The sequence below is a fragment of the Podarcis bocagei genome, assembly GCF_964188305.1.
Source record: "Podarcis bocagei genome assembly, chromosome: 9".
Taxonomy (NCBI): Eukaryota; Metazoa; Chordata; class Lepidosauria; order Squamata; family Lacertidae; genus Podarcis; species Podarcis bocagei.
In genome coordinates, this window is record NC_138134.1 from 59,204,350 (window position 1) to 59,346,715 (window position 142,366).

The following is a 142,366-nucleotide window of genomic DNA, read 5'->3' on the forward strand; positions in this document are numbered from 1 at the left end:
GCTAATGTAGTTCTGTCCGAGTAGCATCAGAGAAAGCTTAGTAAAATTGTATATACATATGCCAACCACAGTTTTCTCAGAAGCTAATGTGCTTTCCAAGCTGTACTCTGCAAACAATACTTACACTAATAATAATAATAATAATAATAATAATAATAATAATAATAATAATAAAATTTATTTATACCCCGCCCTCCCCAGCCAAGACCGGGCTCAGGGCGGCTATCATCAGATATAAAACAGTTGATTAAGATACAACTTAAAAACAAGATTAAAATACAACATTAAAATGCAGCCTCATTTCAATACAAACTCAAATAAAAAACTTTTGGGGGATGAAAATGTCAAATCTTCACCAAGGATAACTATTCAGACTGGTCCTACGTGGGCCAAAAAAAAGCCATGGAAGTCCCCAAATAGGAGTTCCATCACAGAAGGAAAAAGGAAAGAGGGAGAGGGGATCAAGTTGCTTCCAAGCCAGAGGCCAGGCGGAACAACTCTGTCTTACAGGCAGAGGAAGAAATCAGACACTTAAAACCGACTTGGGTCCCATTGGGACTGGTGGTGTGGAAGGCAATGTGCTTAATGGCTGGTGAAGACAGGTACAGCCAACTAGTTTTAGCTTTGTTCCTATTAACAAGAGCAATGCTGAGCCTAAGGAGAAGGAAGCACACAGCCAGAACCAGCCTCTGGACTGGTTGTAAGTAAGGACTGACAGACAGACAGTAAGAGCTGTTCAACAATGTAATGGTCTCCTTCAGGAGGTTGTGGTTGTGTGCTTCATTAGAGGTTTTTAAGCTGAGGATAGATGGCCATCTGTCCTGGATGCTTTAGCTGAGATTCCTGCATTGCAGGGGGTTGGACTAGATTAACCTTGGGGTCCCTTCCAACTCTACAGTTCTCTGATGCTATGATTCTATGAAGAAAGCACAGGTGGTTTTGGAGGAATCAAGGCCGAGGTTGGTGGAGCAGTGCTCCATTTGCTGTAATGGCCCAGTCTTCACTACTCAAGGTCCTCCACCTTCTAATGGAATTACACTGTTCTGAAAGCAACTCTGGGAAGAACTGCATACTTGTAGGAGTGATACTGCAAGGTGAGGGTCATCAGTACACTGGAAACATTAACATGGAGCGAGGGTGGTTGGGGCCTGAGTAACAAGTATCTTGTGAGCTTTTACGTTGCATGGAAGTTTCCTTGACAGGCAAGGCTTGTTCTTAAGTTTGCTCTTAAGCACTTTGGGCTAAACAAGCTTCCTAGGCCTGGAATAAGGAGTACACATCTCAGGGTACACAGAGATCTGAACGAAGAGCTTCCTGTTTGCTGAGACATGCTTGAACATTCTGTCTGTGTAGAACACCCTCGCATCTAGTCCTTTCCAAAATAAGCACTTGGATTCTTAAGACTCTTAATACATCCCCCTCATGCTTATTTTGGTTTTCAAAAGACGTTTACTTGCAGAAGCGACTTTCCCACCAACGAGGCAGCCCTTCTCCAACTGAAATCAACCGACCCAACTCCCCATTGATGGTGTCATTTATTTTGTTTTCCTAGAGCACAATCTTCCCCAGAAGAAGAATTCAGTGAAACTTAAAAGGCTGCACACTTGCAAGAAGATGCGGATGTGAAAAGCACAACTCGAGGATTAATTGGGGAACAGAAAGGTTGTTACTTCAACCATTTCTGACAGGCTCTTGTGCAGTCAAAGTTTCAGAGGTTGCATTCATCTTTATAGTTAGGCAGCAATGAATCAAATTCTATCCCACACTTTTCTGTGCATGGAAGAAGCTTGAACCTTATTTATAAGTTGATTTATTTTATTCCCTTTTCCTATACAGTTGTCTTTTCCCCATCCTTAAAGCTATTCTGTGGTTTATCACACTGGATTCCAGCAACATGAGATAGAAAGCCATTCCCTCTGGACTATGAGCACTGTAGTTTACTCCTCACAGAGAGAACAATTCCCAGCAGCTCTTAAACCACAGTGCCTGGACTTCTCTGCTCTGAAGGAAATGATATGCTCCAAAAGTATAGTGTGTACACAGCTTTAGTAATGAAAGTCAAAAGCAGATATAAGTGCCTGTAAAAGGGCTGAAACAAAACCCTTTAACAGGGCTGAATAAAATTAGATCTGTATGTAGTTTTTCTCCCTTGCAAAGCATCCTTCAGAGGGCAATTTTGAGAGAGTAGGGTGTTAGAATTCCTGCTCCGTGACTGCAGTCATAGGATTGTTGTCTATCCCCAGGAGGGAGGGAACATGCCAGTTGGGCATGTGTCTCTGCCAGGGTCCTACTCAAGTGTAGGACAAGCTCCTGACAAAGGGTGCTTCATCTTTTCCTTACCAACCTGCTTTTTTGTTTTTACCCCTGAAATCCCCCCTGCCCCACAAGCTCATTTTCTCCACATGGTATTCTGAAGTATGCTGGTGGAAAGAAGTTCAGGGGGGGGTCAGGATACCAAGGGAAAGGGTTCAGCACTCCCTCCACTTCAAGTAACCCATGCTGAGGTTGCTTCTCAAAGGAAAAGCAGTTGCAGAGTTGACATGACATCTGGCTCCATCAGTGCAATTTTAGCTTGTTCCTGAACGCTTTTAGCTTGTTTGCTTTGGGTATTCAGAATGCTGTGCTCTTGTTGTTGTTCTTGTCGTTCACAAGACATTAAGCACTTTTGAGGCATCTTCCCTTGAAGGTGGGTGACATCAAGGTTGGACATCAAAGTAATGGCTGGTGATGACACAGACTAGACCACATACTGTGGAGTGCAAGAGACTCCAGGGGTGTCTGCACTTACCCATGATTTGGCTTCCTTACAGTGAAGGCCAATGGAGACTGTGGTGTCTTTAGGATATAAGGTTTTATTTACACACACATACAACCAGTGCTTTTAAAAAAAATGTTTAGGGGTACTCTCATTTTCCTACTCATATTGAAATACAATGAGGCCAAACTTAGATTCACAAAATGTTTAGGGGTATGCGTACCCTTGCATCCCCCCAGAAAAAAGCACTGCATACAACCTGAGTGTAAAATGGAGGGACTCACAGGATTAGCACACCAACAGCTCTTGCCCTCCTCGTTTGGTTTCCTGGGAGCCCCAAGCTACACCTCTTGGGTTCAGAACAGAGCAAGACATGCCTCTGTGTCCCCAGCTTCTTGCATCAGTCAAAACACACAAATTCTCTCTCCCTCTCTCTTGGCCTATTGTTTCCCATCTTAGGATGTCTTGGCACCCAGGAGATGATGTGGAGAAAGGCCCACTTATTTGTCTCCATGACACTCTCTTTGGGCATCTACATGGCACTACTTAACGGGCCAGCCAAGACCATTATCTTAACAAGGGAAGTGGTTGGGCTGGTTTCTTCTCATAGTTTCTAACCTCACATGCACAGAATCATAAATTTGGAAGGGACCTATGGGTATCATCCGGACTGACACACACACACACCCCACATACACACACACCCTGTAATAGTAGATACTACATATGCCTCATACAAGGAAGAAGGTAAACAAAACAAAAGCAAAACCTCCAAGCTGTGAAGCAATGAGTTAAAAAGGAATGTTGGAAAGTAGAAGTGCCAAACCAGTACCACTGTTATGCTTGCTTTTCCTAATCTTATTATTTGATAGGAATTGCAGCAGTGTAGGATAATCACAGCATTTTTTTGCCTTTATGCATCAAACCATTACGAGCTCCACATGACATCTATTAGGTTCTTTTTCACCCTAAGCAAACAGAATATTTGATGTCGGCTAACTACAGATTCTCTCCCCCCCCCCCCCCCCGCTAATCTGAATCAATGTGATGAGATTAACATCATATTTTTTTTAAAGAAGTGCAAAAGTAATAAAGTTGCATAATCAAGTATCTGTAGGGGGGGGTAACATTTCAGTTTGTTGGAACCATTTATAACTTTAAATGTCCTATTTGCATAGCTTGTAGCAACGAAAATGATGCTTAGTCCTGATTCAACATTAGTTTTGTTTTCACTTAACAAAACAAATATATCTCTTTGAATGATTAAATCCAAAAATATATTGAACACTGGGCTTAGCTCTTTTTCTCTCTGCCTTTGCATACTGGGATTAAGCTGCACCTTCCCAGTTTGGAAAGAATCCTTTGGAGCTCTTACAGGAATGATTTGGTGTTTGTATAATAATAATAATAATAATAATAATAATAATAATAATAATAATATCTTTATTGTCATTGCCCCCTCTCGGGGACAATGAAATTACTTGGCTGCTCCATCCACCCAGGTAGGGCACTCCACACAAAATCAAAACAACTATAAAAACACTAATTAAAACAATACAGTATAATACAGCAAGGAAGATTAGATGACTTTCAAAGTCCAGGCTTCCCATGTAGGGCCGAGATCGCTCTGGAGAAGAAGCTGTTCTTAAGACGGCTCGTTCTTGTCTTCATCGTCCTGTATCTCCGTCCCAATGGCAAAAGCTCGAAGAGACAGTGACCAGGATGCGATGGATCTTTTACTATGTCCAGTGCCTTCCTATGGCACCTTGTGGCATAGATCTGCTCTAAGGTGGAGAGTGGGCAGCCAACAATGCTCTCTGCTGCCTTAACAACCCTGCACAACCCCAACCTGTCCTGGGTAGTACAGCTTCCGTACCACACGCATAAGCCATAAGTGAGCACGCTCTCAATGGCACAGTGATAGAAGGCAAGCAGCAGTTTCTGCGGAAGATGGTTTTTCCTTAGAATTCTCAAAAAGTACAGTCTTTGCTGCGCCTTCTATCACTTTTGTTTGTTTGTTTGCTTGTTTGTTTGCTTTTCTAAACCACTTAATATTGAACCAATGTCCTATTAAATGTCCCATTTTAAAACTTTTACCCCATTGTTCAGTTCAGATGAAAAGTCAAAGTAGCTGACAAAAGAAGCAGAAATACAACATGCAATATTAAAATTGCAAATTGTTGCTGCAACAGCAACAACACGGGGCATTCATTAGCAGCAGCAAAGGAAGTGTTGCATTTACCTGCAAAATTCAGCCACTTCACTATTCACACCTAACTTCAGATAATTTATGAACACACTGCTGAATCTTAAATACTAGATGCAAGGACAAGAATGTGGAATGATATCATGCAGAAAGCAAGCAAAATGTCTGCATTGTAAATTAACAAGAATTGACAGCGACAGGCTTTAAACCTACCCTTTAATCTTCTCATAACCTCTTCTTGTAAACTAAAGAAAATGCTGCCTTAAAAAAAAAAAAACTTCCAGAAATGCTGGCAGGATCCCATCCCACGTCTCCCTTGAAACCAAGGCAGAAAGTAGTAAACAACCCATTCATCATTGGGTGCTGTGAAGTGCTGAGAGGTGTGAGATTCAGCAACAGGGACATGATAAATTGTCCCGAGCCCCTCATGCTTCTCCACTGCAAAAATATATTTTAAAAATTTGCAAGCTGATAGTCACATTTAGTCCCTCAGCATGGCAGATTAGCAGCAAAGGGCAGGATTACAAAGATACATGGGTGGTTCTGCGGTCCAAACCACTGAGCCTCTTGGACTTGCCGATCAGAAGGTTGGTGGTTTGAATCCCTGCGGCGGCATGAGCTCCCAGGGATCCCAGCTCCTGCCAACCTAGCAGTTTGAAAGCATGCCAGTGCAAGTAGATAAATAGGTACAGCTGTGGTTGAAAGGTAAACAGTGTTTCTGTGCGCTCTGGTTTCCATCACGGTGTTCCACTGCGCCAGAAGCAGTTTAGTCATAGTCATGGCATAGGATTTGGTTTCCCAGAAGTACTCATGCCCCACAATACCCATGCCCAGGAAAAGAGTATTTGCCTTTGGACACGCTGAACCAGAAGTTTGTTAAGTGCTCAGTGTTGTGCTTAAGAATAATTCTGTTATATTATTCGTGTGGCATTTCTCGGTAGATCATTAAAAAAATTCCCAGAGTCATCAGAGTGCAGGGCACTGACAGGTTTTGGACACTTAGTCAATGTTTTTGTTCATTAGCTCCACTGGCAACTTCAGAATACCTCTGACACAGGCAGTCATTGTTCTGCATTAACTCTGCAGAGAAGGTGAGGGGAGTATTTATTTCGTTTGCTTGCAGGCTTGGTATGCCAATCTTGCTCTCACTGTAGTCAGCAAAAAAGAAAAGAAAAAAATCATGCTGGTATATTATTTATTTTGGGCATAATCCAGCCAAGGGTAAGCAGTTTTGAAACCCATGTATATTTATTTATTCATGGCAACTGTTTTAAACTAATGTTCTCTGGGAGACTTACACTGAAAACATTTTTTTAAAAAATTAAAAAACCCAAAACCATTTAAATGCAAATTTATTGATCTCAATAAAAGAGGAATCAGCATGTGGTTCATCTCGTGAGGGCCATGAAAGGTGTGCACCCACCAACAATTCTTTTTGCTTAACTGTTGTCATGGACTGGCTGGCAGCAGAGAAGTGGTGGAAGGCCCTAGTCAGGGAATCCCCTAGGGCAGTGTTCCCCAACCTTGGGCCTCCAGCTGTTTTTGGACTACAATTCCCATCATCCTTGACCACTGGTCTTGCTAGCGAGGGATGATGGGAGTTATAGTCCAAAAACAGCTGGAGGCCCAAGGTTGGGGAACACTGCCCTAGGGAACCCCCAGGGGAGGAAGGCTCAGAGCCAGGGGATTGGTGCTGGGACAGTGATGAGTGCTCAGAGAGAGAAGGAGCAGACTGGGAGGAGGAGGTGTCAGCAGCAAGAGAGGCAACAGGGTTTAGTGAGCAGGAAGAGTCCGTGGCAGAGTGCAGTTCAGATTTGGAGGCTGAAGCAGAGGGTGGAGAGAAGTGAGGTGAAGAATCCAGGGAGTCCCCCTCCTGCTGTGACCAGCTCCCTTCGCTCCTCCCCCCCCCCCCCGGTCTTCAGGAACACACAGAGAAATGAAAAGAACAGAACAGAAATTAGTTGTGCACAGGCACAGCTTGAGACTGCATGGGAAAAACCCTGGAGAGAAGGAGCATTAGAGAGGGGTGGGAAGGACCTTCAGTCCTCGCAACTGCTTTATTGGGGCAAGACCTCCTTGGAAGACTTGCTGAGACCACTAGGCCGGAGTTCTATGGTTTGTTTCATTGAATAGAGATTTAACTTCACTGGCCTCAGGTGATTTGTTGTTTTTGTTGCTGACCTTTGCCTGACTCAAGCCCTGGCAGCTGTGCTGGCCAGCCAGTAGCATCACTACAACTGCACAGCTGTCATGCAGCTTAGAAGTATCAGCAGCTTTGGAGCGGCATCTCAAGGCTCCACCAAAGCCTTTTTATGTGTGTGACATGGATTTGTGTGCGCGCGTGTGCTTGTGGCAGTCATTCCAGGCAACATCCTATGAATACCAAGTGTTCCACTTGAGCTGGCCCTCACTGAACAAGATCACCTGTTTTCATCTGACAAATGTTTTAATGCATCTCGGCAGCTTTGCTTGCAACCTTAAGGCCAAACTCAATTCACTTTCAATGATTCGGAGGGCACTGTTTCCGATTGCTTTAATTTGTCTTCCCATTTCTTTACTTATTCTTTAGCCTGAGGGGCAGCCAAAGGCATCCAGGAAATACAAAATCAGCTCACGGTTCTTTGGCGTATCCGACACCTATCATTCCTGAATGCAACTGCCTCAGCAAACCTTTACGCCAGGCTTTGCCAAGCTGGTGCCCTACAGGGGTTTTGAACTACAGCTAGGAGCTGATGGGAATTGTAGTCCAAAACAGCGGGTGTGCACCAGGTTGATGAAGGCTGTCCCATAGAATTGCTGAGCTGGTTGCATTCAGCAGGGGTCAGCAGTGTACAACTGGCAAAGTGGCTGACATATTCTCTATCAGCACAGAACAGAAAGGGAGGAGAAAACATGATAATTCAGAAAACTGTTCAAACTGCCCACCACAGAATAACAACACCCACATTGCAGCCCGTGTAGCCAATAAACTCACAGCAATGAGGATACGTTTCCAGAGCACAACTCTGCATTGCTACACACAACCAGCATGCAACACCCAGCACCCTGCATCACCCCAGTCTATCGGTCCCTGTGGCATAGGCAGCAATGGCCCTGCTTCTTCCAGTCTTTGGGCATCACTCCAGGTAAAGGTTTGATTCCCCTGTTGCTGCTCATGAGCACAATTTTGGAGGGAAAGTAGGAAAGCCTGTGCAACACAACACAGCACCTAAACAGTCCCTCCCTGGGCAGGAGGTATGCCCAGTCCTTCAGAGACAAAGGGTCCAGAAGACCCACTTAGAGAGGGAAGGGCCCTTTTGCAATGCAGCCCAGGTCACACAACTAGAGAAGTCACAGAAAGTACTGGTAGCAGCCGCATCTAGTGGTTCACTGCACGGAGTGGAAAAGCAGGAGGTGTGTGTTTGGTTCCAGCAGGGGCTCAAAACTCATACCTTCTGCTCTGACACACAACTTTTTGCACACCTGGCCCCAAAATCATCATGTCAGGTACAAAAGAAAGGGAGTTCCCAGGAATCAAACTCATTGTCAGGAACTGGCAGGGCTCTGAAGAGTGTGCGGCAGGGGACCAGGGAGGGACCCAGAAGAGATCCAAACGGACCTTGGTCCTTAGGAGTTGGATCCCATGCTCAGTATTATTGACACTGACTGGCTGCAGCTCTCCAGAGTTTCAAGCACATTTCTCTTCCAGCTCTACCTGGAGACACTGGGGATCAAACCCGTGACCTTCTGTATTCAAGGCAGATGCTCTACCACTGAGCTATGGCCCTACCCCCAAAGGTCTGCTTAAGTGCAACCCTCCATTGAAGACCTGTCTAATCCAATTTTGCTTTAACAAAATAAAGAACCATAAGGAAGGAGAGCAGGGACCTTGAAGTTGCCCAGCAACAATAAGCCAACAATCTGGGTAGCAGATGGAGCAGACACGTAGATAACCTGGTCACAGTCCTCTGCACCAGGATGAGATTTCTATTTACAGGATGAGATTTCTATTTAAATTATAGCCCTTATTTTGAAGTTTGCATTGTTGCAAATAAATTAGCACCTGCAAGCATGCCCCCTGACCTCGGCCCTTCTTTTTTGGTGGCCACTGTGGGTTAAACCACAGAGCCTAGGACTTGCCGATCAGAAGGTCGGCGGTTCGAATCCCCGCAACGGGGTGAGCTCCCGTTGCTCGGTCCCTGCTCCTGCCAACCTAGCAGTTCAAAAGCACGTCAAAAGTACAAGTAGATAAATAGGTACCGCTCTGGCAGGAAGGTAAACGGCGTTTCCGTGCGCTGCTCTGGTTTGCCAGAAGTGGCTTAGTCATGCTGGCCACATGACCCGGAAGCTGTACACTGGCTCCCTCGGCCAATAAAGCGAGATGAGCACCGCAACCCCAGAGTCGGTCACGACTGGACCTAATAGTCAGGGGTCCCTTTACCTTTAAGCAGCCACCTTACCAACAAACCAGCATCCCAGCCAACAGGCATCACTGTCCCACTGCTCCTCCCTTGCCATCGTCCAACATTTATCCCTCACTCTCCTTCCACTTCTGCCGATTTGCCACCCCACTAGTGCATCCTGGGAGGTCCGTCTTCTCACAGTCCAGGAAACCTGAGTGAGCGGAATAGGAGCCCCCTGGCCCTGAGCCCATCACACTGCCTGCCACCTTCTGAATGTCACCCTGAGCTCGTATTAGGGGGTTGGAAATGGATCTCTTACCTGCCGCCCCCTAGCGACCAAGAAGCAACACATGGGACAATGCCAAAGTCTTCGCAGAACAGCATCTGGGCTGGAGGAGGTCCCGAAAGGGAAAACCATATTGTGTGATGCTTCCAACTACTCACCCGAGCACCAGCTAGTGACTTGGCACATGCAGTAGGGTAGCCGTAGGTGCCGTGTCCCTTGTGGCACTGGCTCCATGCTAGGAACATCTTCACCTGTTGCATAAACTATGTCACATCTGTTTTGAGGCTACAGGAGCTTGTCTGCAGCAAATACATTGTCATTCACATACAGGCTTTCAGGTTGCTATCTCTCCCGACCCCCACCAAGAGATGCCAGGAATAGAATCTAGGGGAGCAGCTCAGTCAGTAGAGTGTGAGACTCTTAATCTCAGGGTCGCGGGTTTGAGCCCCGTTGGGCTAAAGTTTCCTGCATTGCATTGGACTAGATGATCCCTGTGGTACCTTCCAGCTCTATGATTCTATGACTTTCTGGGTGAAAAATAGATGCTTTACCACTCAGCTAAGGCCCTGTGTTAACTAGCCCAGTGCATAAATAGATCACCAAAATGTCTTGGGCCGGCCCTGGTTTTAAAGCTCTATTATACCACTTTAACAGTCATAGAGAATCCTGAGGACTGTAGCTCCGTGAGGTGAGACTTCAACTACAAGCTTAACAAACGAAGAAGAAGAGTTTGGATTTGATATCCCGCTTTATCACTACCCTAGGGAGTCTCAAAGTGGCTAACATTCTCCTTTCCCTTCCTCCCCCACAACAAGCACTCTGTGAGGTGAGTGGGGCTGAGAGACTTCAAAGAAGTGTGACTAGCCCAAGGTCACCCAGTATTGCATGTGGAGGAGCGGAGACGCGAACCCGGTTCCCCAGATTACGAGTCTACCACTCTTAACCACTACACCACACTGGCTCTCCAATGCTCAGGATTCTCTGCAACTGTTAAAGTGGTATAATAGTGCTATAACTGCATAGTGTAGATGTGACCACAGTTCGGAAGGGTGCTAAAGCTGGTTGTTGTGTTTTGGAGGGAATGTGCCATGCAGCAGTGTTCTTGCAGTGCTCACTTGCAGAGAAATAACTTCAGGACCGAATTTGGCTGGGACTGCAAAGGGGGGTAAGGATAGTTTTTAAAAAGCAAAATCACATCCCCACACACCATTATATCTGTCCTGAGTAAACTCCACCCCTCCCACCTCCAAGGAGGTGTTTTAAATAATGAGGTGTGTGAAATGCATATACGTACATATGACCTCAACCCTTCAAGGATAGTTCCTGATGTTGAATGCGCCATTAAAACATTCTCTCCTCCTCAGCTATTTTAGAATTCCAAGCAGTTTCATAAGAGACATGAACCAGTAATTCCCTTTTGGCAATTATAGAGGCGGAACTACCCAAAACGTATAGAAATTTATTCATGTATGCAACTACAGCGGCAAGAATGTTATTTGCCCAAAAATGGAAAGAAGATGAAGTCCCGATGAAAGAAGAATGGATACAAAAACTTGTGGAATATGCAGAAATGGCGAAACTTACCAGAAAAATCAAAAATCAAGATAACAAACATTTTATAAAAGAATGGAAATGGTTTATTGAATATTAACAAACAAGCTGTAAACAGCTAAGAACACTAGCAGGATTATTGTAATAACCTGCAGTTTTATAAGAGTATATATTTAAAGTAGATGAGTAAATGAATAAGTTAAGTTAATTTGGAATATGAAGGATATGTAAAAGAATAAATTTAAGGAACCGCAGAATGAGGAGGAAGGAAGTCAAGTTTCAAAATGTTGAAATGACTGTAAAACTATTGAAATGTATATAACTGAAAAATATAAATAAATTGATAAAGAGATATGAACCAGTAGGCTGAATTATATCTTAGCTCAACTTTTGTCAGGGTTTGTGCATTGGTTAGAACAGACCTGCCGTGCAAGATCTGTGGCCCACCTTGCTAAATTCAGCCCACTTGACTTGTACATGTAGCCCAACAAAGCCTTGCCCTCATATCGAGGCTGTAAAATAGGAAGCTTTTCAAGTGTTTTTGGTAGGCTTCAACTCATGGTTGGTGAGTTGTTTGGCAAAGCAGGTCATGCATTAGTTTGGGCAGAGGAAAAGGACACAGGTCTGAATGTGAAGTGGCTTGGTGTGGTTAATGTTCATGGCATTGGTTAAGTTGTCTCCAGCCTAATCTAGTTGGGCTAGATACAGTGGTACCTTGGGTTACAGACGCTTCAGGTTGCAGACACTTCAGGTTACAGGCTCTGCTAACCCAGAAATAATACCTCAGGTTAAGAACTTTGCTTCAGGATGAGAACAGAAATCGTGCGGTGGCAGCAGGAGGCCCCATTAGCTAAAGTGCTGCCTCGGGTTAAGAACAGTTTCAGGTTAAGAACGGACCTCCGGAACAAATTAAGTTCTTAACCCGAGGTACGACTGTACCAAGGGGCTGAAAGACCTCTCTGGGCTGCAGATGGGGACAAATGGAAAAGGCAATTACAGGGTACATCCCTTAATGAATTTCATCCCCATGATCATGTTCACTTAATTGCAGCACCTCCAGCCTGAAAGCTATTTTGCAAAAACGAAATAGAAGCTAATTAAAACATATTACCTGCTTTCCTCAGGAAAATGACTGCCTCAGCCTAACCAAGCTTTGGGGCACCGCTCTGCAGAAGTCCTCTTTGCCACCAGCAAGTGAGTAGCAGTTACTGTGTGTGTGTGTGTGTGTGTGTGTGTGTGTGTGTGTCTGCACACCACTTTGAAGGAATGGGGGTGAGATATAAATGTAATATATAAATGGCAATAAATAAAGAGTATTGTGCTATCTGGGAGGCTTACTGTATTTCACCAGGCACAAGGTATTGTCCTTTTGAGTCTGGAGGAAATGTGAGAACTACAGTAGAAAGACTACTTTAATTTCTGCATTGCAAGGTGTTGGACTAGATGACCCGGGGACTCCTTCCAACTTACAATTCTATGAATCTATGATTTTTTCCCCAAAAATTTTATTGGTTTTCACAATATTATAAACAGACAAACAAGCACACAAGACAAACAAACATAAACCATAGCCTTATTGAAAATTACACTTATTAACTTTGTTAAGTGACTTCCTCGCTTTCTCTTGGTTGAATTTCATTGCATGTCCTTTTAACGGTTTTCCAAATCCCAATTCTTATGAAATTTAACTTAAACATTAACATCCTTAAATCTTCACCTTATGGAATTACGTAAACATATTAATTCATCACTTAACATAAATAAAATCCTAAGCCAATTACGGTAAGTATCTGCAAGCTATTTTCAATTAATTTAACTTAACAAATTTAACTAGATAATCATTAAATTTATTCCACTCTTCTTGATACTCCTCCTCCTTCTGGTCGCGGACTCTTCCGGTTATGTTGGCTAGCTCCGAAAAATCCATCATCTTCATCTGCCATTCATCTGCCATATGAATCTATGATTTAAGGCTTCTGGACCCTCTGGAATGCCGTAAAGAAGAGGGTGGAAAGAGGATGGGGTGGGAACCATGAGGAAAGGTCCTTATTGAGGGACATCTCTTATTTCTGGAGGGACAGTGGGGAGGGATTTGGAGGTTAGAGAAAATTCGTGAGTTGCAAGATGTGCAGGAAGGCAATGGGGTGGGGTGGCGGCGGTTAACTTCAAATCTTCACATTCTAACCTCGTCTACCAACCTCAAGCCTATTTGATATTCACATTTGGCCGTGGTTTTCACTTAAATTAATGGCATCGGTTGCTGATTGGTATTAGGAATTCAGCCAAAGAATTGGCCTCTGTACTGCTTCATTCTCCCGGGCCAATCCAGTACAATACACTTTTAATTGTTCCACTCAGTAACCCTGAGAGGACAGGAAAAGCAATCACAGAGGGCTGGAAGAGTCAACAGTCTGCTCCTTCCAGAGTTATTGAGCTCATTTTATCTGCCCTAGGCAGAAAATACCCAGGAGACTAATCTCATTAAAGCAGGATTTCTCCAACCTTGGACTTGATATAGTTGTATTTTTCCAAGCCAAGATACTGTCATGATGAGGAGACATGGGGCCACAATCCTACACATACCTCAGAGTAAGCCCCATTGAACTCAATGGGAATTGCTTCTGAGTTGGCTGTAAGCGGAGACGGTGCCACTTTTGATCTCCCCAAAGGGCTCACATGCAATGTTTGAACTTTTTTTCTTCTTTTCTTTCACATAGACTATTAAGTTAAGAACTACTACCATTAGCTGGAAGACCGGGTCTCCAAAATCACCCCTCGCTTTCACAGGAAACAAATGACACTGGTAGAAAGAGGGGTAATTTTCTGCCCACATTTAGTTCAGACTAGTGCAGGGGTTCTCAGACTTACTTACCTGCAGGGCCCACTTGAGACGACTGAAAAGTTCTGAGGTCCATCAGTCACAACATGGTTGTGCAGGGACAGAGCTAGTCCCAAAATGGTGGCAGATGGAGGCAGAGTGTGGCATAGTAAGATGGCAATCACTAGCAACATTTTCTACTGGTATCTAAACCATCTAAGGAAATGACTAAATTCTTTCCCAAAACATTTTCAGTGTAGCAAGGAGTTTCATAGTTCTTCCTTTCCATCACCTAAGTGCAGGCAAAGGCTCTGGAATTATAGTGACTCAGTGCTCTCATTTTAGGCAGAATGAGTTGACCCAGAGCCTCTAGAACTCTCTTATATTTTTCCCTTCCCATTCCTACATGCCTCTCAAAGTTTTTTTTATCTCATCTCCTATAATTTCTTCCTCCAGTCTCCCTTCACACTCAGCCCTTAACCCTCCAGCACTCCAGTTTCTTTCACACCTCCTCTTTGGTTCTTTTACATTCACTTCTTCCTCCTGCAATGCTTTTCTGCTCTTATGCCCTTCCTTTCTATTCCCAGTTTGCTTGTTTGTTGTAAAAAAAAAATTATTGCCCAATACCTATTAGCTTTTATCTCACTTTCTGATTTCCTTCACCACCTCCTCCAGCCCTTCTGTTCAGAGAAGGGAGTTCTTCCTCTCCTCAACCCAACCCATGCTGTATTTCTCTGCCTCCCAACCACCTTTACTCAGCAAGGAGTCCCTTGATTCCAGGGTATTAATCATCTTGAAATGTATTGATAATTTTGATGAACAATTTTTGATATTTTGAATGACTATGTTCTTATTAAACTGATTAATTCATTGTTGTTTGCTTTATTTGCATGTTCTTGTGTTTGATAGTATAGCGGTTGTAATGTTTGTTGTCTTTTGATGCTTTTATGATTATTGCGAGCCGATTTGAGCTCAGTGTTGGTTATTGGAAAAGCAGAATAAAAATGTCATATCAAATATTAAATCAAAATAAGGGTGGGGCAGGCAAGTGAGGAGGCCCTGGGCAGGTTGGGGCGCCAGCGACCACCTAAAACGGGGCCCAAGGCCCACCATTTGAGAAGCACTGCGTTATATACCGTATTTTTTGCACCATAATACTCACTTTTTCCTCCTAGAAAGTAAGGGGAAATTTCTGTGCGTGTTATGGAGCGAATGCCTGCGGGTGGCGGGGGAGATCTGCTGCAGTCGTGAGCAGAGGATCCATAGTTCCCCTTCCTTCCCTCCTCCATGGTTACAAAGCATGGATCTACATGGATCCTCAGGATTTTTGCATTGGGCTACTCCAAACTCACTGTCAGATCACATGTCTGTGGCCACAGCATGAACCACAAAATTCATATATCCACTATTTCGTTTAGAATATATTTTTTCTTGTTTTCCTCCTCTAAAAACTACGTGCGTGTTATGGTCTGGTGCGTGTTATAGAGCGAAAAATACGGTATATTGTCTGTACTGCTGTGACCAACAGGAAGAACTGTGTCCCTGTGAAAAGTTCAGACAGTGCTTTGGAGACTCCTAGTGTTCACTACATGGAATGTCACATCCTTAAACCAAAACTCACCACCTTGAAATCAAAAGCAGCAAAAGAGGAATCATTTTATTAGGAGGGCGAAGGAAAGGTTGAAAAATAGTGGTCAAACTTTTGAGTAAGCTCACTGTTTTGCTTGGGGGGATTCCCCCCTGAATGGACTAACATGGCTGGATGATTTATATTGTGGTTTTATGTTGTGAACCACCCTGAGACCTGCGGGTATAGGGCGGTATACAAATTCAATGGACGATGATAAGATCAACAACAACAGCTCCATAAACCTTAAGGGGAAGGGCCACAGTTCAGTAGCAGAGTGTCTATTTTTCCAAGTATCTCTTTATCATATCCTCCAGTAACTCGCAGCCCCAAACAGGATGTCCATGGCACATACCCATCAACTGTCCAAGACATCCTCTTTTGGGGGTCCATGCTGTTGCACAAGACCACAGCTCCCCAAAATGTGTGATTTGGCGGACAGACACACATCTCACATGAGAGCATGGCGCCCAAAAATGTACTGGAGCGCAGCCTGGAACATAACAAAAACTACCACCAAGATATCAACATTTTCAAAAGTAGGGGGTCTTGGCTTTTGAAAAAACATGGGGTGCACAGTACTTAGCTAATAGGGAACCACTGTTCTAGAAGAACACTAGAAAGGACGTGAAAGGATATGACAAGTGAAAGGAAACAACAAAAAGCTCCCAGAGCCAGACTTTCATCACTTAAACTCTTAAAGTTTTGATTAAAAACTGCTGTAAAATGGCAACTCTTCAAAACTGGACTCTGTCATGTGCCTTGTGATCCTGTTCCTATTCCCAGGTGCTCTTGTAAACCCCAAATTTGACTGTAGCAACAACCTTCCAGATCATGCTTGTAAAATGCCCCATGTTGCGTCATAAATATTTTTTACCGAGCAGTCGTGACAAATATATGAGAGAGCACAGACTGAAATTTCTCATGAAACAAGACTTTATTACCCACAAAAATCATATATATCTAGGCCTAGGAACTGTGCCTTCTGCTCAATGTAATTATTCCCCTGGTAGCTTGAAAATGAGGGTATCATGAATGTGGAGGCAGCTTCTGTTCAATGTAATTAGTTCCCCCAGCTACTTGCATTGTGAAAAGTGCAGCTGTTAAGCCATAGTGAATGCTAAATGAAGGTAATTTCCATTATAGATTGCATGGTAAAGATGTGCCATGTTCGCTTCTGTCACAGCCGACTATTACAATGCATAAATAAATTCTACTGCTCCAGTGATGGCCTTAAATCCTAAACCACGCTGTCTGGTACACCGTGTTGTCATGAATGGGGTATTTCTTCCTGCACCATACGGTAAATCATGCCAATTAACTCCACATATAAGGAAGCAGCAGAAACACAAGCAGAACCAAAACACACAAATATACTTGGGAACCATGTTGTTCAATAGCCCTGGTCTCTCAGGGTAGATGTCTGTTTCGGATGTTATCCAGGAGATTTTGGGCCTCTTGGAGTCCATGACCAGCAGCTACATTCAGAAGCTTTTCTACATCCCTGGAAGATGTGCAATCATTATCAGATAAACAGGCAGACAGAGAGGAGAAATGAGAACAGTGTGGGAATGGGCAGTTTTGTGCTTGCGTTGCTTCTTCATTATCTATATGTTTGCAGTGATGCCCATTGGTGTGTCCAATGCATTGCCAAAAAAATAAAGACTGGTGCAGATTTGCGTAACATTTGCATATGCTATTGCATACAATGCAAATTAAGAAATACTAACAGAATATAATCAAAAATAATAATACACCTCACCAGTGAGGAGCAAGACTGTGACCAAGTAGGTGCATGCCTGCTTAGTCTGCTGTGGGGAGCTACTTGTTGATGGGCAACTTGAAGCCCCCTCCTGGGTAGCTAGATTGGTAAAGAAAAAGCATTGTATATGCAATATAACACTGTGACACCAGATGGTGCTGTGGAGTCCCATCTTTCCCTATCGGGTTTCCCCGTTAGGGTTGCCATATTTTGAAGAGCAAAAAAGAGGACACCTTTGCCGACTTCTGCTATTCATTATGGATCTCTGTGACGACTCTCATCATGAAAAAGAGGACGTGTCCTGGAAAAAGAGGACATAGGGCAACCCTACTTTAAATTTACAAAGTGTTTAATTGAAACGCTTCTTTGATGTGTCTAGATCCAGTCCTGCTCTCCCTTCTTGGGGTTCTTTATCTTTAAGTCACACTTGGACTGAACAGCACTTCAGAGAGAGACAAGGAACCTTGTTCAGCTCAAGGGCTGCATTCCCATCTGGCTAGTTTTCTGGGGGACATATGCTGGCAGTGAACAGGGCCTGAGGCAAAAGTGGATGAATTGTAATCTTTGTGCTATAGGCTATGCATACTCATGCCCCCATTCTGTCCTGTATCCAGACAGAGAAGAAGCGCAATCAGAATTTAAGGAAACTTTTTAGTCAGGGAAAGACAAGAAGGGTTGGTCAAGAACATGTTCATGGAGAAGGGAGAACTTTGATTGACTATTGCCCTAGGAGCAGAAAGAAATGAAACATACCCTTCTTCAAGGATAGTTGTCATGTTCTTCAGTTTCCCCACAGCCAGGTTGAAAGAGGAGTGTGGGTGGCCTTGCTCTGCTGCTTGTCTGAAAGAGAGAAGACGAAGGAAAGAGGCTCCAAATTAGGGTCAACATGGTGACCAGGTCAGACAGACTTGCAGAATGTGGCACCTTCCAACATTTCGCTGAGGAAACGGGGGCATGCTTGAAACACCTTTACTGCCACACCAGAGACACCAACTTGTGAGGGAGATTGGGGGAGAATTCTGGGAACTGTAGTTTACCCCTCTCAGAACTACAATCCCAACACTCTTAACCAATCATAGGTCCCAGAATTCTTGGGGGTGGGGTGGGGGCTTTAAACATATGTGTGTTATGCATCCATACCTAGCTAGGCCCAAAGATCCCACACCAGAATATGACGTGAATTAAGTGCAGGCCGCATAAGTCCAAAGAAACCATGTGTCCTATTTTACAGAGACTAGACCTCCATTTTGAAGGCCTCATAGAGAACAGCCCTTTATTTAACGTCATCCTCAATTTGAGGACTGTTGAGAAGTCTGGTTTACAGTTAAGGAACCATAGAAGAGGACAGTAAAAGCCTTGAAGTTGGCCATCCACAGTCAGGAGTGCCTGGTCAACAGACTGAGCAGGCACACAGGTCACCTAGTGTCTTCTGTACTGTAATGAGATGTATTGTATTTTTATTTAAATCATGGCAATTATTTCTTAATTTGTGTCTATACTTATAAATTACCATGTACAAACTGACATCCTCCTTTGTCCTCTTCTTTTTGGCTATCCAAATCTGTTTTGGCAATGCATAACTGGCCACCCTAAAAAAAACCCTGTCCCATCTGGACTTCCTGCTGGCGTGGGACCTTCAAACCGCTCTCCAGATGGCTATAAGCTCAATTACTACAGCTAGAATAAATTATTCTCATCGATTACTTCTTCATATCAAGGTGCTTAATGGAGAAACATTTAGGAAGCATGTTGAAGAGATAGGTCGAGCATGCCCGGCTGCAGGATTTAGCAGAGGAAGGGCGATCAAGGGCAAAGGGATTTAGCTACTATCGGTGGCTACTAGACACGTTGGCTATGTTCTACCTCCCATATGCCTTTGAATCCCAGATTCTGGGAGTCGCAGGTGAGGAAAGTGCTGTTGCACTCAGGCTCAGCTTGCAGGCTTTCCAAGGCCATCTGGTTGGCCACTGTTAGAACAGAGTGTGAGGCAAAATGAGCCTTGGGCCTGATCCAGCTGAGCTTTTCTTATGTTCTTAAATTCAGCAGGTGTTAGTGGTACCATCAAGGCAGGGCTTTGGAGCACATGTCCAGGGCCCCATGTAGTGGATTGAGCAGGAGGACCCCCAAATGCAGAAATGGCTTGACACATCAAAATGTACCGTAGTTTTCTCTCTATAACACGCAGATTTTTTCTCCTAAAAAGGAAGGGGAAATGTCTGTGCGTGTTATTGAGTGAATGTGTGGTCCCTGAAGCCAACAGTCCGGAGAGGAGGGGCAAAAATCAGGCAAAAATCAGATCGCGCGTCGCGGAGAAGGGAAACCTGAAAAGAGGAAGCTGCTGCTTTCCTGCATTCTGCCTCAGGGTCTTACTGCCCGCCCACCACTGTTTCGTTGCTGTGTTTGCTCAAACGGAACAAAGAGCAGGGAAAGCCCCTCCCCTCCAGGCAAGAAGAGGGGAAAGCAGAGCGTCCTTCCTTCTAATTCCTCTCCGTGCTCCAGCCGGAAAACATGCAGATGGCAGAGAGAGAGAGAGAGAGAGAGAGAGAGAGAGAGAGAGAGAGAGAGAGCTGGCTGGCTTGGGTAGGTGGGGGGGGGACTTTTGCCTTCCTTTCCTCCCTCCCGTTATATATTCTTAGCCAGCTGCTTCTCTGCACACCCCTCTCGTGCTCCTTGTCCCTTCTGTGTTTTTCCTTCCCTCCCCACTTAAAATGTGGTTACAAAGCATGGATCCACATGGATCCTCAGGATCTTTGCATTGGGTCAGGCCAAATTCACCATCATAGCATGTCCATGGCTACAGCCTGCCCCCCCCCCAAATCACGCACCCACTGTTGTCTGGGGCTGCAATGGTGCAAAAATGTGGTTAAAAAGCATGGAGCCACATGGATCCTCAGGATCTTTGCATTGGGTCACCCCAAATTCACCATCAGATCACATAGCATGTCCATAGCTACAGCCTGCACCAAAAAAATCACGCACCCACTGTTGCCTGGGGCTGCAATGGTGCAAAAACATGGTTACAAAGCATGGATCCACATGGATCCTCAGGATCTTTGCATTGGGTCAGCCCAAATTCACCATCAGATCACATGTCTGTGGCCACAGCATGAAGCACAAAAATGATACATCCACTGTTTCATTCAGAATGTTTTTTCCCTTGTTTTCCTCCTCTAAAAACAATGTGCGTGTTATGGTCAGGTGCGTGTTAAAGAGCAAAAAATACGGTATGTGAGGGAAAACCTCTTAAGACTATTTCATAGAATCATAGGATTGTAGAGTTGGAAGGGATCACAAACAAAGGCTTGGGGGCCGGATCCAGCCCAATCGCCTTCTAAATCCGGCCCACGGACAGTCCGGGAATCAGCGTGTTTTTAGATGAGTAGAATGTGTCCTTTTATTTAAAATGCATCTCTGGGTTATTTGTGGGGCCTAGGAATTCATTAATTTCCCCCCCAAAAAATATAGTCCGGCCCCCTACAAGGTCTGAGGGACAGTGGACTGGCCCCCTGCTGAAAAGGTGTGCTGACCCCTGATCTAGTTCAACCCACTGCAATGCAGGAATCCTTTGTTCAAGGTGGGGCTTGAACCCATGACCCTGAGGTTAAAGATCTCATGCTTTACCAACTGATAGCAATCCCAGACCCAGAGGCTAAAATTACCTATTTGCAATATCAGCAGGTAAAAGGTAAAGGTCCAGTCGTGACCGACTCTGGGGTGCGGCACTCATCTCACTTTATTGGCTGAGGAAGCCGGCGTACAGCTTCCGGGTCATGTGGCTAGCATGACTAAGCCGCTTCTGGTAAACCAGAGCAGCGCACGGAAACGCCGTTTAACTTCCCGCCGGGGCGATATCTATTTATCTACTTGCACTTCATGCTTTCGAACTGCTAGGTTGGCAGGAGCTGGGACCGAGCAATGGGAGCTCACCCCATCATGGGGATGCGAACCGCTGACCTTCTGATCGGCAAGTCCTAGGCTCTGTGGTTTAATGCACAGCACCACCCAATATCAGCAGGTACAGTCATTTAATTCTTACTTCTTCTTCACGAGATGCACTTGCCCACATTACAGTATCTACAAAGAACTGTTCAATGCTCAGGAGCTCTTTGCTTTTGGCCATCCCAATGGAGATGGCTGTTTGTTGTTGGAACTGAGCCCTCAGATCCCTCACTATGCCTTTTCATAAACAGGGGAGTTTTAGAAACCAAAATACCAGGAAATGGTTACTTTGCTGTTCCTCCCATTGGCCCTGGAACTCTGGACAGCTATGGATTTATTTACAGTGGTACCTCAGGTTACATACGCATCAGGTTACATACGCTTCACGTTGCAGACTCCATTAACCCAGAAATAGTGCTTCAGGTTAAGAACTTTGCTTCAGGATGAGAACAGAAATTGTGCTCCAGTGGTATGGCGGCAGCAGGAGGCCCCATTAGCTAAAGTGGTGCTACAGGATAAGAACAGTTTCAGGTTAAGAACGGACCTCTGGAACGAATTAAGCACTTAACCCGAGGTACCACTGTATTTTTAATAAATAGCCACAGCAGGCACTGCGAACTTCCAACAGTTTGACTTCACCCGCAAAGGTTCACTCCTCCATTGTCTCCTGAGACAGACGGATGCCAACAACAACAATAGAACGAATCATTACCCGCTTCTCACCTGAACCACTGCATGGCTTTCTCTTCATTCTTTTCCACACCAGCTCCTAGCAATGAGGCAAAGTCACAATCAATATGGTTGCTAACTTTTTTTTACTGGTCCTTGCTTCTGCATTGTTAAGGGCAGCTTGGTTTACAGACCTTAGCAGACAATGGTGATACTGATCATCTCCATGCTTTGAAAAACTTGGCTTGGCTCATTTCCGCAAGTTGCTGTTAAAGCAACACGCCAGACCATCTTTTGATGATCAGTTGACAACCTCACAATACAGGCCTGTTAGGTGAGAAGCCTACCCCTATTATCCAAAATATTGGGGACAGCTCTCACAGTAGCTGAAAATACAGAGGGGGAACCAGGATGCAACAGCTGCTGCAAGCCCACACATTCAGCCTAATATCTGAAAGGGTCCATGTACACACAGAGATCTTCCATCTAATCAAGAAGCCCAGATTATTTATCTAATGTTTTCCAATGTTCTTGTTCTCTATTTGGTGCAAAAAAGAAGTTCAAGTTGAATCACGGGTAGCCTAGATCTGTGTGAACAGGGCAGGATCCTGCACTGATGACCTTTTCACAAATTCAAAGGTTGATAATTGGGCACAGAAGTCATCTGATAGCAACCAAAGTTAAATATTACCTTTTAGGTATCTCTGTCCCACAATGTGCTGGGCACTGGGGTACCCTAGATGAGCGTACATGTGAGCCACATGGAAATGGAAGTTCTCATAACACAGCATGATGTAAAGCAGAAGAAAGATGGAACCAATGATAGCCACCAGCTGTAAAGAAAGAAGAAAGGACTGAGAGGTTTGCTAGTACTATTTTTAGACCAAAGACCACTAATCCCCAGGCTTGTGACTGTAGAAATGTTTCTCCTCCTCCCTCTGTCTCACAGTCATTCTCCTTTCACTCTTTCTTCTATCCTGGGTGTGTACACACACCATATATTTTAACCCCCCAGCCCCCCCCCAAAAAATCCTGAAAACTGTAGCTTGTACAGTGGTGCCTCACAAGACGAAAAGAATCCGTTCTGTGATTCTCTTCGTCTAGTGGTTTTTTCGTCTTGCGAAGCAAGCCCATTGACGGATTAGCAGATCAGCGCTATTAGCGGCTTTTAGCGGCTTATCGGCTGATCGGATCAGCTGATAAGCGGCTTATCGGCTGATCGGATCAGCTGATAAGTGGCTTAGCGGCTTAGAAAAAGGGGGGAAGGGAAAAAACCCGCAGGAACTCGCAAGACATTGTCGTCTTGCGAAGCAAGCCCATAGGAAATTTGTTTTGCAAAGCACCTCCAAAACGGAAAACTCTTTTGTCTAGCGAGTTTTCCGTCTTGCGATGCATTCGTCTTGCGGGGCACCACTGTAATAGGTGCTAGAAATTATAGGTTTGTGAGGTTAGGGTTAGGGTCCTATGATGGACGGGCTCCCAGCATTACACTCTAAGAGGGTTCTGCGTCTTCTGTTACTGCAAGCCTCAGAAACAAACAGAAATCAAACATGCTCCAAAATGTGGCTCTGGCCCTCTCACCAGCTTTCCGACTTTAACAAACTGAAACGATTTTCCTCCAGCTCACATCAAGCAAAAGCTGCTAACCTGAAGCTCCACTGCTGGCCTTTGTTTTTCTTGCTAACCCTGAGCTCAACCCCTACCCCTCCACATCCAGCAGAGAGTGTTTGCCTTCTTGATGGCTTTCCTGATGTGTCACCACCCTGTCTTTGTTTGCTTAATGACTTGGCCATTATCAGGCTGGATATGGGAAGCTAAGTGTGGCTATTAAGAGTGTGCTTTCCAGTTTAACCCTCCAGGCATTGATCACATTCTAACACTTACTAAATCTAGAAATTATGAGTGCCTGACACTCACAAACTCTGACACCCGAACCTACTAACAAAACAGTCCACAAACGGGATAACAGGCGCTCTCAATGAGCAGTTATTACCCACCTAATTCCACCTGGAAGGGCACTCAGAAAAGGACCTTTGAAACAGATGGTTAAATTTTGGACAGCTCCATGCAGGAGAAGGCAGTCCTTTAATAACTCCCTTAGTCCCCAGCCATTTAGGGCTTTGAAGGTTAAGACCAGCATTTTGAATTGAGCCTGGAAACAAAATGGTATGATTCACTGTACTGTACATGAATTTGGATCTCCATGGTATTCTAAAGACCTTCTGCGGGAGAGCTCAGTCGGGAGAGCATGAGACTCTTAATCTCAGGGTTGTGCAAAACGATTCTTGTATTGCAGTGGGTTGGACTAGATGACCCTTCATGGTCCCTTCCAACCATACAATTCTATGATTCTGCAATGGCTGGCTGCTTCTTTGGATGCCAATGGGATTGTGATCTTCATCCAGAGCCGCTACTTGTTGCATCCAATAAGAGATCATTTAGAACAATGGAATTCATTTTAAGAAAGCAATTTAGGAGATACTGCCACGGCTAGAACACTAGTTATTGTGGACTTTTGAGTTCTTAATAAATGGTTTTAGTTCTTAATAAATGGTTTTCTAATATGCCTGGATGGATGGACGTCTCTTTAGTTGGGTTATTGCAATTCCCCACTTCTATGTGATAAATGAGGAGCACAGACTTCCTTTGTCTAGGTCACTGATTGGCCAGCTTATCAGCATATTTGCAGGCCGTGGCTGACAATTTATGCAAAGCAAACAGTATCAAACCTAAGAAATCTCTGCCTTTCACAATGGACTCAAATTGCTGTTAGACAGCTCCTTCTTAGATAAAGCCCATCTAAGTCCTTTAAGCATGACAAATGCGCTTTTATCATAGGGCACACAGATGTTTTCAATGGCAAGCTGTTACAAAGGGTAATGGATCACCCTGTCCGAAGCAAAAGGTGGGTACCACTTTGAATGAGGCTTTAGAAAATAGGACCCTTGCAGCCTTGATATGCAATGATTGTTTCTCCTCTACCTGTTGATTTCCTGACTAAAAGTGCTTGATGCCTTTAAATGTGTTCATTCTGGATGTAGCTCAATGAGAGCTATTTTTCTTTTTGTTATCTTTGTTGTCAGGAGGCAGGTTCTATTTGCAGCATTTGAAAAATAAATAAGAAGCAGGAAACAGGAAAACAGAGATATGTATCAGCAATGAGAAAGTTGGGGGGGAATTGGGAAGCTGCCTTAAACCAACTCAAGACTATTGGCCCATCTAATCCAGCATTAGGGACGCGGGTGGCCTGTGGGTTAAACCACAGAGCCTAGGACTTGCCGATCAGAAGGTTGGCGGTTTGAATCCCCGCGATGGGGTGAGCTCCCGTTGCTCAGTCCCTGCTCCTGCCAACCTAGCAGTTCGAAAGCACATCAGAGTGCAAGTAGATAAATAGGTACCGCTCTGGCAGGAAGGTAAATGGTGTTTCCGTGTGCTGCTCTTGTTCGCCAGAAGCGGCTTAGTCATGCTGGCCACATGACCCGGAAGCTGTACACTGGCTCCCTCAGCCAATAAAGTGAGATGAGCGCCACAACCCCAGAGTCGGCCATGACTGGACCTAATTATCAGGGGTCCCTTTACCTTTACTAATCCAGCATTTGTCTACTGTTATGGGTTATTGGTGAAATATTATGTGGAATTAGTCTTGCACTGGTCTCATGGGCGTAGCATTTCCTGAAGCCTGGAGCAAGAGGGCAGAAAACCATTCCGTTGGAGAAGGAGGACCATAGCTCAGTTGTGGAGCACAGGCTTTGCGGGGTTCAATTCCCGGCATGTCAGGTAAGGGCTGGGAAAACCTCCTGTCCGAGATTCTGGAAAGCCTCTGCCATTTAGTGTAGCCAACATGGTGCCCCTCCAAATATGGACTACAACTCCCATCATCCCTGACCATTGGCCCTACTGGCTGGGGTTGACAGCAGTTGTAGACCAAAACATCTGGGTGGCATCAAATGGTCTAGGCAGTTTAGATGGACAGTCAATATAAGGCAGCTTCCTATATTTCTATGAACAAGAAAGGCTTGGACTCTGGAGTTTCTCAGCTGCACAGTGGGTGGCGTCATCACCACCATCTTTAGCACTGTTGCTGGTTGCATTATTACTACTGCTACATAATAATGGCTCCCAGTTTGTTTCCGGGCACAATTTAAAGTGTTGGTGCTGACCTTTAAAGCCCTAAACGGCCTCGGTCCTGTATACCTGAAGGAGCATCTCCACTCCCACCGTTCAGCCCGGACACTGAGATCCAGAGCCAAGGGCCTTCTGGCGGTTCCCTCATTGTGAGAAGTGAAGTTACAGGGGACCAGACAGAGGGCCTTCTCGGTAGTGGTGCCCGCCCTGTGGAACACCCTCCCTTAAGATGTGAAGGAAATAAGCAGCTATCTTATCTTTAAAAGACATCTGAAGGCAGCCCTGTTCAGGGAAGTTTTTAATATTTAATGCTGTATTGTTTTTAACACTCGATTGGGAGCCGCCCAGAGTGGCTGGGGAAACTCAGCCAATTGGGAGGGATATAAATAAAATTACTATTATTATTATTATGTTCATTGTGCTGGGCACTTACAGCGGAACAAGAAGAACACAGGTCCCTGCCCTTTGTTGCTTTACTGTCTAAAATTCATAGTGTAATAGCAGCGAACTGGCAGGGATACTGCGTGTCTGTTGCTCTCATCCAAAGTACTAACACTAAACTAATTCACCGTGTGAATCCTTATGCAGCAAAAATGGCAACATTCCTACATAAGGGAGAGGAGGAAGCAGGATCAGGGGAACCCTGAGATTTGCAGAAGTTCAAAAAAAAAATTGCAAATATAAACCCTTTAAAGGGAGAGGGAAGAAAAACCAAAAGCAGTCCAACGAAGACTGAGTGTGCCCATTTGGCATGGAATATTGACTGCTGGGGTGGGCAGGGGGAGAGAAAAGGGTTGGGGGAGGTGAAATGGAATGGAGTGCTCTGGAACAGGGCACAGCTTGCTGGCGGGGGGGGGGAGGTTCCTGAACAGGAGCAGTCCATGCTGCAACAATTTGTTGCAGCTCCCGCTTATGCATACTTTGATACTGCCCCTGCCACCCACGGCAAATAATAATCATGGCTATCCTTTCTGCCTTTGAGCAGAGATGACCCAGAAAGTGAACCATAGCCCCAAGTCCCCATCCCTGGTCACTCACCTCCCATCTGCTCCACTCGGAAAGAGAGGTTTTCTTAATCCTCTGGGGAAGAGGAGCCTCCCTGATCTCCTCAGGACCTGCCTGGCTCCTTCTTGTCGCTTTCCTCTGCATTGTAGCCGCTTTCATGCCCCTGCTTCCTCTCGCATGCTTCTTGCTAGCCAGTTTTTTGCTCCAGCGAAGAACAGCCTGCTTCATTCCCCTCCTCCGGATCCCATTCACAGTTTGCGCTCAAGCCCAGATCTCCCCGTCAGCGGGCAGGTGCTCAGTGTGGCTTCTACCTCTGATTTATGGGCAGCAAGAAAAAGAAAACTATGCACTGCTCGTGGAAGCAAAAAAAAAGGGGGGACAGTTTTCCTTTTGTATGGGTTCATTGCTTTTTCTTCCCCAGCAAGGCTTCCGTGCTTTGGCTGCACGGTAGACAGAAATTCAACAGATGCAGCTTTCAACAACATATAGTGATGTAGGGGAAAAGCCAGCAATCCCACCTAAACAGAAAGAGGGGAATGGTGACTTTTCCTTCAGGGAACTTCTCAGCAGCTCATATTTTAAGAACAAAAAAGTTCATGTTAAGCTTCTTGGCTTCTCTCTGATTTGAGTGGCCATTATGCAACCCATCAGCTATGAACATTTTTTTTAAAGCATTTTTGACCCCTATGTTTTCAGCTCATTTCTCAACATATAAAGGTAGAGGGACCCCTGACCATTAGGTCCAGTCACAGACAACTCTGGGGTTGCAGCGCTCATCTCGCTTTATTGGCTGAGGGAGCCGGCGTACAGCTTCCGGGTCATGTGGCCAGCATGACTAAACCACTTCTGGCAAACCAGAGCAGCGCACGGAAATGCCGTTTACCTTCCCGCCAGAGCAGTACCTATTTATCTACTTGCACTTTGACATACTTTCGAACTGCTAGGTTGGCAGGAGCAGGGACCGAGCAACAGGAGCTCACCCCGCCGTGGGGATTTGAACTGCCGACCTTCTGATCGGCAAGTCCTGGGCTCTGTGGTTTAACCCACAGCGCCACCCGCATCCTCTCAACATATAGGTTTCATATATAATTCTGAGTTTCTTGTTAGCAATGGAGATCTCGTTGCTAAGAAAACTGGAGCAAAAAATTATGTTCCTAATAATTTTATTACATGTAAAAAGAAACTGTTTTTGCTGGGATAGCTCAGTCGGTAGAGCATGAGACTCTTAATGTTAGGGTGGTGGGCTTGAGCTCCACATTGGGCAAAAGATCTCTGCATTGCAGGGGGTTGGACTAGATGACCCTCGTGCTCCCTTCCAAATCTACAATTCTATGGTTCTATGATCCTTCAGAGGAAAAGAGAGGAACATAGAAAGCTGCTTTAAGTAGAGTTGGACCAATTGCCCATTGAATGTCAATAAACCAAACAGAATCAGTTGGCTCCATCTGCCATCAGCTCTGGTGTGTTTTTTAATCTTGTGTTTTTGTGTTGTGAACCTCCCTGACATCTATAGATGAAGAGTAGTATACAAATTTAATTAATAATAGTAATAATATACAAATCTACTTGTTTGCAGTTCTTATCTACCAATTTGTGCACTCATTCTACTGTTTATCATCATCATCATCATTCAATATGCTGCAGCTCAATTGCTGACAGAAGTAATAACAGTCAGCAAATTACGCCTACTCTAACGCATCACTCTGCACTGGGCTGGCCCACTGGAAATTGATGGGTGGGTTGTAGCCTATATTTTGTCCTCTGCTGATAGAGTGGCCATGTTAGAAGCAGTGATAAAGAGCCATCCTTATACCATGCTGCCATCGTGTGGCCATGTTAGCCTTTTAATGCTACAATTTCCAGAGGGTTTTTAAAGAAAATGGAATCCATTTTAGCTAGCATTTCCAGAGACAATCAGCTAACAGCACACTTGGGAAATTCTACACCTTAGTCCAGATAAGGAGCTCCATGTGTGGCAGAGTGGACATGCATCTCACGTCCTAAAGGACGGTTATCTATTTTGAAGGGCTGTCAGAGGACAGTCCTCTATTTCAAGGCATACTGCCTGGTCCAAAGATAAAGAGCCATAAGAAATAAGAACAGAGGCTTTTCAATTGCCCATCATATAACCTCCAAGTGTCCCTTTTCTTTCCAGGGACAGTCCCAGAATTACAAAAGCCACCCCGGCTTCAGATTTGATCCTGGAATGTCACCAGTGCCACCACCGGCACTTGTCCTGGGTAACTGTGGTGGTGACAGTGGCGAACGCAAGGGAGCACCTTGTTGCTTCTCCATGGCTACTGCTGCCAGTCTCCTCCCTTGGGCAACTCATAGCAACGGCTGGAGAGCAGGTAAGGAGAAAAGACTGCCACCTCTGTGGCCCAGCCCTGGGTGACACACCAGCTCTGAGGTGCAGGCAGAAGGCAGGGCCACCCTGGGCAGAAAGAAAAGGGGAGCGGAGCAGAGTGCAATGTGTCTTGATTTTTTAAAAAATGCTTTGTGCATCTGCATCTAATCTTGCTTTTCTAAATGTAGTTATTGGTGTGTGCTACTCCTTTGGTAAAGCCACCAAATCTGTGGGTTGCTGCAGCTCAGACTGTATGGCTCTTACAAGCCACTGTTGAGTTCCTAGACCAACAACTCAGGAACTTTCACTGCTGTAACCAAGTCAAATTTTACTGTCTGTGCAACTTTTTCTAAATGCTAAATGGGTAAACACATGAACCTGATCTTTGGAGTTTGTAAGGAAACCATTTTTAACTTACCAAATGTGTAGGCTTTTTCTATGCTAGAGGAAGAGGGGGGTTCTGGAAGAAACTTTAAAGGGCATATTTTAAAGGTCTAACAGTCTATATTTCCACACTTCACATTGCTGCATATTTTGTCATTTTAAGCCTCTGCTGAGATTCTCTCACTAAAGAGTTCTTGCCTCAAACTTTGATCTTGGTGTCCAGGAATTTATTTTTCCTTGAACCAACAGTAATGAGATCAGGCAACCCTGCCCATCAGTCAAAGTGGCCTACGGGTGGGCGTGGTGGTTGAGGAGCCAGCCTGCTAGGCTGTAAATGTTCCCCGTGCTGTTATACAACTCTATATGGATTGCCAGCATTATTTAAGTTATGTTCACAATTCCAGTTGAATGGAAAGCTTGGTGTGCTGCAAGCCTGGAAAAAAAAGGATTTCTGTGCAGACTTCTATTTTATTCCAAATGCCTCTCTGTGACTTTCCATATGCCCACCATGACTCAAACAGAAATATGAAACCAACCTCCTTTGTCTCTTAACTGCTGTTGCCAGTAGTGTGGGCCCACACCTTATACCTACTACTTCCATTGTTCTCATGTTAATTGATAAAATTCCCTGTTCATCAAGTTATTTTCCTTGGTGGAAATCACATGCCTAGTAGAGGAAAATAGTGGGTGACTATGAGCAGCTAATTAGGTTGGGTCTAGAGTGCAGACCCAATTTAAAGAGCTGTTTCTGGCTGGATGTAAGAAAAGCCAATTTAATTTATCTAGATTTGAGATTAATTTGGTCATCCTCTTTTGACTCCAGCTTTCTCTAAACAAGTTGGCTCTCCTTTCAGAAATATGCAGTTTGGCACTGTAAGGTAACTAGATGTAAAGGAAGACAGGGGTCCCAAAGCTTGTTCAGGAAAAGGCAGGACATTGCTGGAATTCATTCTAACCTCAGTGTTCATAAATTACCTTTGTGTTCTAGTAAAAAACCCAAAAAAGTACATACAGTAGCTGAGACAAGATGAAGGTTGTGTGTGTTAAAGTGGACTACGTGAAAAAATTGTAGGGCTAGTGTGCAGTTACTAGAAAGCTGCAATACTAAGACCCATTCAGTATGTTAGAATTTGATTTTGGAGTAAATGAATGGCCTTGGATTAAGTGAAATGTGTAAACTCAAGATATAGAAAGCTACCCATGTGCAGTGTCCTACTTAAGAAGCTAGGAAAAGCAAAGCTAAACTAGACAAAACATTTAATCTGGCATCCTGTTCACACAGTAGTGAACCAAACATTATGTGACTGTTTTGATTACCGTATTTTTCGCTCTATAACACGCACCTGACCATAACACGCACATCGTTTTTAGAGGAGGAAAACAAGGGAAAAAATATTCTGAATGAAACAGTGGACGTATCATTTTTGTGCTTCATGCTGTGGCCACAGACATGTGATCTGATGGTGAATTTTGGCTGACCCAATGCAAAGATCCTGAGGATCCATGTGGATCCATGCTTTGTAACCACGTTTTTGCACCATTGCAGCCCCAGGCAACAGTGGGTGCGTGATTTTTTTGGGGGGGGGCAGGCTGTAGCCATGGGCATGCTGTGTGCTCTGATGGTGAATTTGGGGTGACCCAATGCAAAGATCCTGAGGATCCATGTGGATCCATGCTTTGTAACCACATTTTAAGTGGGGAGGGAAGGAAAAACACAGAAGGCTAAGAATGCAGGAGAGGGCTATAACGTGAGGAAAGGAAGGCAAAAGTTTCCCCCCACCCACCCACACAAGCCAGCCAGCGTGCGCTCTCTTTCTCTCTCCCTCTTTAAATGGAAGAAAGCATATTTGAATGCTGTGTGTCTCCAAAAACAAAAAGCAGGAAGTCAAATCAGAATTTTAAGCCGAACCTGTAGTCTCTCTTCCCTTCACAAACATTGTTCCTCCGGAGCAGGGACAGGATAGAAGGACGGACGCTCTGCTTTCCCTCTCTACTTGCCTGGAGGGGAGGGGCTTTCCCTGCTCTTTGTTCGGACGCTCTGCTTTCCCTCTCTACTTGCCTGGAGGGGAGGGGCTTTCCCTGCTCTTTGTTCGGACGCTCTGCTTTCCCTCTCTACTTGCCTGGAGGGGAGGGGCTTCCCCTGCTCTTTGTTCCGTTTGAGCAAACACAGCAAGGAAACAGAGAGGGCGGGCAGTAAGACCCTGAGGCAGAATGCAGGAAAGCTGCCACTTCCTGTATCACGGAGCTCCCTTCTCCCTGAAGCGCGGTTTGATTTTTGCCTTATTTTTCCACACATTCGCTCCATAACACGCACAGACATTTCCCCTTCCTTTTTAGGAGAAAAAATCTGCGTGTTATAGAGCGAAAAATACGGTATATGTAAGCCACTCTGGGAACTGTTTTGGTTGAAGAGCAGGGTACAAATGCTCTAAATAAATAAATAAAAATAAGCCCGCAAGCAGAGCTGAGCATTACAGTCCTTTCTCCCTACTTGTGTTTCTCAGCAATAGGTATTTAGAGACATACTGCCACCAACACTGAAGGTAATATATATGGCTAGCATCCACTCATTTTCCTCCTTCTCCAGAGAAACTGGTGTGTGATTCACAAAGGGTATAGAAAATACGTTTGTTGTCCAACTCTGTGTTTACTCAAAAGTAGGTGCCACTGTATTCAAGGGGCTTGCACATAAATGAACATACGAAATCATCAGAGCTGGAAGCATGTCACAATCTTCATTTGTAATTGTGACCTTGAAAGTAGGGTATTTAGAAAGCTTATACTGTAGCTCTGAGCTAACACCTTTGTAGGAGGAAAAGAAAAGACAAGGCAGATTCATGAGAAGCTCTTCTTTTCCGTATAAACTGAAAGTTGCTCTAAGTACTCTTGGGGTGGATATTTGGCATGGGCTGTTCATGCAGATGCCAACAGAAATATGCCAACAGTTTCTAATTACTGGACTGTGTCACACAATTGGATTGCACAAGGGCCACCACCCCCATTTTGTGACTCCTTATGTTTTAAGCAGGGACGCGGGTGGCGCTGTGGGTAAAACCTCAGCGCCTAGGACTTGCCGATCGCATGGTTGGTGGTTCGAATCCCCGCGGCGGGGTGAGCTCCCGTCGTTCGGTCCCAGCTCCTGCCCACCTAGCAGTTCGAAAGCACAATTAAGTGCAAGTAGATAAATAGGTACCGCTTTCCAGCGGGAAGGTAAACGGCGTTCCGTGTGCTGCTCTGATGCCGGTTCGCCGGAGCAGCTTCGTCACACTGGCCACGTGACCCGGAAGTGTCTGTGGACAGCGCTGGCTCCCAGCCTATAGAGTGAGATGAGTGCACAACCCTAGAGTCTGTCAAGACTGGCCCGTATGGGCAGGGGTACCTTTACCTTTATGTTTTAAGTGCTGCAGGTTTGACCCACAGTATTGGAAAGACACTGGAAGAAAACCATGAATGGCTCACTGATTACTGTGCTCACTTCACAAATGCACTCAAGTTTTTCTATCCACTTCATCCATGCAATTCATAATTTTATAAATTGAAATACTTTACACGAGCGCCTCCCACTCAGCTCTTAGTCTTAATTCCCCTCGTTTACTGACGCACACCCACCAAACCCGAAAGTCAGTTGCCCCATTGTTATCTTTTCATTCAGCAGCCTAACAGCCCACTGATAGAAGCTGTTCTTTACCCTGTTGGTGCAACTAATTATGCTTCTGTATCTTCTGCCTGAGGGCAGGAGATCAAGAAAGTGCTGGCCAGGGTGTGAATCATCCCTGAGAATTTTCCTCTCTCTTGAGACAACGTTCTTCTGCTATTTCATCCAGCGGATTCATGGGACAGCTCATAATATCTTGTGCTGTATTCACTACCCTCTGTAGGCACTTCCTATCAGTTGTTGTCAAACCAGCATACCACACCATGATGCAGTATGAAAAGAAATCCCACCTGATTTGACCTAAAAGTCATGACAAATTAGATGCAAATTCATTTTAGTGCACTGGGGGAAAATCAGTTCAGCCTTTACTGGAGAACCCACACGATGGTGTACGCAGGTGAGGAACTCAAGGCCCTCCATGTCTTCCTGGCTGACTGTCCATGGCTCAGTGATAGAGCATCTGATCTGCATGCTGAAGATCCCATATTCAATTTCTGGCATCCACAGGTGGGCCAGGAATACCACCACTAGCCAATGCCTACTGGGGATAACTAACATGGTATCCTCCAGATATTGTGGATGATCATTCTTGACCATCAGCCATGCTGGCTGGAGCTGATGGGAGCTGCAATCAAGCATCATCTGGAAGGCTCCAGCATGGTTATCTTAGATGTGGACAGAACTGAGGAAGAGGGAAGCAATGAGCAGACTCAGTATAAGGAAGCTTCCAACATTTCATCATGATCCTATAAGAAAAGAGAGGTCAGGTTTGCAGTTCTGGTGGCAACCTAAAATGCAGATTTCAACAAACTGTTTGAGCATAGAAGTTGCAAAAGGGGCTGATCCCACTATGGAACACCTACTCCCTTAATTTTCTCCATCTAAAAACTGTGGCATTGCACAGAAAATTTCCCAGGGAAAGAGCATCTCTGTGTGTGCGTGCGTTTCTGCTGGGCATACTTTGCTGTTGTTGTTGGGGGTTCTGTTGGGCCTACTTTGTTGTTATTGCTATTATTAAAAAAGTATGTACCAATCTTCATTAAAAGTTCTAACTTTTAAAAAAAAATGCTAATTATGGTTTCTAACCAATCTGTCCATGAAATCCAGCTTTTGTGCCACTTGCCTGAAAAGCTCAAACTGCATTTCCCCCGTTTGTTTATTAAATTTCTATACCGCCCTTCGGATGAGGATCCCTGGGCGCTTCTAAAAACACAAAGGGCGTCGTTCGGCTGAAGGGTGGCTTTAAAATCACCAACAGGAAACCTCCTTCGACTGGTTCCCACCCTGTTCCCAAGCCCTGGGCAAAGGCGAGACCACTCGCCCCGCGGGGCCTCGGCCACCTCCTCCCGCCTCGGACGACCAACAGCGTTTCAACAGGCGAGCCGCTCTCAATGCGGGCGGAGTTCGAATGGGCGGCTCGACACGAGGCGCTCCGAACAAGCGGCTTGGTTCCCGCCCCGCTTTCCCATTGGCCCTCCCGGAGCGCAGAGGCGCCCGCCCCTTCGCCGCGATTGGCCGGCGTCGCGATCCGGGTTCCCGGATGCGAGGACGTTGGAGTCGGGTATAAAGGGATCGTGGAAGGCGGGAGTGGACCCAGTTTTGAATTGGAAGCCGCCGCTAAAGAATTGGGAGGGGGAAAGGCATCCATTGAGCTCCCTTCAACGTCTGTGAAGCGCTTTCCAGGAGGAGAAGCAGTACCCGTTCGAGATGGTGAGTACAGCCATGGACGAGGGAAAAAGGGTGGCTGAGGAGAGGGAGGCGTGCTTGTTCACAGCAGGCACGAGCACGCGCCTGAGCCTGGGGGGGGGGGAGTTGTTGCCGCCGCGAGGCGAACGTTGGGGACTCGAGACCCGCTTAGGTAAACGTACGTCTCGCGCGCTACCAACGGTTCTCTTTAGCATACCCGCCTGTTGTGAGGGGGAAATAGATAAGGAGGAAAAGGGGCGCGGTCACAGACATAGCGGACGGGTATGAGGTCCCTGCTGGGGCGCATGCGCCGCGCAGCCGGCTCGTGGCGGCGGCTGGCGCATGCGCGTCAAATCGGCGGCTGGGGGGGGAGCGGGTTGCGCGTGAAACGCGGCCAAATGTGCGCATGCGTGGGTTGCTACTACTGTAGTTGGCTGTGAGATTTGCCCGCCGCCCTATTTCTCTTTCAACAGCCTGGAAAGTAAAGCACGTGGTTCTAGGGATGGTAGATACGACCAGTACTGATTCTTCCACTCTTACTTTTGTGCACTAGGCTGGCGGCAAAGCTGGGAAAGACTCTGGCAAGACTAAGACCAAAACAGTGTCCCGTTCGCAAAGGGCTGGCTTACAGGTATGTATGTGTAGGAGGTTTAAAGTGGATGACCTCCTGTGTGGGGGTTATGTTTTGACACATTCTGCAATGGAGGGAGCGTCCGTGCTTCACTTCCCTACTGCACACTTAATGGATAGGCTGGCTTCTAGATATTCCCATGGAAATATAGAGATCTGTGTGTTGGCGTCATCTGTTAAAGACTAATTTTGAGGCTTTTAAGATTGGGTCTCCTGCCAACCTAGCAGTTCAAAAGTACGTCAAAGTGCAAGTAGATAAATAGGTGCCGCTCCAGTGGGAAGGTAAACGGCGTTTCCGTGCGCTGCTCTGGTTCGCCAGAAGCGGCTTAGTCATGCTGACCACATGACCTGGAAGCTGTACACCGGCTCCCTCTGCCAATAAAGCGAAATGAGTGCCACAACCCCAAAGTCGGCCACGACTGGACCTAATGGTCAGGGGTCCCTTTACCTTTTTAAGATTGGGTATGAAACTACTGGTATTTATTTGGGCCTTGACTACTTTTCTGTGTGTGCAGTTTCCGGTGGGTCGTATTCATCGGCATCTAAAATCAAGGACTACAAGTCATGGACGTGTGGGAGCTACAGCTGCTGTGTATAGTGCTGCTATCTTGGAGTACCTCACAGCTGAGGTAAGAATCTGGAAAGGAGAGAAACCACTCTGCATTGCACATGCACGATAAAATATAGCTTGACGTTTTGTCTTGTTATCCCAATAAAATGCCCTATATTGAAAAGTGCAAGGTAGTAAAATTCTGTAGGTTACTAATCCTGACCACTAAGAACCCACTGAGGCTGTATGGTTTTGGAAAACATGCCGGTATTATTTAATGTATTTTAAATCTGTTTTTTCAACAAAGATTGGAGCAGTCCACAGTGTATGAAAAATCCCAAACTATTAAGCTTAAGGAAACATGATTTGTTTGTCTGAAATTTGCTCATCCGGAAATGTTGTGTAAGGGCTCTAGCCCATGCATTGCATGTAAAGGGGTTCAGTTGCCAGCCAGGATTAGGAAGGCTTTCTTAAACACAGAGCCATTGGTGTTAAGTCTACACCAGCCTAGTGTTCTCCAGATACTTTGGACTACAAATATCAACCCCATCCAGCACAGGTGACTGATGGGAGGTGCACTCCAAAACATCTGGAGTACACCAGGTTGGCAAAAAGTGGTGTAGGCATCACTAACCTAGGTAGACAAATAGTTTCCTTTGTATAAGGAAGATTCCTGTTTTTCTTTATAATTTCCTCTGTTAAGGAACATGACTGGTTGTGTTCCTTATAGTTTGAAAGTGACAAGAAGTCAACAAAAATCACTTCCACATAACTGAGGCTGGTGGGATGCCCTAAGTACACAGGTGTTTAAGCTTCTAAATTTGAAAGAACATGACTTTTTTTACTAAAACCAAAAACCACTTGTTTAGACCAGGGGAAGACACCATGGTGCCCTCCAAAGGTTTTTGAGTTCTAATTCCTATCAGTCCCAGCTAGTGTGGCCCACACTTAAAAAAAAAAAAAAGGTAACTGAAGCCCAACAGTTACCATAAGGGCACTTTGACACTCCCCAATACTCTTAACCCTGTGTGATTAGTACTATACTGGACATGTCTGAAACAAGAGGCTTGTTCTCTAGGAGCCATGAAATGTTAAATGTTATTTGGAAAGTGGGAGGGGTGTTTGTAAAGAGATGGGCTAAATTGGAGGAAGCCATTGCTGACCTGCACCCAGAACTGCTGTTAGACTGAGAATATAATGTACTGTTTTCTCGGGTCCCACTTTTAAGGTGTACTTAACAGTAACAACTGTTTCAGGTTCTTGAATTAGCAGGAAATGCATCCAAAGACTTGAAGGTGAAACGAATCACTCCCCGTCACTTACAGCTTGCAATAAGAGGTGATGAAGAACTGGATTCCCTAATCAAAGCAACAATTGCTGGTGGAGGTACGTGACAATTTAAGTGACTTAGTCTGCCATCGCCACAGTTAGTAATGTGGCTTCATTTTAGCACTTAATAATCTAATCAGGTTGGTGATCTCATAATTTGAATCAGTCTTTTTATTTCCTTCCCACAGGTGTAATTCCACATATCCATAAATCTCTGATTGGAAAGAAAGGACAGCAGAAAACAGTGTAAAGAAGGAACTTGGGATTCCTTATTAACTTGGGACTCAAATGCTCAGTTGTCCAGTGTTGGTGGATTTCCAGTGGACTGCATCTGTGAAACACTTTTTGCCTTTCTGTAACCTTGAAGCTGGAGCCCATCAAGCTTTCTAACAAACCAAAATTCTATATTTGAAGTCTTAACCTTATTTAAGTGTTACATGGCTTCAGAGAAGCTGTTGTCGTGGTTCTTGACTGTTTTAGATATGTTGGATTTTAATGAAATTCTTGACATTGTTGCTCATTTTTTTATGCTTGAAGTTGCTTTACTCAGTTAAAATTTAACTACAAAGGATTGGCATAAGCATTTTATGAAATAATTAAAAACAACTAGAGGTATTAAAACGCTGTTGCGGCTGTCAATCTCTTGTAGTTAAATAAGAATAACCATTCTGACAAGCAGAAACAACAGACCTTATTCCATTCTGGTCAATGAGTTCAATAAATGTTACATTATTACATTTTTATCATTTTACTCTTGTCTTTAAGAAGTGGAATTGCAATTAATTTGCACTGACTGGTTCCTAACACAGACCAATGTTTACGTGTAACCAAAGGAAAGCTAAGGTAAATGTAGATGCAAGAATCGGAGAACATTGGTGCAGCAATAGTAATTGTTAATCATGTAGTTACTTGGTAATTTGTAATTATTGGCAGTTGGCCAATTAACACAGGGAAGTGTTCGTGTACAGCATATGCTGTAAGGGGGAACAATGGGTGATTCCATTTGGTCTCATAAAGTGGGAATGAATAATTGATCTCTATAAAAGGGGTGAAGATGTAGACAGCCTGCCAAACTTCAAGCAGATTCTTATGTTTCATATACTATCCAAAGAACCAACTACTGTACTAGGAAGTATTACATTTACGTTTACATTTTTTTTATTCCAGAGATTGGGCTCTTTAAAGTGATGAGAAAATCTGACCTTTTCTAATTACACACCTAATTAGAAACCAGCAGTTTACATGCAGTGCTTCCTCCTTACTCTTCAGGGTTTCCCAAAGTTGTGGTCTCCAGTAGTTTTTGGACTACAGTTCCCATCATCCATGACCACTGGTCCTGCTAGCTGTGGATTATGGAAGTTGTCCAAAAACAGCTGGAGACAATTTTGGGAAACCCTAAATTGTTACCTCCTCCTGGTGTACAGTAAATGTTGGAAGGGAGCTTCCTATCCCAGCATCACCATTGCATTCTGTCCCCCAACACTCCACTGGACCATTTTGGATTCATTGGACTTCTTACGGTCTTTCTAAGAGGCTTGTTTTATACTTCTGTGAAGCTTGGCCGCCTAGAGTGGATTGTGCAAGTTTAGCTACATGAGTTTTTGTGCCTACTAAAGCACAGAAAAGAAAACATTTCAGAGTGCACTTGAGTGACAGTTGGCTTAAGAAGCCTGTATGGAGCTGAAAAGCAGGTGCAGGATGGGTTGATGAATATTACCGATTTCTTATATTCCACCATGAGGCACCAGGGTGGGGTAAAGGTAAAGGGACCATTAGGTCCATTCGTGACCGACTCTAGGGTTGCGGTGCTCATCTCGCTTTATTGGCCGAGGGAACTGGCGTACAGCTTCCGGGTCATGTGGCCAGCATGACTAAGCTGTTTCTGGCAAACCAGAGCAGCATGCGGAAATGCCGTTTACATTCCTGCCGGAGCGGTACCTATTTATCTACTTGCACTTTGACGTGCTTTCGAACTGCTAGGCTGGCAGGAGCAGGGACCGAGCAACGGCAGCTCACCCTGTCACGGGAATTCGAACCGCCGACCTTCTGACTGGCAAGTCCTAGGCTCTCTGGTTTAACCCACAGCGCCACCCGTGTCCCGATGATGCTATTAAGTATGATTTAAAAACAGCAATAAATCCATGTAGCCAGCATGGTGTGAGTTGGGAGTCCAACATCTGGAGGGCCATGGTTTCCCAATCCCTGTTGCACAGCCTAAAAAACTGATGTGGTCCTCTTAACATCTCACATTTTTGGGAAGGAGAGATCTAATTCAGCTTGTCCTAAAACCACAGCTCGGGTATAATACACCACAAGTATATAATTCTGTAAGGTACAAAAGAGAGTGCTCTTCACCCCGAAAAAGCATCCTGAAGTGTATTGAAAGGTGAGGAGCAGGCAGATAGGTTGCCCCCTGAGCCCGCTGGGGTTGGGCTGCGCCCTCGACTGGTCGGTCGGCGAAGCCGCGCTCGCGTCGTGGCATTTGGGAGGCGAGAGCTCCTTTCGGCCGCGCCTGCGCAAAGCGATCCTCGCGGCCGGTCACGGAGCCTGCCCCGGAAGCGAGAGCGGCGGCGGCGGTGCTGGGCCCGGCCGGCTCCGGTGCGTCGAGCAAGCGGCCTTAAGCCGACGTCGCTGACTGGAGAAGCGGAAGGCGATGCAGCGGAGGACGCCCGTCGCCGCCGGCAGCGGCCCCAGAGGCGCGGAGTGAGGCGGCCCGCGGAAAGGCCCCGGCGAGCGCCCCTCTCGCCAACCCCGCCACCCCCGGCCTCCTCAGCGCCCCGGCGGCGCTCGCCCGCCCGCCCGGCTGGCCCCGTCAGGCGCCTTTTCCCTGCGCTGCGGCGGGCGGAGGCGGAGGAAGGACAGGCCCATGGAAGGGAACCGCGACGAGGCGGAGAAATGCATCGAGATCGCCCGCGAGGCCCTGGAGGCCGGCAACCGGGAGCGGGCGCTGCGCTTCCTCAACAAGGCCCAGAAGCTCTACCCGACCGAGACCGCCAAAGGTGAGCGCGGGGCTCTTGGCCGAGGCTGCGCGCCTCCCTCTGAAAGGTGGCCCTTGTATCTCGAGAGCCCTTGGGATCCTAGCATGGCTTCCCTTCACGGTCAGGTGTCCGGAGTCTAGAAGGAGAAAAAATGGGGGGGGGGCTATAAGGAGGTGTCGGGTAAACTCCGTCGCCTCATCTCTGGGGTCTGGTCTCGGGGAGCCGGCAAGAGAAAGGCGGCGTTTGCTGCTTTTGCTCTTTATAGCAGGCAGGGGAACCAGCCTTTCTCATCATTGGGCCCCCAAATGATCCTGTTCCTGAAGCTGCTGCTGAAAACAGAACGGACCAGGAGTCTCATCAGATCGTAATGAAAGACGCTTGGACAGTATTAGGGCATGCCAACAACCCTTCCCCCCCTTTTTTGCACTTTCCATTTAGAATATATAAACATTTTTGGGAAACATCAGTGATGGGTGAAGCTCTTTGGTTAGATTTGAAGTCAATTTGGTAATTTTGAGGTTTATTGGTTAAGTTTTTTGGGGGGTGGGGGACCTGAGAGTTCCATGCTGGATTGAAGTATCAGTATTATAGAATCATAGAATTGTAGAGTTGGGAGGGACTATGAGGGTCATCTAGTCCAGTCCCAGGCCATGCAGGAATCTTTTGCCCAATGTCGGGCTGAAACTCATGACCCTGAGATAAAGAGTCTCATGCCCATCACCCTGACCAGTGGTCCTGCTTAGAGATCATAGGACCATAGAATCTTAAAGTTGGAAGGGATTCCAAGGGTCATCAAGTCCAATCTGCAGTGCATAAACCTCAGCTAAAGCATCCATGACAGATTGCCATCTGACCTCTGTTTAAAAACCTCCAAGGAAGGAGAGTTCACCACCTCTTATGGGAATCTGTTCCACTGCTGAACAGCTCTTACTGTTAGAAAGTTTTTTCGAATGTTTAGTCGGATGTTTAGTGGTCCCCAGAATTGGACACAGTATTCCAAGTGTGGTCTGACTAAGGCAGAATAGAGTGGTACTATTACTTCCCTTGATCTGGACACTATACCTCTGTTGATGCAGCCTAGAATAGCATTAGGTTTTTTTGCTGCTGCATCACACTGTTGACTCATGTTAAGCTTGTGGTCCACCAAGACCCCTAGATCCTTTTCACATATACTGCTAGTAAGCCAGGTGTCCCCCATCTTATATTTGTGCCTATAGTTCTTCCTGCCTAAGTGCAGAACCTTACATTTGTCCCTATTGAAATTAATTTTGTTAGTTTGTGCCCAGTTCTTCAGTCAGTCATTTTGAATTCTGATTCTGTCTTCTGCGGCATTAGCTACCCCTCCCAGTTAATTGTCATCTGCAAATTTGATGAGCATCCCCTCAGTTCCTTCATCCAATTCATTTATAAAGACATTGAACAACAACTGGCCCAGAACAGAACCCTGCAGCACCCCACATGTCACTTTTTTCTAGGATGACAAGGAACCATTAATGAGTACTCTTTGGGTTTGGTCAGTCAATCAGCTACAAATCCACCTAACAATTACCTCATTCAACTCACATTTTATCAGCTTCCTCGTGAGACTATCATGGGGGACTTTGTCAAAAGCCTTACTGAAATAAGATACAGTATGTCCACAGCATTTCCCTGATCCACCAAGTTTGTAGTTGCATAAAAAAAAGAAAGAAATCAGATTGGTCTGGCATGACTTATTTTTGAGAAACCCATGCTGGGTCTTAGTAATCACAGCATCCTTTTCTAACTGTTCACAGACTGACTGTTGAATTATCTGTTCTAGGACCTTTCCTGGTATCAATGTCAAGCTCACCGGTTGGTAGTTACCTGGGTCTTCCTTTCCCCCTTTTTTGAAGATGGGGACAACATTTGCCCGCCTCCAATCTGTAGGGAACTCACCTGTTCTCCAAGAATTCTCAAAGATAATAGACAAAGGCTTTGAAATTACCTCCACAAGCTCTTTTAGTAGCCTTGGATGCAGCTCATCAGGCCCTGGAGATTTGAATTCATTTGACATAGCTAGGTGTTCCCTTACTACCTCTTTTCCTATCTTGGGCTGCAGCTCCCTCCTTACATCATTTATTCTGTTATCACCAGGTTGGGCATCACTTTCCTTTTGGGTGAAGACAAGGGCAAAGTAGGTGTTAAGTAGTTCCGCCTTTTCTCTGTCACCCAATTGCATTTCTCTGTATTCCCCATGCAGAGGACCTACCACTTGCTTGTTCTTCCTCTTACTTCAGACATAGCCAAAGAAACCTTTATTATTATTTTTAACCTCTCTTGTAAGCCTGAGCTCATTCTAAGCTTTAGCCAGCCTGACTTTCCCCCTGCAACTGTTGCCACACTCATTTGTGATTTCCCCTTTCTTCCATTTCTTATACATGCCCTTCTTAACTCTCGGCTCATCTGTAAGCTTCTTATACAGCCACATCAGTTTCCTTAGATGCCTCCCACTTTTCTTTCTTGTTGGTATTGTCTGCATTTGGGCCTTCAATATTTCTCCTTTTAGAAACTCCCATCCTTCTTGGACTCCCTTCTCATTCAGTATTTCTGACCATGGGATTACAACCAGTAGCTGCTTCAGCTTTTCGAAATTGGCCTTCTTAAAGTCCAGAGTACATGTCCAACTACACTCAGTTTTCTCATGCCTCTGTATCCTGAAACCCAGGAGAACCTGATCACTTCCTCCCAAGTTTCCAAGCACTTCCACTTCATCAATCAGTTCCTCCCTATTGGTGAGGACTACGTCCAAGATGGATGATCCTCTTGTTGGTTCTTCCACCTTCTGAGAAATGAAATTGTCAGAGATGCAATGGAGAAATTTGTCAGACCGTACACTCTTGGCAGAGTTTGACTCCCAACCATTATTGGGGAAGTTGATGGGAGTAAAGGTAAAGGATTAGCAACAACACCTGGGGACCCAAGGTTGAGTAAGGCTGCTTCAGACTATACTTCTCCAACCTGATGGTCTCCGGATGTTGTGGACCCCAACTCCCATTAGCTGCAGGTAGCATATCCAGTGGTTGGGTATGGTGGCAGCTGGAGAACTTCTGGATAGCTGTGGGGCTTGGTCATCCCCGCAGTGCCACCCAAAGCAAGTGTGTATTGTGTGAGCTGCTGCCTCTATACATTTATGCACCCTCCCTTCATGGTACACAGTGGAATTGGGAGCGGGTGGCACTGTGGTCTAAACTACTGAGCCTTTTTGGCTTGCTAATCAGAAGGTCGGCAGTTTGAATCCTCATGACAGGCTGAGCTTCTGTTGCTCTGTCCCAGGTTCTTCCAACCTAGCAGTTCGAAAGCACACCAGTACAAGTAGATAAATAGATACCGCTGCAGTGGGAAGGTAAACAGCATTCTCATGCGCTCCGGCTTCCGTCACTGTGTCCTGTTGTGCCAGAAACGTTGTGCTGGCCACATGACCCAGAAAGCTGTTTGTGGACAAACACCGGCTCCCTTGGCCTGAAAAGCAAGATGAGTGGTGACTGGTCCATTAGGGCAAATAGGACACCAGCTCCTCCAACCTCAGTCAGCCATGGCCAGCCCCAACTTACCTGTCTTCCTACTTAGTCATTCTAGGGGGTGGCCCTGGCTGTCAGCTTCTACTTGCTTAGTCTCAGTGCTGCCATTGTAGAACTCAGCAGGAAGGAGGATGGGAATAAAACTAGATTTCGTTGGCTCTGCCTCTTACTGGCTTTGGCTCCACCTGCTGTTTGGCTCTCCACTTTCCACCTCACCCAGTGGTTAGCAGTTGCCACCGGTATCCCCATATCCTGAAACCAATCCTGATGACGATATTATGTAGTATTTATAAATAAGTTTCAACATGTTTCATGCCCATTATTTCATTGATGGATTACAACAGCAACTCTGTAAGGTAGCCCAGAGAGTCAGTTGCCTAGTTACCTAGTGAGTTCACCTAAAGTTACCTAGTGAGGCAACCTTTGAACTGGGTACTCCCTTGCTATAGAAATCCTGTTGTCATGTTTCGTAACTTCTATAGGATAATTAGCAGAGATGATTCTAGCCACAATTAGTAGGGAGTAGCTGTAATTAAATTTCACAGGTCTTACTTCAGTATCAACTTAGTTAGCGCTGCACTGTATTAAAAGTGCCTTAGTATATTTGCAACTCCCCCCCACACACACACCTTTCTTGTTATACAACTGGAGCCAGCACCGTTGCCTCAGTTCGTTCTTTCTTTTTGCTATTGTAAAAAGCAAAAAAGTATGTAGTCTTGTTGGAAAAACACTTGGTAATACGTGAGTTGTACCTGTTGAAATTTTAGAAACTTGATCTTTGGGGTATATCTACACAACAAACAAACCAGTTGTGTAGTGCAATCCTATGCAGGACTATTCAAGTGCCACTGAGTTCATTGGCATTTAGCCTTAGGTAAGTGTGCATAGCGTTGTAGCTGGGTGGTCTGGTTTAGCTTGTTTTGACTTCTGTAAGGGGATCCCAGGGAATCTGTTTCCATGAGGGCACTGAGAAATGTTAATAAATTTCTAGTTTCTTAACTCTAGCTTGCTGGCAGGGGTTCAGTTTTAAGTGTGGCAGTAAGCAAGTTTAGGTTTCCATCAACTTACATGTATATCCTGGGCTTTTGTAGAAATTTTAAAAAGGGTGACCTAGATTTTTCCCAAGGTATATTTGCTTATTTTACATGATTTTAGTTTCATCAACCATGCATATCACTGAAACCCAGGTCGCTCAAAATTCTACCCAGCCTCCATCTTTCTTGCCCACATGCTTTAAGCATATCTTTGCAGGTTTAGAAGCAGTGGTGTGAGGTTTTTTTTCTAGGCAAGGGTAACTTGTAATGGAAAAAGTTTCTGATACCCTAGAGAGTGATCAAATTTAGCATGTCTATTGTACTTTTATTTAGTGAATACAGCAAAAATGTGAAGCTTCCAGACTTGCCTAATACTGTATTTGCAATTGGTATCCATTCATTGTTACTAGTAAATGTATAAAATGATATTTTTTCCATAGAAAAATGAAGTACTGGATTTTTTTCTTATGGAAGATTTCCCACATGAACATCACTTGCTTCTTTTAAAGTAAAACCGTAGATTCTCAGGAAGCTGAATTTATTGGATGTCAGATTCCTACATATGATTGTGGAAATGTGCTCAGCCCTTAATCTTTTATGCTAAGCCTGCCTCCAATTTTCCATTTCCTTGTTTCACTACTTAGCTATTCCCCATGCCCAAATTATTTCCTGTACGCTGTAGACTGCACAATTGTCCCAAGTTCCCTTTTATTCAAGCCAGTTTCCAACTGCTAAAAGCATAGGAGGACTTGAAATCTGGTTAAACTGTGGAATCAAGGCTGGATATTTGAAATACAAAAGTGAAGAGATGGTAATGTTTTGAAATTATCATTCCCTCCACAGTTTAGAGCTTTTTCTGGGATCATACAAATATATGTTGTTCCTGAGATACCTGCTACACATTACTCACTTAGCCTAATCTAGGCTGATCTGTGACGAAACCCAGTCTATGAAAGTACAAACAGCTTTGCTAATATATGTTGGCTCTGATAAACCTCATTTTAAATACCTGGTTATATTTCAGGTCACAATATGTGTACCCTGGTAATCTGGTGTGAAGGTAACATGTTCAAAAATATATGTGGCTTTCAGAGCAATATGTATCGTCATTGCCCTGGACCAGTACATATATTACTTGAAGATTCTTCTGCAAATAAGAAAAGTAACATTATTATTATTATTTACATTTGTTAGTTACATTTTGCAAAAAAAGAAAAGAAAAAAGTTTCAAAACAACTTAACAAGATGAAATATAATAGTTAAAAACAATTTAACTTAGAAAATTTAAAGCAGTATATAATACAAAGTACCTAAAGTGCTCATCCAGTAACACACTAGAGTCATGGCAAAACCTGAGGAGTGGGCAGTTCAGTTTAAATTTCTCAAAAGAGCAGATTTACCTGAATAATTTAAGTGAATGGTGTGTGTTTACGTTCCCTTCTGAAAGCATCTACAGTATTCTAGGCCAGGCACGTACAGTGGTACCGCGGGTTACAAACGCTTTGGGTTACAAACTCTGCTAACCCAGAAGTAGTACCTTGGGTTGAGAACTTTGCCTCAGGATGAAAATTTCACGATGGCGGCATCGGGAGACTGCACTAGCGAAAGCACGCTTCAGGTTAAGAATGGTTTCGGGTTAAGAACGGGCCGAATGAAGCTCGTAACCCAAGGCATCACTGTATATGTGGCACTATATGTCCTGGGGTAAAATCCTTTAAAAAAGCTCAACAACTGGGGTAAATTTGTAAAAAAAAAGCTCAACAACTTTGGGGTAAACTTTAATCCCCTGTTCTAGGCCAACCCAAAGGCCTGATGCTAGTCCATGGGAGTTGCTCTTGTTTATACTGCTGTTTACTTCAGTAGATATAAAAGCAGTAGTGCAAATTGCAGTAAGCAGTGGAACTGGATCTTTGCAACACATGTAACATCATAGCCCTGCTTCAAATCCAAATTTGTAGTCTTCACCAGCCATAAGAGCTGCAACCTTGGCAAATAATCAAATCAAGCCTAGGCACACCTAGTTTTTGCAAATTCAGTTTAAAGTAAGTATTAAAGAATTACTCCTAAGTAAGTTTCACAGGAATTCACTTTAGTTAAGGAATTTGTCTTAATTAAGGAAATCTGCTTGAATATCTGGATGAGGGATGTCATATGGCAGAGATGGTGAGCCAGTGTCGCAAAGGCACTTGCAGCAGCCCACCAGCTCTCTTTCAGATGGAGGTATCTTTTCTGCCTCTGGCGTAATGCAGTTTTTAGTAGGCCTTAGTGTTTGGGAAACGGGAGTGCTTAGAGTAGACCTTCTAGGAGTGGCTCCATGCCAGAGGGAGAAGAGGCATCATTGTAAGTAAGTTGGGGCTTCCTTGCAATCACAACACTAGCCTGTGGAGGAGAGGTTCCTCTTGTAGCCCAGCACTATGATGCTCTTCAGAGACTGAACAGAGACAGTGCTTTTATTCCCTGTTGGAGTGCTAGGCTGATCAGCAGAAAGGAGGGGTGTGCTGCTTGAATGTTTCTGCCTGCCTCTCTGAGTGTACCTATGTGTGTGGTGAGTGTGTGCATGTGAGTGTACAGTGGCATGCAGTCCTTGAGGGGGACGGTGATGATACTACAGTATAAAAATTTATCACACACCCTTCACTCGAAGTTCCCAGAGCAGGTTACTGCAGTTAAAACACAATATTAAAAATAGTTCTAACCAACCTTCAATGTGGTTTTTGGGCTGCAAAATGTTAGCCACCCTCTTCTTACAGGGCGTTGACCCTCAAAATGTCAGGTAAACTTGTATCACTTTATTTATATTTATTTTAATTCATTTAAGTCTGTTCTTGGAAGGAAGAATGACTTTCGATGTCACTTTAAGCCAATGGTGTTTCAGTTAGTTTGACTTCTTTCTTACAGAGGTAGTTTGCATGCTTAAGACTGATAGGACTTCAGCAAATATTTTGCTTGCAGTCTTTGATTCCCTGGAGGGACCTGTTAAGGGACTATATAGCACCTGTAGGCCTATTTGTTCCTGATTTATTTGTGCCTTCTTTGGGAGCAGAAGAATCTGTTCTTCCATCTAAACAGCTGGTATTTTTGTTTTGTGCTTTGAGAAGCCCAGGCTGGTTTTTTTGTGTTTCCTTTAGGCATGATATGTCCATATGTACTGAAGAGTTTTTGGAGGTGGAGAGTTCTGAGGGATAAATTCAGTCTATTTACAAATGAAAGCATCAAGCCAGGAATATGGGACTGTATAGACACGCCCTTTGACATGGTTCTATATAACATGCTAGCAACCATACACAAGCAGGAGAATAGATTGTACCTTTCACAATCAACAGCAGACACAGCAAAGGGCATTGAAAGAAGCTTGTAATTGTGGAACTATTTCAAGGGCTTTACAAGAGTGAAGTCTGGATTTGAATTTACTATATGAATAGCATTGTACTTTACTGGCCATTTCAATTCTTCCTTAGAGCACTGCATATGTCCACATCACTGAGGCATATTGAAGCAATTAATTTATAAGCTTTATTTGCATGTAAATAGTATGTATACTAATGTGGATTATTAAAAAAATCAATTGGATATGTTTTGTCTTATTTAAAAATTATTATTTTAATATTCTAGTGAATTTGTATCCTTATTTCTGAGTTCTGAGTGCAATAATAAGAGTTGCCATATTAGCATTTCATTCCTGGTACTTGAGGGACAGCCTTTCTGTTGGGATTGCAAACTGACTGGGGATAACAACACCAACCTAGCCTGCTTTTGTGCTTTTAACAGCAGCTTTATTTGTAGAAATTGGCAGATGCAGTTCTTCATATCTTAGTGAGAAGGATTATAACGTTCTTAGACATTTTAATAGAAATGTGAATGGACTAGAAAAGATACAAGTCGGTAATCCCATTTCCTACCTACAATATTTGTAATCCCATTTCCTACCTACAATATTTGTCTTCACATGCTTCACACTAACAGACTTTTCATTCTGTTTGAAGTCCTGTTAGTTTCAAAAATGTGCATTTTCTTAACAACTTTGATTAATTAGAAAATAGTTTTCTTCTAAGGCTGTTGAAGGGATTTTTTTCCTTGCAGTTCTGATTTAATCCATTACAAGACAATGGCTGTATTTTACAGATCCCAAGCGTATTTGCTCAGAAGTGACCTGCACTGAATTTGGTGGGAAATGCTCCCTGATAAGTGTGCTTAGGATTTTCCAATCTTAAAACTTATTTTTACTAATTCAAGAAAGTCTTTTTAATCTAATATTAATATCATATACATTTAAAATTACATTGCTTGGGAAATTTAGGACGTGTATCAGTTGATTGCTCAAATACAGTACTGTCAAAGATTTCATCAAGCTGGGATGGAGGCCCTTGTGAAGGTGGCAGCTTATATTTCTTATTTTAGTAATTTAGTTGCATCATAGTATCGCCTGATGGTATCATCTAACTCTATCCTATTCTATTTTGCTTCTTACAGCAAAAAGATCTTGATTAAACTATAGGTTTCAGTTTTCAGGAAGAAATAACTCAAGTTTAGCCCCTTCTTGACAAGAGAATTTGGTTTTCCTTTCTGTGGATTTAATCATTTAGATGTCAGAACACAGTCTGAAATGGGTCAGAATCAGCCTTTTTGGGTGCTACATTTTGCTGTGTGACTCTCCATAGAAGACTTTGCAGGCAGGACTGAATCAACCAGACAGCGCGGCCTCAGCAATTACTGTGAAATGATTGCTTGTTCTCTTTGCCTTAAAAGCTGTGTATGGAGATGCAGGAAAACAATTCTTTTCCTAGCAAAAGGAACTACTGAACTTACTTTTTGTGATAATAGTAGCAGCATAGAATCATAGAGTTGGAAGGGATCCCGGGGGTCATCTAGTCCAGCCCCTGAAATGCAGGAATGATTGAGCAGGTACTTATAGTAGCGCATACGCACCTTTTGTATGGCACTCGTGACATCAATCCAGATGTCTTGTGTCACTTTTAACTACTCTATTTTATGTGCTTAAAAATATATATATTCTGAGGATGTGTGATTGAGCTGTCTATAGCAGTGTGTCAGCACAAAGATAATAAATGAATAATAAACCACAGTAATAAACCAATTAACTGATCAATCTTCTGTACAATTCAACAGCTAGTTTGGCATAATCTCTTTCTGTTATATGGGGGACAAGGATATTTCTTGCTGTGGGATGTGAGGTGGGGGCCTGTGTGTATGAAGCAGTGGATCCAGCACTGCTTCCCTAACTTTGGGAAGACGGTTCTTTCTTCCTTTTCATTGTGCGACCTCCAGATTGGCATAAAGGAAGCTCAGGGATTGCTGGTGCCACAGCCCTTCAATGCCTTGTTTGGGGGCACTTGCTGTTGCTGGCAGCAGAACGACTGACAATAGCTTTCCATTAGCACTCATCTCTGGTGGCAGAAAGGCACATATGCACTGTCTTAACTCCTTGGGACGTTGGTGGGATGGTTCAAATTGTGCTCTAAAATGCTATCCTATACACACTTACTTGAAAGTAAGTTCTACTGAACTCAGTGGTGCTTATTCTGACTAGACCTGCTGCATAGGAATTCATTGCAAATATTAGCCTAGGAACATAATTATTTTATCTGATTCTTTCCCCCATTTGTCCTCAAAATGTAAGCCTATCAACAGTATCTTCTATGCTTATGTAGCTTACACTCCTTCTCTTCTGTAGTGTTACTGGAAGCAATTTCAAAGAACGGGAGTGCTGCCGGGAGTGGTGCTTACTGTCGAAAACCAGCAAGTGGAAGTGATAAGAACAAACCCAACAGCATGAAGGACAGCAGTGCATCTGCTGCAGGTGAAAGTGGGAAGACCTACACCAAAGATCAAGTGGAAGGAGTGCAAAGGTAGTTTCCTAAATAAACAGATTGCCTGTTGATAGTACTGATAATAAATTACAAGTGTATCTGACAGCATAGCGTTCCCCAACCTGGTGCCCTCCATCTGTGGTTGGACAGCAGTTCTAATAATACCTGACCAATTGCCATGCTGCAATTTCAGGAGAAGAAAAGGCTGAAGACTAAACCCTAGGAAAATCCTAAATGGAGTCTCTAAGGCATCTTGTAAGCCTCCTACAGGCAACTCCTGGTGCCAAGCTGGTGCAAAACATATTGCTGTGCTTTCCTTTGGATCACATCAGCGAGGCCAAAAGGGGAGTCTTGTCATCTGGGCAGCCCAGGACTTTCATACACACTGCCCAGGCTAACACAGTCATTTGACTTCACCCCCAGAGGCACACTCCAGACGGATGCCAACAACAACAACATTTGCCATGCTGGCTGAAACTGATCAAAGTTGTAGTCTAAACGACCTGGATGGCACCATGTTGTGGAAGGCTGGCCTAGGTAAAAAAAGTACCTTTTCAGATGTTGCCAGTGTGAGTTCAGCTTAAGAATATTAGCTGAGAACATCACACTGCTCTTTACGAAGGTTTTAAGCCAACCTTTTAGAGCAGTACAGCTGTCACTTAAATGTTCTGATGCGAGAGCTAAACTCATGGATTCCATTTTTGAAAGGTCTCATAGTTTGAGCGCACGGCCGCTATGTTGACTGAATGCTTTGTCAATATCAGCTAGAGCCTGATGTAGCTTGTTATCATTTCAAACAGTAAATGAGATGGCTAAGAAAGTTTTGCCTGTATAAACAGCAGCTGTGTCAATATGTTGAATTGTTCCATATACTGAAGTATTTTAATTTAATTCTACTATTAACATGGTAGGTGAATAGGTCCTTTCCTACTTCTTTTCCTTTAGTGCATGTATTAGTGACTCTTTCACCTCTAACCTGAATCCAATCAGCAATTATATTATGAGGAACATGTGATCCTTGACCCAATTTGCAAGCGATAAGGAGAAAGAAAAGCAGGGGCATGGAGAGCAAGCCCAAAAGCAAGAGGGTGCCCTCCCTTGGACTTTGGCTCCCCCACCACAAGCGTCAGTCCTATTCACTTTAACATGCACGCCTAATAGATTGCCCCAAGGGGATGTGGCCCTCAACAGAGGAAAAAAAAGGTTCCCAACTCCTGATTGAATCTCTCATTGAAGTAAGTGAGATAACTTTTCCAGTGCAGGAGGAAAGGGTAAAAGGCTCCTTAGTCCATGCCAGGGTCCTGATCTGGATTGGCCCCCAAGCTTGCAATCTATTGTACTTCTGGACTAGCTGGGGTCCCATATGCTATTGGCATGAATGTCAAGGAGGAGGGGCAAAACTGAAGAAAAGAGTTCCTAGTGGCTGATGGGAATCTTCTGGGAGCCAGATATTGCTGGCAGGCCAGAGATTCTCCATCCACGTTCTAAAATATGATGCAAATAGTCTAGTCACGCATTTGCTGCATCCTGAGGTTTTTATTCTTATTGTTATTTATTGAATTTCTGTTCCGCCCTTCTTCCAAGAAGCTGACAGAGATGGACAAGATTTTTCTTATCCCCAACCCCAATCTAATTTAACAACAATTCTGCAGAGTAGGTTCAGCTGAGAGATAGTGACTGGCACATAGCCAGTGAGCTTCATGGCTGACATAGATTTTTCTGCTTCTTTTCCAGCATGCTTAGTCTCTGCACCTCACTGAATATGACAGAAGTTATACCAACAACATTTGGTTTGCATGTACATCACCTGAATGTTTGGACAATAATGTTAAGAAGCACAGGAGAACCAATTATAGAGCAGAACAATCTCCAAGTGATTAGTTTAAGGATATTTTTGCCAGGTTAGAATCTAATAATGTGTGTTGATAGCAGAAATATAAACAAGCATTTTAGTTTCTTCCCCATCCTATACACAAGAGAGAGTGCTTGTAGTTCTTCAATAGAGTGTTGCTCGGTGACAGAATGGTTCAACTGGGAGCAGTGCAAGATGCAATAACTCTTTACTGATTGCATAAGGGTTAAGCAAGCTGAACAGAAGGCTGCTCACTTTATTGCACCAAAGAGGTCTGGTGATAATGTCTTCTCATGTGGGCAAAATTTCATTTCCAAGTTTCTGAAACAAAAAATATGGCCTTAGCTTTCTAGTAAAGAGCTATCATCTTCAAAACCTGCACAACTACCAATGGCAGCATAAAAGTGAAATGGAGATCTTTCTTATTGTAATGCTGGTGTCTCTGGAATATCTATCACAGCATTTAATCTCATTAAGTTTTGGGGGGGGAACCTGATGGGTTGATCATTTTCATAACTATTATTAGTAGGAACTACTACGTTATCTTATTGGATTAGTGTTGCTCTGAATCAAAGTGGAATTTTAAAAACCATTTAGCCGCTATATCAGTGTTCCTCCAAAATATTTACCAGTTGTCCTTGACGCACTTTTAATTCCTCTTCAAAGAGGAGCTGGAACCAAGATGAGACTCCAAGGAGTGCACTTTCCTTGTTGAAGAACTACAGTCACTGTAAATCTTATTACTCTTTCAGGTTCCATGCAGATTCCTTGCTTTTTTTGTTAAAGAAATATTCAGATCTGCTTTGAGATGTTACAAATTATTTTACCTAATGGAAGTTTACCAATTCTTTCTTCAGTATAATGAACTGTATCTGTCATGCATGCAAGAGTTCATACAAGCAAGAGTTCATGAAAATGATTTGCCTCTTGTTAATACGTAGATGTATCAAAGTACTCATCTGTTTTAACAGAAGAATTTTGTGATTTAATTTCTTTAGAAATTGCTAACCTATCTACTGCTAGGTGTTTCCATAATATTCCCTCCTATGCTTCTTAACACATTTGTCCAAACTTTCAGTTAAAAATGTACATGCAGTTCAAATATTGTGAGTATAGCTTTGACCCACATTTAATAATTGTACCTCGATAATAGTAATAATTTCACAAGTCAGCTGCTGGATTCTATGGCAATAGCATAAAAGTGTCCTTTGGTTTGAGGAGAAGACACAAGAGCTTTGCTTGCAAACTGCCATCATTTTTTCTAATCCATCCCCGTAAGAATAGTTGTACTGTTTGTCCCTGGAGTTTATCCTTTATAGCCTCTGGTGTTTGAAGCCACCTCTTTCTTGATGGTTACATCATTGACCTCATAATGCTTTTGCCATCATGAACTGTAAAGTTATAACAGGGCAAAGAATAAAAACTGCTGCCCACTTAAATGGGTTTCAGGTAACTGATATTGGATGCATGTGTATTATATCTGGGATTCCTTTGTTAACATTGCTTTACAATAAAATACATTACCAACTTTATGCATAGTTCTACACATGGATTTTTCAATGTATGTGTAATATTACTGCTAAAAAAAGCAAAAGAATATATCAAAATACTGGTACTGTGGTTTCTGTACATAAGATGAAGCTGTTTGAAAATTAACTTCTCAAATTGTGCTTTAAGAGTTAATAGTTGTGTTTTAAAATTGAAGTTATTTTGTTTAATGACCTCTTGCAGTATAAAAAAGTGTAAAAATTACTATGAAGTCCTTGGAGTGTCCAAAGATGCAGGTGACGAAGACTTGAAGAAAGCTTATCGAAAGCTTGCTCTGAAGTTTCATCCAGACAAAAATCATGCACCAGGAGCAACAGAAGCTTTTAAAAGTAATATTTTCTAATTCACTCGTAGAAAAGAAAACATTTCAGGGGCAGGTGTATCTCTTCTGCCCAACTGGTTGTGTTAATGCACAGCCTTTTAACAATGGGTTGGGTCCAAAGGTGCTCTTTTGTAGCTGCAAAAGGATGGCTTTTTACACCTTGCACTAAGCTGTACACCTTGTAGCCAGAGCATTTTATGTGACAGTGAAACTAAATCTGTGATCATCTACTTCTGCAAGTGGAAGGATAAAAACTGCTGTAGAAGTAACTTATTGCAAACCTTTCAAAAATAGCACTGGTTGTTATTTTCCTCCCATTTATGGTCCTTTGGTTGTAGCTCAGTATATTCAGATCCTCATACACAAGGTAGTAGGCATTGGGTTGTAAAAGCAAACCATCAGCTGGAATCCAGGCTACTGGGAACCTTGTTTCATGTGCCCAGGGGGTGCTGGGTTTGTCAGTCTTGAGCAGGGTCCCTGTAGGTTGTTTCAAAAGCATTCTTAAACAGTTTGTGATATGACATGAACACTTACTACAGTGGAACCTTGGTAGTCAAATGTAATCCGTTCTGGAAGACTGTTCAATTTCTAAAAGGCTCAGCAACCGAGGCGCAATTGCTGGTCAGCAAAATCCTTTGGAAAAATGGAGAAATGCGCCTCGGAAACATTCCTTTCTGGGTTGTTGGCGGAAAAACCGAGGTTCCACTGTATTTAAATAAAAAATTCAACTGGGCACAGCTATGGCCAAGCACTGCTTGCACCAAAAGAACACAAGTTTATATGTTACCGAACACACTTTCTGTTGTGATATCTACTTGCATTGTTATTTATTTTATTTATAAATAAGTTGCTTCCTATGAGGCATCCCAAAGCATTTCACAGTACTATAGTCACACTGGTATCTGCACTATACATTTGTTTCCATGTTTCAAAGGGGAGGGGGAATTGACAACAACAACTTACTCCTTTTAGACTGTGTGCCATGCATCAACCCCCAGACATGTTTGAGACCATGTCCAATGTTGTCTATGTGCAGTGTGGAAAAGTGGCTCACTGCAAGTCAGGCAGTCTGGGTCCCCGTCTGACCTGTGAATTAATACAAGTACAATGTATCACTCCCTTCTCTGTGTATCTAAAATGTTTCTTTTCTCCCATGCTTCTTTCCCCTGCACTCTGCATTTCAGAGATCGGAAATGCATATGCTGTGTTAAGCAATCCAGAAAAACGAAAGCAATATGACCTCACAGGCAGTGAAGAGCCATGCAGCCATCCTGGCAACGGTAGATTTAACTTCCACAGGGGATGTGAAGCAGATATTACTCCAGAGGACCTTTTTAACATGTTCTTCGGTGGGGCATTTCCAACAGGTATGTTCACTGATCACCTCGCCTTAGCACACCACTTCCATCTCACTCCCTCTGTATCATCCTTCCCATTCACTTGTCAGTCCCAAATATCTCCCACTTCCCTTTCCTAAGGTAGATCAGCCACCTTGAGTTGTACATATGTATTAAATGAATGGGGTGTAAGAAGTGCTTTTGTAACTGATTAAATCTATTCTAGCATGCTCAGCCTCCTGCCAACCTAGCAGTTCGAAAGCACAAAAAAAGTACAAGTAGATAAATAGGTACCGCTCCGGCGGGAAGGTAAACAGCATTCCCGTGCACTGCTCTGGTTCACCAGAAGCGGCTTAGTCATGCCACATGACCTGGAAGCTGTACGCCGGCTCCCTCGGCCAATAAAGCAAGATGAGCTCCACAGCCCCAGAGTCGGCCACGACTGGACCTAATGGTCAGGGGTCCCTTTACCTTTTAGCATGCTCAACAACCATTACCTCATGTACCAGCAAGGTTCTCATACAATGATATCAGAGCTCCCATGAACTATTTAATGTTTCCCAGTGCTTTGCTTAAAACCAAATTTGCTTTTCCCAAACCTGAAGAACGAGTTTGTGAAACTTAAATGCTTGCCTTACCCACTAGCAGCCAGTGGTCCAATAAACTGTTATGCCTTTTTCTTGAAGGTGCAATATATTATTTGTACTAATTAGTATGGCATTCTGCATTGCCTATAGTGTTGCCTCAAAACGAGTACAGCTGAGTACTTACTTTTTCACCTTGTCATGTTTTTTCTGCTCCCAATACGATCTTTTAAATGTTTTCTCCCCTGTAGGCAGTGTGCATTCATTTTCTAATGGAAGGTCTGGCTACAGTCACCATAATCAACATCGTCATAGTGGGCATGAAAGAGAAGAGGAGAGGGGTGATGTATGTTTGTCTTTTGCATGAACTTATCTTTTTTGAAATATCATTCCTAGAAGTAACATTAATGAGCAGCATGCCTTGCAGCTCTGTTGTCTAAATGAGTGCCTGTTTAGTAAACAGATGCAAGGAAACAGTAACAGTTAAAAACCTAATTCCGAATTTTCTGCACTAGCGTATCTAATTTTAATGGAGGAATCCTATGCATGATGTTTACTCAGAAGTAAGACCCATTGTGGCTCACCCCCAGGTAGAATCATAGAATCATAGAGTTGGAAGAGACCACAAGGGCCATCGAGTCCAACCCCCTGCCAAGCAGGAAACACCATCAGAGCACTCCTGACATATGGTTGTCAAGCCTCTGCTTAAAGACCTCCAAAGAAGGAGACTCCACCACACTCCTTGGCAGCAAATTCCACTGACGAACAGCTCTTACTGTCAGGAAGTTCTTCCTAATGTTTAGGTGGAATCTTTCTTGTAGTTTGGATCCATTGCTCCGTGTCCGCTTCTCTGGAGCAGCAGAAAACAACCTTTCTCCCTCCTCTATGTGACATCCTTTTATATATTTGAACATGGCTATCATATCACCCCTTAACCTCCTCTTCTCCAGGCTAAACATGCCCAGCTCCCTTAGCCGTTCCTCTTCATAATATTGTAGCCTACATTAGATTTTGGGCTACAGTAGTGGCACCCTTGCACTTAATTATATATGCGGCATAAAGTTTATAAAGAGGAGCTAGCTGCAGCTTGCTTTTGCTCCTCTATGGGAATTCCTGCAATTCCTCTAAGCCAGTGGTTCTCAAAGGGTGTAGCGAGTCACACTAGTGTGGCAGGAGAAGATGGCAAGTGGCGGAGAGGAAAAGTTTAAGAACTACTCTAAACCATGGCTTCACATGAGGATAGGACATGAAGTGATAGGTTTTAACAATATGAAGTTAGAGAAATACTACACATAAGGCAACTATTCATTAGTGCAACCTATCTCCTTCCAAAGCTTTCAAGAAAAGACTGGACAGGGACAGGAACAGGAACAGGACAGGAACCCAATATATGTCTTTTGGCGTGTACACATCTTTCCTGTCTAGGAAAGTGGTGGTGATGGTGGACTAGATTCCTTCCAACAAAAACAAAACACCCTGTGATTTGTTATTGCTGTTTCCTTCTCCAGGGCGGCTTCTCTATGTTCATTCAGCTGATGCCAATTATTGTGCTGATCCTTGTCTCTTTGCTGAGCCAGTTGATGGTGTCTAATCCTCCATACTCCTTATATCCAAGATCGTAAGTAGTACTATTAATATTTGTATGGTTTACATGGATATTTTAAAATACCTATGCTGTTCCTGTATTTTTTCAAGCTTTATGTATTGCAGAGCTTTTCTCCTTTGTGTGCACCAATTCAGAAATGATCAGGAAAATCCGAAAGCAAGAAATGCTCCTATTACCCCCATGAAAAACTAGCTCAATATAGAAGCTCAGTTCAGCTGAACAATGGCTTATTGTGGGTCTGTGCTATGTTTACATCACTTAGGTCAGTGTTGCTAAGGGGTTCTGCTCCTTATTTTTGACCTTCACTGGGAAAGGAGGCCTTAAATCGTTCTCACATGGTTGTCCTTGACAAGGTTTAAAGTAGAGCTTACAGTGAAATTTACCCATTTGGTTGCACTTTAAACTAGCAGCATGATGCAGTGTTTCCCAACCCTGGCCCTCCAGCTGTTTTTGGACTACAACTCCCATCATCCCTAGCTAGCAAGACCAGTGGTCAGGGATGATGGGGACTGTAGTCTGAAAACAGCTCAAGACCCAAGGTTGGGAAACAACTGATGTAACTAAGAAGTATTTACAAGTGGTTCTGAGTTTTGATTTTTAGAATTAGAGATTTGGAGATGGCAACCACAGCTATTTTCAGGCTTTTTGTGAGTGGAATCCTAGTGCTTATTTGGATTGCTTAAAACAAATGGCTTTCCTTCTGGTACTTACTTCTATTGGTAGTTTATCTACTAATGCAGGGGTCAGCACACTTTTTCAGCAGGGGGCCGGTCCACTGTCCCTCAGACCTTGTGGGGGGCTGGACTATATTTTTTTTGGGGGGGGGGATGAACAAATTCCTGTGCCCCACAAATAACCCAGTGGTGCATTTTAAATAAAAACACACATTCTACTCATGCAAAAACACGCTGATTCCCAGACCGTCCACGGGCTGGATTTAGAAAGCGATTGGGCCGGATCCGACCCCCGGGCCTTAGTTTGCCTACCCATGTACTAATGCAATGTGCATTATGTTTTCATGCTAATAGTAGATTCGTTGTTAGTAGCTAGACTGCAGTCGCATGTGTCAGAGGCCAGGACCTCCTACCCGAGTGATAGCCTCTCCCTAGAAGGTGAGAAGTCCTCAGCATTACTAGCTTCCAGTTTCCTATGGTAATGGAAGCCACTATCTTAACCTGGCTGACTCTGTAAATATAGGCAATTAAGAACAGAGGGAATTTCTTAATTTAACCCTTTAGTATGAAAATATATTTTCTTGTAGATTAATAAAAAAAATGAAGCAAAGGTAAATATAGAGGACCTCTCCAAAATGAACTGCAAAATTCAATTCAGTGTAAACAAGTGTAAAGTGTTACATGGGGGGGGGGATCTTTCACACATCCACTCATGGGGTCTGAACTGGCAGTGACTGACGCAGGAGTGAGACTTTGCTGTTGTGAATAGCTTGATGGAGATGTTGATCCAGTGTGCAGTAGCTGTGAAAAAGGCAAATTGCATGCTAGGATATTGAATGTGGAGCCTTCTAATTAGGAGCAATCTAACTCAATAGAATGCCCACATCATTGTGATAAGCTCTAGACATGTTTTAGCAAACCAACGACATGGAAGGTATAGAGTTTAGAGAAAATCGGAGACCAGATACAAGACATCATTTATAATATTGCTATTTCTTGCTTTACAGACATGGCAAATTGGTGTTGTATATATGTAAAGACTTTCGTGAAAACTCTTATTTATGTTGCAATGAATCTGAAACCCTCTTTGATTTTTCTTTGCTGACAACAACATTGGGGACAGTGACACAGGCTGACAATTAGTATGGGATCTCTTTACAGGGGTTCAGGACAGACCATTCAGATGCAGACACAAAACTTGGGTGTTGCTTATTATGTCAACAAGGACTTTAAAAATGAATATAAAGGTGCAAATTTGCAGAAGGTGGAAAAGAGTGTGGAAGAGGACTATGTGTCCAACATTCGAAATAACTGTTGGAAAGAGAGGCAACAAAGTAAGTGGACCTTATGATTTTTTAAAAAATAAAGGCATTATACCAAAATAATAGAATGAGATACTGGCATGGATCCTAAGGGAGTTTCCCCCCTTTTCAGAGGTTTGTGAGCTCCAGGTTCATTTCCCCTAAACCACGCCCACCTGCTCTGCAACTAATGTCGTATTGAATTTTCCGCACACCAGTAGATAGGCAGAGAACTCACTTGCACACCTGAACCCTGCGTAAAGCAGAACTGAAACCCCTGCACATTGGATCATGTGTGAGTCCTGCTGAGTCAGTATCTTTCCACCCACACCTCTTGACACATCAACAGGAGCACCTAACTGCCAATGACCAACTTGGATGGCTTGGAAACTGTAGGAAGGGCAAGTGCTCCGGTGCTTAGGTCTTGCTTGCAGACTTCTCATGGGCATTTGGTTTGCCACTGTGAAAACAGGATGCTGGATTAGACAAGCCATTGGTTTGACTTATAAGGTTGTTGTATAAGAATTATTAAGGTTATCTTTGTAGAGTGCTTCAAACAGTTGCAGTGGAAGAGCTATATTTATTGTCAGCAAGAGGGGGAATGACCCCAACCACCTCAGAAGCAGTCATAAAATTCCGGGGGGTGGGGGGGACTTTATTTGGAATCTGAATACTTCAACAATTATATTCTGGTGGCTAGCATCCTCTTCCTGGGAAAGATGTTCAAGCAGGTGGCTGACCAATTCCAGACACTCTTGAATTAAACTCATTTTATAAAACCATTTCATTCAGGGTTTAGCCTTGGTTTAGGCACCAAAACTGTCTTGGTTGCCTTGTGGGATTATGTTTGCTAGTAGGGAGACACAGAAAGTGTTGTTGTATTCTTTTAGACTTCGACACTGTTCTTAGTAGTATCTGTTTTAGTAACCTCCTAAAGATGTTGCTTGATTGGGTGTGGACAGCATTGCTGTTCAGTAGTTCCTCTTGTACTTGGACAGAAGCGGGTGTTCAACTCTATCCCTGGCTTTGGGGTCCTGAAGGCAGAAGCCTTATCCATGCTTTTTAACATCTACATGAAATGGCTGGGTGAGGTCATCTGGGGATTTGGAATGTTGTGTCAGCAATTTGTCAGTTACATCTAGGGGTTCCCCCCCTCCTTTATATTGAATCCAGATGAGGGTTCTATCTAGATCAATGCTGGGCTGTGGTAATGAGGAGGATGAAGGCCAATAAGCTTAGGTTCAGTGCAAACTATAGAGAGGTATTCCCCCTAAAGGACTGGGTTTGTAATTTGGATAGAGGTAGCCCCTCTAAAGGACTGGGTTTGTAAGTTGCATGAGTGGCTTGGAGCACCTTCTTCCAGCTTGGGTTGGTACACGGCTTCTATGATCCATTGTTATAAGGCGGTTTATATATTAAATAAAAAAGGGGGGAGAGAAAATTGAAAGCCACATGGCATCCAAGAGAAGAGGGTACTCTCTGGCAGGTTGAAAATTTGTGGATCTGAATCATTTTAGTATTGGCATCATATGAAAGAAGTAGATGACATTTTATTGTTTTCTCTTTTTGTAAACCACTTTGAGGTTTTTTACACTCAAGTGGTGTATACATTTTATGAAATAAATAACATTTGTCAGCTATTGCCAATATGTTTTATTTACTTTGTTTTTGTTTTTAAAGAAACAGATTTACTGTATGCAGCAAAAGTGTACAGAGACGAACGTCTTCGAAGGAAAGCAGAAGCCATCTCCATGGATAACTGCAGAGAGTTAGAACGGTTGACCAGTATCTATCGGGGAGAATGAGCTAGATCCTGAAATGTACTGCCTGTACATGCTCTCTCTCTCTTATGTATAAAAAGAAAAATCTGTAAACTGAGAAAATACTATTCCGTCATGAAAAGGAAGAGGGATGTAAAACTGCTGTCTAGCTGTTTCCAAAAACCTTATCCTGAAGTACCAATATAATTTAATAGCCTCTTAGTCTGAAATATATGACAAGGTCATATATTTACATCATTGAATTGTCATTTAAGTTTTACTCCCAGAGCTTCTGTGATTTCTTTTTCTACAAGAAGCAGCTCCAATGTGCTGCTATGCTTGTGGAGATGTAGACATAGTGGTTCTTCTTCTGAAATACTTGCCATGTAAATATGTGTGGAAAAAGAAGACTTGTGTATATAAAAATGTTTAAAGAAATCTCAAAGGCATTTAGATGCATTAAACCCTTTAATCTCATGGATGGAAGAAATAGTATGACTACATCATTCCTTATTCAGATGTCAAGTGTGTGGTATTGAAAGAAAACAGGAAAAATTTTCTCTCTGCATAAAATCTACTAGGTTGAAGGAGTATTTTTAAAAAAGTAATTGGCCATGTGGATTTCTTATGAGATGATTGGATAAGACTGGCTGATACCAGAGTTTCAGCATTCATGCTGTAGTTTTAATGCTGTATATCTAAGCAGTGGCAAACCAGACATCTGTACCAGACTGTTTCTTGCTAAGTGGCACACTGGCACCAAAAAAGAGAAGTACACAGATACTTTTGGTACTTAATCACATTCTGTTTTGGTGTTCCAGAAAAGAACAAGGTGTATTTAAGCAAGTGCTGCTGTACAACCCACCTCTCCATATTTTTTAGTTTAGCATGACTTAGGGTCACGTGCAAATCCTTTAGAAATGGAAGGTGTTAAATCCACTTGCTAAATACACAAGCATGCTAAATCTACATTCATAGGCTGCTTCTCTTTCACTAAAAAGCAGAGAAAATAATGGAGTAGCAATTTTTTTTAAAGTTGGGGAATTTGGCAGTTGCGTTCATTTACAACTCTGTTTTCTGTGTAGGTATCAACAGTTGATCAAGCCACTTCTAGGGCATTATCCAATGTCACACCAGTGGATATAATGGGATTTTCCTTTCTTCTCCTCCCCAATGTGCCCCCATAATTGACTCGGAATATTCCCACCTCTGGAGCAGATTTTGCGGATGTGCAGGGGAGAGAAAAGGAATAAGTCCCCTTGCACAAGCAGAAGTCCACTGTGCAAGGATAACACTGTTGTATGTCACCTCTAAAGTTCAGCCTTGTGCCTTTGAACCCTTTGCTGATTCTTTTACAATTAGCTTGTCTATGAATTGCTGCTTTAAGCTGTGGTTTTGCTTGTTGACAAGAGCTAAGAAGCCACAGTGCAACAGTTTCTGTCCAGATGTGTACAGGGTAGATTTTTGTACAGAGGAGCATTGAGATCACTGATGAAAGAAAAGTGCTATAGTTCTCAGTGGTCACATGCTTTAAAAAGGATATAGTCACTTTTGCTGGTGTAAATTTAATATGCGGTTTTGGAGAAACTTTAAACAGGAGTCTTGGTGCCTGAGTTCCAAATTAAGCAAACCTTTGTAAGCTATTTTGCGTCTAATACTGCATATAAAAATATTTATGTTCCATTTGTTTTGTTCTAAGGGCAGTGTAGTTTATCTTAGAAAATATTTACTTTAAAATGAATCTGCAAGAGAAAACACGATTTCTACGTGTTAATGGAAATATAGTACCTCAGCTGACCCCCCCCCCCCCCGTGAAACTAGTCAATGTAGTCTGATGTATACAGAATTCAATTTTTAAAATAAATTAAATGTTACCTGAGTGGCTCTGAAATCCATTGGCCTTCAACAGGCTTAGGCAAACTTGGCCCTCCAGATGTTTTGAGACTACAATTCCCATTATCCCAGACTGCTGGTCCTGTTAGCTAGGGATGATGGGAGTTGTAGTCCCAAAACATCTGGAGGGCTGAGTTTGCCTATGCCTGGCCTTGATTTAGGAGACCACATTAACACAGAGTTCGGTGGCTGAATACAGAGCAAAACTACACCATTATTTCCAAGATGTTGTTCTGGATTATAACTGCTTTGCATAATCTTTCCTAGATATTTATAACTGTTGCAGGTGGAGAAAGAATTTTGGTTGGAACAGACTGACTTGAGTAGGACAAGTAGTATTAGGCACAGGGAGAGTGTTTCCAAAGTGAGCTTCAAAGAATATGTGGCAGTTGAGCACTTTAATCAGTTTCCCCTCATTAATCTCCCGGTTAAGCTATGGGGTAGACAAAAAGAAGCCATTCAGCAGTACCTAAGCATCTTTATATGCAAGGTTCCATAAGTGATAATCAGTAGAGGTTCCCGATGCCTGCATTATCTGATCAATATATGTGAACCCTGTGAGATTATTTTGTTTTGAAGATCATGCAGTTTGTATTGAATTGCAAAACTAATGTTGTATACAGTACTTTCTGATACTTAGAATGTACATGCAGTATCATAACTTGAATAACGCTCCCTCTGCCCCACCCACTTTAATTTGCCAGTCTTCCTTGCATGAACAAAATGGTAGAGAGGCATTTTCAGTATGGGTGGAGCCAAGGTGCCTTTTGGATTTCTAGCAAAGTAGATATTGTAGGTTCCATTTTTCCCCCTTCAAAATCTAGGGATATGCCTGGAACTAAAATATGCCCAATTTGGTTTAATGTATTAGATGATTCTGCAAACCTCTTTTACTTGGAACTGAGTTCTCTATTCTTCCTACTAATTTAATTAGGATTGCATTCTTAGATACCTAAGTCACATCTGTTCATGGTTTGTTCGTCTTGCGGGGCTGGGGTTCCTGACCAGGGTTTCTTGATTGGACTTGATGTTTCTTTGAATTTTTGACAACTTCCTTGTTTTTTTTAGTGGCGCTGCACAGTATGCTGCCCATTATTTTCTGAGTGTTGAGGTTCCCCAGATCACTTTTCCTGAATTAGCAAAACTAAATGTTGCAAGAATTATTAAGCAGTTACTTAGCTTTGGGAAAAAATTTACTGGTAACCAAAGGTTAAAATACATTAATGGTCTTCAGTTTGGTTTTGTAGAAGCTTATCCAGGATTCTGCCATGAGAATATTGGTGAAAGAAGAAAAGCTTTCCATTGACACGCTTCTTCCCCTGCCATACTGCAGGTGCAGCAAGAATGTAGGGCAGGCATAGGCAAACTCAGCCCTCCAGATGTTTTGAGACTACAATTCCCATCATCCCTGACCACTGGTCCTGTGAGCTAGGGATGATGGGAGTTGTAGTCCCAAAACATCTGGGGAGGCCGAGTTTGCCCTATGCCATAGGTAGGGAATGCTATAGGCACACACAGTATTTGTGACAGGCTACAACCAGAGACAACAGCTTTCATTCGAGTAAACGGAATGCCGCACTAGTACTCACCCCAGCAATAATTGGACCTACTTCCCATGATAAAAGCTAATCTCAAGCAGTTAACACTTCCATTGTAAACCTGTGGGGATTGGATACAAAGCTGTTCTTGTCCTTGCAGAAGGTTCATCTGCTCATACATGAGGCCCATCCTTATTGCCATTGATTCTAGTCTCCTTTTTGTCACATCCCATGCCATCCAAGTCTCTCCAAACCCTCAGGAGCAGCATGGGAGGGGAGGGAGGTTGCAGAGAATATGATTGGTGGGAAAGTCCTCTTGTGTGTAAACTGACTTCCACCTGTGCATCTTTCAATCCAAGTGGTAATCTTGAAAAAGTACTGAAATGTACTTGGAGAATGCTCATACTGATTACAGTTAAACTTCTAAATCTGCAATATTTGCTGAACTGGGTCAACCTTCTGTAACAACCAAGACCTGGTATACTAGATACTTTATTATTGCAATGCAAACGAGTGTCTGTTATTCACAGCATACAGTCCTCCATTTTTAAAAGTGGCCTGAGAGATCTGCTTTTAGTATTAAGATGTCATTCTTTGATTTTGTTGTTGCTGTTGTTGTTGTACATTGTTGTTCTCCTTAGACTTTCAGGAAACTTTTTTTTGGAGGGTGCTCTATGACCTGTAATTGAAAAATACATTGTCAAGCAATATGTTTAATTGAAAACACAAGCAGTCTTTTCTTCTTAACATATTCTTCTCCCATAATTATGGGTTTGTGACGGCATGGGAAATAGTCTGTTTGCAATTAGAATAGTTTACTCTGTAACTTTCATGCCTTTCATGTCTTCTCTTCTCATGAGGTGACCAAAATATTGGAGCCTCAGCTTCAGGATCTGTCCTTCCAGTGAGCACTCAGGGCTGATTTCCTTAAGAATGGATAGGTTTGATCTTCTTGTAGTCCATGGGACTCTCAAGTGTCTCCTCCAGCACCATAATTCAAAAGCATCAATTTGGGTAGACGAGTCTAAAAAGCCCGGGACACAAACTTTCATGGCCCTCTAGCAGCGATGGCAGTTAATTTAGCATTAACTCTAGAAGTGTATACTGTACTCGATTCTGACCAAACTAAGCCTCCCTGATCTATATTGTGCTCTAGGATGCTTAGTTTGGTCCAAACACTTTCAGAGTTAATGCTAAATACATTTATTCTGGCAAATGAGCCGCCTAAAGATTTGTGTCCCAGGCTTTTTATCTGAAATCAAAGGGGCACATTTGTTGCCAGATATGAAATACATTGGTATTTTGGTTGGGGTGGGGTAGGAGAGCTGAAAATAATGCCAATTTCTCACCCTGAATCTATTAGCAAATTCCGTTTTAGATTTTGGTATCAGAAGTTATTTATACTGGAAACAGCAGAGGAATCATTATTAATGTCTTGTATAATTTAGCCTTTGGTACCCACTACCTAATGTATAAACTAGTTACAGTGATGCCTCGCAAGACAAAATTAATCCGTTCCGCGTGTCTCTTCGTCTAGCGGGTTTTTTCGCCTTGCGAAGCAACCCTATTAGCGGCTTAGCGCTATTAGCGGTTTAGCGGCTATTAAAGGCTTAGTGGATTAGCGGCTAAAAGGCTATTAGCTGCTTAGAAAAGGGGGGGGAAGCGGGGGAAAATTGGAACACTTGCAAGACGTTTTCGTCTTGCAAAGCAAGCCCATAGGGAAAATCGTCTTGCGAAGCAGCTCAAAACCGGAAAACCCTTTCGTCTAGCGGGTTTTCCGTCTTGCGAGGCATTCGTCTTGCGGGGCACCACTGTACGTCTGAAGCCCTTGAAGATGCCAGATTTGATCCTTTAATGCTAAGTGAAGCTGCACAGAGTTAAGAGTACTGTACTTGCTTTGATTTACCGTAAGCAGTTCATGGATTGAACTGTCATTTACTTATTTCTGAGCCATCACAATTCTCCTTATAGGCTGCCTTGAAGTATAAGAGGACTCCCATGCAAGATGTTTCATTTTTATGAATGGTGTACAGCTCCTTCATATTATACATTGTAGGTTCTGTGTTTTTTCTGTAAGTAAACCAGGTATATATTTATTTATTATTTGCAAAAGTTTCTATTACCACCAACATCAAATAAAAACATGGCAGTGAACATCATAAAATCGACAATAAAATTGCATCCATAAAACAAATACAAAATACATCAAAAATCAGTAGATCAGTCTCATACACCAACATATCTGAAACCCTCCTCAAAGCCTGAGTGAGCAGTTGAGTTTTGAGCAGGAGACTAAATGTCAGTACTGTAGCTGTAAAGAATAAATCTTGTCCCTGAGCTGGAAGCCTAACACGGGTGCTTTGCTTCTGCTCTGTTCAAAAATCCTTTTTGTGCTCTGCATAGACATTTCATTTTTTAAACTGTCTGTGTAGTTGGCCAGTGAACCCATTTACAAGATACAGCAGAACTCCAATTCAGACCATTTCTCAACTACTGAGACAAAATTGTGTCCATGCTAATGGACACCTTTGTACCTGCCTGTTCTTTAGCTCCCCTATTATTTAAAGCAAGTTATTTTGAGGGACTTGGAGGCAGCTATGATACAGCGGGTAGAGAGAAAGAAAAGGACACACTCCTCAGAAAATTATTGAGAGTCAGTGGCCTGGTTGGCATATCAAGGTAATTGTGAATGAGAAGCAGGCTAGTGCGTGCTCCTATTTCATTCTGCCCTGCTCGGAGTAATAAACCAGTAGCCTTGGCTTAACCATGTGTCAACCACTGCTTGTTCTTGGGGAAAAACAAGCCTCGATTGCTGGTTTGCAAGCCACTAAGCCAAGGCTCATGTTTTGTTGCTGCTACCTCCAGGCAGAGCAGGACAAAACAAGCAAGTCAGGAATGCATGTTTGCACTCTGCTCAATCACAGCCATCTTAACATAGGTGGAAACAGCAGGTGAAACAGTTGTTGTCTTTCTAACTTTTATAATGATAGCACTGTAGATCCCAATCTATGTCAGTTTTGCAAAGACAGCCCATTTTATAAAGCAGACATTATAAGACGACCTTGAGGATCTCTCCTAACTGTTCTGTGCCCTCGATGCTTCTTCCTTTACTTCAAAAAAAAATGCTGTCTTTCCCCCTTCTCTGCTGCAAAAAAATATGGGATGGCAACAGCAGCAAATGTTGCATGGTTTTAGCAGGTAATTAGGACTCACTGAGCCACAATCCACAGGATGAGTTCATAAGCAAAAGCAAGCTGCCTCTTGGAATAAGATTCATTTAGAGCAGATTAGAATATTTCTTCTACTTTGGAAAGAGACTGGGGGGAACAATGTAGTTGAAGTGCAGCTGATTATTCATACATAACTATGCCTCAACCATATTTGAGGGAGTTTTTGCAGAGGTGGCGTATGTTAGGTGGGGCAAGAAAGTTCAATTAACAGCAATCTTTTGTGCGAGTTCAGTTAGCGCTGATGCAATCCATTGACAGGTCAATCTCATTCCCCTCAGTAAGGCTTGTGAGGATTTTTAGGCAAGCACTACCGAACAAATGAAAGTTGTCCTATTGAAGTGCCTAGCATATTGGGCCCCATAGATTTAAAGAGCATGTGAATCATCTAGTTATACTGCAACTACAAATTTAATAAATAAAAACAAACTTTTTAAAAAATTGAAAGGCAGCAGTATGTTCAAAGGTCAATTGCCAGTTTAGGTTTTTTATTAAAAAAAATATTGGAAAAATGTATACCTTATGTTAAGGATTATTTCAAAGTTTCAGGTGGTCTTGAAAAATAATTTGGGAAAGCATCTTGGAATGTGTATTTTGTCCCTCACTTTATTTTCACTCTGCACTAAAGTCTATTGGTTTGCCAACTACTGTGTTTGCAAATTACTGTGTTGGACCATTTGTGTGCGTAGATGTGTGTATTGTCCAGCTTTATAACTCAAACTTGGGTGTAATATTTTACCATTGTATGTTTGCACAGAGTACCACAGGCAGTTGGGATTTCGGTGTCATAATGACAAAAAGCATTTTTGCCTGCATATTTCTCTTTTCCTTCCATCCCCACCCCCCACCTCCCATTACGGCCCAGTGCAGTCATAACAATTAATTGTGATTAGCAGCAGCCTTTGTTTGTTGCCTGAACTTTAGTTACAATCCCACATAAAGTGAAACCCTGGTTTCAGCTTGCTAAAGTAAGCTCTGCTACTAAAGAATGTATACAAGAAAAGACAAGCAAGCCGCCTGATAAGAGCTTGGAGAAGGGAGAAACAGCCTTAATCATGTATAGAGATTAACACCAGGGATAATGGTTTAGGTATTCCAGATGCAACTTTGTTTAAATACTATGTCTGCACGGGCCTGTGTGAGAGGACAATCAAGTTTTCACAGGGTCGACATTTCAAGGAAATCCCATGTATTGTTTTTCCCTGGAGTGCGAAGATAAACAGAAGCATTCCTCCACTAAACTGTGAAATAACATTGGAAATGTCCTAAGGACCAAACAATGTTTCCAAACCAGTTGCTGACCTTGGATGTTCTTCTGATAGTAACCACTGTTTTCCCCCCTGACGTTTCATAAGTTGATGTCAAAAGCCTACAAGCTTAACTTGGAAGTAAGCTCTATTGGCATCAATAAGTTATTTTTAAATCAATGCGCTTAGGGCAGAACTGCTAGACATGTCTTTTGCTAGCTTTAAAAATCTGAAGGAACTTCAGTGTTGGCTCTTGAAGGGCTAAGATGAGAGCTTTGATGTTTGTGAATCATGCTTTTAAAAAAAATGAATGCAAAGAAAATTCAACTAAATTTATGGTGGCATCTTAAAGAAGATCCTATTTTATTTAACTGTAGATTTAATGGTTAGGTTTTAAAAAAGATCGGATTTGTAATGTACCTAATGTAATATCAAACATATCAAAATAAAATTATTTTCAATGTGAATAAAAGACTTTTTACCTGATTATATAGCCCTATTGCATTCAGGAACTGGCATGTTAAAAGGAAGCATCTACAGCAGGCATGGGAAAACTTTTTTAACCAGAGGGCCACATTACCTTCCAGGCAAACTTCTGGGGGCCACATACCAGCAGTGGGCAGGCCTAAAGGCAAAAGTGAGCAGAACAAACATAGCTTTTCCCATTGTACTACAGATTACCGTAGTTTCTACATACATCCCTCTCTATTCTCCATCCAGGCAAGCAAGAGTTTTAGGGCACATTAGATAAAGGTAAAGGGACCCCTGACCATTAGGTCCAGTTATGACCGACACATTACAGTCAAGCAAAAACACTCAAAGGGTGCAGAGTATGACTGGGGAGAGTTTCAAGGATCAGACAGATCCCAGCAACCCTTGCTCAGGACTCTCTTCCTATTATCTCATACCCAGTTATCCCAGCAACCTTCCAAATGTCACAGTTGGAATAAGACATATTTTCATTGTATTCTCATAGGAAGAAACTTACAGGTTTGACAGTACCAATGTAATATATCTGGGTACATTCAAGTCCTTCACAAACAGTTTGAGTACCGCACAAGAGAAAAAGTCAGCTTTGCAGTATCTAATCTTTATTTTAGCTTTCACGCCATCTTACCTTCCTGCCGTTGTAACAGCAGCCATCGTATCCTTGGCCATGTGATTTTCCTATTCTTAAGCCAATAATAGTACACCCACCAATAATTGTATAGCATCAAACTCATTTAGTATTCCAAAGCTAATGAATTCTTCCCACATGATATTTTCAGTACCAGCTGCATCAACAGACACCAGGCAACAATTACAAATACACAGAAGAAATTCAATAGAACATAATCCCTTAGTGTTCATTTTCCTCTGCTAGATGCTTCACAGCACTTGTCAGTTTGACACACATGGTTATTCAGGTTTGCTTACAATGGCCAACAAATTAGTTGCACACACTTGAGCACTTCTGTCCAAGTACTTGAAGTATGATTTCTTGCACTTTCATGAAATACTGTTTGCTTCATAAAAGGCATAGTGGTGAAGTCTGCATGTTGAAGGATCAAGGTTCAGCTTCCCACATAATGAAAATCAAGTGCACCTTAGGCACCATCTTTTTGCACAAGAGTCAAAGTAAGTTCATTTGTATCTATTAGGAAGTGCGTAATCTCCCTTGAGTTCAATGGGGCTGACTTCCAGGTAAGTGTTTACAGGACTGCAAGCTAAGCAACTCCTTAAAGCACTGCAGTGGAAGTTATTTCTAGAGCTAGTCACTTTGTGTCAGTGCCACTTCTGGTTGATTGAGTTGACTTATATGCTGCTTTCCCACAAATAGCTGTGCCCAAAATGGCTTACAACGAATGTTCAAAACATCAATATACAAATATACAAAATATGCCAGTAAATTAAAAAATGACACCCAAAAATGTTAAGTCACGACGAAAGAAGAATGGATACAAAAACTTATGCAGAAATGGCAAAACTTACCAGAAAAATAAGAAATCAATATAAACTTTTTAGAAAAAGAATGGAAATAGTTTATTGAATATTTAGAAATAAACTCTAAACAGATAAGAACATTGTCAGGATTATTGTAATAACCTGCAGTTTTTTAAGAGCATACATTTAAAGTAGATGAATAAATGCTTAAGTTAATTTTGAATATGCAGAAAATACAAAAAAATAAATTTAAGGAACCTCAGAAAGAGGGGGAAGGAAGTCGAGTTTAATGTCAAAATGATTGTAACATTATTGAAATGTATAAAATTGAAAATCATAAATTAAAAGGTAAAAAAGGTAAATTCAAAAATGACAAAACTCAAGCAATTTAACAGTAAATTCAATTATTACCAAAATAATAGTAATGTAGGTTTAAGTACATAAAGACCAAATCAAAAACGACATTGTTAGCCGACACTGCAGTTGTCTGGTACCAGTCTTCCTGCACCCCAAGGAGGCTGGAATAAAACACAGTTCAGGGCGACATATCGCTGGCTCCCGTCTTCTTACTCTAGAGGAGGCTGGCAGCAGCAAAAAAAAAAAAAGGCAAATGCCGGGGACACTCCTCAGCAGCCTGATTGAAATACACTTCAGTGTGGGAGCTTAGACCACACACCGCTGGGGCCTCGACGCTTTGCGCGCGCACCCACCTGACGCAGCAGCAACCACGCGTGCGCAGCAGCGGACGCCTCTCCGGCTTGGAATCGGACACTCTCCCGACGAACCCCCGTCCCTTCTCCAGACCGGAAGTGGCGCGTGCGTCTGCCTTCCCGCGCCCGACGCGTCCCCAGCGCGGAAGCGGAAGCGACCCGGAGAAGTTGCTCTGCCTCACGCTTGGCAGTCACGCGACCTGGTAGACGGGAGGGGGAAGGAGCTCGCTTAAAGGGAGGGCGGCCGTTAAAGGCGTTGAACCCGGAAGAAAGTCGAGGTGCGTATGGGGGACCCGACAGTTAAGAGGCCTTCGGGAGACCTGCAAGGGGTAAGGGAGGGAGGGAAGGCAGCAAGGCGCCGGGTGTTGACCCTCGCTTGTCGCTGTGGGACCAACAAGTGGGTTACTGTCATTATTATTAATTATTAGGGTATGCTTACTTCATTCCGTACGCAAAAGAAGGAGTGGCGATATAATAATAACAAATAATAATATTTTTTTATTTGTACCCCGCCCATCCGCCTGGGTTTCCCCGGCCACTCTGGGCGGCTTCCAACAAAGATTAAAAACACATTAAAATGTCACACATTAAAAACTTCCCTGTCTTCTCCCTTTCCTAATAATTTCGGAGCTGAAGCCGAGAGCCATGGGCCCTTGTTTCCTCAACTGGGTTTGGGCAGCGACGGCGGGAAGTTTCTGGTTCCGTCGGGCTTCTGTGCCAACTTCAATACAATACTGGGAGGGGGGGCTGGGCAGGTAAACCCCCCCCCCCACCCCGCGTTATCGATCATACCATTTGAATGGCAATGCCCGTCGAGGGAGCCCGACCGCTTCAAATACAGTATTTGACTGAGGGGGCTGAAGGGACCTCTGCCCTAGAAGAGTCGGCTCCTATGCAGGGAGATAATGATGGCCCTCCCTCTCCCCAACCCCAATATTATAAGTACCAAATGGTGTGTATTTGGTACATTTTTGCTTTCGCCTTTTTGTCTTTGCGTGGGCGTCCCGGAAAGAACTTGGGAGAGTCACAGCCCCACCTTGGTAGACTGCGATAAGATACTGCTGGTGTTGTATCACCATTGATACTTGAAAGAGAGATAGATTTTGGTTTTGATTTCTTATTGCTGGTGGTGCACATGACTCCCCCCCCCCCATAAGCTGCAGGAGCACACATTTATGATTATGATCCTTTCACCTGCAGGTTCCAGGGCGGGTTATGACAATTTAGAATTTAAAGCAGATTACAGTCACAAGAATGGGGTAGGTCAAAGGGTGTGTGGTGAAGCAGAGGTCTAAAGGAAATGACTGAGCTTATCTCCAGCAACTGAAGGGCGGATCTATCTTAAGGTTGCAAAATTAGGAAATATATTATATGTATTCTGCAATGTAATGTAAAGCGCTGAGTCGTTTCAAAGGAAGAGTAGCTGTTGCTCCTTTAGCCCAGATATTGCTGCAACCTGATAGCCTTTTTTTTTTTTAACCAGATGGGGTCAATCCAGTTAAGCCCATGTATAAACTCTTCTGCTCCACTGGACTTTTCATCCAGCCCAACATTATCTCCCACCAACCCCTTCGGGGTGGGATTTAGCATTTGCCTGAAGAAGGGTTCTAGTGAACTCAAAAGATGGTTCACTTTTTAGTTGCTCCAAATAAAGGCTTTGGGTAGTAGTCAGCTAAGTTTTACTTAGAATAGGCCCATTGAAATTGATGGACTTAATAATGTAAATTACTTTCAATGGGTCTGAGTAAAACTTTGTTCAATGCCACACATACTACTACTCTTGCTATATGAATTGGTTCCTCTAATGGATCAGCACACTAACCCTGGGTTTTTCTTTTCTTTTTGTGTGGGAGGGGGCTGTTGAAGTCCTGTAACTCTGTATGTTTTGTATTATTGTCTGGCTTTTGTTTACCATTCAGAGGGAGTTCTAATTACAATATTTTCCTCCTCCTGTGTCTATAGGATCCCTGTAGTATAGTACATTAGCACTCCAGACAAATAAGTGGGTATACCTCGCTACTCAGAATGGTTGTGGCCACAGGAGAAACTAGGTCATTTAAAATCATTGCCTTGAGCTTATCACATACTCTTTTTGGGAGAGTTGTTCTGTTGTCTAGAAAGTCATGGTCCCATGCCTGGGTGTTGGGCTTCACAGATTTGGCTAGTCACGGGTAGGAATTGCTATGGGTTGACATTTCCCAATACCAACTCTGCACTGAGTGACTTTGAGAATAAGCTTTGCTATGCAAGGCAAAGCACCGTAAGTGCCAAGTGTAGCAGGGGTGGTGTAGTAGAAACTTGTTCTCTGCTATATTCACATAGAAGGTCAAATCGTTTTGTCACAAAACATGCAACTTTTTTCCCCCAAAGGGTTTGGACTGTTCATTTGAACACTTCTGACAACATGGCGGATGTAAGTATAATTAGCACTATAATGTACATTTTGAAGTGGCTTGTTGAATGTGACAGAGAGCTGTGTACCAAAGTATTATGCCTAAAAGAGTGGCCATTTCCCCTGCTTTCAGGGAAAGCTTATGGTGTAATGGAGGGTTCCAGTGAGTGAATATGAGTGTGAATAGAAGAGGTAGTTAATTCTCCAGTACATGACCTCTTAATGTGTGCTGTAAGTGACTAAGGTAAACAGTTTCCTTTTCTTTCCTCTTCTAGGAATTGAAAAGGTTCCTGTACAAAAAGCTCCCAAGGTAAGGTACCTATGTAGATTTACATTCTGAACTTTTGAGTTTCACATATCAGGAAACCTGTGTTGAAATTTCAAACCCAGTGCTAAACCTGTTCTCTAAATGGGACTTGGGAATAATTATCATTTATCTCAGTGCAACGTCCTTCTAAGTCAGTAATGCTTATGGAGTCAGCCTTAGTATGATTTAATGTGTTCTATGAATTCTGTACCTTGAAAAATTGTTGCTTTCAGGTACCTAAATTGGAAAGTGTTGGGGGTGGGTGGGAGCTGTGTCCCTCCACTTATTGAGGAACTTCATACTAGGGCTGTAGGATATTGCATGGAGGTACACAGCTTAAGACAGGGAAACTTGCAACACATACCAACCATGTTAGCAAGAAACTTCTGTTCTCTCCCTCTCTCACACACAGACAGACACAGACACACACACACACACACACACACACACACACACACACACGTGTCTGTGACTCCCAGCCTTGAATTAGTAACCTAATAATTAGGTAACCTAATATTAATATTAAATGTTTCCAAAGTTTTGACACTACAAGCCGAGACATAATACTTCATTAGAATTTTATCATCCTTTCTCCAAGTAGAATATATGCATCTGCTTAGCTTCAAAGTTTGGTCTGTATTTCCTATCAAATTCTTTTTTGGACCAAGAATGGGAATAATTTTCTGAACCTTTAAATTCTTCAAAGGGGTTTGAGAATCTTGCGGGTTTTGATTGAGGCATTAATACAGTGCTGTAATTGTTAAATTGCAGGTTGTAATTGTTAAAGTGATTAATTGATTAGCTGGGTAAGGCTAAAAAAAGATGCAGGGGGCACCATCAATGTGAAATAGTTGACAGTATTTCTGGTTAGGTTGCTAAAAATTCTACCTCTTGCTTTTCCAGTGTTGAGGGACTCCATGCTATTGTAGTGTCAGACAGAGATGGTGTACCTGTTATTAAAGGTAAGACCTGTGCATTTATCTGGATAGGATATTTGCATCAATTTAATGGAAATATAAAATCCTTGTTTGCTCAAAAGCAAGACGTTTCCTCCTACTTTGAAATAGACAAAAACATGAAATCATTTTCACCTTTTAAACTCTTCCCTTGTGCATCCTGATTGCTAAGGGAAAAATTTAAATATAACTAGGCACACATATCCACTCCCTGTCACCCTAGTCTTCTGTTGGCTTCTAGTGTAGACATGAGTCAGCAGAGATCGCAATGCCTATTCATCAGCTGTGATGCACTTTCCTGGATAGAATAAGTCGAAGAAAAGAATACTGTTTGAGGAAGCTGTGTGTGTAAACCACTTTCTTGGTGCTTTGGTCTTTGGTAACGGTGTGAGCTGGTTTCCTTCCGAGTTACATTAGAAGAAAAAGCTGCATTCAGGGCTATGTGCACTCAGGCCTCAAAACTGCAGTCTTCATTGCCATACTATACTGCATTAACCAGTGTAAAATGGCAAATGGTTGCTTGATGTTTACATGCTTTGTATATTTGTGCCTTTACAAATATAGTTGGACTATAACTTCCATCATCCCTGACCATTAGCCAGTGGTGTGGGATAATGGGAGTTGTAGTCCAACATCTTATTGGGCCCCAAGCTTCCAAAAGGCTGGTATATTGCTTGATGATTTTATTTGTATACTGCCTTCAATTCTATTTTGGGGTGGGGAGTGAGGGAGGTACGGTTTAGGCAAGGAAAGGATGGAGATGGAGTTCAGGAAATTCTTCCTGAAGCAGATGATGGATAGTTGACCTTGGAGGGCACTTTAACTCCACTTGCTGAGCATTAGGAACCCACTGGAACACACCTTGGCTTTGTCAACAAGTTCTTCCTTTCACAGTCATGATTGTTGATTATTTTTCTTTAAAAAATGTTAACTGTGCCATAGTATTGCAAGATCTTTTGGAATTGCACTGTGCTTCAATCTCACTACACTTGCAAGGACTAGTCCCTTGAGTTTGTGCTGCTGGTTCAACTAACAAAATGCCTGTTATCTGTGCAAAATGTGTCTGTTACAATATTTGGAGACTGGCTATAGAGTGTCCTCTTGTTATAGTTGCCAACGATAATGCTCCAGAGCATGCTCTTCGACCAGGTTTCTTGTCAACTTTTGCACTCGCAACAGACCAGGGCAGCAAGCTTGGGCTTTCAAAAAACAAAAGCATCATTTGTTACTACAACACATATCAGGTAAGATGTGTTGCCTTCCTTCCTGAATTGGTGGGTGAATGGATTTTGCAAGTAATGTAATGAAGCATTGTATTGGAATGGGAGGAGTGGTGTTCTGTTTCAGCAAGCAATCTGCTTGTGCCTAGCTGTTTTGGCCAATATCATAATCTGGCAAGATGTTTCCTTCACCTTTTTAATTAGTCTAGAAAATTATTGTTAACAGCACTACTTTGCTGATGCATTGTGTGCCAGTGTCTTGTAAAAATCTATTCTCATCCTTAGCCCACCAATGGCTGCCAGTAATGTTGTGTAATGTTGGGCTCCAACTGCCATCAGCCCCAGGCAACATGGCCAATGGTCAGGGCTGATAGGAGTTCAGCGACAAATGGAACCTGGTTAGAACCATAAGAGGCTAGTGAACTGCCTGCTGGAAAACATTTACTGTGTGCTGGATTTTGAAATGAAATGTCTTTCTTCTTGTAGGTGGTTCAGTTCAACAGGTTGCCTTTGGTTGTAAGTTTCATCGCTAGCAGCAATGCCAACACAGGTACGTCTTCAGGACTTTGCTGCCTTCAGCACCCATATTGCTAGTTTTAAGTTGTAATATGTGGGTACACTTGTGGTTTTTCAAAAAGCTATGTACTTGCTTAAAAGAAAAGGGCCAGTTGCATGAATTGGCAGGCATTTCCTCTCCAACCCCCAAGTTGTGGATAATATGATAGAAGCAGAGCCTTACAACAAAAGTCACAGTGACAGGACAGCTCCACTAGTCCCCCCACCTTGAAAAAGCCATGTGAGATTTTCCTAGGGCAGGGGATGGGCCAACTGGGAGCAAGGCATCCCTCTTTCTCTTTTCCTCCTTGCCCTGTGGGAGTGGGGAGGGACAGTTTGCCCCTGCCAGAGGTCTAGATTTCCCCCACCTGCATAAAATTATTCAGGAACACAGCTTCTCCACTCCTGTTAAGGGATGGCTCAGCAAAGGTGATTGTGTATACTGCTGCTTTGGCGCAAGGAGCAGAGTGTGGTCTCAGCACTTGAGCAAAGGGAATGAAAGCTCTTAGGGGTCAGGACCAGATCCTGTGTTGCCTCTGCAAGTATCTAGTTTATAGTCAGTGGCAGTGAGAATGTCTTGCTCCTGTGCCAAAATGTTGGCATGAAGTTCAGTTTCCCCAAATAATGTATAGACAGGTTATCAGTTCACGTTTGCAAATGGATCCCTCTAGTATGAAATATAAACTTTGTTTTTCTATCTCTTCCCTTCCCACTTTGTGTAGGGCTGATCGTAAGCTTGGAAAAAGAGCTTGCTCCCTTATTTGAAGAGTTATGGCAAGTAGTGGAAGTCTCTTAACCTGGCACTTTATCTCCAGAGTGAAGCATCTCTTGAGTTCTGGACAGGAGAGATTGATTTCTTTTTTCCAACCCACTGCCGTGTAACAAGTGTCTTGGAGCAAATGCTACTTTCTCTTGTTTTAAATAATTTAAACAAGTTGCATATAGAGCAAAATGTAGAATACGATGGGGAGAAGGGGGTTCGGGCTGCAGGTGCATTTGTTAAAACTACAGGGTATTGTGGAGACCAGCTGATGACTCCCATGGAGTTAACTTCAGGCATGCAGAATATATTTCATAGGAAAAAAATACTGTTCAGAATTGGCCACCCCCAGCTCACTTGCTGTACGAGTAACAGGTGTGCCTGTCTTTGAACTACCACTATATGAACAGTGCAAAAATACATTTTCCCTTCCCATTCTTGCAATGAAGACTTCCTAATATTTGCTCACATTGTGCATCAATGCTAGAAAAGCTTCCCCTCACAATCAGTGACTCATGGTTTGTTTGGATAGAGAAATACTAATAGCCTGGAAGCTTTTTTAAAAAAACAGGTACATGCTAGTTCTCTTCAATACTGCTACAGCTGAGCTCTTACAGAGATCGCATCAATCAGTGTTCTTTTTGCATATGTATTTGTAAAACAGAAGGATGAAATTTCTTGTTTTATCCCATTTCTATTTAAGTTCATGTAATTATGTTGCTTTGCTGCTTCATCTTACCTTTTTGCATGTCCCTAAACAGATTGAAATAAAAATGTGAATAAGATGTGTAGCCTCATTATTACCAGAGAGAAGAATCTTGCAAAACAGCCTTCTGGCTAACTTGCTTAGATTTGGATAGTGTTGTTTCTGTGGTGCAGATGTGGAAAGAACTTTGGCCCTCTATATGATGTAGAATTACAACTCGCCGCTGTCCGTGCTTGCTGGGGTTGATGGGACTTATTGTTCAACAGCATCCGAAGAACCCACTCCTGCTTTGATGAGGTAAAATGAAAACCCAGGCAAGGGTGAACTTAGTTGGACACTGTGCAGAGAGAAGAACAGCACAATCGCTGTTTAATTCAGTGGTGCTTATTCTTAGCCCAAGTATGCAGTTGTAACCCCACTTAGCTGTGAGTAAGTCCTGTTGAATTCAATCGGGCTTCTGAGTAATAATAATAATAATAATAATTTTTTATTTATACCCCGCCCTCCCCAGCCAAGGCCGGGCTCAGAGCGGCTTACAAGCAATAATAAAAACAAGATGAGTGATTACAACTTAAAAACAAAAATAAAATACAACATTAAAATAATGGAACATTAAATATTAAAATGGAGCCTCATTGCAGGAGAAGGAAAAGAAAAAAGAAAAAGGGGGCGGAGGGAATCAAATTGGCTCCAATCCAAAGGCCAGGCGGAACAACTCTGTCTTACAGGCCCTGCGGAAAGAGATCAGATCCTGCAGGGCCCTGGTCTCATGAGACAGAGCGTTCCACCAAGTTGGGGCCAGTGCTGAAAAGGCCCTGGCTCTGGTTGAAGCCAATCTAACTTCCTTAGGGCCTGGGACCACTAGGGTGTTGTTATTTATGGACCTTGAGGCTCTCCGTGGGGCATACCAGGCGAGGCGGTCCCGTAGGTACGAGGGTCCTAGGCCGTGAAGGGCTTTAAAGGTCAAAAGCAGCACCTTAAATCTGACCCTGTACTCCACCGGGAGCCAGTGCAGCTTGAAAAGCACTGGATGAATATGCTCCCATGGCAGAGACCCTGTGAGGAGCCTCGCTGCAGCATTCTGTACCCGCTGGAGTTTCTGGGACAGCTTCAAGGGCAGCCCCGCGTAGAGCGAGTTACAGTAGTCAAGCCTGGAGATGACTGTCGCATGGATCACTGTGGCCAGGTCGGGGCGGGGAAAGGTAAGGGACCAACTGCTTGATGCGGCGAAGGTGGAAAAATGTCGCCTTGGCTGTTGCTGTGACTTGCGCCTCCATGGAAAGGGAGGCGTCAAGGATTACACCCAAACTCTTAACGGAAGGTAATGGCACTAATTGGGCCCCCGCAAGAGAAGGGAGTTGGTCCCTCATCCCCATGCTATCCCGACCTAGCCATAGGACCTCTGTCTTTGAAGGATTTAGTTTCAATCGGCTCCCACGAAACCATCCAGCCACAGCTTCCAAGCATCTGGTCAGTGTGTAAGGGGCCGAGTTGGTGTGGCCATCCATCAGTAGATAGAGCTGAGTGTCATCAGCATATTGATGACAGCCCAGCCCAAAGCTCCGGATAATCTGAGCAAGGGGGCGCATAAAGATGTTAAAAAGCATTGGGGAGAGAATTGCGCCCTGCGGCACTCCACACACCAAGGAGTGGCGTGACGACATTTCCCTCCCTAGTGCCACCCTCTGTCCCCGACCAGAGATAAAAGAGCACAACCAGTTACGGGCTATGCCCTGTATCCCCACGTCTGCAAGGCGATGGTCCAGAAGATCATGATCGACCATGTCAAAAGCTGCTGACAAATCTAAAAGGATCAGCAGTCCTGACCCGCCTCGATCCAGTTGTCTACGGATATCATCTGTTAGGGCAACCAGAGCCGTCTCCGTCCCAAAACCAGGACGGAAACCGGACTGAAATGGATCTAATGCCGATGTTTCCTCCAGAAACCTACCAAGCTGTTCAGCAACCGCTCTCTCAATTACCTTACCCAGGTATGGAAGATTTGAAACTGGGCGGTAATTGGATAGGTCTAAGGGATCTAATGAAGTTTTCTTTAGGAGTGGACGCACCACTGCTTCCTTCAGTTCCCCTGGGAATGTCCCCGTGTCAAGGGACAAATTGATAATTTCAACCAGGGGGGTCCGCGCAACATCTGGACACTCCCTAATCAGCCAAGACGGGCACGGATCAAGGAGGCAGGTGGTGGGCCTACCAACTTGGAGGAATCTATCCACATCAGTAGGGAGTATCCGATCGAAATGGTCCAACACTGGACCTGAAGTCAGTCGAGGGGCCTCCAGTTCAGTCACTGTATCTAAATTGGCAGGGAGGTCACGGCGGAGCAACAGGACTTTCTCCGCAAAAAAGCTCGCGAATGCCTCACAGCTGTGGGTCGAATTTGTGCTTAAATTTGGTTGTCCTCCTAAGGACGTTATTGACCTAATTATTCTAAAAAGTTGTGCCGGGCGAGAGCTAGCGGATGCAATGGAAGCTGCAAAGTAAGATTTCTTAGCAGCTTTCATAGCCATCTCATAGGCTTTCATAAGCGTCCTATAAGATGTTCTTGAGGCTCCGTCACGAGTCCGTCGCCATACTCGCTCTAGCCGTCTGAGATCCCGCTTCATTTTCCGGAGCTCCTCAGTAAACCAAGGGGCCCGGTTTCGACGGGGTCGCAGAGGGCGCTTAGGCGCGATCTCATCAATGGCTGCCAAGAGCCGGTTATTCCAGTCCTCAACAAGGTCATCTAATGAGTCGCCAGGAGGAGCAGGGTTCCGCAAGGCTTGTCGGAATCTATCAGGATCCATCAGTTTTCGCGGACGAGCCCAAATAGGTTCGCCACCCGAGCCGGGGAGGAGCGGGAAGTCAATCTTGGCTTTTAAAGCGTAGTGATCAGACCATGGCACTTTCACAGCGGGGAGCATGATCACATCTATGCCAGCCCCAAAGATCAGATCCAGCGTGTGGCCTGCTTGATGAGTGGGCAAGGGTAGGACTGCACTGCTATTATCTCTTTGCACTGTACTACCTATGTCCCAGGGAGAGAAGCGTGTGTCAAATTCCAGGAAAGGAAGGAAATGCTGCAAGTATCTGAGCATTGCACAAACATTTGAGACATCGTGACATTTCCCGCTAAAAGATGCTTAAAAAAACACAACACAACAGGTCCCTCCTTGTGAAGCTGGACCCTGTTACTCTAGCATACAGACATGATGTTCTCTTTTCTATTTATTAGAAATTTTACAAGAGATACAAAATGCATTAAATTGTTTCAGATACAGCCTTAAAAAGCCTTCCTTCGTATGGCCCTGTTCTCTACACCTACCCTGATTCCCAGCACTCACAGTATATTTTGAAATGTTCCTGTTGCTAACACAGAAGAATATTAAATAATAAAACACACAGAGAGAGAATAAAATGGGTTGCTTTACAGGTTTTTCTTAAAAAAACACTAGTACAATAGGCTGGTCCCCAGTTATCTTACTTTACAGTAATTAGAAGAGCGCTTTGAATGCTGTTGGCACTTATGCTCATTAACACACACATATAAAAAGGACATTTCACCAAAATATATTGGCAGTTGCATCTGCTTTTGCATGCTTCCATGGTGACTTTATGTCTTGAGCTTGGTTTCTAAAGAGCATGTGGAAGAGGCTTGGAATTATTGGCATTGTATGCTAAACACATGCCCTCCCATGCGCTGCTGCTGGTGTGCTTCCATAAGATTTGGCTGGTCACCATGGAAGACAAAAAGCTGGACTAGATGGCAGTTTTGTCTGATGCATTTTTCATGATCCAGCAAGTGAGAGAAATAACTTCCTAATGTGGTTTTCCCTGCTAGACCAAAGAGATTTCATTGCTGGGTGCACATTTCGACACACAAGTTCCATTTGAATTAGCCAATGTCTATGGAGATGAAGCTTTCCATTTGTGCTGCAGTGCACATGGGAACAAACATTCTCAAACACGGTCATGGGTCACTAACAAATCACAGAAGTCTGTGTGGGACCAGAAGTCCACTTATGCTAGAGTACATAGTGTAAATGGCTGAGAAAACAGTCCATACCAAATGTGTAAGGATGAACATCTTCATAGGTAACACAATGACCCATTGCTATGAGAAGATCCAAGACATTTAAGCTGAAAGTTCGTTCATCTGGTGCAGCAGGTGTGTGTGGGAATCACACCATGGAAGTGGAACCTTAGACATCAGCGTATGAGGATCAGCTTTTAGTGAATACGTATGATGGCTTTTAAAGAGGGTTAGACAAATTCAGGGAGCATAGGCCTTCAGTAGCCATTAGCCACAATACCTAAAAGCAGAATATCCATCTTTAAAGGTTGCATTCTTCTAGTTCTCAGATGCTGGGAACAAAGATTGGCATCTCCAACATGCCACCTTTGTAGGTTTTCTTTGGGCATCTGGATGGGCTTGATGGGTTTTTGCTTTTAACCAGTGCAGAAGTTCTTACAGTCACAATGACAGGTTTGATGGAGCATTAATTTGAACCAACCTGGGCCTTTGTGGCAGTTAAGATTTGCTGAAGAAATAGCTACGGCCTGAATGTGCCTGAGTCACGCTGGCGTGCTTGTCTCCTTATCTGCGACTACAAAAAGAAAAAGAAAAACCTGGTATTTATATAACAGACAGATGAGTTTATCAAATGGGATATTTTTTTTTCTTTATAATCTTCATTAAGGTGCTGCTCTTTTTGATTGTTCCCTAATCATGCAGCTTGGTAGGCCTGCACTAGCAGGTAACAGAAGTTAACTGGTGGCAGCGGTGCCCTCCTTCCTCAGTATAGCTATGCCCGGTCACCTCAGTGAGCGGGGCTAGATGCCCACACCCTAGTGTACACTTATAAACAAACCGTGGCTACAATTCAGCCTCTGGAGCAGGGATTCAGTTATTTCCTTCTTTATGGTTTTGTCCCCCTCCACCAATGAAGCTCGAGGGTGGAGGCTACCGAAGTCGTCTCAGATGCAGTGCAAAAGAGCAGCAAATGGAATGGAAAACTGGGTCTGTGTTGCACAGAAGCACCATGACTTCTGCACTGGCTTTTGGATAGGAAAATAGGAAGTTGCCTTACCCTGAATCAGAACATTGGCCCATCTAGCTAACTCAGCGTTGTCTAAACTTTATACTCTCTGAGAGTGGCTCTCCAGGGTCGCAGACTCACTCCTCTGTGTGGAGAGGCTGGGTACGAAATGATATTGTTTAGGTAAAAGCATGTGCTCTATATTTCTGAGCTACAGACCTAGACCTCCTTAGTTTATATATTTGTTTAAAGGCTAGGGATATCACTTTCTCTTTTTACATGCATAGTAAGGCCAGTGAGGAAATAAAGGGTTCGGCGTTACACATTTTCAGCATGAAATGTTTCCTTTTATCTTAAATGCACCAAGCGAAAGCTAAAACACTCATCTGAACTTGAGGGATAGGCACTTCCTTACCAGTTTCCATTGCAGTATTTTAATCCATTCATCTGCTTCTACTCCAGTCTTTGCATAAAGGTAATAGGTTCTCAGTGGGAATACTAAACTGTAAAAAGAAAAATTGTAAAAAGACTTTGTATCACAAGCATAAGCAGTACTAGCTGCAGCCAACACCCATACCCCATTTTACCAAAGAAGAATTGAAGCTAAAGTTTGGTTTTAGTTTTGGTTTGTTTTATTTAAAAAAAACAAAAATGATCCCACTTTTATTCCAAGTAAGAATTCAAAGCAGCTAACATTAAAAAACTGTAAAGAAGGGTCAAAACACCAAAGTAAAACACAGAGCCAGTGGCAAAATAAATAAAACCAGCTGAAAAAGACATTTTCCCTCTGTCACTTCATCAGCATACAGAATTAACTTAGGGTCTTCAGCAGCACTGCTGGCTTTGGCTACATACACAAAACCAGCTTAAAATGCTTTTCTCAATTTGGAACAAAGTTGGATTGCAGGAAAACATGTTAAAATGCAGTATATTTCCTAAGGGACTACAGGATAGATACAGATTCTGGATAATGTAGATTCAGTATACTACTTCCCAGACCCACAATGGGAACACACTGGATCCAGAGTAAACAGAGGGTGTGCACCAGGCATGGCCAAACTTGGCCCTCCAGCTGTTTTGGGACTACAGTTCCCATCATCCCTGACCACTGGTCCTGTTAGCTAGGGATGACGGGAGCTGTAATCCCAAAACATCTGGAGGGCCAAGTTTGGCCATGCCTGGTATACACATAGCCTTGAAGGAGAACTGGAGATTTAGAAATCTGTCCCTTTTTCATGTGTTAAATGCTGGAGGAGGGTATAATTGGTTAAAAAAAAATTAGAACATATTAAAGCATATATATTATTTATCAACAGAATTTTGTAAGCCAAGGTTCTGCATGCAGAAAACACAACAAATGTGGAACTCAAAGGCTGCCTTGGTTAAGAATAAGCTCATTCATAGACACAAAGGGAGTTGCCTTATACCGAGTGAGACCACTGGTCCATCTTGCTCAGCATTATCTGCACTGATTGATAATGGCAGCTCTCCAGGGCTTCAAGCAAGAGTCTTTTCCAGCCCTACCTGGAGATGCTCTCTGCTAGCAAAACAGATATTCTGCCACTGAGGGATGCCCATTCCCCCATGCTAAGCCACAGTAAGACAGAAAGCAAGAAGAATAAAGTCAAGGAAGGGGCAGCTGTAGTGTAAAGCTGTTGAGACACCAAGGAAAGCAGGAAAATCACTCCGTGGAGTTCAGAGAAGGGGCTTGTTGATAGGGCTGGTAAATTGAAAGAGTGCGCATTCACTGGGCTCCTGAGACGACAGACTAATAAATTTATTGTCTTCATTTGTGATGGTTCACGAGTATTCAGAGCCATTTGAAGTAATTTTACAAACACAGTAGTTTTTTCTAGGTCTCAACTTACCAAAAACAATTGACTTTGTCCTGTGAATAGTCAAACTGCACAGCTGAGCATTCTGTTAGGTCGAGCGCTCTGATTGGCTCTGTGGACTTAAAAGTAAGTTATCTTTGAAACAATCATTCTTCCCCCTCCCCCTGTAATGAGCAGAACCCCCAACTCCCCAAATAAAGATGCCGAGGAATAAGTGAGGCCCTGTCTGCACAAGCACTGTTACCTACATATGTACTGGCACCCACCTATATAATAAAGAAGCGATGCTTGCGTCATCCACCCACTCCGCATTTTGACTGAACTGACAAGCCAGAAATGACTAAGACTTCCACGGAGTAATGTGAAGCGTGTGGGAACCACTGGGAGCCATTAGCGGGAGGGCGTTTGCTTGGCAAAATTGCCTTTGGCCCACATGATTTGGAAGGATCTCAACACTCATGTCCATATGCAACAAACTCAAGGGATCAAAACATGGCCACCCAAGTGCAACTTGCCAACTCACCGTCTGGTCTTTGTAATATTTCAGCTCATTTCTATGCAATGTAAACCACCTGGTTTTCCAATTCTGAAAGAATAAAGAGGGTGATATTAGAGGAACTTAGGCATTTGAAAAAAATACAAGAATGAAAATGGCAACACAGGCATTGAAAATGAGCTCCCTTTCTTCTCTTCTGCTTCCGAACATGTACATAGTACTAACAACCATATACTTGTTGCTGTGCAGATCATGTGTATTATTTTATGATTATTACCAGGGCTTCTTTTCAGCCAGAACTCACTGGAACTCAGTTCCGGCACCTCTCAGGTGGGCTCCATTGCCATTTTAAGAGAACAAGAGATGTTCCTAGTGAATTCCAGCACCTCTTTTTCTAGAAGATAGCTATTTTTTAATTAATAAACTATTATTAAATTTGCATTGGCTTTCTACACAGAAGGAAAGGAGAGGCACACAAGTCACTGACATTTCTTACCTTAACTATTCTGCCTTGTTTCGTCAAATATCCTTCTTTTGTGCCTAACTGCAAGGAAAGAGGTAAAGGTTAACCAAAAGGATGGGGATGAAAGCAGGAAGAAGTACACATTAGCCTTGATCATGGTCATTACACAAGCTGGCGAAGCAAAACACAGCAGGAGCTTTTATGACCTCATAACTGTCTGTTCATTTTATCCTTAAAACTGGGTCACTGTGTTCTCTGCCAAAAGTATGGGCCCCTGTCTACACCTGAGGTAAACACACAAAATAATTCTGTTGGTTCTGATGAAATGACACCCTCTTGTATCACAGATTAAACCAGGCACTTGTCATAGTCTCTGAGGTATATGCTGTCAAAGGGCACAGAGGGTCAAATTTTAAATAAATCCTAGGGCAATTCAGCATTGTTTGACTTCCAACAATGTGTTTATTGTATATGTGCAGTAACGTGGCACTAAATGCTGAACTAGGCCTTGATAGCTAACAGCATGATGTGTCTCAGATGGTCAAAGACCATTAATGACACAGACAAGAAAGCAGAAGTGGTTTTTAAAACCCCCCAAAAAAACCCTTCCAGGCAATGACAGCCCTTGTTCTCTACAAGGACTATTATTATTATTATTATTATTATTATTATTATTATTTCACTTTCAATTGTTTCCCCTATAAAGCTTAAGGCAGCATACATGGTCCTTCTCCATTTTTTCCCTCACAACAACCGTGTGAAGTAGGTTACAATGATAGACTCTGGCTGAACCAAGGTCACCCAATGAGCTTCATGGCTAAGTGGGGATTTGAACACTGGTCCCACGAGTCCTAGTCTGACACTCTAACAACTCACCACAAATAGCCAAGCTCAAATAAAGAAATCATACTGTGCTTTTAGTAGGGTTGCCATATTTTGAAGAGCAACAAAAGAGGACACAGTTGCCAACTTCTACTTTTAACTTTGGATCGCTATGACAACTCTACCCATGAAAAGGAGGATGTGTCCTGGAAAAAGAGGTCATATGGCAACCCTACTATGCATTATTTATAATACCTCAAGGATCCTAGAATGAAATTATCAGCAGCCTGAGACTGGGATCACTTATTGAACGAATGACTGAGATAAGATTCGAACCAGGAACCCCTGACGCCGTTCACACACCCTAAGGGCCAATCTAGATGCAATGACAAAGATGCTGTTTGCAAATTGCAATCAGAGGAAAGGGAGGGAAGGTGACTAGATACAATCAGGACCCAGATTGCAGACCTGGAGGAAAACTATAAATCTCCCCCAAGCTGCTGCTGAACAGTGAGTAACACTTAAAAGCAGTGACTCACTGACGGCGCGTTGGGGACAAGGTCAGTTTCCGTCTTTCCGGTCTGCATTGCTGTGTGAACCCGCACAGATTCGTAAATGGAGGGCTCTTCCACCATCTTCGGATATGGGTTCTTCAATATAATCAGGGTACCTAAAAGAAAGTGAAAACTAAGTGACCTGTACAGAAAAGGAAAATGCAGCCACTACCGTGCAGGAAGCACTCAAAAAAAACCAAAATGGCAGATGAGCTGGCTGCAGATCAAGCAATAGTTCAAAAAAGCCACAGGATCAAGCCAATTGAGAGACCTAAATGAATCATATAGTTTAGTCCCTTACCCTTGACACAGGATATTTATTAGAGTACAGTAGGCACACAACTTACGTGGGGATCAGGGGGTTTGTGTGCAAAGGCAAAATTGAGCAGATTCAGGAAGACCCACAGAACCAGCCCTGTGTGACTAACCCTACCTTATTGGGCTCTGGGAAGGGAGTGCGAGGCCTCTGCAAAGCCTTCCAGAAACCTTGATGTGTGTCTCAGAAAGAGGTGGTTTCATAAGCTTGGTATCACAATGGAAAAGGACTACCTCCAGGTTGTCACAAGAAGAAGAAGAGGAGGAGGAGGAGGAGTTTGGATTTGATATCCCGCTTTATCACTACCCGAAGGAGTCTCAAGGCGGCTAACATTCTCCTTTCCCTTCCTCCCCCACAACAAACACTCTGTGAGGTGAGTGAGGTTGAGAGACTTCAAAGAAGTGTGACTAGCCCAAGGTCACCCAGCAGCTGCATGTGGAGGAGTGGAGACGCGAACCCGGTTCACCAGATTACAAGACTACCGCTCTTAAGCACTATACCATGCTGGCTCCTCACAACCATAGCAAGCTGTGGCACAACCAAAGACCTTAGCTCATGGGCAGATGAGGTCTATGTGTCCCAGCAAATCTTGGAGTGCCACACCCTGAGATTACGTGCCACTTCTTTGGTACCTCTTAAACCATTGTCCCCCTCAAGCAGACCTTCGGCTGGACCAGCCACTGACCTGCCAATGTGGTGCAATCTTCTGTCAGGCAGTTAAGTAGTGGAGAAAGTCTCTCAAGCACCTGGTGTGGCATGCTGGGGTGGGGCTAACTGACCGACAGTGCGCGCAACACCCAAAATGGATGCACAGACGGCACACATGGCGCACAATATGGACGCACAGACAGTACCGCCAGGCCTCAGCCACCCTACAGCTGGAGGGATGGAAGCGGGCGGACAGCGCAGAGCCTGCGGGCGCCCGAGACGCATGGCTCGGGTGTGTTGCAGGCCTCACGGTGAGTGCCGCCTACCATTTTGTCACACACCCCCTCAGGGTGACACCCGGGACAGACCGCACACCTCCTTCCTACGCCCCTGAGGCAGTTTCTCCACTTAGTCGCTGTTATAATGATAGGCAGCAGCCACATTACCCTGAGTGTGACCTGTGTCTCCTTCCCCGAGGCAACACAAGAGCTTTGCAGAATTTTAATTGGGCAAAGGAAGGTTTGAGATTTTTAATCTATTGAGCCGTTTTTAAAATCTCCCACGCTTTGTGGAATGTGGATCGCTTGCGTTATGATCTTGGGAATTATTTAGCTCAAGTGTCAACCTTCTGTTCCTGAGTATTGTTTCACAGACGCAAGCAAAGTGGAAGTGGTACTGTGAAGTTCAACGCCTGCTTTCCAGCTGGTGGCACTGTCCATTTTAGGCACATGAAAGGAGCTTCACAGAGCTAGCAGAATCTGATTAGGGAGCTGGTAAGCCACTGGGCAAGTCTATCATTCAACACTGGAGATCAGATTCACTGATCTCAGGCGGCATTAACTCCTTAACTGTTAATGGATCTAGCAGATGGCTGGGGAGTTGGTGGTGGGGCAAGGATGGAACAATTGTGTGCAAGGTTAATCAAAAAAGAATTAGGGTGTATAAGTGGGATAGGCATTTATTCTGTTGTATTTTTAACAGTTTACAATGGAGGGGAGGGATGAAGGATTTACATTGGGCAGGGAAGTATCATTTTTCTGTTTCTTTTTCTATATATACTTGTTTGCTTAATATACTGAAATGATTGTTCATTCTATTTATATTGTGGTGACCTATGGCTTTCAGCAATAAAGTTTTATTCAGTCATTCAAAAATAAACCAATTACTGTATAATCTAGATTTTAAAATCAAGCTGAAATCAACTGCTCCAAGATAAAATAAGATAGTTCTAAAAGGTCTAGGAGATTAAATGCATTTTCACCTGATGCTAAAAGCATCTTAATGCAAGCACAATACAAGTTTCATTGGGGAGGGCATTCTATAATCTGGGCACAATCAGCAAAAAGGCCCTCTGCTTAATAGTCATCCACTTCACCCCTTTAGGTAGGGGAAACTGGAGAAGGGCCTTCCATGAAGAACTTAATGTCCAGGCAAGTATAATAGGGGCTGGTGATCTCTCACCCACCCACAACGTGTTGTATCCAAAATAGTCCCAACTGCACAAAGACTTCCACTTGTGCAATTGAATTTACCCTCCCTCTCCTTTCCCTGCATAACCCCCAAATCTGCTTGAGATTTGGGGAAAATCCCAGAACAGATTTGGGGTTGGGTGGGGCAAGCAGAACTCCTTCTGTCAATAGGATGACTTTGATGGATACTATGCAAGTCTTTTATTTGACCATTGATACCCCATTTTCCATCCACGGAGCTCAAGGCTGTATCTACAAGATTCCCAGCTGGTCTCTCACCCAGATACTGCCCAGACGCACACCTACAAACAGCAAAGATAATGTTGCACAGATTTCTGGTCATGTTCTGAGTCTTTGGTTTTATTTCTGGAAGCAATAAACTTGGGAAGCTTTGGGAAAGGGACTTATATTTGTACTGTTGATTGTTCTTCCTCTCCAGCGAAGAAAAGGATAAATGACAGGAAGGTGAAATCACTCCTGACACATAGGACTTATGGTGGTCCAGACCATGCAAAGACAGGAAGAGACAGGGCTGAGTAGAGGACTGGAGTAGAATTAGGGCATGCTAAAGCAGGCCATTGGTTTGTATATGTCCCACATCCACCAACCTCTCACCAAGCAAAGGAATCCTCAGATGGATCTTTCTTTAAACCCCAAAATCTGAACAAAACTAATGTGGGCATGTAGGGAGCTGATTCAGAAAAGGATATCCCCTTCACAAAGGCCACAGGGGCAGGATTCTGTCAAAGTATGAATTAGAGCCCAGGACTGCTCATAGTCCTTGACCAGCTCTGCTTCTTTCAGGTTAGCTAGATATTTTAGTGCTCTTGAATTTCAGTCCCCATAAATCTTATTTGCTAGCTAATCAGTTGATAATTGGAGCCTTTATTTTCCTTCTGGACCAATACCAAGCACTGCAGGGGGGAGAGGACCTTGGTCACCTCTTGTGTTAAATAACAAACCTATTTAGGAGCTGTTTAACAACAGAGCTCAAGTTTCAGGGCACGGAGTCAGTCGGGGCCAAGTCAATGGGGGTTTAACACTCATGTCAGGAAATAGATATGACACTTCAAAGAGATTAAACCCTTTCTGGCCTGGAAATCAGTGGCTCTTTAAAACTGCACCAACACCAGACCCAGGGGCTACTCTTGGTTCTCTATTACCCCTTTCATCACTAATCTGATAAGATCTATTGAAATGTAAATATCAAGTAAGGAGGATAAATTCTTGATCCAAAAAGCAATACATACAACAATGCTTGTAAAAATAAATTAATAATAATAATAGTCAGACTAACTGTTGCATCAGGAATCTACTGGCAGCACAATCCTATACATTGTGAAGTGAACCCCATAAGAAAACCCCATTGATAGGAATGGAAACAAACCCCATTGATGTCAATGAGATTTGTTCCCAGGCAAATGTGCATAGGGTTGCAGCCTTCAGAAAACAATAAGTTTTCGGATAACACAGAGTTGGGTTCAATGGGAAGAGCTGCCCTCTGGCTGAAGGAGTCTTTCCCTCGGAGGAACCTTTGGGTCCAACCCATAGAAGCCAAGAGATGCCAGGGCCTGGGGGGCAGCCTTAACAAAGCACCTGCATGCTGTCATGAGGGAGTGTCTTCATCTGCTGAATGCCCTATAGGGCATGTATTTTTCCATAGCCAGCAGTTTTAAAGTCCCTCTTGTGGACTAGGCTGAGAGGGTTTAACTTCCCCACCCACTGCAGTGCTTTGTCTACTATTTTATTGTTTCATATCACTTCATTTCATTTTTGATGCCACCACCGAATCGGTAGGATCTTGGGGTGCCAGAAAAAATGAATGCTTGACCTGGTTGGACTGCAACTCCCATCAGCCTCAGCTAGAGCAGAGATGGAAAGGGATGGTGGGCATTGCAGTCCAAAATACCTGTTGGCTATACCCTGATATACAACATATTGTGCTTCTGCACAATTGGTGGATTCTGTCATATCCTAAAAGAGGGAAGAAGAACAGAACTAATAAAACAAAGGAATATCCAGGTGTATAAAGAGATACTCAGCTCCTACTCAGAATTGAACTCTTGAAATTAATGGACATGAGTAACAGAAGTCTATTCATTTACATAGATCTACTCTTAACTTAGGTCAGACACAACCCAGGTTAACAAATATAATCTAAAATATTTTTAACAGCTAGATGGATACATAAGCAAATGCAAGTTACCTGTCTCGCTGCCAATTAAAGGCTGATTTGCAAAGTGCATGATCAGATCTCTCAAGCTTAGAAACTCGTTAAAACCAAACTTGTATGAAGACCCAGTGTACTCCACGTGAAAATGTTTCACAGAATCCCTTGCTCTGAAACAAAAATAAGGCTGTTGAAACATGAAATATGCATTCTTCTTAGCTCAGGAAGGATAGTAAATTTTATGGAGATATCAAGACACCAGGTGAGCCATCAGAGAAGACAACCCTTTGTACGCATAAGCGGCTTGTTCCTAGTCTGTCCTTACAGCCTCCCTCCATCTGCCCATTGCATCCCACCAATCACAAGAGTTAGTTGCCCATTTTCAGCAAGTCCAGTTTCATTTTCTGTTGTCCCATTATTGCTGTTCCCATGGCATACAGAGCAACCACAGTGGAAAGTAGATGGGGGCTAGATGGGGTAGATAGAAGCGATAGGTGGGAAGGCAGACAGGTAGGTAGGTAGATGGATGATATCAATATCACACCAGGCTCTCAAAGCTAGCCAGCTCAACATTGAGCATTCAATGATGGTGTCAGGCAGATCTCATTTGGGAGTATATTGAATAGTCACATCCCATTACAGTAAAGGCCCTCTCTGTCGTAACCCAGACACCAAATATACGATAGAGATGGGACATCATCATCATATTAACAACAACAACAACAAATAAATTTCTTATACCCTTCCCATCTGACTGGGTTGCCCCAGCCACTCTTGGCAGCTTCCAACAAAAATACAGGAAAAACAGGAGGAGGAGGAGGAGGAGGAGGTGGAAAGGAAGGTCACAACTGTTGATCTCAACAGTATGGGATGACGTAAGGGATAGTGATGATACTGTACCTTACTGAGAGAGAGTAAAGATCAGCCTTGCCATCGCTCTTCCTTAGGAGGTAGCTTCCATCACTGCCATTGGAAAGAAGAAGTGCCTCTGCTGCATGACGAGTAAGACTGTCATGGTACCACCTAACAAAACATCAAAGTTCAGCATCCATTAGCTACTGTATTGTTAGCTGTAGTGGTGGTGGGGGGGAGAGACTTTTCTGTTATGAAAATCTCATAAGATCAAATTTTCACGGGGTAGCTGTGTTACTCTGTTACAGCAAACAGCAGCAACAGAGACTTGAGGAAGATTATTATTATTTATTATGCCATAGGTTTTCATGAGCCAGTGCCCACATCATCAGGCATGGAATGTGATCTGAGATGATAGATAGATAGATAGATAGATAGATAGATAGATAGATAGATAGACAGAGGAGAACAGGATCTGACTGGACTGAATCCTGAACTTCACCAACTCTCTCTCTCTCTTACACACACACACACACCGTGGTGACTTGGCATCACCATAACATCTAAAGAACTTAAAAAGAAAGCATTGGGATCACATTCTAAGTGCATTCCTAATTGCTTTTTCCTTTCCTTTGTATGGGCAGCTTGTGAGCTGTGTCTGCAGTGGAAGATTCTGCCCCCCTTTGTAGTCTCTGCTGCCCTTCATTCCAACCCTCCCCCCCAAAAAAAATTATAGGCAAGCATTGGAACAACTGGAATCTCTCGCTGCTTGGAGAGTGGGCTGTTGTGTAGAAATGTCTACCATATAGACTCTACTGAGCAACTACACAAAGAACATCTAAGGATCACTTTAAAAGAGAAACCTGCCAACCACTCCACATATCTACCTGGGTGCATCTTCCACCCACCCACCATAAAATCTATCGTCTACAGCCAACAAGCCCTACAGTACGACGACATCTGTGTGGCTGACCATCCAACAGAGACTTCCAACTTAATGATTTATACCAGGGATTTCTTAAACTACAAAACCTGCCCCAGTGAAGTGGAGAAGCTAATCAACAAACCCAGACTGGTACCCAGGAATACCAATACTCCCCATGAGCACCAAGAAAATTTATACAAAATAATACACTTTTCCTGACACAGAATTTTGAATGTCTGAACGCCCTTTTTTGCAGGCAGTGGAGGAGTAAGAGATTAGATATAAAGATACACACAGAGACTTTATGATATCCGTACCCAATATCGTTCTGTTCACCCCACCACCACCCCATTGGTATGCTTTTCCATGTGCAAAGTTCACTGTCATTCTTATGTTGTTTATTTTAACAGGTGGGTTAGGCTGAAAGAAAGGAATCTGCCAAGCATAGTGTTAAGAATTTGTTCAAGGCATTTTGCTGCCTGACGCACATCCTACTAGTTGCCCCCCCCACCCCCACCCATAGCTGTCAACTTTTTCCTTTTCTTGCGAGGAATCCTATTTGTAATAAGGGAATTTCCCTTTAAAAAAGGGAAAAGTTGACAGCTATGTCCCCACCCCAAGGCAAGCTGTGTGATACCCAAGACTGGCCAAGTAATTTTGGCACCCGAGACAGAAAACCCTACAAGCAACTCTGCACCCCACCTCTCTTCCTGGCTGTAAAATGACAACAAATACCTAACAACCTACTACCTTTTCAAGACACCCTAAATCAGCTGCCTGGTGCAGTCACCTTTCTCTCTGCAACGTTTGGGCCGCTCCTGATTTTACTTATTCATATATTTTCTTATCTACCCAGTAACTCCAAGGCAGGTTACAGCAATGGAAGAAACAGTTATAAAAAAGAGATAAAACTGTTATAATGATAAAAACCAGTATGGTATGGTGATTAGAGTGTTGGCCTAAGACCGGGGAGGTCAGAGTCCAACTCCCCATTTGGCTGTGAAGCTTGCTGGGTGACCTTGGGTCAGTGACAGCCATTCAGCCCTCCTTCCCGCCCTCCCTCCCAGAGTTGTTGTGAAGATAAAATGGAGAGGAGCAGAACCACGTATGCAACCTTGAACTCCTTGAAGGAATGGTAGGATACAGCCACAAAAATAAATAAATAAATAATAAGCAGGGCTTTTTTCCAGCCAGAACTGACTGGACCTCAGGTGAGTTCTGGCACCTCTCTCTCAGGTGGGTGCCATTGTCATTATAAGAGAAAAAGGGAGGCGTTCATAGTGAGTTTCAGCACCTCTTTTTCTACAAAAATAGCATCGTTGTTGTTGTTTAGTCGTTTAGTCGTGTCCGACTCTTCGTGACCCCATGGACCAGAGCACACCAGGCACTTCTGTCTTCCCCTGCCTCCCGCAGTTTGGTCAAACTCATGCTGGTAGCTTCGAGAACACTGTCCAACCATCTCGTCCTCTGTCGTCCCCTTCTCCTTGTGCCCTCCATCTTTCCCAACATCAGGGTCTTTTCCAGGGAGTCTTCTCTTCTCATGAGGTGGCCAAAGTATTGGAGCCTCAGCTTCACAATCTGTCCTTCCAGTGAGCACTCAGGGATGATTTCCTTAAGAATGGATAGGTTAGATCTTCTTGCAGTCCATGGGACTCTCAAGAGTCTCCTCCAGCACCATAATTCAAAAGCATCAATTCTTCGGCGATCAGCCTTCTTTATGGTCCAGCTCTCACGAGCACTAGTAATAAGTAAATTTGTTCCAAACGGAACCAAATAGTGTAAACTTGGCAAAAGAGGTGGGATGAACGAAACAAAAATGCTTTACCTGTCAAAGGTCAGGTTAAAGTGCCTTCTGTGCGTCCATGTGTAAACCAGTGGTTTCAACTGCACAAGACATTCTTGAACCGTCTTGGCGAGTTTCTAAATCTGCATTTCCTGAAGTCTTATTTTCCAGGAAGCCATCTTATTGTTACACTTCCCCTTTTGGACAGATGAAGCATGCCAGAAATGCTGCTGTGCTGAGCTACATATATACTTCACACACCCCTCTGCACGCAGCCAACCTCAATAATCTACTACATATTACACGCAGTAGGTATTTAGTGACCCAATCTAGGCAGTAAAATGCAAGATGTTTTAGATATAAAACCAGTGTAATTGAGCTGTAGAAACAGAAGGAAGGACCAAAGATGCAGTAGCGTTCATAAATATCAATCTTTTGCACAGGGCATTAGCAATCTGAGGGTCACATATTATTATTATTAACTGTTGTTGTTATTATTATTATTATTATTATTATTATTATTATTATTATTAAAGGAAGAACTTTACAAACATTGGTATTTTATATAGATACATAATATGTGGCCATTGTCCTGTGAAATCTCAGAAGTCGAAGAGGGCCAAGTAGAGTTCCTTACCATTATATATGGTAATGGCCATGACTTTATCTCAATTCACACCATAGCCCAGCCTTTTTCAACCTGGTGCCCCTGAAACCAGCCCCACCCAGCTCCCATTTTTGCCTCATTAACCCAATTCAATATCCCATAATGTAACGGACTAGGGAGCAAAACCCTCCACACTAATAATCCTGGCCATTTAAAAAAGCCAAAATGAGGCTACATGCATTTGTGAAATATGCTGTTATTTTTATTAGTCACTTTTGTACTCTGCTTCTTCAAGACTCTGGAAGATGAGGATTCAAATCGCAAATCAGCCATGAAGCTTGCTGGGTGGACTTGGGCCAATCACTCAGCTCAAACGACCTCACAGGGTGCTTGTGAGGATTAAATGGAGTGGGCTGGGTTGGGGAAACCATGTATGCCAACCTGAGCTCCTTGGAGGAAAGCTAATAATAAACACAAAGACTGAGGCAGCTCACAACATAAAAAAAAAAATCACAAGCTATTGTGCTATCAATAAGGTAACACAATTTAGTGTTGTGTTGTCAGAAGAAATGTGCTCATCAAGGGTTGTGGTGTCATGGTAAGGAGACATAATCTACATGTGGAAGGGTCTAGGCTGACTCCAGCTAAGACTGGGAAGGCATGTCTGAAACCCAGAGGAGTCGCTGCCTGTCAGTCTACACCAACCTTCACCAACCAGATGTTTTGGACTACAAGTCCATTCAGTTCTAGCCAGCACAGATGTTGGTGGAGACTGGGGCTGATGGAGGTTGTCCAAAACATATAGTGGCAGGGCTGGCTGCTGGCCTTGCCAAAGAAAAAGGATTCCAGGTTCCTGGATCGTGGAAGTGAAAGAAGCAAAGGCATATGGACTTGTCCTATCTTAATTGGAATTTGGGCTACTGGGCTAAGCTACTGGGATAAGCTCAATACACAGAACCCTAAATAAGACAACTGAATGGTAGTTATTGGTCTGATGTGAACGATTATTGGACTAAGGGAAGGGGGAGGTTTTGTTTATTTTTATATGTTCATTAGTGGGCCTGACTATTGCTTTGTTTATTATTAGAGTACAGTGGTACCTTGGTTTGCATATGTCTTGGTTTGCATACGTTTTGGATTACAAACACGGTAAACCTGGAAGTGTGTGTCCCGGTTTGCAACCTTTTTTTGGATTACGACCTTCTTTTTTGGATTACGAACCAAAAATTTTTGGAGGCCCCATTGGCGAAAGCACACCTTGGGTTATAACCTGCTTTGGTTTACAAACGGACCTCCGGAATGGATTATGGTTGTAAACCAAGGGTATCACTGTATGCTTTATTCAATGGATGTTATATGAAATCTTAATGTATTATATGATTCCACCACACCCACCCTTTTCCTGTTATGGTAATATGTATTGTATATATATTTTCTCTGTAAGTCACATGGAGACCTTTGGGGGTCTAATAAATCTAATAAACAAAATGAAAATGCTAAGATTAGAAGCTACTCCGACAAGCACCTACACAGACCCCGTAGAAAGAAAATACACTGGAACCTCGGTTTTCGAACGGAATCAGTTCCTGAAAACCATTCTACTTCCGAAACGTGTGAAAACCGAAAATTGAAAGCAGAAGCCTCAGTACAATAGGAAAACTAAAAATGGGAGCCGTGTGGCACATTCGGCTTCTGAAAATCGTTCAAAAACCGAAACAGTTTTTTGGTGTTCTAAAGCCAAAACGTTAGACTACGGAGGCGCAGGGGTATATAAAGTGGGGGGGCGGAGGGGGTGTGCCACCCCAGGTGCCACCTGGGGGGGGGTGACAAGACGGCCCCTGCCTCTCCCAAGGGCGCATGCAGTCAGTATGGGTGCCGCTCGCGCGCTGTCCACATGGGCGACCATACAGGCTGCCATACATGTGCACTCCGTACAGGATGCCATACATGTACATGCCCATGTGGCATCCCTTAAGGTTGCCGTGCAAGTGGCAGCCTGTACAGACAGTGCACAAGAGTGGCATCCCATATGGAGTGTGCAGGCTGCCGCGCATGCGCACTCCGTACGGGATGCTGCGTGTGTGCAGTCAGTACAGATGTTGCGCATGTGCCACCAGGCGGTTCGCCCCGCCCCCGGTGCCGGAGAGGGTTCCTCCGCCACTGCAGAGACGTTCGAAAACCGAGGTTCCACTGTAATAATATAATCATTTTATTTGTACCCCACCCATCTGACTGGGTTATCCCAGCCATTCTTGGCAGCTTCCAGCATATACAAAAACATAATGAAACATTAAACATGAAAAACTTCCCGATACAGGACTGCCTTCAGATGTCTTCTAAAGGTTGTATATTTACTTATAGTTACTTATCTCCTTGGTTTGGAGATCACAGGGCCATCCTTAACACATGTTGTGAGCTAGTTAATAAATTTCCAGAATGAGAAGCAGTCAAAGGGCAGTTCTGAGATGATCTGATAACAGGATTAGGAAGATCAGATATAGTGGGGAAGGTAGGTAATCAAGGTGGATAAAACTAAATGATTTAAAAAATAAAAAATCGGGGGGGGGGGTATTTAACTCAATTTTTTTTAAATTTTTAAATTTTTTTAAATTTAAATCTTACTGACTAGCGATTTAAATCATGATTTAAATTGATTAGATTTAAATCAAATCCACCCAGTAGGAAATGCAAAGGGACAACACATTCTGGCAAAAACAAGTGCCCAAAACATATAATGTTGCAGTCATAAGCATATTTATGTGGGAGTAAGCATCAGTGAGAGGGACGCGGGTGGCGCTGTGGGATAAACCACAGAGCCTAGGACTTGCCGATCAGAAGGTTGGCGGTTTGAATCCCCGCAATGAGGCGAGTTCCCGTTGCTTGGTCCCAGCTCCTGCCAACCTAACAGTTCGAAAGCATGTCCAAGTGCAAGTAGATAAATAGGTACCGCTCCAGCAGGAAGGTTAACGGCTCTCTGTGTGCTGCTCTGGTTCGCCAGAAGTGGCTTAGTCATGCTGGCCACATGACCCGGAAGCTGTACGCCAGCTCCCTCAGCCAATAAAGTGAGATGAGTGCCGCAACTCCAGAGTCATGTGCAACTGGACCTAATGGTCAGGGGTCCCTTTACCTTTAAGCATCAGTGAACACAGTGGAGCTTTGCCCTGAATAAACGTGCATTGTCAGGAACATTGCCAGCAGAGTGGTGGCAGTGAACACCTGAGGCTATACATGTGGGACACACACCCGAGTATGTGCATTGGATCACAACCTTATACAATTTGGCACATGGATTTAAATCTATTGAGCTCCTTTGGAGAGGGCATGCAACTGGGGAGCTGCCGAGGCCAAAATTATCAACTGCTTTCACACAGTAGCTATGTACAAATTAGACAAACAGGTATACATAACCCAAAATAAAATTCAACAAAGGGAAGACAGGAGCAGAACTGGCCAGTTCTCTCTGGACAGCTATTCTGATAAAACAAAGGTCATCCTTCTTCCCAGTACAAATCAGGCACAAAATGCATTCAACAATACAGTGTTTAATTGCACTTGGCAACTTTGCTAGGCCTTATTTGCAGCTTCAAAAGGAAGACCAATGAGGGGTCTGATGCAATTTATTGGGATCAGGTCACATCAACGTACACTGATCCCAGTAAGTTACATCAGGCACCCGACTGGAGAATGCAGTAAATGTGAGTGTGGCATTGAGGTTGCTAGGAAAGTGAGCCACTTTGCCCCTTTAGAAGGAAAACGCCTGGAAGAAGAGGTTCAAAATAGAAATTGTGTGTCAACAGAGCTATTCTAAAATACCAGCATAGAACATGGAAGATGGGAACATAGAAAGCTGCCACATACAGAGTCAAATCATTGGTCCATGCAGCTCTGCATGGTCTATACAGACTGGCAGTGGCTCTCTCGAGTTTCCAACTGGGGACATCCACAATCAGCTACTGTAGACTGAAACAGATCTTCTGCACACAACGTATGTGTTCTATGGCCATTCTGTCATGGACAAGGCCTATATATACCAGGTCAGAATTGTACTCCACCTAGCCAGGTATTGCCTGTCACTGATGACTCCAGATCTTTGGGCAGGTATTTCCTAAACCCAATCTTTTAAACTGGAGATGCCAGGGCTTTAACATGGGACATTCTGGAAGTAAAGTATGTACTCTACCCCTCTGCACAAGCTGTGATGTTGTGTGTGGGAAACTTAAAGGATTCCCCCTCCCCCAAGCATTCTATGTTCCCCATGGAAAATTTTCCATTGCATAAGTTCATTGGTAACAACGAATGGATGCCAACTGCAGATACGCTATTAGGCAAGCTTGGCAGCTTCCAGGTTTTTTGCTTTGTTTGCTGAATACAAGTAAAAGCACGCCAAGCTAGGTCACCCTTTAGGGCATTAGAAAATTTTCCCAGTGCAAACAGAACATTTTCCGATGCAAATTAGCCTGTTTCCCAGGTTGCATGGTGAGTCCCCCCCCCCCAGTGGAAATAAAGACTCATGACACAATTATTAAGGTTAATGGGCTAAATAAGGCCACAACTTAATTGGTTACAGGTGATGAGCGGTATTGGCTTAGGCATTGGACCTAACCGACTATATCCAGCTTCAGCCCGTCCACTAGAAGTCCGGGAAGGGTTAACCACCAGTAGGGGGAGTCCTGCTGATGCACATCAACTAGGAACTCCCCAGAGTCACCGTCCAGGGGCGTGCCTTAGGCCCTCACCTCCATAGGCTTCGGACAGGCTTCGGAATCCTTTATCAGACTACCCTTCAATAAGCGGGGCAGGTGATGGCGCTTCCTCCCCTCTTCCATCTACATAACAATACCAATACTAATGCCTAACCGCCAACACCAAGAAAGTTGTAACGATTTGCTACGAGGTAGGTGAAAACCAAATGGTCGGTGCCAATTTGCCAAGTGGAAAAATTCCTACCAGGCCCCTCAACGGCGACCAACCAAGGTCCATAGCAAGGTCAAAGACGAAAAAACCTTAAAGGGCGGGAGGGTGGAAACAGGAACAGCTGAACAGCTGAAGGTGGCAAAAGAGGGAGATCCCTGGCTGCGCCTGCATTAAATAAGGCAGACCACACTCCCAGAGCCAGCCAATTGGCCGGCCAGGGAGTGACGCAGCCGGGGATTCCCCCAATTGCGCGTGTTGGGGCCATGATGCCTGCAACCCCACCTCCTCTGTAGGGCGGAAGTGGCTAAACCCACATCGCTGAAATTGCGTGAACCCACAGTGTGTGGGTTCAAGCCTTAGATCCTTTCTGAAGTGTAGACATCTTCCCTGCAAATGGCAGGTGTTGTGAAGCTTCTAGATTGTTGACTAGGCAAGAGGAGAAGGCCTCACCAAAGAGTACTTTCTGCATACCAGAGTTTAGCCCCCAAAATCAGGGACCCTGAGCTGGAAAACACACTTCCAGATCTAGATTTGCATATAGCCTTCCCCTGATATTCTGTGGAATTTAATTGTATTTAGAGGAGACATGTGCATGATAGATTTTGCAACCATCATAGTTTGAGCAGCCAGATTTCTGTGGTTCATTCAAAAAAAGTTAGCTTAGGTGGCGCTGTGGTCTAAACCAGTGTTTCCCAACCACTGTTCCGCGGCACACGAGTGTGCCGCGAGATGTTGCCTGGTGTGCCGCGGGAAAAATTAAAAAATTCGAAAGATTTTTTTTTAAAAGTCAAATTTTCGATTGGGGCGCCGTCACTAGATGACCCCTGGGGTTCCCTCCCTCCCTCCCGCTCTGCGCCTCCCTCCTCCTCCTCCTCCTCCTCCTCCTCCTCCTCCGGGGAGGCCCTTCCTGGCTCTCGGCCAAGGCTTGGCGGCTGCCACTCACTCACTCGCTCGCCCACCCGTCCCTCCATCCCTGCACCCGGCCTCTCCCCCTCCGTCCCCGGCGCGGGGGCTGCCGGGATCCTTAGTCCCCTCGCCCTTGGCCTCCGCGCCCGCGCGGGGTGCGCGAACTACGTTTCCCAGCGTGGCCTGGCGGGCCGGGCGTTTTGTTTGAAGTGCTCTTCTCCCGGCCATGGAATGAGCGCAGCGGTGGCGGCCGGCCGGGCAGGGGCTCTTCCGCGCAGACCCCGCGCAGCCTGCCTGCGCCCCCGCGGAGATCGGGCGGCAGGATGGAGCCCGGGGATCCCCGCGGAGGCGGAGCGGCGGAGGCGGAGGCTGCCCCCCAGGTAGGGCTGCGTCGGGGGGGTTTATTTTTGCAATGCTGCATCCGCGCCGGAGGGGACGCATCGGACCGCGGGGAGACCCCTTGGCGGGCGTGCAAGGCAATGCATGCGTGCAGGCATTGCATGGAGTGCAGTGCAATGCAATGGCAACGCGGCGCCCTGCATGCATGCATGCAACTTCCACCGGTGCTCCGGACTTGGCAGGTGAGGGGGGTCCCCAGTGGGCGGCAGAGAGAGCCGGGAGGGCGAAGGGGAGCCGGGGGGGAGCAGCGCTGCTCCCCGAGCCGAGCCCAGGGGGAAACCGGCGTCGTTGCGCCGGGTGTTGGAAGCGGAGGCTGGCGGGGGCCCCTCACCTGCAAAACCTGGTCGCCTCTCATATATTTCGTGCATTGCATTCATCGCCCGCTTTCTCCTCCAAGGAGCTCCCGGGGGCGCGCGTGGTTCTCCCCGTGTTATCCTCGCAATAACAGCCCTGCGAGGTGGGTCAGGCGAGTGGCCCAAGGGAGCACCCAGGGATTGTCCTGGCCAGGTGGGGTGATTTGAACCCTGCTCTCTGCCCGGTCTTCGTCCTCATTTAGCCCCCACATGTGCGTGACTGTGCATGACTGAGGTTTTCCCCCCTCGTCTTGGCTATGGTGTGAGTCTGTGCTGTTAATTAATGGGGTTCTGCCTTCGGAGAAGATGAGCCAGCCCTCAAGGAGGTGATTATGTAATTTGCTAGCAATTCATGTCCCTCCCGGCCAGTGGCGTAGCGTGGGGGGTGCAAGGGGGGCAGGCCACACCGGGCGCAACATCTGGGGGGGCGCGCTCGCTGCCTCCGGAGTCGCCGAAGAGCCTCGGGCGCAGGCTGTAGCGGAGCCGCATGTCTCGCAGAACCGACGAGCTGTGCGCGCGTCCGGGCTGAAGGCGCCCGGCAGGCAGCGGCTCTCAGCGCTCGCCGCGGAGGACGCGCCAGGCAGCCCCTCCTCACAGCCCCGCCTCCGCCGCTGCTGCTGCAGCTGCTGGGCCGTTGCATTTTCCTCGCCTCTCTGCCCCCCTCCTCCTCCGGGCAAGCGGCGTCGTTTGGGCGGCAGCGCCAGCGGCAACTCGCAGGTTAGGGGTTAGGGGGGGCGCAAATTACTTGCCTTGCCCCGGGTTAGGGGGCGCAAATTACTTGCATTGCCCCGGGTGCTGACAACTCACGCTACGCCGCTGCTCCAGGCGTGACGCTGCGCGCTGACGTCACGGGGCTGTAATGGTGGTGTGCCTCGAGATTTTTTTCATGAAGCAAGTGTGCCTTTGCCCAAGAAAGGTTGGGAAACACTGGTCTAAACCACTGAGCCTCTTGGGCTTACCGATTGGAAGGTCGGCAGTTCAAATCCCCACAACAGAGTGAGCTCCTGTTGCTCTGTCCCAACTCCTGCCAACCTAGCAGTTCGAAAGCATACCAGTGTAAGTAGATAAATAGGTACTGCTGTGGTGGGAAAGTAAACGGCGTTTCTGTGCGCTCTGGCTTCAGTCACAGTGTTCCGTTGTGCCAGAAGTGGTTTAATCATGCTGGCCACATGACCCAGAAATCTGCCTATGGATAAACACCGGCTCCCTCAGCCTGAAAGCGAGATGAGTTAGAACTTTCTTTATGTATGCAACAACAGCAGCAAGAATACTTATTGCAAAGTATTGGAAGACACAAGATTTACCCACTCTAGAAGAATGGCAGATGAAGCTGATGGACTATATGGAATTGGCAGAAATGACTGGCAAAATCCGAGACCAGGGAGAAGAAATGGTGGAGGAAGATTGGAAGAAATTTAAAGACTATCTGCAGAAATACTGTAAAATTAATGAATGTTAAAATGATGTTGGACTGAAAAGAAGTGGTTTTGGTAACAAAGATACTGAAAAATGGATTTATCCTATTTTAAAATATTTTTCCCTTTTTTTCTTCTTTTTTCTATTTCCTTTTTTCTCTTTTTCTAGGTTGTCTTTTTGTCAACTTTCTTGTTAGCTTGTGTTTGTTAGTTTTTGGTTTGTTTTTTCTTTATGTGTAATTTTTTGTATAATCTCAATAAATATTCTTTAAAAAGGGGGGGGGGAGAAAGCGAGATGAGTGCCACAACCCCATAGTCACCTTTGACTGGACTTAATCATCCATGGGTCCTTTACCTTTACCTAGGTGATAAATATATGGTGTTGAGTTGAACCATTTCTTATGGTTCAGTTCAGTGGTTCCCAAACTTCCCCCTGCCATGGGCTAATGGAAAATAATGGTGGCCAACTTGGTGCTTTTTTCCTGCTTGTTGCAGCAATTGCAATTTCATGAGATTCAGATTGTAATGCAACACAATACAACATAAAAGTTAGAAGCAATTAAAATGCAATTAAAAAATCAACATAACTATTCAATGCAATTGATGTGCTGTCTCCCATCTTCAACCACAAATCCACAGACATGCCACGGACCACCTGAATTAAGTTCACTGATGGTCCATGGAGCACAGTTTGGGGACCCCTGATCTAGTTGGATGGTGCAATGACAAGAGAAGTAAATGATTGAGGGTAGGCATATCACCAGACTCTATCAAGTCTCTTCATTACATATGATACCAGAGACAAACACTGATCTTAGAGAACCCTCCACATTGACAGTATTTGAGAGTCAGTCAGAGAGCAAAGCCTCATGTACAAGACTTGGCATATAACTATAGATGATACGATGGAAAGAGAAAGCAGCAGTGCCACTAATTACATGGAATTAACATGGCACACTTTTAAAATTATTGCTTGTCTCTGAACATATTGCTAAGTCCATCTATGACTCATTCGCAGTGTTTACATGTGCTGTTGAAACTGACTTGTGAAATAACGTGTTTGTGGTTGTTCCCTAGAACTTCTCTGGGTTGCATGAGTTGCCTCTGAATATTGGCCAACATCTCTTCACACATACCTCTCAGGTCTCATCAAACACAACGTGCCTTAAGCCAATTCAGTTTCATCTCCTTTTCTAGCCTACTTTGGTCATTATCTGCCTTGCAGAGCAATGCTATATACCTCTTCTGGTTCAGAAATCCCACTCTGGCAACCATAAAATCAGAGTATTTTTAGATATGTTTTACTCATGACCTTTCCTGGCAATGTATGCATGTGTATATAAACACACACACACACACACACACACACACACACACACACAATTTCCAGTCAAATGTGCCCATTTTCACCCCTGCATGCTAGTCTCACATTGTGCATTACTGCTAAGGTGACCATGTATTCTACATTACAGAGGAAAATACCTCATTTGAAGGTGTCCTCTCTTTGAAGGGCTGCCTAACCAACGTGTGGTTTAAAGATATAAGACCCTAAGAAGAGAGGACAGCAGGGGTCTTGAAGTATATTTTATGATGTAAATTGCAGTCAAAAGTGTTCTATACATACATCAGTTAATGAATGATGGGGTGGCAAGGCTAGCATGTGAGCGCTTGTCTGGTATGATTCTAGTTGTTGATTTAGTGGACAATATTTTTTAAAGCCAGAATCTTAATCTGTGATGGATGGTCAGTTCAACAGACAAAATAAACAAAATATAACCATAGATGGAAAATTAAGCCCCAAATGGCTATCTCCTACTTCACAGGAAAATGGCTGAGACCAGGAAGATGATTGTCAGCAAAGTTTCATAGAATTGTAGGGTTGGAAGGGACCACGAGGGTCATCTAGTCCAATCTCCTGCAATGCAGGAATCTTGTACCCAACTTGGAGCTCAATATGTTTAGTGTTTCCTTATTTGGTCAGTTCTGCCATTTCTACCCACTGACAAAAAAGAAACAGAAGTCGGCATAGATGGGAAGTTCAGTCCAAAAGCAGCTGCAGAGATCAACCCTCAGTTAAAGCATTATCGGGAGATACTTGCTGCTCTACAGAAAAGTCACTGAGGCCAAGATGATGTCACTGCAGTTTCTAAGAAGATTTTAAAGATTTCCTCATTTTAGAAACAACAGAATAGCCACTTTCAATTCAGCTTAGCAAACTAATGAACATTTGTGTCCAAAAGCAATTGTGCGATGCACCCATGGATATAAAAGAAGTCTAAACAGTGAGACCAGAAGTCCAAAAAAATACAGCGTGGGACATTTCTATGCAAAGCTAAGCACAGTAACTGCTTACAGAAGCAATAATTGGTGGTAACGCAATCCACCAAGAAAAAAACCCTGGTCTTGATTGAGCCCTAATCTTTATCCTGAGATTCCTTACACTGAATGCATTAAATCCTCTTAACAGCTTGTGAGCTGTTTAAAGATATTTGTTTCTATAAACCATTTAAGTTGACCCTCTGAAGATGGTACGCATACCACAAGAGGTGAACACTCTCACAACGAATTCTGTGTGACACCTTCAAGACTGATGGATTTATTGTTGTGTAAATGTCTATGGATTAGAGCCCAAGTCTTTTTAGTCATTAAGGTGTCCTAAGACTTCTGTTTCTATTGCCTTTTATGAGCAGATGTTGGAAATTCCTGTTTTCCAAATTACTTACAAGCGCTCCAAGACAACTACAACTGGTGGCTTTACACAAGCAAATACCTGTGATGTTAAATTACATTACCATTATTTGCTTGTGTACATGACATCTTCTTAAAAGCTTTCCCCACGCAAACATGTTCAATCCTTTTTTGAAGGCTGGAATAAATATATGAGAAATAAAAGCATAAATAAAATGCTCTCTCAGCTCATACAAAGGACACAAGTGTCCAGACTCATAAATGCCTAATTATATAGTAACTCCCTCTTCATTCCTAAGATCACTTAAATACAGTCTTTATTTCGCTCTGGCTTTTACAACTCCACATTCCCATAGTATCTCCTGGTTAGCTTTGTTCCTCCAGAAAAATAGAGAGCAATTTCTGCCCCCTGTGTAATAAAGCCAGTCTGCCATTAGTTGAAGCAGGGTTGCAGTGAGATCATAGAATTGCAGAGTTGCAAGGGACTCTGAGGATCATTTAGCCCAACCCTCTACAGTGCAGGAAGATGCAGCTGTCCCATATGGAGATTGAACGTGCAACCTTGGCATTATCAGCACCATGCTCTAACCAGTTCCGCTATTCAGATAAAACATAGTCTGTGGCTTCTAAATTCTGGGCGCTTCCAGACTGTTGGTATTAACAGGTGGGATTCAATCACAAACCAACTAGTTCAGGTTGCACAGTTTTAGACGATCTGGAGATCTTGTGCAACAAATCTGCTTCCCCGAAAGCTCAGACCTTTTGCGAGAAGGGATGGGGAAATGCATTAGAAAGTGGGAGATAACACTTGTTTTGACACAACATCAAACCTCACAAATAAATCAGGGTGAATGCTTATTAAATAGCCTAATCTCATTAAGTCGCCTAATCTCCTTGCAAACAAATCAGGATGAATGAGGCCTCCTGGAAACTCCCTCTGTGTTCTTTTATGTATACAACTGAAAATACGGTACAGGGAGAAACCACCTTGTGTTTTTCAGCATGGAAAACCAACGTCAGACTCTGCCCCCTGCCCCCACACAGTTGCTCAAAGAAAACCAAAAGTGTCGTGAATAACTGCTGAATCTTAGGAACTTCTGACCCACAGACTTTTATTCCCTTTCTCTTTTCACAAGAAATCACATAATCACATGCTCATTTATGGCAGAGAGAGAGGGGGAAAGAAACCTTAATGTCTGAGACAGTTTAGCATCTCAGTGAGAACTATATTTTAGTTTTACAAGGCACAATGTCTCTCGTGTACATTTTTCCGGCTGGCTACATGGCAAATGTAACTTATTTAAGACTCGGGACATCAGCACAAGGGAAGAAGATCTGATGGTGAAGAACACACATACACACTGCACCTTTAGGGACACTGTTTGTGTGGCTTTAGCTGTTAGTGCTACACTTCTTTAGGGGTTTATTTATCCAGGCAAACACAAGAAGAGCCCAGCTGCTGAATTGGAACAAAGGTCTAGCTAGTCCAGGGGTCAGCAACCTAAGATCCATGGGCCAGAAGCGGCCCGCGGAGGACGTTTGACCGGCCAATGAGCCACCCCCGAACTGAGCCACCCGCTCGCGTGCTGTGCTAAACCAGTGCGGTGCAGAGACTCACTTCCACAGCGCTGGAAATTGCATCTGTGCATGCACAGATGCCCAAAATCATGGGCGGGTGCGCTCACGCAGGCTCACAGTCCGGCCCACAGAGGGATCTCCGTGGGACCGATCCGGCCTAGGGAAGATAAACCTTGCTGACCCCTGCGCTAGTCCTATGACAAGACCACAATCAGGACAATTATTATCCCTCACTGTTGCCTCTCAGCAATTGGTATGAAGGGTATTTAGAGGCTGCAGAACATTGGGGGGGAGGAGTGATTTACAGTCACACAGGAATGACTTAATTCAAAATGACAGTCCACATCTCCCTACCATGGTTTGGAGATCAGGAGTGTGCCACAAACTCCTATACCCTCACACCACATCCTACCCTGCTCTTGTGCTCAGATTTCCCTTTCTCTTCCATAGTTATCTAGAACCATAGTTTAGTATTCTGTCTCTATCAGGCAAACCATGGTTAAAGCCAATAGCCTCCTATCTATACCTTGAAAATAGAATTTCAGGTGGGTTTGAAAACAATTGCTGTAGGCAGTCCTGGTTAGCTCAAACCGTAGTTATCCTAGATGCAAATGTAACATTAACAGTGGCTATGGCCAACCATGGGGATAGACTATAGCTTGATGGTAGACTACATGCTTTGTATACAGAAGGTTCTAGATTTGATCTTAACATTTCTGGTTAAAAATAAATAAATCAGGTAGTCAGCAATATGAAAAACCCTGGAGACCTGTTGACAGAGTACACAATATTTCTGAAAATGGACCAATAGCCGGAAATGGTACAAAGCTGCTCTCTGTGTTCATGGGAGATAAGTATTCACATGGGAGACTGGAGAGCAGAAACCCAAACTATGGACTGGAGATAGGTAACAGTGGTTGTTACTCAGCTGTTGAAGGAGATCCAAAAGTTTTCTCATCAAGTAGCACATCTCTTGTAGAGAAACTGCATTCTCGCAGCATCAAACAAGAATGTTTCGTCATGTTATCTGAAGCAAGTGTGCTTAGCTCTAAATACTTTATATAATTGGTCTGTAGGCTGAATACACAATTAAACCAGCTGACTGAATATTTTGTCACTGAGGGAAAGCAGTATGGGATTCTAGGAGTCTTATCCTGTTGGATAACGCTGCAATATTGCTGATAACCAGTGACACAGCATTGTTTCATTTAAAGAACAATTGAAGGACTTCTTTTGAGGCTGAATGCACAGGAACCTGCACTGCAAAAGATGGTTCTTGAAGGAGTTTCACGTAAATAAGTATCCCTAACTGAACACTTTCTCTCATCCCTTGCCCTTTCATAGAACTGTAGAGTTGGAAGGGACCTTGGCGTCATCTAGTCCAATCTCCTGCAATCCAGGAATCTTTTGCCCAACATGGGGCTTGAACCCAAGGCCCTGCAATTAAGAAGGAGGAAGAGGAGGGGTTTGGACTTGATATCCCACCTTTCACTCCCCTTCAGGAGTCTCAAAACGGCTAACAATCTCCTTTCCCTTCCTCCCCCACAACAAACACACTGTGAGGTGAGTGAAGCCGAGAGATCATGCATTTTTAAATTCAAGGCTCAGAGCTTCAACTTCCAGCACAGAAACACACCTGCCCTGTTTACTTCCAAAAGTGGGGAGGGCAGCAGACAGGAGTGTCAGCTTGCAATACAACTGTTCCTGTCCGCCTAGCCTACTGCACGGCGTTATCATATGAGCTAGCACTAAAGAAATAAAGCAGACAAGGGTCAGCAGGAAAGGTACCTCTGGTGTCATAACATCAGCTTGATAATGTCAGCAGGCTTTCTCAGCCTTCTCAGAGCTTCCCTGGGAATGGAGGGTTCCTCTGTCTGCTGGAATTACGCACAGCTACTTGTTCTCACCCTAGATTCTGAAGCTCCTCTTCTACAACACTGTGCCCCAAGTGGCAGCGCTGATCCTGCTGGTAGCTCATCCTCCTTTCTTCCATCTCGGCTATGCCCATCCGTAGCACCTGTTGCAGCTCCTCTTCAGGGTACCACTGGCCAGAGGAAGAAAGAGGTGGGAGGCAGGGAACAAATGGGCACCCTTTTGCTTGGGCTTCTGCCTCCCTTCTGTGGACAACAGGAAATCTCTACAACGCAAGCAAGCAAGCATGCAAGAGGTTTCTGCTGCTGCTTCTGCTGCTGCTTGGAGTGAATGAGGAAGTGAAAAATGAGTCCCTCCCTGCTTACACCAAAGTGCCCTCCCTTGCCTCTCCAGTTCAGGCATTGGAGAATGCCGCCTGGGCTGTTCCGCCTCTCCTGCTGTCATCACTCACTACAATGCTGGGAATGTGTATATACGGAACTAGCATTGCCTGAGCAAGTATTTGTCTCCAAGATTGTGCGTGTGCACATGCATGTGTGAAAGAGAACATTTGCCGCTTTGCATAGCCATTTGTGCCTCCCTGCATGTATGATTTTGCTAATAATAATAATAATAATAATAATAATAATAATAATAATAATTTATTATTTATAGCCCGCCCATCTGGATGGGTTTCCCCAGTCACTCTGGGTGGTTTCCAACAAAACACTAAAATACAATAACCTATTAAACATTAAAAGCTTCCCTAAACAGGGCTGCCTTCAGATGTCTTCTATTGAAGAGTCCTGGAAGGTAAAATGTCGGCCTGGATTTTGTTTGTTTGTTTGACATCATAATATGTGCACACAGTGAAGTAATTGCCTGATGGTGTCAACATACACCCTGTCTCACTCAGCGCTCTACTCAGACCATATTCCCAGGGTTCTGCAACTTGGATGTCACCCTGGGAGCAAAGCAGCTTGAAGCTTTCTTAAAGGTTTCTTTTGCACTATTGTGGAGAACTGTCTGGAGCCAGGTTGGCCAATGAGATGCCCTCCCGTGCCCTGAACCCCTGACCTGCCTGGCAGCAAGTCACCATGCCAAAGTTCAAAGTCCGAGGGCAAATCCACACAAGTCCAAAAGTCAGGAAATGCAGTTCAGGGTCAATCCAAATAGCCAAATCTGAAGTCTAGTAGTCAGGATACAGTCCAGAGTCAAACCCAAAGCACAGTCCCATAGAGGTCCAGGAGCACCCAAGCCAAAGTTCATCAACATCAGCAGTTGAGCAGACCCAGCAGCTGAGCTCTGCTTCCCTTTTGTACTTTGCATGTTGACTGCAGCACCTGGGCTTGATGAGGCATGTGGCCCTCACCTGCTCCAAGCCTACTCCAGTTGAGGAATCAAACCCCTCCTCCCAGAGCTAACGAGTCCCACCTGGCCAACTAAGGAGCTGGGTTGTGGGCCCCTGCCTGCCTCAGCCTCCTAGAGTGCCCTTGCCACTGTTCTCTACACCTCAGTGCCCACCATGTTCATGCATACAGGGGCCCCTCCAATGATGGGTCCTTCTGCTGCTCTGGTTCCTGTGCATTGACCCCCATCCCCTCACCATACTCTGTCACCATGTATTTCTTTCTCCATCCCCTGCTTGCCCCAGTGTGTCCTAGTTCTGGTGACATCTCTTGCTGGGTCATCTCTCTTCATCCTTCCCATCACCCTGCCAGTCCATGACATCTGGATGTTGAGCTGCAGCTTCCATCATCCCTGATCATTGGCCATGTTTGATGGAGCTGATGGAAATTATAGTCCAATAACATCTGGAGGACACAACTTTGGCTATCTCTGGCCTAGAGCGCTAGGCTTGGATCAGGGAAAACCAAGATTTAAACCTATGCACAGCCTTAAAGACCATGTGGATAGCCTCAGACAAGCCATAATCTTCCCACCTAGTCTACCTTGCAGGGTTGTTTTGAGGATAAAAAGAGACGAGCTTAAGAGTGCCAGCATGAAACCATGGAAGAACAATGGGATGAAAATGCAGTAATTCAAGGAAATTGACTTTTTTGTGAGGCTCTTTTTTGGTGAGACCAAAATAGCCAGTAGGGATGCTTCTAGACTGAGAAAATTTGGGGTGTGCCAGGCATGCTGATTCAGCAACCAGGCACACCACATGAGGATCAAACAGCTCAAACAACAAACTAAAGTGGCACAGCAGGTAAGAACGACTCTAGTAAATGAAAGTGGCACATTCCTCCCTGCCAACTTGGAATTTGTGTTCCCTGAGGTAGCTTCATCTTTCACTTCTAAATTAGCACTTTAACTTTCTTAAAAGGAATGAGGAACAAGCCATAAAGTTTCCGTCTGCCAAGATGAGGCCTCATTAGCAGATAGTCTCCTATTAGAGTGGCTGGCCTGGATTGGCGCTGTTTAAACCAGTTGATGCCACAATGTTAGGTAAGCACGCACTGTCTCTTAGACTGCTGCCCACACTTCATCTTGGCTTTCTGCCTTGGCTTTCTCTTCTGCTTTTGAGCTCAGTTTTTATCCTCTTGTGACCTGTAGCTCTGGTAGGCACCACTCTTGTTACAGTCAACACACACAGTGTGCTCCCTCAGGTGAGCTGCTAATTAAGCATTGGTCCTCATTTCCTTAAAAGCAGAGGTTCTCAAACTGGGCCACGCTTTCAGAATAAAAATTTCCAATATGTGCTTGGATCTCACCTGCAAAATACTGATGGTCTGGAGTAGACACACACAAACACCTGTCTTAAACAGTGTCAAACATAACCCACCACCAAATCACAGGCAGTCTGCAGTTTAAAACAATCCAATTCCATCTCGCTTTTCTAGAGTTTTCAGGGGGTTTGTACGGGTTTTGTTTGTTTGTTTCTGTTTATTTTATGTGATTTAATTCTGCTTGTGAGGTCAGATTTCTGCCTTCAAATGTCCTGTGATAGACAAACAAACAAACAAACAAACAAAGCACCAAAGTGAACTCATAAAAGATGATGTGTTTTGAAGTCTGCTAGCTTTATCCTCTTTTAGGCAGCATGGTAAAGCAGGTCTGATTCACCAGTCAAATTTTGTGTATTGGATGTTCCAGTCTCCAAGTGGTAAGAAATTTCAGGGGCACCAACACATACCTGGTTTGGAATGAAGGTCCTTGGAATGCAGGTCTCTGGAGATGGTGGTGTCATCGTTATTTATTATTTTATTTACACATAAGTGCATGCTGAACATAAGATGAAACTACTCACAGCATTAACACACTGACAGAGATTGTTCCCCATTAGGTTTCCAGGGGATCTCCAAAGCCATAGTTTTGGATTCAGTGTGTTATGTACTGAGTTGAATAGGATCCAAACTGAAGCAGTCTGATTGGTCCTAGAACAATAGGATCCAAATTGCAGCAGTCTGATTAGTCCTAGAACAATAGGATTCAGAATGCAGCAGTCTGATTGGTCCTAGAACAATGCAGCAGTATGATTGGTTGGCAGGAACCACCCAATCCTGCTCCAGATAGAAGTGAATCCACAACCTGATTGGCTTACAGTAGAATTCCGGAATTAGCCAATCATGTGCAGCCCATTGTGTAAATAATGTATATAAAGCAGATACTGTGAGGGGACATTCATTCATTCCTCCTCACCACTATGAGCTGAATAAAGAGCATGAAATCACTTTGCGACTCTGAGTATATTTCACTGGCGACGAAGGTGGGATCCCGCTGAGCTGACTGCCACACACAGCACCGCAGCACCGCCACCTGCCGCACCGCTGCCTCGCACCGTGTATCCAGGCTTCAGCTCCGGGACACAAGGAACTCAGAATGGCAACCGACAGCAGCTTCTCACCGTTCAACCCAGCATCTGGAGACTGGGAAGCGTATGCCTCCCGTTTCACCTTCCTCCTAGAAGCCAAAGGGGTCACCGACGAAGAAGACGCCAAGAAGAGGGCGATATTCTTCAGCGTCTGCGGAGAGGAGACGTTTGAAATTGCCCGGGCTCTACTTGCGCCTGAAGACGTCGCTACTGTTCCATACAAAACAATAATGGAACAGCTGAAGGGGCACTTTTCGCCACAGCCCTCAGTGGTGGCTCGTCGAAATGCCTTCTACGCAAAGCGACAAGCCCCTGGGGAAACCATAACTGGGTTTGTGACCTCTCTCCGCCAAGCCGCCCGGTTCTGCAACTTCTCAGAGCTGGAGAACATGCTTCGTGACCACCTCGTCGGTGGCCTGAAGGATGAGAAGCTGCAACGACGCCTCTACGCTAAGAAGGACCTAACGTTCCAGGTCGCTCTGGAGGAGGCCCTGGCAACGGAAGCTGCCGAGAGGTCGACGCAAGAGGCACAGCCGAGCCTGCCATCCCAACCGAGGGTCCACCACGAAGACCTCACCGACGACTCAGGATCTGACAGGGAGGAGGTGCACCGAGTACAGCAGCGCACTCAAGCAGCGCACAGACCACAGCTGCCTCGACGAGAAGGAGGAAACTGCGCAAGCTGCGGGGAGAGTCACGAGAGGAGGACCTGCCGTTTCCGCAACGCAGAGTGCAGGCAGTGCAGAAAATTGGGACACATTGCCCGGGTGTGTCGGGCTCGGCTCACCCGACACCAGGCATCAGATGACCAACCCAAGAGCCCCAGGTCCCGGGGCCCAACGCACCAAGGCAACTCGACGGAGCTCACGGACTGCCAGGTATACCAGTTGCCCCACCCCAACGTAGAGAAAATTTATGTAGAGGTACAGATAGAGGGGGCCCCATGCCGCATGGAGCTTGACACGGGTTCAACTCTATCCATAATCTCGGCAAGAACCTTAAGGAAACTGTGTCCTACTGGGGGTCCCAAACTCAGGCCGACCCCATTCACCCTACGGGACTTCCAGAAACGTAAGGTCCCCACAATGGGGGTGGGGACCTTCAGGGTGCAATACCGAGGGCGGACGCGGCAACTGGACTTGCTTGTGGTCAAGGGCCCCTACATTAGCTTACTGGGATTGGCATGGTTTGGACCACTGGGGCTAGCTGTAACCGGGGTGAACCACACTAGCTTACAAGTGGACGTGGACGCCATATGCAAGGAATTTCCAGGGGTTTTCGATGGGAATTTGGGACAGTATACGGGCCCCCCCATTGCGCTACAGCTTGACCCCGCAGTACGACCAGTCAGGCTCAAGGCCTGCCGAGTCCCGTTCGCCTTGAAACCCCGTATAGACGAGGAATTGGACCGACTCGTGGAGCAAGGAGTGCTGGAGCCGGTGCCTAATGCCCCCTGGGAAACCCCAATCGTCACTCCCGTCAAGCCTAATGGTTCGCTCCGTATCTGTGCAGACTACAAATGTACCATAAACAAGGCCCTCACGGCCCACGCATACCCAGTGCCAGTGGTCAGCCATGTCCTTGCCACCCTGGCTGGGTCGAAAATTTTTGGCAAGCTGGACTTGGCCCAAGCATATCAACAGCTGCCAGTAGATGAGGCCACAGCAGAGGCACAGACGATTGTGACGCACAGAGGAGCGTTCAGGGTAAAGCGGCTGCAATTCGGGGTCAGCGTGGCACCAGGCATATTCCAGAATCTAATGGACTCTCTCCTTAAAGGGATTCCAGGCGTCACCCCCTTCTTCGATGATGTGTTGATTGCCGGGCCCACACCAGTTTGAGGACCGCCTCCGCACCGTTCTGCACCGTTTCCAGACGGCGGGTCTCAAGGTGAAGCGGGAAAAATGTCTACTAGGAGTGCCTCAGGTGGACTTTCTGGGATTTATGGTGGATGCAGAAGGGGTCCACCCGACTGGGGACAACGTACGGGCCATTTGTGATGCCCCAGCGCCCAAGAGCAAGACTGAACTTCAGGCCTTCTTGGGACTATTGAACTTTTACCATTCCTTCCTTCCCCATAAGGCGGCGGTAGCGGAGCCCCTACACAGACTCCTGGACAAGCGGGCCCCTTGGGTGTGGGGCCAGCGCCAGGAGGCCGCATTCCAGGCAGTCAAGGACTTGCTTGTCTCAAACTCTGTCTTGGCACATTTCGACGAGAAGCTGCCGGTGGTGCTAGCATGCGACGCCTCACCCTATGGCATTGGCGCTGTCCTGGGGCACCAACTCCCGGATGGAAGAGAGGTACCGGTGGTGTACTTTTCCCAGACACTCAACGCAACCGAGCGGAACTACTCGCAAATCGACAAGGAGGGTCTGGCAATCGTGAAGGTAGTAAAAAAATTCCATGATTTCTTGTACGGGCGGCCCTTCACCGTGGTGACTGACCACAAGCCGTTGCTTGGCTTGTTTGCTCCCGAAAAGCAGACCCCCCAAGTGCTGTCTCCTCGCGTCCTCAGGTGGTCAATTTTCCTTGCCAGCTACCAGTATGCACTGATTCACCGACCTGGGAAGGCGATGGGCCATGCGGACGCCCTCAGCAGGCTACCACTACCAGAAACAGGCCCCGACCCAGCACCTGCACAAGAGGTTATGAGCCTGGAGCTGCTTCCCGACCGCCCCATTCAGGCACAAGAAGTTGCACACCATTCCAAGAAAGATAGGGTCATCTCCCGGGTCCTGGACTGGGTGTGGAGGGGATGGCCCAGCAACAGCCCCGGGCCAGAATTCGCCAGCTACACAACCCGCAAACATGAACTGTCGGCCCACAAGGGGTGCCTGTTATGGGGAAGCAGAGTCGTTATTCCCCAGCCCCTCCGCAAAAGGGTCCTCACAGCCCTACACGAGACACATCCAGGGGTAGTAAGAATGAAGGCCCTTGCCAGGAGTTATGTGTGGTGGCCAGGGATCGACGGAGAGATAGAGGCCTGGGTCAAACGCTGCCAGGCCTGCCAAGAATCCCGCCCAGATCCCCCAAGGGCCCCAGTCCAGTCCTGGGAGTCCGCCTGAGCACCATGGTCACGCCTGCATGTGGATTTCGCTGGCCCCTTTCAGGGGAAAACATTCTTCATAGTGGTGGACTCCTACACCAAATGGCTGGAAGTCGCACTGGTACCGTCCACTTCCACGTCCGCAGCCATCCGGGTACTACGCAGGCTGTTTGCAACCCATGGGCTCCCTGACACTCTCGTCTCAGACAACGGGACTGCATTTACGTCAGGAGAATTCCAAACCTTCACAGCGCAGAACGCCATCCGCCACATCCGTTCGGCGCCATTCCACCCTGCCACCAATGGCCAAGCAGAACGCATGGTGCGGACCACCAAGGACACCCTCCGCCGCATGACGCAAGGGGACTGGGAGTACCGCCTTGCCACATTCCTTCTAGCACAGCACAGCACAGCACCCCCAGCTCAACGACTGGCCGGAGCCCCGCTGAACTACTAATGGGTCGGCGCCTTGCAATCAGATTGGACCGCCTTCACCCCGATAGAGCTCAGGATGAGGTAGTGGTGGGGGAAGGCAGGAACCCCCGGACCTTCAAGGCCCAGGACCCAGTGTACGCAAAGAATTTTGGGGCAGGCCCAGCATGGGTACCCGCCACAGTCACCAGGGTCACTGGCCCCATGTCGTACGAGGTGCTAACGGATGGAGGGCAATGCTGGCGTCGCCACTGCGACCAGATACGGCGACGATTCCCGGGAGAAACCCAGGAGGAGGACAGGTCAGAGGAGTCCCAAGGGAACAGCGGGGCAGTGAGGCCCATAGAGCAGGAGGGGCCAGCAGGAGAGGCAGAATCAGTAAATACAGAGAGGACCCGTGAGGCCGAAAGGACACCGGAACCAGAACCATGACTGAGCGAGCCGGTTGCACCAGACCAAACAGCCCCATCACAGCCAGCATCCTTGGAACACGAGCCAGAACCTGGAGCCCGGACCAGGGAACACCCCAGGCCGCAACGCACACGTAGGCCGCCGGCATACCTTGAGGACTATGAATGCGACCTCCTGGGCAGGACTGGAACTTAGAGGGGAGGGGTGTTATGTACTGAGTTGAATAGGATCCAAACTGAAGCAGTCTGATTGGTCCTAGAACAATAGGATCCAAATTGCAGCAGTCTGATTAGTCCTAGAACAATAGGATTCAGAATGCAGCAGTCTGATTGGTCCTAGAACAATGCAGCAGTATGATTGGTTGGCAGGAACCACCCAATCCTGCTCCAGATAGAAGTGAATCCACAACCTGATTGGCTTACAGTAGAATTCCGGAATTAGCCAATCATGTGCAGCCCATTGTGTAAATAATGTATATAAAGCAGATACTGTGAGGGGACATTCATTCATTCCTCCTCACCACTATGAGCTGAATAAAGAGCATGAAATCACTTTGCGACTCTGAGTATATTTCACAGTGCAAAGATCAAGTCCAGATTAGTAGCTCTTCCCAGCCCAGTGGCGTAGCAAGGTAAGGTGGTACCCGGTGCTGAAAATTTCTTGTCACCCCCCTCTACATTGAAATTATTAAAAGAGAACATAAGATACAGTTGCAAGTGTTATTTTCTGGTTTATTTACTTAACATTGTGAGCATAAGCACTTAAACTCTTTCTTTCGTTATGGGAATTCCTTATGAATGAATTTTTTTACTTAATTTCACTATTTTCCAGCTTTGGCTTAACATACAAATACAAACAAATAGCATATATCATAACATTTACGTTACTTACCAAGCTCAATATCATAGAGTAGAGGATGATCACAATGAATCAATGAACTAAAAAATGTTACAAAAATAAACTCAGCACGACACTTATAAGCTTCAGTAATAATGCACAACTAACTCAACAGAATGACGTGGGGTGACTGACAGGCATGGCAGCGGATAGGATTGGTTGCGGGTTGAGTGATGATGAATCACCGGTTGTTTACGTCTTGCTTGAGTACAAACTGCAGAGACAGACTTCAGTGAATTGGCAGACAGAAACACCCCCTCCCTTTTCTTATCCACACGCTCTCCACTACACAGCGTCGAGTTCAGCCGCGTTTTGTTGTGTTTGTTGACTGAACTAAAAAAATTCAATACATATTATGTTGGCTTGTTGAGGTAAATTAATTGTCACATGAAGTTATTAAACTCATTTTAAATAATATTATTTTTCCCCAAAAAAAGTGTCATGAGCCCCCCCCCAAAAAAATATTGTAAAAACACATGTTTTGCCATTTTGTCACCAGAGCCGTAGCTAGGTGATCTTGCGTCCCTAGCAGAACTGTCCAGATTGCGCCCCCTAGTCAAGGCCACCACCCCCTGCTCCGGAAGTCCTCCTGACGGCACCAGCCCTTCCTTCTTTCTCTCTCCCCCCTCACCTTCCTCACAGAACTACCCCCCTTTCCTCTCTCAGCAACACCAACACAAAAATATGTGCGTGAGGAAAAGTCTCTCACCCCAAAAAAACTTTGTCAGGGGGAGAGAGAGGGGGGAAGTGGGGGAAGAGAGAAGGAGGGAAAATAAAGGTTTGCTGAGGGGTCAAGAGGTGAGGAATTTGAGTCTGGTCCTTCCACTGGTTGGGGAGAAGGATGGGGGAGGCTGTCCCCCATCTGAGAACACAATGGCTCTTCCCTCCTCCTCCTTCGCTGTCCCCTCCTGCCACTACTGTACCTCAGAGCAGCTTGTTATTGGTCCTGGAGAAGGCAGAGAGGTGGTGGGGAGAGGAAACGGGACACTTTTCTCCCCCCCCCCTTTTCCTTGGGAAAAGCCAGGAGACCCAACAACGCCCAAACCGAGACTAGGGAAACTTTTATTCTTAGGAGAGTGAAGCAGCGCACCTGGTGAACGCCACAGGAACATGCTGTCCTGCCGCCACGCTGCTCCTGCCTCAGCTTCTTGGCTTCCTTATCAGCTCAAGGCATCCAGACGCCGCTGGAGAGAAAGACGGAGGGAGATGGAAATGGAGGAGCCTGCCATCCCGGCAAGAAGCGAGAGCGCTCCACAAAGAGGAGAGCAAACTTGGGTCACATATGAGGGCGCCCCTGGCGGGGACCTTCCTCACCACCTCCTAGCTATGGCCATGTTTGTCACCCCCCTCAGTGATGACACCCGTGGCAGCCCACACCCACCCCTTCCTATGCCATTGTCCCAGCCTAGTCCAAGACTAGGCTGGCCCCAGGTCTATTGTTCTCCTGACATCATCCCCAGCTGGAAGTGAAGGGGAAAACCTGCCTTGCCCCTTAGCCGACCTTCTGGAGGCTTCTTCATCTCATAGTTTCTGCGGCAACCAGTCATCCGTACTCTTTAGTTATGCAAAGAGATACTTAACAGACTTGGACCAACTTAACAAAAAGACTGATTTGACCATTCCAGCAGTCTTTTTTCCGCTACAGAATCCCACATTGCATATATAAAACTACAGGCTTGGAGGGTATCCCAAAAATGACACCCAGACTAACCCTCGCCCAGTTCTGTAACTATATAATTTGTGATTTTTTAATTCTCATTTCTAAGAGAAATGGCAACAAATAATATGAAGTAATAATATGAAGTAACTCAGTTTCGGAGGCATTTCCCACTACAGAGATGAAATCTTTGAACTGGACAGAGAAATCAGAACTGACAGCACTCTGATAAGCCACAAAAAGTTCATGCCACAACAAATTTGCTAGGCGTTAATGCCCTGCAAAACTCTTTTTGCTGGAGCAGACTAATACAGGTACCCATCTGTACATTTGCTAAGTACTTCCGATCGAGGGTGAAATTTCACAGGGCTAGCTTGAGGCCTGATCATTTAAGTACATCGTGCTTCAAATACCAACCAAAATTCAATCTGTACTGACACACGGCTTTCTAGCAGCAGGAGATTTGTTGGCCTCCATCCCAAAGGCACAGTTTATCTGAGAGGTTATTCCTTGGAAAGAGAAAAGTGAGGGTGCCAGGTGCATCCATCATAACAACCAGTGCCACTAGAAAGCAACAAACATATTTACAGGGCACAAGCATGGAGTTAGAAGGTCTCTACCTAGCCCAACCTCCTGCTCAATGCAGGCTCACCAATGGAGGGTGCAACTAAAGCATCTCCTACTGATGACCCTCCATGATGACTGGCAGAGGTTGATCAGTAAAGAGACTTGGGTCACATCCAGACCACACCATACATTTAAGGCACATGGCTTTCCCCCAAAGAATACCAAGCAATGTAGTTTGCTAAGGATGCTAGCTAAGAGTTCTGTGGAGAGTAAACTACAACTCCCAGGATTTTCCTAGAAGGCCCTCGGAGGTGGACCTCAGTGTCCGGGCTGATCAATGGGGGAGGAGATGCTCCTCCAAACCTCCACCTTTAGGTTTGGTGGAGTGAGGAAACAGGCTCACCTCAGAAAGTTGCTTGGTCCTCAGAGTCTATCTAGAACAGGGATGGGTAACCCATAGCCCTCCAGATGTTGTTGGATTCCAATTCGCATCAGCCCCAACCAGGAACCATAAAATCATAGAATTCTAGAGATGGAAGGAACCTTCAGGGTCATCTAGTCCAACCACCTGCAATGCAAAAATCCAACTAAAGCATCCATTACAGATGGCCATCCAACCTCTGCTTAAAACATCCAATGAAGGAGAGTTCACCACCTTCTGTGGGAGTCCATTCCACTGTTTAACAGTTCTTACTGTCAGAAAGTTCTTCCTGATGTTTAGTCAGAATCTCATTTCTCGTAACACGAATCCACTGATAATGGTCCTACCCTCTGGAGCAGTAGAAAACAAGCTTGCTCCGTTTTCCATGTGGGAGCCCTTTAGATATTTGAAGATGGCTATCATATCTCCTTTCAGCCTCCTCTCTTCCAAGCTAAGCATACCCAAAATCCCTTAACCATTCCTCATTAGGCTTGGTTTCTAGACCTCCTCTGCACACATTCCAGTTGTCATTACCCAGGGCTATTTTTTCATCCGGAACTCACAGAAAATCAGTTCTGGCACCTCTTATGTGGGCACCATTGCCATTGTAAGAGAAAAAGGGAGGCATTCATGGTGAGTTCTGGCACCTTTTTCTAGAAAAATAGCACTGTCGGTATCCTTTTTAAATTGTAGTGCCCAGAACTGGACACAGTATTCCAGGTGTGGTCTGAGCAAGGCAGAATATGATGGGGGGAACTGTAGTCCAGCAACAACAGAAGGGCCACAGTTTTTTCCAGCCATTCTCTAGAGTGACTCCGCACAACCAGGTATCCCATTGTTTCCATGTTCTGAGAGAGCTACGAGAATGTAAGGACATCCCTACTGGACAAGCCCAAAGGTCTATCCACTCTACCTGTTCTGTTATTATTGCTTCTGTGGTTTAAAATGTTGTTACATGCAGCCCAAAACATTAGGAACATGAGAAGAACCCTGCCCGATAAGGCCAAAGGCCCATGCAGATGCCTATGGGAAGCCCGCAAGCAGGACGTAAGCACAACACAGACCTCCACACTTGTGATTCTCAGCAAGTGGTATTCAAAGGTATGCCATCTTCAACGGTGGGCATAGACTGGGCAGGCTTCCAGTGAGGAACAGTCAGCCTTGGTACTGGGTGTTATTGCTGGCCAGACCTAGCTCTCACAGAGGCCTGCCTCCTGCCAGCTTCTCCCACTGGCCTTAGTCCCAGGAACTTGCGGCTCCTGATTCTCCCCCTCACTAGCTCCCTTAAGGCCGAATAAGGTGTGGCAGTAAATACATCTTTAGCAATCAAGTTGGGTTTTTAAAAATAACAGCAACAGGTGTGGGGCTGGGTGTGTGTGTCTTTTTTATGAAGACCATAGAGTGTGGGTGGGTAGGTCCTTCCCCCACCCTCTCCCAGCCATGGTCCTGATGAAAATCCAACACACACACACACCCAACACAGCCACAGTTAGCCTTGAACAGGAAAGCTCTTATTAAAGCCATGGGTGTCTAGCAGCAGTCAGGGCTAATTGCAGCTGTGGGAAGGGAGATTTTCGTTAGAACCACAGCAAGAGAGGAAAGCATGTTTCCTCTGCACCTGCTACAGTCCCCATGAAAAGCACCACACACTTACTATTATTTTTTTAAAAAAAAGAAAAAGGAATTTAAACTGACCCAATGGTTCAAGATGCGTTTAGGAAAGCACTGTTTGGCCCTTAGAAGCTGCATAACGGTCAGCATCACAGCTGCAATTTTGCGCAGGACAAAAATTGAAGCATGCATTACCCCACTAGCAGCCTGAAATGCAATAATGGCAGGAACTCTGCATATGCGCCTTAGTCTAGTATCTGCATAAGTAAATTGTTCCTAAAATTTAAAATTTAGTTGTGGTGGACATTATGAGTGGACAGGAAGGTTGTAGAATATTTCTTTTACAGTACAAAGCAGTGAAGTATAGGCCCTTTAAGCAATGCTAGAGAACCAACTTGTGAAATTCCTAGCAGAGTGGAATTCCCGCCCAGCCTTTGACATCCTACCCTCTTTTGTCTGCTGCTCTACTGTCCTACCTTGTCAGACTAGCAGAGGCAGCCTGCGGAGAAATCAACTCCCTTGCATAGGGCTGTGGTTATGGCTCCACCCTAATGGGGAAATGGAAGTTGCATGAGTAGTTGAGTAAAGAGGACATAGTGTGTTGATTCCGTCTGATCAGTGTCAAGAGGGAAGGAGTTGAGAAACAGGCCATCTCTGTCTCAGGTTGTTTAAATAGTAGCTGCTGCCACACAGTCAGCAGGCCCACTGGCTGGCAAGTCATAAGGGTATAAGAAGAGCCCTGCTGGCACACATCAGGGGCCACCGATGGCATGTGGCATAATAACACATAATGTGTTGCTTGCTGCAATACCTTTACGGTATGCTGCATGGGTAGCTGTTGTTGCTGCTGCTGCCTGTCTCAGGCACTTACACACCAGTGCAAAGCCCAGGCAACCCTCCCAGTAGTCCCTTTTAAATGCCAGTACACAAGGGACCAACCATTCAGAGTTTAGAGAAGATGTACTGGACTGGCTGGATGCCGAGGAGTGGTGGGAGGTATCAGCTGGGGAACCCCCAGGGGAACTCCAGCAAAAGAAGACTCAGTGCCAGGGGATTGGTGGTGGGATGATGATGAGTGGTCAGAGGGAGAAGAGGGATCTGGGAACTGGGAGGAGGAAGTGTTGGAAGCTGAAGAGACAACAGGGTTTAGTGAGCAGGAAGAGGCTGGGGCAGAGAGCAGTGCAGAATCAGAGACAGAAGTGGAAGCTGGAGAGAAGTGGGGGCCATGGGGCTGAATAAGCCAGGGAGTTTCCACCTCCAGCTCCCCTTCCTCCTGGTCTCCCAGAACATACAGAGAAATGAAGATAGCAGAGCAACAAAAGGCAAGATGACAAAGTCTTAGACTGCTGCGGAAGGAACTGGTGTGCGGTGGGAAGGCAGGGATCTTCAGTCCTCGCAACTGCGAGGAAGTGTTTCTGTGACCACTAGGCATGAGCTGTTTTTGTTTCCTTGAATAAAAAGTTAACTTCACTGACATCAGGTGATTTATTGCTTTATTGCCTGAATCCGACTCCTGACAGAAGATGTCTGTAAGCTATCCTATACCTGCAACAGGTTGAGATGGTGCAATCATGAGATGGTAGGGTAGACTATACTACTTTAGAACTTCTTTCACAACTCCCCCCAGACCTCCCTAGAAGGGGGAAATCAGGGGCAGCTGTCACCACCATGCTCCTGGCCTCCTTTCAGCAGCATTGCTGTGTTTACTAGGAGGGAGAGGGGTGAAGCAGTGGGGAGGTTGACATGGTGCAAGTGCACTTGTGGAGCCAATCCAATCTGTTTGCACCATGCCAACCTCCCCACAACCTTTTACACACACACCCTTCCCAGTAAGCAACAGCATTAAATGTGTATTAAATGTATGGTGTGTATATTTCCAGATGCTAGTGGTATCTCCGTGCTACACATGCTTGCTTTCTGGTGACATAGATGTTGGTTCACCAGCCCAGCTTACTCTTCAGTTCTGTATGGGCATGGCTTAGCCACCATTAATATGTGTGTAACCAGAAACCACAAAGATAACAAGTGGGAATTTGAGACGCCAGTGGCATTTCCAAGCCATTGACAGCTTGGCTGATTATTTAAAGTCGTCAAATGCCACCACTGCTCACTTGCACGAAAGACTTCTAAGCAGAAAAGGGCTCTCATTCCAGAAAGGCATTCAAAAGAGTTAAGAGGCTTTTAAGTCCTGTTGAGCTGTGTCCAGTGCACTGCATGCTGTATATTCTGACTCACCCATCTTTCTCTGTTCTCCCCCTCACCAGTGCTTGATATGAATGACGAATCTCAGCTCTGCTGTCTTCCATTTTGGGTTGAGGCATCCGAGCCATGGTAAAAACCAATACTTTGTCACATTAACACCTGGTGCCAACAGCCTATCAGCATGCCGGTTATAAATAGAGATCCTCTCGAGAGGCATAGTCTTACCTGGAACGGCCATTTGGGAGTATTAAAAGCCATGATTCGTGCTTGTCTATTACTTGGCACTTCTTATCCATTTTCTTTTCCCCTCTGGAGGAGGAGAAGGAGGCAGGAAGTATTTCTTTCAGTACTGTATAATGTGCTTTGTAGGCGAGTTTAAGGGAGCGTTCATAAGATAATGCACTCTCTGGATCCAGGTGAATCTGTTCAGTACAAATACGATCTTCTGGTGCTCTTCTTGTGATCACTAAAATCTGCATCAGACAAGGGCACCCCACTCCTTATATGCTAATATATGAATGTTGTGTCCTAGCTTCAAAAAAACTGGAGCACTCTGATGATCACTACTACATTCCTTAAAATCTTTAAGGAATATCAAAAGTCTTCACCCAGAGACTGAAAAATCTTGATACATTCAAAATAAATCACTCTGATCTAGAAAGTTATTCATGCATTGTTACCATATTTGGGCTGCAAATATATTTCTTCAGTTAAAATTGTTCCACTACTGACAATAGACACACCTTACCAGTGCTCATAGTATCTCTTGTTCACAGAAAATTTATTTCTCTCATTGTTTGGATTTCTTTTGTTTTTGTTGTTTAGTCGTTTAGTCATGTCTGACTCTTCGTGACCCCGTGGGCCAGGCACTTCTGTCTTCCACTACCTCCCGCCAGTGGCGTAGCGTGGGTTGTCAGCACCCGGGGCAAGGCAAGTAATTTGCGCCCCCTAACCCATGGATTTGTGCCCCCTAACCCTAACCCCCAGATGTTGTGCCCGGTGCGGCCGGCCCCCCTGCACCCCCACGCTACGCCACTGCCTCCCGCAGTTTGGTCAAACTCACATTCATAGCTTCGAGAACACTGTCCAGCCATCTCATCCTCTGTCGTCCCCTTCTCCTTGTGCCTTCCATCTTTCCCAATGTCAGGGTCTTTTCCAGGGAGTCTTCTCTTCTCATGAGGTGGCCAAAATATTGGAGCCTCAGCTTCAGGATCTGTCCTTCCAGTGAGCACTCACTGGATTTCTTTAGCATTATTTTAAAATGATCGTCTGTGACCACATAGTCTAGAAGCGAAATTACTTTAGGACAAAAGGCCATTTAATGTAAAAGGCCATGACTGTGTGCCTCTTTGGGCTCTCAAATCTCAGCAGCACCCCATGCAATGCTAAAATCTGCCTCTCAGCATTGTTTTTGTACCACCCTGCAGAGGGCACCCAGGGTGACCGCACCAGTTGCGCTACCCTAAAACTGCCACTGCCAGCCCACTCCTGCTTGTGATTACTCTTTGTCCTTGAGCAGCAGTGGAGAGCTTTTTCCAGCCCAAGGGCCACATCTCCTTCTGAACGAGCTTAGAAGGACCATATTCCAGTGATAGGTGGGAATAGAGACAAAAGTGAGTGGAGCAATGAGTGTTAATGTTACATTTTTTTACTGTAGCATAGTTTCTACTCACATTCATGCACCCTTCTCTATCTAGGCAAACAGGAGACATTAACAGAGTTCAAGGATGCATTGCAGCCAGACAAAAACCACCCAATGAGCTGTAAAGAAGGCCAGTATGGGGTGTGGTTAGAAACGGAATGTGGTCTATAGAGGGTCCCAAGGGCTAGATAATGTTTGGAGGGATGCATCCAAACCCTGCAGAAGTGAGGTTTTCCACCTCTGTCCTTGACAAAGGTGTTTTAATGCCCCCCCCCCCCAAGAAGATGGTGACTTGTTACTGGATCACCCATTTTGGAGCCAAATCTAGCAGTCATGTTCTTTATATCAATCAAAAGCCCATTCCCACTCTCTGCAATTTGATGGCTTGAATTGCCAGCGATGGATAGAAGATTTAGGTCCTATCCCAGAGGTATTCCCAAGTACAGGATGATGTTGTCTAGCAGCTCCCATCAGCTCCAGCCAGCATGGCTTAGACAAATTCATGAAAGATAAGTTCATCTATGGCTACAGCCACAATGGTTATGCTCTTCCTGCATGTTCAGAGGCAGTCACCGCAGGAGAGAGGAGTGCAATTGTGCTCAGGTCCCACTTACAGGTTTCCCAGCAGGCTCTTATGTTCTTAATGCTCAGGGGTAATGGGAATTGTAGTCCAGCAAGGACTAAATGGCTATCCCTTCTCTAGATTGCTGAGGTAGGAACTGGGAAACCAAGCTTAAAATCCCCAATGGACCATGCAGCTTATTGGTTTGATACTGTCCTGGTTTGCACATAATGCTAAGGCAAGTGTGAGTCGTCCCACAGATGAACAAACCAACCATGGCTTGTTACTCCAATACTTGGCTTGATGTCCAGCTGCTCTTGCCTCACACGTCTGGGGTAGGCTGGTCAAAGAAACCATGGTTAAGGAAGAGTGCTAGGTTCACATGTAACACATAAAACAAACCAAGGTTCATAAATCAACCATGGTTTTATTTCATGCCTCGATGGCCATAAACAAACCGTAGTTAAGCTGCTGGGCAAGGCTTACACATTATGCTAAACCATAGTTTAATAAACAACAGCTTAATAAAACATGGTTTGGCATTATGTGCAAACCAGGCCAATGAGTTAGGCTGCAATCCTAACCCCACTTACCTGGGAGTAAAAAGGTAAAGGGACCCCTGACCATTAGGTCCAGTCATGACCAACTCTGGGGTTGTGGCGCTCATCTCACTTTATTGGCCGAGGGAACCGGCGTACAGCTTCCGGGTCATGTGGCCAGCATGACTAAGCCGCTTCTGGCGAACCAGAGCAGTGCACGGAAACGCCGTTTACCTTCCTGCCAGAGCGGTACCTATTTATCTACTTGCACTTTGGCGTGCTTTCGAACTGCTAGGTTGGCAGGAGCAGGGACCGAGCAACGGGAGCTCACCCCATCATGGGGATTCGAACCGCTGACCTTCTGATTGGCAAGTCCTAGGCTTTGTGGTTTACCCACAGCACCACCTGCGTCCTACCTGGGAGTAAGCCCCACTAAATTCAATAGGACTTACTTCTACGTAGATATAGTTTTACAGGGTTGCTGGGAGGATAAAATGGGGGTTAAGCCATGGGTGCCATCCTGAGCTCTTTGGAAGAAGAGTTGCAGTGAAAATGTAATTAAATAACATCTTGCTGAATGAAGGGCTTTGTTAGTTTAATCACTGGTGTAGGTGAGCTGAGCATGAAGTGATGCTTTACTTTCTCGCCCTTGTCCTTGCCCCCCCCCCCCGCCCAATCCAGTGTGATCCAGTCCTCTTCCTTTGGTTATTTATTATCACATAGGTGATAACAGCTGCTCAAGGGCCCCACGTGGCCGACATGCTCGCTTTCTGCCAACAGGTCAGCCAGTCCATCAACCCTCCTTTTTTTTATTTTTACGGCATCTATTCATAGCAGATCTCTCGACCCACTTCAGAAGAGTTATAATTAGACTGCATTAAACCCCATTCAGATAAACAAAACACAGATGGCACACAAGCAAGGGAGCCACAGAGACTCATTCTTATGGGCAAATAAGGCAGGGTGGCTTGGCTGCAGAGGCTCCTGTCCAAAGCCCAGCTTGCCTGGTTTGAGATAGGGAAACTGAAGCCTCTACCCTCCTCCTCCTCCCAGGTACAGCTTAGCCCAATTTGGTCTGTTCATCGAAGGGAAGTGTTTGTTTTCATTATATTTGCAGCGAGGCAAGTGGCTATGGCAACATTAAACAGATCAGGTTTCAGTTCCTTGTCGGAGGGACTATTTAAAGCCTGCCTGGCCCCTTCATGGTCACTGCTGTAGGGTCTTTTGTTCAGGTCACTGCTGCTCAGTCATTCATGTGCACGCCTAAGGGCTCAGAGAGCAAGTAACAATATTATTGCTGTTGTTGTTGTTGTTACCTGCCTTGGTGCTCTTTCAAAAGAAATGGAGGAAATGATGTTGCTGATGAACTGGGAGGTGAATAACATCTTTGTTCCCCCAGCACCTCCAGCATCTGCCTCCATGACAAGGGCTTAGAGAGGTGGTGGTGGCGGCGGCAGCAGCAGCCACCCAGCAAGGAAGTTCTGCTGGCCTGTGTGGGTCAACCATCTAGCATTCTAGCCGCTTCCAAAGGCCAGAAGATTCAGCTGCAGAATAACACTTGTCAAAACATCAGAGAATGGTTGTGTTGGGCATACGGGACCTTACATATACCTCTGCTCTGCTTCCATGACTTTTGTAGCGTTGTGTGGTTTATTGTGTTTTAAATATATTGTAAGGCACCTCAAGAACTTTGGTTAGCTGGTACTAGTGTGGGGTAATGTCAGGGCCGTCTTAAGCATATCTGGTGCTGTGGTGCAAAGATCCCTCCGGAGGGCCCCCCCCCCGTTTCCCAGAGTTGCTGACCTTTTTTAGGGAGGACGGCACTGTCAGCAACATGCCCAGCTTTGTGGGGCTGGAGGAGGTGGGCAGCAGCTGGAGGGCAGCTCCTCCGGCAGGGAAGAGGCAGAGCCTCCTGGCACAGCTGACTGCTTCATGCCGTGGTGGCCACGGCAGGTGGAGGCTCTGGGCGTGGTGCTGCTTCGGTGTGGCATGACGGAAGCGGGTGAGGGCAGCGAGCTGATGCCAGGAGGTGCTGCGTCCAGCCTCTGCCTCTTCCCTGGCGCCCTCCAGAACTTGGCACCCTGGCGCCCTGCGCCACTAGCCTCTATGGGTAAGACGCCCCTGGGTAATGTGTTGGAATAGGACCAATCCCCACCAAGCCATGAGTCTCACTGGGTGATGCTGGGTCAGTGACTACCTCTCAGCCTAGCCTAGCTCACAGGTTTGTTGTGAAGATAAAATTGGGGAGAGGTGGAGCATGTACATCATCTTGAGTCCCTTGGAGGAAAAGGTGGTCCATAAATGTAACAAACAAACAAATAAAATACTCGTCAAAGTACAAGTAGCACCTCAAAGTACAAGTAGATAATTAGGTACCGCTCCGGCGGGAAGGTAAACGGCATTTCCATGCGCTGCTCTGGTTCGCTTAGTCATGCTGGCCACATGACCCGGAAGCTGCACGCCGGCTCCCTCGGCCAATAAAGCGAGATGAGTGCCGCAACCCCAGAGTCGGTCATGACTGGACCTAATGGTTAGGGGTCCCTTTACCTTTAAATAAGATAGGAGAAGAGCTCGTCTTTCTTTCAAAAGAAAACGAAGGCACCACACACACACAGCAATTCACAAAACCTAAAGAACAGTGAAATTCTTTGGAAGTACACAAACAAACTGACAGCCCAGAGTTTCAAAAGGGATCAGGCACACTGAGAGCCAGTGTGGTGTAGTGGTTAAGAGTGGTAGTCTCGTAATCTGGGGAACCGGGTTCGCGTCTCCGCTCCTCCACATGCAGCTGCTGGGTGACCTTGGGCCAGTCATACTTCTTTGAAGTCTCTCAGCCCCACTCACCTCACAGAGTGTTTGTTGTGGAGGAGGAAGGGAAAGGAGAATGTTAGCCGCTTTGAGACTCCTTAAAGGGAGTGAAAGGCGGGATATCAAATCCAAACTCCTCCTCCTCCTCCTCCTCCTCCTCCTCTTCTTCTTCTTCTTCTAAAACATGGGATCAGGAACAATCAGTCAGTCAGGTTTTCACTTGCTCCCATGTGTTAATTGATCAGTTAAGGACGATAGCTTAATAGATGGATTAATCACCCAACAATTAAACAAAAGAGCACCCAGAAGAACAGAATAGCAACAAGGCTGACAATCAGGGCAGCCATGTATCCTACTTTACAAAGAATGGTCCTCTATTTGAACAGCTGTCAAGTCTAGTTTAAAGATGAAGAATCATAAAAATGGAGAGCAGGAAAAGCCTTGAAGCTGCCCATCAAGAGTGAACACCAAGAGATACAAGAATGTTGCTTCCCAGGTTGCCTGGTCACAGCCTTCCCTACTTCCATTTAAAGTGTAGCAAGTATCTGTAGATATAAATTTAGAATGGACAAATGTTTGGTGATGAAAAATCCTTTCCCCTGCATGATCCATGGGGTGGGGAGATGTGTAAGTGGCCACCACGCTCACAACTCCATGTGCCAGATCCCCAAATTCCAGGTGTTCTCTAAATGGCAAATGGCTTGAGCTCTTGGTACAGCAAACTAAATATGACATAATAGGCATCACTGAAACCTGGTGGGATAAGTCCCACGATTGGAATGTAATAATGGGGGGATACAATCTATTTCGGAGAAACAGACCAGACAAGAAAGGAGGAGGAGTGGCGTTATATGTCAGGGATGTGTATACCTGTGAAGAGATCCAAGATTTAGAACCTCAAAGCCAAAGTGAGAGCATTTGGGTCAAAATTAAGGGAGAGAAGAATAACAGAGACCTCATTGTGGGAGTTTACTATAGATCCCCAAGCCAAACGGAGGACATAGATGATGCCTTCCTGGAACAGATGGCCAAGCATGCAAAAGGAAGGGAGATAGTAGTAATGGGGGACTTCAATTACCCGGATATTTGTTGGATGTCAAACTCAGCCAAGAGCATAAGGTCAAACAGATTCCTCACTGGCCTTGCAGACAACTTCATTGTCCAGAAAGTGGGAGAAGCAACAAGAGGAACAGCCATTTTAGATCTGGTCCTAACCAATGTTGATGAGCTGGTTAGTGGGGTAGAAGTGGAAGGATCATTAGGCGCGAGTGATCATGCTCTTCTGAAGTTTACTATACAGCGGAAAGGAGCAGCCAAGCATACTAGGACTCAATTTCTTGACTTTAAGAAAGCCGACTTCATAAAACTTAGGGAAGTGCTGGGTGAGATCCCATGGACAGTAATACTAAAAGGAAAGGGAGTTCATGATGGCTGGGAGTTTGTTAAGAGGGAGATAGTAAAAGCACAATGTCAGGCAATACCAATGAGACGGAAACATGGAAGGTGCCTAAAGAAGCCAGGGTGGCTATCTAAAGAACTTTTAACTGAGTTAAGATTAAAAAAGGATGTGTACAAAAAATGGAAAAGGGGGGAAACCACCAAAGAGGAATTCAAACAAATAGCCAGCACGTGTAGACACAAAGTCAGAAAAGCTAAAGCACAGAATGAACTCAGGCTTGCTAGAGAGGTTAAAAGCAACAAAAAAGGCTTCTATGGGTATGTTTGTAGCAAAAGGAAGAACAAAGAAACAGTGGGGTCACTCAGAGGAGAAGATGGTGAAATGCAAACAGGGGACACAGAAAGGGCTGAACTCCTCAATGCCTTCTTTGCCTCAGTCTTCTCCGATAAAGAAAACAATGCCCGACCTGAAGAATTTGGAGCAAATGATTCAGCAAAGGAAACACAGCCCAGAATAACTAAGGAGATAGTACAAGAATACTTGGCTAGTTTAGATGTATTCAAGTCTCCAGGGCCAGATGAACTGCATCCAAGAGTATTAAAAGAACTGGCAGATGTGATCTCAGAACCACTGGCAGTCATCTTTGAGAATTCCTGGAGAACAGGCGAAGTCCCGGCAGACTGGAGGAGGGCAAATGTTGTCCCTATTTTCAAAAAGGGGGAAAGAGAGGACCCAAATAATTACCGCCCAGTCAGTCTGACATCAATACCAGGGAAGATTCTGGAGCAGATCATTAAGAAAACAGTCTGTGAGCACCTAGAAAGGAATGCTGTGATCACCAATAGTCAGCATGGATTTCTGAAAAATAAGTCATGTCAGACTAACCTGATCTCGTTTTTTGACAGAATTACAAGCCTGGTAGATGAAGGGAACTCAGTGGATATAGCCTACCTTGATTTCAGTAAGGCATTTGACAAGGTGCCCCATGATATTCTTGTAAAGAAGCTGGTAAAATGCGGTCTTGACTATGCTACCACTCAGTGGATTTGTAACTGGCTGACTGACCGAACCCAAAGGGTTCTCATCAATGGTTCCTCTTCATCCTGGAGAAGAGTGACTAGTGGGGTGCCACAGGGTTCTGTCTTGGGCCCAGTCTTATTCAACATCTTTATCAACGACTTGGATGATGGACTCAAGGGCATCCTGATCAAATTTGCAGTTGACACCAAACTGGGAGGGGTGGCTAACACCCCAGAGGACAGGATCACACTTCAAAACGACCTTGACAGATTAGAAAACTGGGCCAAAACAAACAAGATGAATTTTAACAGGGAGAAATGTAAAGTATTGCACTTGGGCAAAAAAAATGAGAGGCACAAATACAAGATGGGTGACACCTGGCTTGAGAGCAGTACATGTGAAAAGGATCTAGGAGTCTTGGTTGACCACAAACTTGACATGAGCCAACAGTGTGACGCGGCAGCTAAAAAAGCCAATGCAATTCTGGGCTGCATCAATAGGAGTATAGCATCTAGATCAAGGGAAGTAATAGTGCCACTGTATTCTGCTCTGGTCAGACCTCACCTGGAGTACTGTGTCCAGTTCTGGGCACCACAATTCAAGAAGGACACTGACAAACTGGAACGTGTCCAGAGGAGGGCAACCAAAATGGTCAAAGGCCTGGAAACGATGCCTTATGAGGAACGGCTAAGGGAGCTGGGCATGTTTAGCCTGGAGAAGAGGAGGTTAAGGGGTGATATGATAGCCATGTTCAAATATATAAAAGGATGTCACATAGAGGAGGGAGAAAGGTTGTTTTCTGCTGCTCCAGAGAAGCAGACACGGAGCAATGGAGCCAAACTACAAGAAAGAAGATTCCACCTAAACATTAGGAAGAACTTCCTGACAGTAAGAGCTGTTCGACAGTGGAATTTGCTGCCAAGGAGTGTGGTGGAGTCTCCTACTTTGGAGGTCTTTAAGCAGAGGCTTGACAACCATATGTCAGGAGTGCTCTGATGGTGTTTCCTGCTTGGCAGGGGGTTGGACTCGATCGCCCTTGTGGTCTCTTCCAACTCTATGATTCTATGATTCTATGATTCTATTCTAAAAGCAGAAGAATGAAGAAGCCAGATAGGCCTCGCTAAGGATGGCATTTGACGGCTCACGTTGCCATAGCTGAAGGAAAAGGCTCTTGCCTCTTATATCCACCTGCTGAACTTCAGGCTGTAGGAGAACATGAAGCAGGAGCTCTGATGTAGATCTAATTGAGTCGGGCAGGTGCAGGCAGGAGGAGATATTCCTCAAGGAACACTCATCTCAGAGCATTCAGGTCTTTCAATTGAGCCCAGTAACAAAGAGGCAACCAATATAGTTGTATCTCACTCCAAAATAGTGACAGTGGGAGGTTCACACAATAAAAGGGTGCAACTTTAGGGTTCACATTTCCAGACACAATCCCAAATTTGGATGGTTCCCACTCCATTAGAAGAGTCAAAAAAGAAATGCTTCTTTTCCTGGTCAGATGAAAGCACAGGATACGTTGTGAACCGACTGCAAATGGTGTAGCAGAGTTTTTGGCAAGCCTATACCTAAAGACTTTACAGTAACTCAATCTGGATGTATGAGAGAGGACGATCTCAGAAGATTTCATGGGAGCATTTAATCTATCTCATATTTTGCAGGTGATAAAATTTGTTTTTATTAGTCAATATATTCCCCACCCCACCCCATCACATTGGTCCAGAGCAACTTACAAATCCAAAATAGTCTGGAGACGGTGGCTCAGAAGTGCAAAAATAAAGATAGCAGTAAACAGCAAATGTGTGAAGAAAACCTAGCGGGTGAATTTGGATGCAGGTTTTATTTGGTGTCAAGAATGAAAATGTTGCACTGGCTCAGCTTCCTGGAAAAGAGATCCAGCATCAGATCTTGGTATTGAAGTCAACAAATTTAATTTCAGTTGCTGAAATCTATAGGATTCCAGGGATTAAAAGGGGGATATTGGAGAACCTGCAATATCTGGTATTTTGATTTAAGCTTCTTGAAGGTGTTTACCCCATTTGGGGACTTCCCTGGCTTTTTTCTGGCCCGTATAGGACCAGTCTGGAAAGTTAGCCTTGGTGAAGACTTGACGCTTTCATCCCCCAAAAAGGTTTTGATTGGAGTTTCCATTGAAATGAGGCTGTATTTTAATGTTTTAATGTTTTAATTTTGTATTTTTATCTTGTTTTTAAGTTGCATTTCAATCAATTTGTTTTTGTATCGGGTGTTAGCTGCCCTGAGCCCGGTCTTGGCTAGGGAGGGCGGCGTATAAATAAATTATTATTATTATTATTATTATTATTATTATTATTATTATTATTATTACTGATAGATCAACTGTTCCAATTATTTCCTTGCATGTTGTTGGAAAGGGCATCCCAACTCCTTTTTCTGGACTTTCCAGTGCGCCTTTTCTCTTGGAAGTTTATTAAGTTCATCATTCAACTCATAAATCCTGCATTCACCTAAGCAATGGCTTCCTTGTGGAGCTTCTCCGGACAATTGTTTATTGAGCATTTATCTTGATTTGTTTGCACGAAACTTATGGGCTCCTCCAAACTTATGGTTATGTCAGTGAGACAGTAATAGTTAATTTGTGACTTGGGTCTCCACAACATCATTCTGCTTTATTAGTTGTACTGCAGTGCATCCTCAGTGTTACAACATTGTTGGCATCTGGAGGAAAGCTATTGCACTATACTGCAACCAAAGCAGGTAAAAACAAAAACCCCGACACGGAACATTTGTGGTATGGTATGGGTTAAACCACAGAGCCTAGGACTTGCCAATCAGAAGGTCAGCGGTTCGAATCCCCGTGACAGGGTGAGCTCCCGTTGCTCAGTCCCTGCTCCTGCCAACCTAGCAGTTCGAAAGCACGTCAAAGTGCAAGTAGATAAATAGGTACCGCTCTGGCAGGAAGGTAAACGGCGTTTCTGTGCGCTGCTCTGGTTCGCCAGAAGTGGCTTAGTCATGCTGGCCACATGACCCGGAAGCTGTACGCTGGCTCCCTCGGCCAATAAAGTGAGATGAGCGCCGCAACCCCAGAGTCGGTCACGACTGGACCTAATGGTCAGGGGTCCCTTTACGCTTTACCTTTATGAAAAGTTACATGATTTTAGTAGGAAGTTACAGGAGAATACAGTATGTTTGCCCAAAAACTTCTGCAGGTACAAAGAGTACTGAAATCAGAATTCTCCCTGATTGGTTTGTGGGGTGTTCATATGTCTCCCTGCTATTCATACCACACTTTCTAATGCATTTCCCTGCAAAAAGTCATTTTAAAAATTGATTTTGTTTGTTTGTGTGTGACAGAGAACTTTAATCCACTTTAATTGTGCAAACCTAAATTTCCAGTATGTGCTTGAATCTCTCCCAAAATACTGACAGTAATGAGCAAGTTGATCCCATCCATTGTATTTCTTTACTGTACAATAACTTTATCGCACCTTCTCTTCTACTCATTTTTACCCTCATAACAACCCTGTGAGGCAGCTTAGGCTGAGAGATGGGGATTGGTCCATGGCAACTCAGTGAGCTCCAAAGTTAAGTGGGGGTTTTAACCCAGTTGTTTGGGGAATAGACTCTAAAGACTACCCTACCCTAGCTCTCAATATAGTTCAGAACATACCAATATAGGTTATCTCCCTGCCTAAACTGTTTCCCAGATGGCTTCCGTGCAGATGTTGCTAGTCTTATAAAACATCAAATCAACTTTAATTGGCTCTGATCCCTCGAAAACAAGTATGAACAAGCGCCAAGTTTCAATACCCCATGATTCCTTCTCATGAAAATCAAGGCACCCAAATGTCTTCCCTTCTGCACAGATCATTCACAAACCACAGACTGATTCTGAATGAGCAAGAAGTTGTTCCAAATCACGACTGGCCAAATCTTTCCAAATGTCACTAAGCAATATATATGAACAGGACGGGTGCTGAGAAAAGCAGTGCCATGCTAAATTAAACAGCAACCCTCTTTAGACTTCAGGGTCCTCCACACGAAGGAAAGGTTACAGATCTCTTTATACTTGTACGTGTCTAGCAGACAAGCGTATGGTTCCAAACAACAACCTAAACTTAGCTTGTTTGCGAGAGGGGCAGGAAGGAAGATCTGAACCTGGCATTCCTCATCAATTAAGACAAAAACACTCCCCCAAAGAGGTAGAAAAATGTTGCTTACTGAATGGCCATACTTCGTGTGGAGGGCAAGCTGATGGAGCATCCTTTCCCCCATGCAATCCCAGAAATGGTTTGGATCAAAATCAAGAGAAGAGAGAACATAATAACATAAGAAGAGCCTGCTGGATTAGGCCAGGGTTGGCATGAGACATTTTTGCTGCCTGAAGCAAAGGACATGGTAGTGTTTCCTCTCCACCTAATTCCTTGCCGAGAATTAACTGGATTGGCAGTTGAATCTTATTTCAGCACTGACAACGGGATAGCATCTTCCACTGTACCTGAAGCAGCCCAGTAGTTTAGGGCAGGGGCAGCAAACTTTTTCAGCAGAGGGCCGGTCCACTGTCCCTCAGACCTTGGGGGGGCAGACTATATTTTGGAAGAAGAAAAAAAAGAACAAATTCCTATGCCCCACAAATAACCCAGAGGTGCATTTTAAATAGAAGTACACATTCTACTCATGTAAAAACACCAGGCAGGCCCCACAAATAGCCCAGAGATGCATTTTAAATAAAAGCACACATTCTACTCATGTAAAAACACACTGATTCCCGGACCGTCCGCAGGCCGGATTTAGAAGGTGATTTGGCCGGATCTGGCCCCCGGGCCTTAGTTTGCCTACCCATGGTTTAGGGGGTATATGACAGGCAGTGTAGCACATACAGCTCAGATAGCCAATGAGGTATGGTCATGGGATCAGGAGGGAGCTGCCACTCCCTGCCCCATATCTGCTACTTGGGTCAGTTGCCTCATCTTGCCTGATGGTATGACCGGTCCTTCCATGACTGACAAGGGCTATTGAAAATCTTGTTTAGTGACACCTGCACAGACCGATCTAATCTACACTTCCCAGGCGAGGATAACAGATTAAAACCAGTTACAGATAGGTAGCCATGTTGGTCTGCCATAGTCAAAATAAAAAAATTCCTTCCAGTAGCACCTTAAAGACCAACTAAGTTAGTTCTTGGTATGAGCTTTCGTGTGCATGCACACTTCTTCAGTGTTTCAGTGTATCTGAAGAAGTGTGCATGCACACGAAAGCTCATACCAAGAACTAACTTAGTTGGTCTTTAAGGTGCTACTGGAAGGAATTTTTTTATTTAGATTAAAACCAGATACACAACTCCACGCTGACCTTTAGTCCTTTATTCAAGGTGTAGTTAAAGGTATCCACATTACTATGAAAGAGCTCAAAGGCATGCAAGGGCTGTTGAGAGTCAGTGTGGCTAGATCAGAGTATTGTATTATGAGGCCTTGTTTCAAATCACTGCTGAGCCACAAAGTTTCATGGGTGAACGTTTACCACCTATCTTCTCTCAGCCTAATCTACCTCTTAAAGTTCTTTCAGAGGATAAATGAGGAGGTGAGCGAGGAATATAGGCACCTTTAGCTCCTTGGGAGAAAGAATGGGATCAAAACCACAGAGCCTAGGACTTGCTGATCAGAAGGTCAGCGGTTCGAATCCCCGCAACGGGGTGAGCTCCCATTGTTCGGTCCCTGCTCCTGCCAACCTAGCAGTTCGAAAGCACGTCAAAGTGCAAGTAGATAAATAGGTACCGCTCTGGCGGGAAGGTAAACGGTGTTTCCGTGCGCTGCTCTGGTTCGCCAGAAGTGGCTTAGTCATGCTGGCCACATGACCTGGAAGCTGTACACCAGCTCCCTCGGCCAATAAAGCGAGATGAGCGCCGCAAGCCCAGAGTCGGTCACGACTGGACCTAATGGTCAGGGGTCCCTTTACCTTTTAACCCATTCCCAGCACTAGCCACTATCAATAAGCGAGGGCACCATTACATCTCTCAGCTGAATGACAGTGATCCCACGACTATATTCTGGAAGATGTGACTTTTTAGAAGGGAGGATTCTTAATAGCCAATTGACTTTCCAATGTGGCTTTAAGCCTAAAGCACTGCACAGATTCATATGCTGGGGTTTAAGCCCTGCTATAGAAGATCTTCGTCATATTGGTCATTTGTTCTGAACTGTATGACGCTGTGATGTGTTCATTATTATTATTTTTTGTTCACCACCGTGGCATTTTAAAAACAAGTTACCCACTTGTAAATGCTCAGATAAGTGAATAAATAAAATTAACTACCCACTTGGCTGTCGTTTCCATCTTTACTATCGCTGCGAGCACAAAAGTGCCCACTTGCTTTAGTGGAGGGAGTGCGCAATTCTGCGCATGCATTTCTTGAACGGGGAAGTCTGCATCGATGCCAGGGAGAGGATAACACCATCTCTGGTGTGAGGCACATCTGTTCTCACCTTCACTGAGAACAGCAGCAGGAGGAGTTTCAGTATAGCAGTTGAGATCCCTCCCACCCATAAAGTTAGTATTTATAGCAAATGCAAATCCATGGGACTTTTATGTGGTTTTTCTCTAGAAAATTATTGTGAATCTTGTCTCCCATGCAGGCAACCCCCCAAACAAGACGTAAATGGCGGGGGTGGAGCACATTATACAGAAAAGCCATTGCCAAAATTGGTGGGGTAAAAAGATTGGGGGGGAGCAGATTAGCCTCCCGGGCAGGGTGTTTAATCACTTTTGCCCTAAATAGTTTGGGATGAGGATGTTGTTGTTGTTGTTGTTTAGTCGTTTAGTCGTGTCCGACTCTTCGTGACCCCATGGACCAGAACACGCCAGGCACCCCTGTCCTCCACTACCTCCCGCAGTTTGGTCAAACCCATGCTGGTAACCTCGAAAACACTATCCAACCATCTTGTCCTCTGTCGCCCCCTTCTCCTTGTGCCCTCCATCTTTCCCAGCATCAGTGTCTTCTCCAGGGAGTCTTCTCTTCTCATGAGGTGGCCAAAGTACTGGAGCCTCAGCTTCACGATCTGTCCTTCCAGTGAGCACTCAGGGCTGATTTCCTTAAGAATGGATGCGTTTGATCTTCTTGCAGTCCATGGGACTCTCAAGAGTCTTCTCCAGCACCATAATTCAAAAGCATCAATTCTTCGGCGATCAGCCTTCTTTATGGTCCAGCTCTCACTTCCATACATCACTACTGGGAAAACCATGGCTTTAACTATACGGACCTTTGTTGGCAAGGTGACATCTCTACTTCTCAAGATGCTGTCTAGGCCTGTCATTGCCCTTCTCCCAAGAAGCAGGCGTCTTTTAATTTCGTGGCTGCTGTCACCATCTGCAGTGATCATGGAGCCCAAGAAAGTAAAATCTCTCACTACCTCCATTTCTTCCCCTTCTATTTGCCAGGAGGTGATGGGACCAGTGGCCATGATCTTCGTTTTTTGATGTTGAGCTTCAGACCATATTTTGCGCTCTCCTCTTTCACCCTCATTAAAAGGTTCTTTAATTCCTCCTCACTTTCTGCCATCAAGGTTGTGTCATCTGCATATCTGAGGTTGTTGATATTTCTTCCAGCAATCTTAATTCCAGCTTGGGATGCATCCAGACCAGCCTTTCGCATTATGTATTCTGCATATAAATTAAATAAGCAGGGAGACAAAATACAGCCTTGTCGTACTCCTTTCCCAATTTTGAACCAATCAGTTGTTCCATATCCAGTTCTAACTGTAGCTTCTTGTCCCACA

The 142,366-nt window shown here is 44.7% G+C and overlaps 5 protein-coding genes and 2 long non-coding RNA genes across 11 annotated transcripts; 3 read left to right on the forward strand and 4 right to left on the reverse strand.

Annotated features, from left to right (window-relative positions):
• Window positions 1–16,189: 16,189 nt before the first annotated feature.
• Window positions 16,190–34,797, reverse strand: LOC308595339 (uncharacterized protein). Of its 3 annotated transcripts, none has more exons than XM_081209391.1 (6): window positions 33,802–34,797; window positions 27,159–27,438; window positions 22,687–22,828; window positions 22,050–22,095; window positions 18,141–18,227; window positions 16,190–17,129 (listed from the first exon to the last, which is right to left on the reverse strand). In XM_081209391.1, the coding sequence occupies exons 2-6, from the start codon at window positions 27,351–27,353 to the stop codon at window positions 17,036–17,038; spliced, it is 564 nt and encodes a 187-aa protein (XP_081065517.1). In that variant the 5' UTR covers window positions 27,354–27,438; window positions 33,802–34,797; the 3' UTR covers window positions 16,190–17,035. The 3 variants fall into 3 exon arrangements, with proteins under 3 accessions (XP_081065517.1, XP_081065516.1, XP_081065518.1); XM_081209390.1 differs by having other exon boundaries at window positions 33,545–34,797; XM_081209392.1 differs by lacking the exons at window positions 16,190–17,129; window positions 33,802–34,797 and adding an exon at window positions 17,136–18,034 and having other exon boundaries at window positions 18,137–18,227; window positions 27,159–28,010.
• Window positions 34,798–35,044: 247 nt separating this feature from the next.
• Window positions 35,045–38,443, forward strand: H2AZ1 (H2A.Z variant histone 1). The gene is made up of 5 exons (XM_081209399.1): window positions 35,045–35,221; window positions 35,751–35,828; window positions 36,343–36,456; window positions 37,634–37,763; window positions 37,895–38,443. Exons 1-5 carry the CDS (start codon window positions 35,219–35,221, stop codon window positions 37,954–37,956), a joined length of 387 nt encoding a protein of 128 aa, XP_081065525.1. The 5' UTR covers window positions 35,045–35,218; the 3' UTR covers window positions 37,957–38,443.
• Window positions 38,444–40,484: 2,041 nt separating this feature from the next.
• DNAJB14 (DnaJ heat shock protein family (Hsp40) member B14) lies at window positions 40,485–63,752 on the forward strand. The gene is made up of 8 exons (XM_081209378.1): window positions 40,485–40,705; window positions 50,950–51,124; window positions 54,669–54,814; window positions 55,992–56,174; window positions 56,980–57,074; window positions 58,237–58,346; window positions 60,170–60,342; window positions 61,990–63,752. The coding sequence occupies exons 1-8, from the start codon at window positions 40,573–40,575 to the stop codon at window positions 62,112–62,114; spliced, it is 1,140 nt and encodes a 379-aa protein (XP_081065504.1). The 5' UTR covers window positions 40,485–40,572; the 3' UTR covers window positions 62,115–63,752.
• Window positions 63,753–64,774: 1,022 nt separating this feature from the next.
• LOC308595345 lies at window positions 64,775–70,713 on the reverse strand. Its single transcript, XR_014011996.1, has 2 exons — window positions 67,310–70,713; window positions 64,775–66,977 (listed from the first exon to the last, which is right to left on the reverse strand). It is a non-coding gene; the product is annotated as an uncharacterized lncRNA (long non-coding RNA).
• Window positions 70,714–72,744: 2,031 nt separating this feature from the next.
• Window positions 72,745–79,582, forward strand: LAMTOR3 (late endosomal/lysosomal adaptor, MAPK and MTOR activator 3). 2 transcript variants are annotated; one of them, XM_081209394.1, is made up of 7 exons: window positions 72,745–72,885; window positions 74,978–75,020; window positions 75,275–75,309; window positions 76,210–76,268; window positions 77,373–77,506; window positions 77,969–78,032; window positions 78,760–79,582. In XM_081209394.1, the coding sequence occupies exons 2-7, from the start codon at window positions 75,012–75,014 to the stop codon at window positions 78,831–78,833; spliced, it is 375 nt and encodes a 124-aa protein (XP_081065520.1). In that variant the 5' UTR covers window positions 72,745–72,885; window positions 74,978–75,011; the 3' UTR covers window positions 78,834–79,582. The 2 variants fall into 2 exon arrangements, with proteins under 2 accessions (XP_081065520.1, XP_081065519.1); XM_081209393.1 differs by having other exon boundaries at window positions 72,885–73,004.
• LOC308595349 lies at window positions 73,134–74,970 on the reverse strand. Its single transcript, XR_014012000.1, has 2 exons — window positions 74,691–74,970; window positions 73,134–74,623 (listed from the first exon to the last, which is right to left on the reverse strand). It is a non-coding gene; the product is annotated as an uncharacterized lncRNA (long non-coding RNA).
• A 3,128-nt stretch (window positions 79,583–82,710) lies between the features above and the next one.
• On the reverse strand, window positions 82,711–111,943 carry DAPP1 (dual adaptor of phosphotyrosine and 3-phosphoinositides 1). Of its 2 annotated transcripts, none has more exons than XM_081209385.1 (9): window positions 111,640–111,943; window positions 94,213–94,335; window positions 93,349–93,482; window positions 88,695–88,825; window positions 87,367–87,414; window positions 86,898–86,960; window positions 86,408–86,484; window positions 84,955–85,042; window positions 82,711–84,107 (listed from the first exon to the last, which is right to left on the reverse strand). In XM_081209385.1, exons 1-9 carry the CDS (start codon window positions 111,738–111,740, stop codon window positions 84,054–84,056), a joined length of 819 nt encoding a protein of 272 aa, XP_081065511.1. In that variant the 5' UTR covers window positions 111,741–111,943; the 3' UTR covers window positions 82,711–84,053. The 2 variants fall into 2 exon arrangements, with proteins under 2 accessions (XP_081065511.1, XP_081065510.1); XM_081209384.1 differs by having other exon boundaries at window positions 86,408–86,493.
• Between the last annotated feature and the right edge of the window lie 30,423 nt (window positions 111,944–142,366).

Bases quoted from the DNA above. Each gene is read 5' to 3' on its own strand.
- LOC308595339 (XM_081209391.1), bottom strand. From the start codon at position 27,353: ATGAAGCAGGCTGTTCTTCGCTGGAGCAAAAAACTGGCTAGCAAGAAG. The intron at 22,829-27,158 runs GTGAGTGACCAG...CTTTCTTTACAG, and splicing joins CCGAGTGGAGCAGATGGGAG to CTGGTGGCTATCATTGGTTC. The intron at 22,096-22,686 runs GTAATATTTAAC...CCTCATTGCTAG, and splicing joins GGGACAGAGATACCTAAAAG to GAGCTGGTGTGGAAAAGAAT.
- H2AZ1 (XM_081209399.1), top strand. The intron at 35,829-36,342 runs GTATGTATGTGT...CTGTGTGTGCAG, and splicing joins CGCAAAGGGCTGGCTTACAG to TTTCCGGTGGGTCGTATTCA. The intron at 36,457-37,633 runs GTAAGAATCTGG...CAACTGTTTCAG, and splicing joins TGGAGTACCTCACAGCTGAG to GTTCTTGAATTAGCAGGAAA.
- DNAJB14 (XM_081209378.1), top strand. From the start codon at position 40,573: ATGGAAGGGAACCGCGACGAGGCGGAGAAATGCATCGAGATCGCCCGC. The intron at 57,075-58,236 runs GTATGTTTGTCT...TTCCTTCTCCAG, and splicing joins GAGAAGAGGAGAGGGGTGAT to GGCGGCTTCTCTATGTTCAT. The intron at 60,343-61,989 runs GTAAGTGGACCT...TTGTTTTTAAAG, and splicing joins TTGGAAAGAGAGGCAACAAA to AAACAGATTTACTGTATGCA.
- LAMTOR3 (XM_081209393.1), top strand. From the start codon at position 72,892: ATGGGGGACCCGACAGTTAAGAGGCCTTCGGGAGACCTGCAAGGGGTA. The intron at 77,507-77,968 runs GTAAGATGTGTT...TTCTTCTTGTAG, and splicing joins GTTACTACAACACATATCAG to GTGGTTCAGTTCAACAGGTT. The intron at 78,033-78,759 runs GTACGTCTTCAG...CACTTTGTGTAG, and splicing joins TAGCAGCAATGCCAACACAG to GGCTGATCGTAAGCTTGGAA.
- DAPP1 (XM_081209384.1), bottom strand. From the start codon at position 111,740: ATGGGCATAGCCGAGATGGAAGAAAGGAGGATGAGCTACCAGCAGGAT. The intron at 88,826-93,348 runs GTAACTTGCATT...ACTTTCTTTTAG, and splicing joins TTTAATTGGCAGCGAGACAG to GTACCCTGATTATATTGAAG. The intron at 86,494-86,897 runs GTGAGTTGGCAA...CTTACTTTTAAG, and splicing joins AATATTACAAAGACCAGACG to TCCACAGAGCCAATCAGAGC.